Source organism: Anabrus simplex, chromosome 14 (assembly GCF_040414725.1).
Source record: "Anabrus simplex isolate iqAnaSimp1 chromosome 14, ASM4041472v1, whole genome shotgun sequence".
NCBI classification, from domain to species: domain Eukaryota; kingdom Metazoa; phylum Arthropoda; class Insecta; order Orthoptera; family Tettigoniidae; genus Anabrus; species Anabrus simplex.
The window spans coordinates 44,391,062-44,507,993 of record NC_090278.1 but is presented as its reverse complement, the minus strand read 5'-3'; the positions used below and the strand labels follow the sequence as shown (position 1 = coordinate 44,507,993).

The 116,932-nt window shown below is 38.5% G+C and overlaps 1 protein-coding gene across 5 annotated transcripts; it reads right to left on the bottom strand.

The window, feature by feature from the left end:
• Window positions 1-18,724: 18,724 nt before the first annotated feature.
• Window positions 18,725-107,419, bottom strand: LOC136885211 (gastrula zinc finger protein XlCGF7.1). 5 transcript variants are annotated; one of them, XM_067157636.2, is made up of 7 exons: window positions 107,166-107,299; window positions 89,633-89,721; window positions 69,415-69,475; window positions 61,243-61,353; window positions 35,721-35,827; window positions 20,090-20,628; window positions 18,725-19,481 (listed from the first exon to the last, which is right to left on the bottom strand). In XM_067157636.2, the coding sequence occupies exons 2-7, from the start codon at window positions 89,644-89,646 to the stop codon at window positions 19,432-19,434; spliced, it is 882 nt and encodes a 293-aa protein (XP_067013737.2). In that variant the 5' UTR covers window positions 89,647-89,721; window positions 107,166-107,299; the 3' UTR covers window positions 18,725-19,431. The 5 variants fall into 5 exon arrangements, with proteins under 5 accessions (XP_067013737.2, XP_067013735.2, XP_067013734.2 ...); XM_067157637.2 differs by lacking the exon at window positions 18,725-19,481 and adding an exon at window positions 24,253-24,376 and having other exon boundaries at window positions 20,478-20,628; XM_067157634.2 differs by having other exon boundaries at window positions 18,725-20,628; window positions 107,297-107,419.
• Between the last annotated feature and the right edge of the window lie 9,513 nt (window positions 107,420-116,932).

Genomic DNA, 116,932 nt, shown 5'->3' with positions numbered 1-116,932 from the left:
AGCACAAACCTACCATTGCTGAGATGCCTATACAAAATATATTTCATAAACCCACGAAGATCTTGGCCTAATTCATGTTTTGTTTCTTATTGACAGGCTGTCGTATCAGCACATCCTGTTAGATCATGTGGTCAGCTCTTTCAAGTTATGGCTCATGGCCATCATTTAACAGTAATATAATTAATAATAACATTCAATTAAATTGTTTGTGAAATAGATAAGTATAACAACGAGTGCATGTCTGTCTATTAGAACATCAGCGCAGAGACTTGTTGGATCCTCAAATAGCACCACTAAAGTTTATGTGGTTACAGGGAAACCGCAACAACCGATGGTGGCGCAAAATGAGTAGTGCCTTTACTTTTCTCACTGGGCCAGAAAGTGCTATTTCAGCATGACTAATCCTATGAGCAGCACCTTTCATAAGAATCCAACAATAACACTACCCGTATTGTCACAGTCATGGATGTTTGCTCTGGTCTGTGCATGCAGCCATCAAGGAATGGCAGCACATGGTAGATGAAAATTAATGAGAAGAAACGGGAAACTGTACAGTGTGATATGGTACCTTATCAGTCAGTATGCATACTATATCCAGACATAATATGCAATTAAATTAATAAGCCAGTTATTAGTGATGTTACTAAAATTCCGTGCACACAAATTACAAGTGAAATACTTGTATTATAATACACATATGTAATTATTTGTAATAATGATAATAATAATAGTGTTATATTATTATTGGAAAGATCGGCAACTTCAATTGTAAAATTACAAACATACTACCTTACACACGATAATAGCACAACCACACATCCTTCATACATCACCAATCACATGAAACAGTCATGGTGTCTCTCCAAGCAGTCTTAAGGTTTATGTCTATATATATCATACAGCTGGAAGTGTATTGTGATAAAGGACTTCCTGGATATACAACGGCGGTTGTGGTGAAGGAGATATATTATGAAATAACGGTGGGAAATTAAATTTTGAAGAGATAAATAGGGGAAGGAAGAGTTTTTTTCAATCCACTGACGTCGGTACATTAAACTTCTGCTGCCTTTAAGGTTTCAGCCAGGAAACCAGGAAGAATAAATTCAGACTAGTCAATACGGATCATACAACCATATTAACCTATCACAGTTAAGTTTACCAACAGTGACTTAGATGTGTCGATACTGCTACATGGCTGAAAGCAACGGGAGACTACAGCCGTAATTATACCCAGAGGACAAGCAGCTCTCTCTGTATGAATGAATGAATGATATAATGATGATGACTTCCTCCTTGGTAAAATAGTGCAGAGGTATAATTGTCCCCCCTATAGGTGGGGACTACACTCTGCAAGATGAATATTGACATTCTGCGAGTCGCAGCGTGGAATGTTAGAAGTTTGAATCGTTGTAGTAGGTTATATAATCTGAATAGAGCCACACATAGACTAAAATTACATGTAGCTGGTATAAGTGAAGTAAGGTGGCAGGAATTTTGGTCAGGCAATTAGAGAATTTTCAACACAAAATCAAACATGCAAAAGGCAGGGGTTGGTTTAATATTGGATAAGAAGATAGGGCAGCAGGTAAACTACTACAACCACCATAGTGAAGCGATTATTGTTGTAAAGATAAACACTAAGCCAATGCTCGCCATAATAGTGTAGGTCTATATGTCTACTAGTCCAGGAAATGAAGAAAGTGAAAAAATATATGAAGAGAATATTGACATACGGTACTACACCCTTGTAGAGCTTCAGTGATCTATTGAAGTTCATTTGCTTCGGCTTCTAAAAAATGTATATACTCACCGCAATTTGGAGACTCGTCTTATTGGTGATCAGTCCCTGTCGTCAAAGGATTATCTAACCAAGGATAACTGTCTACTGAAATAAAAGACCTTGACACAGACTGATTCTAAAAAAATATGTATATAATTTTTTAAATTTAAATCAGAGAAAAATGAAAATAAAAATCTTCCTATAAAAATAAATTAAATTTTAACAAAAATCAAAGGCTGAGGCTATAAAATAATACTGTATCAAAGACTATCAATCATCAAAATAAGACTTACTGTAATTACGTTATTAACTGATCATCCAAAATGTTACATTAAAAATCATTATTTATGACATTGTAATTGATTGAAGTTATAGATTAATTTCTAAATGTGTTTCCATTTTACCACTTATTAGACATTTGTGCTGAATAGATACACTTTACAGTGGTAACACTATAATAATAATAAATTGTGTTTTGAAATAATAATAATAATAATAATAAAGTAATAGAATACAGTAGTTACTGACGTCAACCCTTCATGTGAATAATAAATATAATTACTCAGAACATTCAAGAATAATAGAGTTAATTCTCCTTTGTCAAATATCTCTGATTAGCACTTATATTATTCAAACTCATTTTTGAAAACAACCATTAAGTTACAACACTGTGTAAATATAAAAGAAAACCATTCTATAAAAGACTAGAGATGACTGAACTGCCTGAACAAAATTTGAATAATAAACACATGGTTTTCACAATTTAAATAAAATGAATTTACAACTTGTAGTTCAGTAACTTATCATTGTTGTTGGTAGGGCTACATCAACTGATTGTAAGATACTTCTTTCTGTATTTTACGTGAGTACCTTCCTAAGTTTTACTAAGTCTAACTAGGGATGATAACTCTGCCACTTAATACACCTTATGAAGAAGATAAACTACAATTTACAAATGGAGTCACAGACAAATGAATATCCTATTTTAAAATCAAATAAAAATCACACTGCTGAAAAATGACATCCTACCACTAATCTATACACAACTATACAATAGTAAGTTCTCCACACAAAGAGATGTACGATGAAAATTCAATGTCAGTTTATATAAAGTGAATATTAATGGGGTAGGCTGAGTTCAGTATAAAATATAATATAGTCACCAAAATCACCGTTCATCACGACTATAGATGCCTTTGGTGGCAGGACCTAGTGTTTACAGTGCACTATGTCTTCTGGTATAGGCTAGAGCAATTTTGTTGCTTTCATAGATCTGTCTCTGTCTTAACCTTGGCTTTGACAATATTAAAGTGACTGAGGTATGAGCGATGCTAGTAATGCCAATCCTTATGCAGCCAGTCTGTGCTATGAATGGTGTGAAAATGTTGCTCATAGGGTCAGCTGGTGTATGCATTTCAGTGGGCTTGGCAGACTGATATGTAATAGCTACTCTGGCTCGGTGAGGAAAACAACGGGAAACTACCTCACTCCTCATTTCCCTAGTACGCCTCTTCAGTGATGCCTAGGCCATCTATGACAGCTGATGGCAGAGCTGTTGAGGATTCCACCAGCGGAATCGCTGACGTACTGAATATACATACATACACGGCTATAGGTATATCATTCTCGTGGCTGTCAAATGTAAGGTTTAATTATATACTGAATAAATGAAACAAATTATTGAAAACCTGTCAAACATGTAGGTAAACACTACTTGTGAAATTATTAACAGTAATAATAATAGTAATATCGTGTCATAACCAAAAATCATGTCCATAACAATTCCAAATAAATCAATTGGGTATTTCCTAGCTTTAATACAGATTATCGTGAAAATCCCAAATGATTTAATCATGTAACTTTTATCTAATAACGATGTTAGGTCACTCTTGATCTTTTGCTTCTTCATTAGGTTCTTAGCATTTATTGGCGAACACTAATTGCCATATGTTCAACTGCTGTTCACTGCTGGCATCATTTTCATCAGCTCTTAGGCTGGCACATAAAATTCCTCTTTCATTCAATAGGAAGACTTTCACATAATATTATATATTCCATAATCTGCACCTTGACTCCATAATATCACTCAACATCGTATTTTTACAACAGTTCCTACTACATAACTTTATAACATCCCAATTGTTTATTTTATATTGTTCCTTGGAAGTGTAAGCAATAAAATATTGCCTGAAATAATATTCCTTCCATCCTGACCTGATATCAGTGAAATTCCAAATTGATTCATATAAAAGAATTATACATCTCACAATCCAGGCTCCACTTGCCGGTTACTTTAAAGTAACAAAATTAATTAACAATGGAAATTAATTCAAAATTTCTCCACTCCATTAAAATATAAAATATGAGCTTACAGCACCATATGAAGCCAAAATAAAATCTTACAAGATCGTAGAAACCTGACTTTAAAAAATAATAATAATAATAATAATAATGAACAAATTACATCACTAAAATGTTACTTCAAACATAAATCAGAAACCTCTGCCCCACATAGTGCAATGGTTATAGCAGATAATGGTTTTACACCCCTCAATCTGAACACCCCGGCTTGACTTACAATGTCATTCTCCACAAATGAGGAAAAGATCGTTCTGTGGAAAAAGAAGCCTCTTCATGGATGGTATCCAAATGAAATCAGCCATATATCGACAAGCAAGTGTCGTATGAGTGGCTGACACATTCAGATATATACCCAGAAACAGAGGGCTTCATGTTCGCCATACAAGATCAAGTCACTGCCACAAGGAACTACAGAAAGCATACACTGCATGATCCATCTAACTATTCTGATCTGTGCCGATGATGTAATACATCTCCAGAAACCATCCAGCACATAAACTCAGGTTGTCAATTAATGGCAAACACAGACTACAAGTACAGACATGATCAAATTGCAAAAACCATTCACCGAAAATTAGCCCGACAAAGTAACCTAACCCATTGTACCACAGCATATTGGAAATACAAACCCCAATCAGTCTTGGAAAGTGAAAATTACAAAATTTACTGGGATAGAAGTATTATCACTGATAAAAATATTACCTGCAATAGACCAGATATACCTCTTGTAGATAAAAGCAAGAAAATCTGCTTCATAATTGACATAGCAGGCCCTAATACTCACACCATCCAATCAACACATACAGAGAAGATTTCCAAATACACAGATCTGGCCACAGAGATAAAAACCATGTGGAAACTCAACAATGTTGTCATACTTCCAGTAGTGATTGGATGTAATGGTATTATACCAAAGACACTACACAGGAGCACTGAAGCTCTTAATCTCCACCCTCTCACTTACAGAGAATTACAAAAACCAGCAATCCCGGGCCCTGTTTCATAAAACTAACTAATAATATTTCCTAATATTATTAGAACTCTTAAAAATATTTATTAGTTAACCAAATTCTGTTTCATACAGAGTTACACATGACTAATAACATATCTTCACTAATAATATTAGTTCATTAGTCAGCTGATATAAATAGAGGTTAGAAAGTTCTTTGTTTGGGTTTGTTCCTAGCAGTAGGCTAATGCTTGACTACAACCGACTATTAATTCACATGTTCGAGATGCTCACTTGATGCTTTTGTTGTTGTGACTTTGATACATATGAAAATGGATAAAAGGAGTGAAAATAATGTGAGAGAAGAAAGTATCTTTGCGGAAAGTGATTGAGTTAAAACATCAACTATTCGCAGCCTTTTGCACACTATAACCCCCTTGTTCCTTTTACTTTTTTATTTCATGTGCTCTTAAATATCTGTGTTGAGATGGACTAGCAAAATCTTTACTACCCCTGTTGGTGGGGGCAGTAGAATAACAGCCATGGTATCCACTGCCTGTCATAAGAGGTGACTAAAAGGGGTCCCAAGGCTCTCAACTTGGGAGCGTGGGTTGGCGAACATGAGGCACTGAGATGAGTCCTGCAATTGCTTCAATTTACTTGTGCCAAGCTCATTTTCATCTACCTTTCCGACCTCCCTTGTTCAACTCTTGTACTTTTCCGACCCTGACAGTATAAGGTTGCAAGGCTGAGTGAGTCTTTCATTTTCACGCCCTTCGTGGCCCTTCTCTTTCTTTGGCTGATACCTTCATTTTTCAAAATGTCAGAACCTTTCCATTTTTATCTGATTAGTATTATTATAGAAGTTGGTGCCTAGTTGTAGCCTACTTCCTATTAAAACAATAATCATCACCAGCATCATCTTGGTTTACTCGTGATATAAGCCAAGATTTTAAAGTATACCTGGAGTGTCCGAGCATAACTGCACTAGAGAAACACAATGATACTGTGTATCACTACCAACCACTGGAGTGCAATGTGAAGCTGCTATTTTGAGGTTATGCTTCATTCCTTGCAGTGGAAGTTTCTGTTACTAATCCTATCAACCAAATACTCAAGAGTTCTATAATCTAACCTAAATCTCATATTGTATTCATATGTTTGTTACATGCCAGTACAGGCTGTTTTTGACGTAACATTTATTGAAGGGTGAATTCCTACACTCGTTCCTTATCACTATTTCAATCAGAGTCGACCATTTCAGTGATCTTTGCGATTTGATGCCAAAATATTAAAATACCACTCACTTTGGTTTCACTAATACTGTAATATGAATTATGAGTCAAAATACACTCATGGAAATAATCTTAATAATATGAGTAACTTTTATTAGTCATGTTGTCTATGAAACAATTCACTAATATTATTAGGAATATCTACTAATAATTTTGACTCATAAACTAATTACTAATATTATTAGGTAATAACTCTATGAAACATAATACTAATATTATTAGTTAATATTATTGCTTTCTTACTAATAATATTAGTGAAAGATGTTTTATGAAACAGGGCCCTGGCCACTTGCCATATAGTACGGTAGTTTACTGGCATGAACTGTATACAGAGGACTAATGAAAATCGTCCACTAATAATTTTGACCATTTATATACGGTATAATAAATATGTCAAGTTTATTTGTCAACAATGTAAGTATATACCGATATGTATGAATCATATGTTCTTATGTACTAAATAGTACTTCTTCCATGCACATGGTACTGAAGAAGCTCATAAACCCAATTATAAAATTGTGAATTATATTGTAGTGCTTTAATTATGATTACTATCTGGAAATTACCGCTACACCTTGAATTTGTACATGAGGAATTTAAAAGCAGAAAGGAAACCATAATTTAACTTTGCGCCATGTAATATAACATGGCAATTCGATGTAAATAGTAATTGTTATGCATATGAAAGCCCTGATTGGACTAAATTATATATAACGGTGGCCAATCACTTCGTTATTGGATGTTAGTGGTACATTGTTGTTTATATATATAAATTCTGAGTGGAATTTCTTGTTTGAAGAAGTAGAAGATATTTGAGGTAAGAATTCCTTATTATTCTTGTTTTATTAACCTCCTGAGGCCGGAATATGAAATGCATATCACACCAATGTAAATGAAATTCCAATAAATATAACACCAACTTTTTGGCCTACTCAGTGTTATATTTAGTGTATTGTTTAAAATAATTTTTGCGGATATTTGATTCTATTTTAAACAGTGTCCTCTTAAAAGAACACTAGGCCACAGGAGGTCATGTAAGTTATTAAGTTGATGGTTGATAGCTGTTTCTGTTCCCAAAAATATCTTTTTTAAAAGTATTTTTGCGTGGTGGTTGTTATTAATAACAATAGCATGTGTATCATACTTATTTATGTCATGTTATGGCCTTTTGGCTGAAATAAAATCTTGATTTATTTATTAAATTCAGTTGATGTAGACTAATATATTATTTCTGATAAGCCACTGTCGTTTTGATGGTATTGAATTTAGCAGTAAAAGTATAAAACTGTTGACAGTGCTCTTAATTATTTCCTTCTATTTCTTTTTATTCCTTAGATCATGCATGGAAAGTGCCAAATTTGTGAGATATACACCAATAGCGAAGAGTTCCGGCACCAGGGAGTCTTATCTTATTTCACCATTTCCCTGTTCCTAGACGTGATATTTGCAAAAAGTGGCTGGACATTGTGGGAATCTAAAAGTTGCGGCAGCTTTCTTCAAAGCAGCTGAGGAACCACACTATGTGTTTGAGACATTTTCGCTGCTCCAGCTATCCAGGACCTCTATCGAAGATACTGTCTCAGACAGAAGTAAGTAATAATTTTCATTATTAATATTATTAATGGTCACAGTACTGTGACAAATCAAATTTTTCTGTTGTTATTATTATTATTATTATTATTAACCCTCCGTTAAACACACGCTCTGTTGTAATATCACTACACGCGCGCGGACTGACATTCCGCGATTATTTATAAGCTTCCATTCCTTTCATTTCAATTCTTTTTTCAAGAATTCCTTATTTCTCTCTATTGTCAATCTGTCTTACATTGTAATTACTTTATTTGATTTTATTTATATTGATAAATGTGTATACAATCTACATTTACAAGAACATTTCAGTCCTTTAAATAAATTAGAAGTTATCAACTGCAAATCACAGGACTTAGCAAAACTAATTGTAAATTAACATTAATTGGTTATTAATTTACTCCTTGGAATAAAATTGTAATCGTTACATTCTATTAATTGATGTATATCGCACAGAAGAAGTCACGACGTCGTGATGTTCTTGCCATGGAGTAAATGAATTTCATTTCATCCACCTTATCAACGCCCGACTTCTGGTCACTATAGAAGGTAATCATTGAGGGTTTTGATCCATCTGAATCGTTATCAATAGAATGGTCTTCATGGAAAGTATATAGAACCATTACAACTTTGTCTTTTCTTGACTTGTATGACACAAGGGTATATATAGCGATTTCTGCATGTTACGATTTCTTGTAGCATTTCGTCGGTATAGAACAACTGGCGTCTCAGTATTCATGGCAACTCCTACTACTCCAGGGAAATGTTCAGGTTGCCTGACCCTTCTATTGCAGGGCGATGTTTCCACTCGGCCCCGTCCTTTCCAACATATATTCCATGCTGCTCACTTTCAGTCACGTCCTCTTCGTACGTGGATTGTTTGCTCTCAGAATTATGATCACTATCGTTTACGACGTCCCGATTACTATAATCACTTGCACCAGCTTCATTGTCGTCCAATGACTGCTCGATTTGATCCATAACTCTCGGAATAAATCGCACCAACTCCTTGGAAATAGGACGCAAAATAATTATTCATGCCTCATTTTGTAATATCGTGTTTATCCCACTGTAAATAATCACAAGTATAAAATATATCAAAATGAGCCCACTACTACACTTGTAGGTAATAAAAGTATATAATTTTACAATAAATAGTAACGGAAGAATGGACGACTTACCAAAACAGTGAGTAAGATTAACAACTCACCAATACACGCCTGCGGACTCAGACTCCGCAAGTCTGCAGTTGACAATATAAACTTCCGTAATCAACAGCTCGGCGATTACTCAGACATTCTCACGCCATCACGGCCTTTGTATTGTTGCAAAAGGAAGCTACAAGAAGGCAGCCCGTTCTGCCCTGCATTTTCGGCCTATGATACCAAAGAATAATAAAGTGTGGACTCTCACTCCGCGGCGCGTGTAACGGAGGGTTAATATTATAAGGAGCATTAAGCATATCTGCTAAATGGGAAGCGAAAAAGTGTGGCGTTATTTTTCAGAACAATGAAAGTTTCAAACGTGTGGTTTACTGTCCTCATAGTCTGTTCCTTTATATGAGCTCATAATTTCTGTAGAATTGTGTGATAATGATCAAATATTCAAGTGGAAGTGTCATGTGATATTATCTGGATGGATTTTATAAAGAAGTCTTCCTCAACAGAAATATGTACTGGTACGTATTCAGTGTACAAGTAACTAAATTAGTATTTGTGAATTTTGTGATGTTGGTAACACATTTGATGTGATGGTAACAATTGTACAAACTTTCCTTACCGTAGTTCTCCCCCTGTGAGTGGGGGCAGTAGAATAATACCCACGGCATCCCCTGCCTGATGTAAGAGGCAACTATAAAGGGTCCCATGGCGGCTCCGAGCTTGGGTAGGCATCCGTGGAGCCCTTAGGTGAATCCTGGCATTGCTTCCACTTACTTGTGCCAGGCTCCTCACTTTCATCTACCAAAATCCCATCTACCTCGGTCACCACCTGTTCTTTTCTGACCCCGACTGTATTACGTATGGAAGCCTAGAGATTCTTATTTTCACGCCCTTCATGGCCCTGGTCTTTCTAATGCCAATACCTGCATTTTTTCGTAGTGTCGACCCCCTTCAATTTCTTCTCTCCGATTACTAATATATAGAGGATGGTAGCCTAGTTGTACTTCCTCTTGAAATAATAATCACCACCACCACTCCTATCGTAGTCGGTGCGATAAAACTGAATAAGACATAAATGATCGGAAATTGCATTCTTTATAACTTTTGTTATGTAGTTCTTTTCAATAGGACCAATCATCCAGGGTGAATAAAATTATTTATAGCCTACATTGTAGTGGCATATTCCCCGACATAAAATACCAATTTTCAATGAATTCTGTTCAGCCATTTTCTCGTGAGAGAAATTACGAAAATTTAACACCCAGATAGTACGAGTCCCTGTGATTAGTACACCTAGGTGAGGAACACCATAGGTTTGCGTTGCCTGTAAATGGCGCTACAATGTGAGAAACGCCATGAGTGTGTGTTACATGTGCGCATTACATTACCTGTGAGTAGTACCATCTGCGAGTCTACGCTCCTTTTGATTAGTATCGCAACATGACAAATACCGTGGTTCTACTTTCCCAGCGATAAATACCATTATGAGGGGCTGATGACCTGGTTTTTGGACTCCTTTAGACTACAAGCATCATCGATTCAGGATTGTGCTTTAGAAGCAGTCCCTTGGTCAGTAATACTACTGCTTAACGCTAGTTGCTGGGAATGTGGGGCATTACAGGTCGGATCCACTGATTGTTCTAAATTAATATCCATCCATTCATTCTTCATCATTGTGTTTTGAACCCCAGTCAGTGGATGATTTTGGACTTTTAAATTATTATTATATTTTTTAAATCTCATTTCATACCATTAGGGGCCGATGACCTAGATGTTAGGTCCCTTTAAACAACAAGCATCATCATCTTAGGCAAGGAGATTTGTGGTGAAGGCGAGATGTTTGGTGGCCTTGACATATACTAGGAACTGTCCCAACATTTGTCTTACTGCAGACGAAAGGAAAACCATTCTCAGGACAGCCAGTGGTAGGGAAACAGCCTCTTTCTGTGTCTCAAATGCAGAGGTGTAGAGCCATGGCCACCCCTCCTCTATTCGGTTGGCCGGTCGGAGTGCAATGCTGTCAGACCATGGATTAGCCTACTCTGCAACCACTGACACAGATTTCTGCCTTCGATATACAGTAGGTACAAATGGCACTGTATTTGAAGTGAGTTTCCATTGCCTTTGACTGGCGTTTCATCTAGGTCACAGCAAAGCCCCTTGCACACGCTAATGTCGCGGAAGGGAGCAGCATATTGTTCATAATACTGTACATAAATTAGCGACCAATTCCTTGGACGTAGATCTTAATGGGTTGAGCTATTTTGTGACGTAGCATGCGATTGTTTTGTGCTGGATCTGCTGCCATATTATTGTACGTAGATCCTGATGCTACATATTTCTTTCAATTTATTGGAACTCCTCCCCTGCGGATGGACTGAAAGGAAGCATTATTTGTACTTCCTGCATGTTGTAAGAGGGGAACAATCACAGAATCTGTAATCGCTTTCTTGTCTTTTAAGCCCATAAACATATTCATGATTCTATCCTTTTCCATGTAACAGAGAAATTTAGATATATCTTACTGTCACATGAAATAGAACATTTTTAAGTACTGTAAATACAAGGAATGCATACAATTTTGTAGCTTGACATGGTTTATTATCTAAATGCAGATGACTGATTGAATGATATGTTGTGTTTTGATCTTACTGGAAGAAGTCTTGTTATTTCAGTCAGAATTTTAATAATAATAATAATAATAATAATAATAATAATAATAATAATAAGGATAAATGTACCTCGCGTTCCGCTCGACCTCGTGTGTCCAGCCTTCTACACCATGCGACAAACTTACTTGGGATCATGAGTTGGTAAGTCGTTCTGAAATATTTTGTTATAGTTTTAATGTTTACTGATTCCTGATCGTGCAAACTGCTCTCACTGTGTTAAGTCCTATCTGTTAAGGCTTGAGAAAACGAACAAGGCTAAACACGTTGCACCATCCTGAGGGGGGGTGTTTCTGTCATGCACCATATTGGGCAACCATTTCTAATATGTGCGTCCCATTGGGTGACCTAATAATTGCTCCGGCTATTTTCCCCTCAATCACCCATCACTCTTACAGACCATTAAACGGATGAATGCATAATAAAATTGATGCTAAGTGTCGTTGGCTAAGTTCGGTTTAAATCCTCATCGTTTAAACAGTTATCGCATCATAGAATTTTAGCGATGTCGTAACCTTCAATTTTCCTATCAGAATATTTGATATGGTAATCCTTACATTGCCACGCGACACCTCTCAGGGATAATTAAATTGCATCTACAAACCATAATATTTTAAGTGAGATCAACTGAGACACCTCATTTCCTCTTCAATAAATTATTATCGATACCATTCATCATCCTGAATCAATATTAGGTTTTTCAAGTCCAATCATCCGAATATAAGTGAAGAAAATAAATATTTTTTTATGGAATAATTCAAAATTACTTAAATCCTAATAATATTAGCCTATCTCCTAAAATAATAACATCTAAATTGGGTAATCTATAATTTATTTCTTGATTCCGGAATCATAAAAGAAAGTCTACTAATAATTATCATTATCTTCTTCTTCTCTAACAAAGAAAATAAAATTTAAGTTAACTTCAATCTGATTCAACTATTCTTCTCCATTAGTTAAGCGCATCACAAAAATAAGGATAAGTTTTCTTGATTATAAAGTTGAAAGTACATTTTCTTTCTATTAAAAAAACGTATCATATTTTTAGGTTGAAAATAAATCTAAGTCCCTAATCCTAATTAAACTTGTATAGTTTGAGTCCATCAGTTCTTGTTTCTTTTTTTATATATATAAAAAATGCTTATTTTCATCATAATAACATCAACATTCTGTCACTTTAATTCACTTGTTTTGATGTTATAACATTAGCAATCACAAGTAAGTTCCAAATATATCGGCCCAAAAATGGCTATTTCAAATATGTATTGTTCTTTAAATGAGAAATATTGGTCACCTTGACCATGTCATATGGTTAAAATGTTCAAATAACACCTTAAAACTAAATGTAGGTATCGTACAAAGACTAATTATAATCGTAGTTCAAATAGAAATTGTACCTAACATGTTTTATGGTTTAGCAATATTTAATCAGGTATCTATAATTCCGTAGGAATGTATTTGGTATCCTATTTTATTTAATTGCGGTAGAGATTTTAAATTATGGGATTGTTCTATGAATTAAATTCATTCTTGCCAACATGCTTCCAATAATATTCAGTACAACGTTGATATATATTATCTATGAAGACAACAAGTTTCCCTTCTTTTATTTATTCCCTACTTGGATATTTCCTTTGAAGACAGTTTATGGTAACCCATGTATGAAATCCGCGATGTATTTCATTATACTCGTGTACCACTAACCCAATATATCTCGCATATCATATTTATATTTTGCCGCGTATGGCAAACATCATCATCGGCCCATAATACGCCGTATTTACCGCCACAATTATCCATAATATGTCATTATTCATTTTCATAAACATATCACAGCGAATAATTATTCATAATCCCACATTAACATGCCACTCAAATCATAATTTCTCTACGTAAACATTTATCATCATCATCATCATGACGGCAAATCAACTTAACACCACATTACTGTACTATAACGGTACTCTTTTGGGTTAGAATTCATATATTATGCGCATAAACACATTAGCCTAAAAATGAAATGCATATATAAATCAAATAAGCTAATATGTACTCACATTTCATTGCGTCGTATCAGCAAACACATATAGGTTATTCAGAAATCAACTATCTTCTTCAAGAATATAAAATTAGGGTTACGTCACTTTAAATACGATGTTTTTGTCCCATAATGGTTAAAAATTACATTCTGAATCTCTCCTTGCTCAGTTATAAGCATTCCTATCTTATGGCATTGATTGTAACTCCTGAAGAAATACCTATTCCCACATTAATAAGTCAACGAGGACAATTTCATTGCGAAGATGGTAACGACTGTGATTTTATCACGAAGAACTACGTAAAAAAACAACATACCAATGTTCACTATGATTACAACTACTATATTTACTGCATATTAATTTCAAGAAAATAAAGTAACTCTTTGGAAATAATCTTGCGATCACTGACGTTAGATGACTGGCTCTGGCTTCGACGTCGTCATCTTAGGATTGCGTAGAACGACTCCATCCTTCGTTATGTCACCATCAGGTTGTAGTTTTGGGACTCGGGATAGTAGAAACAGCTGGGCGGTTTCCGTCAGACAGCCGGCTCCATCTCCGATTTAGCCTCTCATCATGTTGTTGCAGTCAGTCATAAAAGAAAGAAACATTTCCAAATCGGGAGTTAATTTCACATCCATACTCTCAGGAATGTATATCAAGTTTGTATCTAAGATCAGGTTTTTAGGACAGTAATTCAAGGTTAATTCTTTGTAGCAATTTAACAGTTAGAATATATCAAGTTAGCTCTCTAAAAATTTCTTTTGTTCGGCTAATCAACCGATACTGCGTTATATTCAACTTGATTCCTCGTACGGTCTTGAGCCTATACTCCGACTACTGTTCGGGTATTTTCTAACTCGGTCTTCACGATATTCCTTCGTATATATTTGATTTCCAAATATTCCTTCGCTTCGAAGGTTCTCCAGCTGGAAATTACTGCAATATCTCCCTTCTTATTTACTCAAAGATTGGCTTTACTTCTCGAGGATAAATTTACGTCGTTCTTCGTAACGGACTTTTTTTATTGTTCAGCTACTTCTTCTTGTTTTAACAATCTTGAACGCCTTCTATTATTTTATCACGGCCGCATGGATCCTTTATAACTTTCCGTCTCAGTCCGTGATCTAGGCATCTTTAATTCATCAAATAAATATCTTTGCCGTCACGTGCATGGCCTTCTTGAATATATACGTTCGTAAAATGTATACACTTCGAAATCACGGCCTATTTTACTTAATATATGCATTCTTTTCTGACGTATGGCCCAATTACGTAATCTTCGCGATCATTACCGTGCATGGCAAACTTATAATTTCGTACGATGACCTTTATTCCGATATCAGGACGATGAAAACGGTACAACGTATAACTATGATGACGGCATCGCTGCAAGTTATAATAGCACGTGCTCACTCTAGCCTTAAGCATAAGATCGCGTCGATATAGTAATGCATGTTTAAACTTGTTCGATAGAGATATAAATCTATGCCTTAACAGAGGAGGAGGAGGAGGCCATAACAGCCCATGTATAGCCGCCATCTTGTGCTGTAGCCTCTTAGCTAGCTTTCTCCATATAAGCCCGTGTATAGCCGCCATCTGGTGCAATTGCCCATGGCCGGCATCTCTCTCCACAAGAGCCTAGGTATAGAGTCCAACTTGCGCAATCGCCCATAGCCGTCTCATAAGGGACTATGTATAGCCGCCATGTTGCGCAGTAGCCTCTAAGCTAGCTTTCTCCATGTAAGCCTGTGTATAGCCACCATCTTGTGCAATCGACCATGGCCAGCGTCTCTCCGAATAAGAAACTATGTATAGCGGCCATCTTGCGCAGTCGCCCATAGCCGTCATCTTGCGCAAGAGTCCCTAGGCCGTCTCATAAGAGCCCATGTCTATCAGCCATCTTGCGCAATCAGATAGCCGCCATCTTACGCAAGCGTCCCTAGGGAGTCTCATAAGAGCCTATGTATAGCAGACATCTTGTGCAATTAGATAGCCGCCATCTTACGCAAGCGTCCCTAGGGAGTCTCATAAGAGCATATGTATAGCAGACATCCTGCACAAGGGCGCTTAAGCCTTCTCATAAGAGCCTATGTATAGCAGCAATCTTGTGCAATTAGATAGCCGCCATCTTGCGCAAGCGCCCTTAAGCCGTCTCATAGGAGCCTATGTATAGCAGCCATCTTGTACAATTAGATAGCCGCCATCTTACGCAAGCGTCCCTAGGGAGTCTCATAAGAGCCTATGTATAGCAGACATCTTGCGCAAGGGCCCGTAGGCCGTCTCATAAGGAGTTGTTTATAGCCGCCATCTTGTGCAATTGGCGTCGGGAATGACATATTGCCGTAAAACTGAGGATACCCCTTTCAAGATGGCGGATGTGAGGTTCGGCTTGCTTTCTTAGGCGTCGGGAAGGGCAACTATCCGTTAAGGTAAGGTTATGTTTCTCAAGATGGCGACTGAGGTTAGGCTCGCTCTCTTGTGCAAAATCCACAAATTGGCCTAGCTCTTCTACGGTATCTAGGGGTCAATGACCTCAGGGTCAGAAGTCGCCTAGGTACACTACTAGGGGTCAAAGACCTCGGGTGCTAACGCAGCAAAAAATAATGACGCCATGGTCTTGGGAACCCCTTTGCTCCTCTACTGTCTCCTAACTCCCAAATCTCCTAGGGTTAATATTAATATCGTGCTGCATCTTGGTGATGTGATAAAGATGGTTTTCCAGGCATTAACAAAATGGAACTGTTTCGAGGCTACTGGATAAATATATTAGCCTTTGGGCACTCTCTCATATTTATATTTGTCAAGGTGAAATTTTAGGTAGATTCATTTATTTTCTTCCTTCTGAGGTATACTGAAGTTGCTAATTTTTTAAAATATTATTTGCCTTGTATGCATCGTTATATCGATCTTGTGACTGTTAGATTCACTTATCTTGATCTTATCTATGGTATTCCATCGCATCTTTCATTATTGAACTCCATCAATCTAAATATGCCCTACCAATTATGTTATACTTAAAACAAGTGAATAATTTCTATTGATGGATATACTTCTGCGCCACAAGAAGAGTGTGGTTAAAAATTATCTGCTCATTTAACTGGAGCTGTGACAAGTAAAAGTGTTATGAATTTCATGTTTTTGGTCCGTATTGAACAATATGTAAGTAATAATAATAATAATAACTTAAATGTTTCCACCTTTTCAATACAATATATTCACAAAATTACAAAATTATACAGTACTAGTTTCGACCCATAATATTGTCTTAGGATTTCGCCACAAATGATCTTTGCTCCAATACGGCTGATGATGACCCCTAGATGGGTCGAAACTAGTACCGTATAATTTTGTAATTTTGTGAATATATTGTATTGAAAAGGTGGAAACATTTAAGTTATTATTATTATTATTATTACTTAAGTAAAAGTGTGTCTAGTCTGTTGTGTCATTAGCCTCATAAAGGTGACTAGATATTTAAAATCAATGTAACGTTTGTTGATTTTAAACCCTAGTGAATACTGAAGTGTGGTTTAGATCGGAATGTATTCAATTTTCTTTTTCAAATTAATTTCTTTATTATTATTATTATTATTATTATGAAATTTTCCTTCCTTTAAATTACGATTAATAGTTACCGTTCTAAAACTGCCCTCAATTTCATTGCATTGTTGTGGTATGCTTCCGTCTTTTGTTTTTTCGATACCAGTTTGATTAGCTTGCATTGTCACAGCGTAGTCAGTGTTGTAACAATACTTGTGATGTGCTGACATTCATTGCTGTGTGGTGTACTTATGCCGTTGGTGTGATGAACTGGTTCATGAGATGAGTTTTCATTGCTTCAATATTTTTGTGTTACCTTATAATGGGTTTTTTCCTATCCTTTATGGTTTTCTCTTTTGACGTGGGCTCTCTCTTAATTTAATTTCGCCTACCTTAATTTTACTTCAGGACATTATAGTTCTCTTGGGGGACGCTGTTGGATGTTTTCGTTTGAAACGCTTCTGTGTTCACTGAGGTATCTCAAACCATATAATTTTTTTATTGTATGAATGCCTGTGGGCTTTTAATTGTTGAGATAAAAAATCATTACATATTCTTAAAAAAAAAGGGGTTCGACCTCGAACAGTAAATTGTTATGAACTTGATGGTCAAACTCAAGTTAATTTCTTCTGGATAATATAATTAGACCTTTTAAAATGGTTGAGATTTCAGGTATTCTAACGTGGTGACCACGCTTGGTGGTAATTCTTTGAAAATGAGCCTTGTCATTAGTTTTCCTTTTAAATTTAATTGATTTTAATTTGTTTAATATACTAAAATTGAATCACCCACCTGACTTATTGTCTTTCTTATATTGTATTAAATTTTCATCCTTTAAGTGTGACGGTAAGAGTTATTATAGTGAATTGCTCTACCCGTTACTCCTTCCACCCTCTGCTATGGTCAATGACCTATTGGTTTAGCCCAGATACCATCGCTTCAATATCCTGTGTTCGTGTTTTTTATCGAGGACCTTCGCTCCACAGTTGGCGTGAATCTGCACTGGGAGGCGCCTCTTATCTCTTAGGTGGTTGCGCTAACATTCGAAGACTTGGGGTGCGGTATTGTGACTTCAATTTCTTGATTGCCCTCTTCTTCGATTTTTGGCACGCCACACCACACAAATAAGTGGAAGCAATACTCAACTGTTCCGCCATCAACAGCTGAGTTTGGATAGGAAAGGAAGCCGACCCAAGTAAGTGGAAGCAATGCAAGCCTGTTCCGCCATCAACAGTTGAGTTTGGATAGGAAAGGAGGCCGACACAAGTAAACGAGACTCAGCTCACAATTTCTGAGCTCCTGGACATGCAGTGGACACCTTCATCACTGACGCTTTCAAATATATTATGTTTACTTACATTTATATTCAAAGACAAAGAGAATAAATGCGCCCATACATCAATAATGCAACCTAACACATTTTCCTATTATATTTGGCATGAAATCTCACAACTTATATTAATACATATAGTTATGATACTATTGTCTGTGACAAAGCTCCTGTAAATATTTAACAAAATACAATTGATATCCGAGCACACTAATAAACTAGATTAATCTATGAAGTGTATCTGACCAAAAGTTCAAATGTGATGTAAATTGGTGTCAGGGACACATTTCTAATAACATGGACCTACCACTTCATTGTTAGCAAAGAAGTGATGCAATTAAGCTAGTTATGTCTCCTCCGGTGTCAATGTATCATCTGAACTTCCATTGCATACTTTGGTTGCATACTGCTGGAAACAATATCACATCACTGTCTCAGAACATCAGCAGTGAATGCAGGAGTTGAATAAACTACTGACTTGAAATGTCTCCAGAGATAATAAAATATTAACAGGATCCATTAAAACCAACCCATCTTTGTAGAAAACTAATATTTAAATGATGACAAATGCTCAGCTGAAATGAGCTGGATGTCCACATTTGGCAGATGACATTCCAGAGATAAATCACCCATTGAACGGCATGATTCCTTTTGGATTAACCACTGATATCTGACTCCTGTCAGATGTCGATAAGAGAAGTTGCTATCCATCCTGTCAGAGCATGCAGTTGTTTTTGTAGCTCCAAATCTGGTGGTGTCTTGTAACTGCGAATAAGAAGGGATGAACTGACTATGGCTTATCATGTTCAGAACTATACAAACTGTATAATTTCAAGAAGTATTGCTAGATATACTGTTTGTTTTAGTGCCAAATATATATGGCTTCCACTATAAGCAAATATGTGATGCATAAAAATTATTTACAGGACTTCATTCATCAAGATTTCATGTCCACTGATAGTAATGCAGTGGTAAAAATACTGTAATAGAATGTCAAGCAAAGCACACCTGAACACCGTTTGAATGTCACATTTGTGTAGGGTCCTAGGAATACCAACATGACTGTTCTTTGGGGTTGCCAAGATTCTCTGGCAGAGAGTGGAATAGCTAAACCCCTGCAACATTATGTTTGCTCACGTGGACTTCCAGTTGATAACGCTTCCCAAACGTCTCATTGCATTGATCGCAGGAGTACACCTTCTTTGCAGTGTGAAGCCGCGTGTGCCGAGCAAACCTGGCTTTATTCTCAAACGTTTTCTTACAATGAAGACAAGTGTAAATAACAGAATCTTTATCATGTATCGCTACATGCCTGTCTAAATACAACTGAATAGCAAACCCTTTTCCACATTGCTCGCAGACAAAATTCTTACCACCTTTATGTAGAGATTTGTGACGAAGTAAATTCTGACGCTGGGTGAAGGCCTGTTCACATTCATCACACTGATAAGGCTTTTCTGAAGTGTGTGTCAACTTGTGTCTCTTTAATCCTTTGGCGTATCTGAAGGCCTGGCCACACTCATTACAGGTGAAGGCACGCTCGTTAGTGTGTACTTTCAAATGTTGATTTAGGTTAGATTTCTTGTAGAACATCTTCTTGCATACTGGACATTCATGCCTCTTCTCTCCTGTGTGACTTGCCATGTGGTCCTTAAGCTTATAAGGAGCATCAAATATTTTAAGACATACATGGCAGCAAGGCTGCTCAGCGTAATGTTTACGCATATGCTTATTCAAGAACACCCAGCGCTCGAAACCCCGTTTACACTCTGGACATCCATAAGGCTTCTTGCCAGGGTGAGAGGAAAGTATGTGGAGCTTCAATGAAGATGCCTCAGGTACTTCCTCACCACAGTACGGACACTTACAAAACTTCTCTCGCATCCAAGATTCTGCTAAATCACCACCATCTCTGTAAAGGAAGCATTACAATTAAAGTCAAGAAGCCAGGAAAATATTAAGAATATGGCAGAGAGGGACAATCATGCAGGGTAAAAGACATAATCAATATTTTATTTTTTACAACATTAACCTTTACATGTATGAAGGAATTTTCAGATATATCTAAAACTGACTAAGTTATGAATCAGAAGGTTTTCTCATGTTATGTGATCAGAGTTAGTGGACGTTCAACCCTACTCCAGTATGCCACATCTACATTCCCCAAAATAGGAGTTTTTCAGAACCATTAACATTGCAAAATCTATAGTTTTCAAGATAAGTATCTGTTACAATATATTTTCTCGTAATTTGACTCTTAATTTCAAAATTTCGAATTTTCTTTGTCCTCTGACAGAGCAGATATCATAACAATTGAAAGTCACATTGTTAATATAACTGCTGGTTTTGGAACAAAATTGTATAAATTCTAAATGTTAAAATCCTTGGAAGTAACTTTGAAAACAATGGTTTAATGCAAATTTATAATGAGAATGTTTAAAGTCTAGCATTCAAAAACTTTTGAAAAGAAGATAACACATTTTCCTGTATCTTACTATGTATAAAAATGGATGTATGTGTGTGGGTGTGTGTGTATATGACACATCTTCTCCTAAACCACTGGAGCTACTTCAACCAAACTTGTACACGTATTACTTACTATCGGGAGACGAGCACTGTGAGGGTAAGCCATCCCTAGCGCCCATACGGCAGGGGATCAGGGGAGGTTAGGTATAAAAATAATTGAAAATTGTGTCGAATTCCTAGTTTTCGGGGTCACTGAGTTGAAAAGTAATATTCCAGAATTTCTTGAAGTCCAAGTTCAGCCCCCTTTTAGGGGGGGAGCAAAAGGGGGGGTGAGATATAGAAATAATTTAAAACGTGTCGAATCCATAGATTTCAGAGTCTCTGAGATGAATAGTAATACTCCAGATTTTAAAAAAGTGCAAGTTCAGCCCGCTTTGGGGTGGGAGGCGAAGGGGGCGAGATATGAAAATAATCTAATAACTTTTAGGTGGGGAGCGAATGGGGGTTAAGGTATAGAAATAATTAAAAACAGTGTCGAATCCATAGATTTCAGGGTCTCTGAGCTGAATAGTGTTATTCCAGATTTTAAAAAGTGCAAGTTCAGCCCCCTTTTGGGTGGGGGGCGAAGGGGATGATATATAAAAATAATCGAGTCTTATCTTACTAATAAAAATGGATGTATGTGTGTGGGTATGTAAATAACACATATCCTCCTAAACTCCTGGAGCAATTTAAACCAAACTTGGTACACTTATGACTTAGTATTAGGAGACAAGACGCATGCGGGTAAGACACCCCGAACACCTATAGAGGTGGGGGGCGAGGTGAGTCAGATTAAAAAATTAACGAAAATAGTATCGAATCCATACTTTTCGGGGTCTCTAAGATGAATAGAGACACTCCGGATTTTTCAACTCCAAGTTCAGCCCCCTTTGGGGTGGGGGCGAGGGGGGTGATATATAAAATAATGGAAAATAGTGTCGACTCCATAGTTTTCGGGGTCGCTGAGATGAATAGTGACACTACAGATTTTTAATATCATGAGACAAAACATGTGGGGGTAATACATCTTAGGAAACCATAGGGGTGGGGGTGTGAGGGGCTGAGATATAAAAATCATCAAAAGTGGTGTCGAATCCATACTTTTGGGGGTCGCTGAGATGAATACTGACACTCCGGAATTTTAAAAAATCCAAGTTCAGCCACCTTCGGGGTGGGGGTGGGGGCGATGGGAGTGTGATATATAAAATAATTCGAAAATAGTGTCGAATAGATAGTTTTCAGGGCCGCCGAGGTAAATTGTACACTCCGGATTCTTAGTATCGGGAGACAAACCACGTGGGGGTAAGACAGCCCAGGAATCCTTTGGGGCGGGAAGGGGGGGCGAGGGTGGTTAGATATACAAATCATCGAAAGTAGTGTCGAATCCATAGTTTTCGGGGTCGCTGAGATATATTGTGACACTACAGACTTTTAGTATCAGGAGACAAACCACGTGGGGTAACACACCCCAGGAGCCCTTAGGGGTGGGGGTGCGAGGAATCTGAGGTACAAAAATCATCTAAAATAGTGTCAAATCCATGCTTATTTTTTCTATTTGCTTTACGTCACACCAACACAGGCAGGTCTTATGGCGATGATTGGACAGGAAAGGCCTACGAATGGGAAGGAAGAGGCTGTGGTCCTAATTGGTACACCTCCAGCATTTGCCTGGTGTGAACACTTCGAAACCACGGAAAACCATCGTCAATGCTGCCAGTAGTTGGGTTCGAACCCACTGTCTCCCGAATGCGAGCAAATCCATACTTTTGGAGTCGCTGAGATGAAAAGTGACACTCCAGAATATTTTAAAATCCAAGTTGAGCCACGGTCGGGGTGGGGGGGCGATGAGAGTGTGATATATACTGAGATGAATAGTGAGACTCGAGATATTTTATAAGCCCATGTTCATCCCCCTTTGGGATGGGGGCGTGGGGGATTGAGATATCAAAATAATCGAAAATAGAGGTGAATCCATAGTTCTCCGGGTCGCTGAGATGAATAGTAACATTCCGGAATTTTTAAAGTCCAACTTCAGCCCCCTTTGGCATAGGGGGTGAGAAAGGGTGAAAATATAAATTGTCCAAAATGACCGAGATAATGGACGCGTGTGTGTACCAGTATGACTTACTACCTGGAAAATATACCGTGGGAGTAAGACGTTCCTAGACCCACTACGGAAGCGGGTGAAATATAATCCATATTAATAAATGGAAGTCAGTTTAGAGTGGTCTATATATACTGTACTATATATATATATGAATTAAGATAAAAAATTAAAACAGATGTGAATTAATGAGACAACACCAAGCATCCTAGAAACCTAAAACTTGGTTCCAGACAAGCTGATGACTTCAGGATCCCTAGAAAAATCGAAAATTATCAAAATTCTCTGAGGGGAACACGCTGTATTAGAACACAGTTGGTTATATTATCCAGAACGATAACCTATAGGTTTCATGGGCTTAAACGTTTCCTGAAAGTCCTAATTTTTACCCCTCCCCACATTCTGCCATACGAGTTAGAAAATTGAAATTTGTCAAAATTATAGCTTTTACTCTGTAACCGACAGAAAATTTACTAGATATTTAAATTTTTTACTTTTTACCCCCGAAAAATATCGAAATATGGAGGCAATTTTAATGACAGTGTAGACCTCCCTCTTGAGGTATTTGGTGGCTAAACGGTAAGTCGTATCACAAAACGGATGGCACAATCTAGGTTCAATTTGGAGTGATCTACAACTTTGGTTCTAATACTTCTTGCCGTATCCCTATCGCTTATATTTTAAATTTGGCTCTACTTCTGGATTTACCTAAATTTTGCACTTTGTACACGTATAATTGACGGTTTGAATCACTTACAGGAATGATAGGATGATCAAATTCTACACGAATATTGGCCCACCCAGTAGCCACATGCAAGCCGAATTCTATGTTTGAAGCTGTCGCATAGGTATCTGAAAAGTAATTCACTGTGGGAAAACCTTACACAAATTTCACCCAATTCAACGGTTCTAAAATAATCTTACCTTTAAATAGATGAGGTACGAGGAAATATCATAGGGCCAGCCATTTAGATCGGTAAATGAGGCCAGAGGCGCCTTATCGTACAATCCGTTCTTCGATATGATGCACCGTTTAGCAGCAGTTATTCTGTAAATGAAGGTGAACATGCATATACTTCCGTATGTGGATCTATATTTATTCATTGAAGTCGATTTTTGGCGATCTACAAATCAATAGTGACTGTCAGCAGGAGGGCGTCTGCTATTGTAATCAGTACTCGCTACATCGACTTTAACTGGCAGTAGGAATGGGGTCCTCCTCCAACTCCTGTGTACCATTGTAATGAATAATTTCCTTCTTGATTTGACTAGCAGAAGGCAAGGGAACGTGCAATTTTTTCAAAACTCCTTCACCTGATTATCTTTGGCATTAGGCAAAGGTGCTCGCTTGCAAGGGTGCCCCAGATTATAAACAAATTTACCCATGAAAATGTGACTGATGTTACGCATAGTGAATTGCAGTAGACAAGTGGACCTCTCATTATCACAACTCCGCAACTCGCACTTTACAGTGGAAACAACGTCTGCGGACCTCCCTATGCTGTTTCTCGGATAACGCCAAGACACGTGCAATTTAAAAAATCCTATTCACTTCATGTACAGTAATTTACTTCTATATCCGTATACAGTGTAGAATACCTACCGTAGAGCGAAGCAGGGGTACATTTGCTAGTAATAAGTAATGTTATTGGTTTTACGCTCCACTTGTATGGTTTTCAGAGACGCCAAAATGCTGCAATTTTGCTTGCTTGTTGTTTAAAGGGGCCTAACATCTAAGGTCATCAGCTGTGACATGCCAGTAAATCTACAGAGAGGGGGCCGATAAAAACCAGACTGGCCGAACCTGCCAACTTGGGCCACTGAGACCGGTTTACGGGTTATTGATCATCATCAAAGTGCATGGTGCAGTAAGACAGAGACTGCCTCATCTGTGACATTCAGCCACTTAGTCATCCATGTCTCACAGCCAAAATCATATATACTGCAAAGGATATTTTTATATTAATAAGAACACTGAGGTGTTTTGATAAGACATTTGATTAGGATTTAATATTTTTAACATTGTTACGGCCTCTTATGGTTCATGTTTGTGGATTACTGTAGTCACGTCCTAGTTCGTGAACCATGGGCAACGGCTGAGTGGCCTAGTAAGTGGTCCTGAGAGTCGGGATACCAGTTGCTATGGAATGGGTGTGGGCATCTCGGACTTAATCTGAGTCGTGTCCCTCCTTGTGCTCAGGCGGCTAGGACTATACAATTCACTGGTTAGAATTGTTAGAAGAGAGATCCTCACTTGAACTATGTGCAGGTAGGGTAGCATCCTGCTTCATGAATTTACCGAGCTCAGAACACTTTAAGCAAGCCTCGGACCTATGGGAGTAATGGAGTCCCACTCCCATTTGACAGGCGAGGGACTCCTTGGAAACAACTTGGCGAACAAAATGGAATTCGATGGGGAGTTATCAATATTAATGGAGCTTATGGAAGAAAGAAAGTAGAACTGGCTGAGTCAGCAAAGAGGATGCATTTGGATGTGCTAGGAGTAAGTGATATTTGGGTAAGGGGAGATAACGAGGAAGAGATAGGAGATTATAGAGTGTACTTGATGGGTGTTAGAAAGGGAAGGGCAGAGTCTGGGGTAGGGCTCTTTATCAGGAATACCATTGCACGCAACATAGTTTCTGTTAGGCACGTAAATGAGCGAATGATGTGGGTAGATTTGTCAGTTGCAGGAATTAGGACTAGAACTGTGTCCGTGTATTCACCATGTGAGGGTGCAGATAAGGATGAAGTTGACAAGTTTTATGAAGCATTGAGTGACATCGTGGTCAGGGTCAACAGCAAGGATAGAATAGTGCTAATGGGCGATTTCAATGCGAGAGTTGGGAATAGAACTGAAGGATACGAAAGGGTGATTGGTAAATGTGGAGAAGATATGGAAGCTAATGGGAATGGGAAGCGTTTGCTGGACTTCTGTGCTAGTATGGGTTTAGCTGTTACGAATACATTCTTGAAGCATAAGGCTATTCACCGCTACACATGGGAGGCTAGGGGTACCAGATCCATAAATAGACTATATCTTAACAGACTTCAAATTCAGGAAATCTGTTAGGAATGTACGAGTTTTGCGCGGATTTTTCGATGATACAGACCACTATCTGATCTGTAGTGAACTAAGTATCTCTAGGCCTAGGGTAGAGAAAGTGAAATCTGTCTGCAAAAGAATAAGGGTAGAAAATCTCCAGGACAAGGAAATTAGACAGAAGTACATGGATATGATTAGTGAGAAGTTTCGATCAGTAGACAGTAAGCGGGTTCAGGATATAGAAAGTGAATGGGTGGCATACAGGGATGCTATAGTAGAAACAGCAAGGGAATGCCTAGGAACAACTGTGTGTAAGGATGGGAAAAGGCGAACATCTTGGTGGAATTATGAAATGAGAGCAGCTTGTAACCGTAAAAAGAAGGCTTATCAGAAATGGCTCCAAACAAGGGCCGAGGCAGACAGGGATTTGTACGGAGATGAAAGAAAAAGAGCGAAACAAATAGTTGTTGAATCCAAAAAGAAGTCATGGGAAGATTTTGGTAACAACCTGGAAAGGCTACGTCAAGCAGCAGGGAAACCTTTCTGGACAGTGAATCTTAGGAAGGGAGGGAAAAAGGAAATGAACAGTGTTTTGAGTAATTCATGTGAACTCATAATAGATCCCAGGGAATCACTGGAGAGGTGGAGGGAATATTTTGAACATCTTCTCAATGTAAAAGGAAATCATCCTTGTGGTGTTGCAAACAGCCAAGCTCATGAGGAGGAGGAAAATGATGATGGTAAAATTATGCTAGAGGAAGTGGACAGGATGGTCAATAAATTCCATTGTCATAAAGCAGCAGGAATAGATGAAATTAGACCTGAAATGGTGAAGTATAGTGGGAAGGCAGGGATGAAATGGCTTCATAGAGTAGTAAAATTAGCATGGATTGTTGGTAAGGTACCTTCAGATTGGACAAAAGCAGTAATTGCACCTATCTATAAGCAAGGGAACAGGAAGGATTGCAACAACTATCGAGGTATCTCATTGACTAGTATACCAGGGAAATTATTCACTGGCATCTTGGAAGGGAGGGTGCGATCAGTCGTTGAGAGGAAGTTGGATGAAACCCAGTGTGGTTTCAGACCACAGAGAGACTGTCAGGATCAGATTTTCAGTATGTGCCAGGTAATTGAAAAATGCTACGAGAGGAATAGGCAGTTGTGTTTATGTTTCGTAGATCTACAGAAAGCATACAACAGGGTACCGAGGGAGAAGATGTTCGCTATACTGGGGGACTATGGAATTAAAGGTAGATTATTAAAATCAATCAAAGGTATTTATGCTGACAATTGGGCTTCAGCGCGAATTGATGGTAGAATGAGTTCTTGGTTCAGGGTACTTACAGGGGTTAGACAGGGCTGTAATCTTTCACCTTTGCTGTTCGTAGTTTACATGGATGATCTGCTGAAAGGTATAAAATGGCAGGGAGGGATTCAGTTAGGTGGAAATGTAATAAGCAGTCTGGCCTATGCTGACGACTTGGTCTTAATGTCAGATTGTGCCGAAAGCCTGCTTGGAACTTGAAAATAGGTGCAATGAGTATGGTATGAAAATTAGCCTCTCGAAGACTAAAGTGATGTCAGTAGGTAAGAAATTCAACAGAATTGAATGTCAGATTGGTGATACAAAGCTAGAACAGGTCGATAATTTCAAGTATTTAGGTTGTGTATTCTCCCAGGATGGTAATATAGTAAGTGAGATTGAATCAAGGTGTCGTAAAGCTAATGCAGTGAGCTCGCAGTTGCGATCAGCAGTATTCTGTAAGAAGGAAGTCAGCTCCCAGACGAAACTATCTTTACATCGGTCTGTTTTCAGACCAACTTTGCTTTACGGGAGCGAAAGCTGGGTGGACTCAGGATATCTTATTCATAAGTTAGAAGTAACAGACATGAAAGTAGCAAGAATGATTGCTGGTACTAACAGGTGGGAACAATGGCAGGATGGTACTCAGAATGAGGAGATAAAGGCTAATTTACGAATGAACTTGATGGATGAAGCTGTACGCATAAACCAGCTTCGGTGGTGGGGTCATGTGCGGCGAATGGAGGAGGATAGGTTACCTAGGAGAATAATGGACTCTGCTGTGGAGGGTAAGAGAAGTAGGGATAGACCAAGACGACGATGGCTAGACTCGGTTTCTAACGATTTAAGGATAAGAGGTATAGAACTAAATGAGGCCACAACACTAGTTGAAAATGGAGGATTGTGGCGACGTTTAGTAAATTCAGAGGCTTGCAGACTGAACGCTGAAAGGTATAACAGTCTATAATGATAATGTATGTATGTATGTATGTATGTATGTATGTATGTATGTAATGTATGTATGTATGTATGTATGTATGTATGTTATGGCCTCATTGGACTACGTTTACTCAAGTTTCCAACCATTTTTACATATCCTCGCCCACATCTGTCCTCTGACCAGGGAAGTCATTTGACCTCATCTTCAGCTACCCTCCAATCTTGGATTTTTTGTTAAAAGATTATATGTCTAGGACACCTTGCTCTATTATCCCACTCAGCATCAGATCATCAGCCAAGCTTGTGTTAGGGTCTGTTACATCATACGGAACACATGGCCGAAGAATGTCACCCTCCTTTTCCTCAGTTACTTTGCCCACCTTGTTATGCACTTCCTCATTTTTTCTGAGCTTCCATGTTCCTTCCTTTTTCAATGCATCCTGAGATCTTTCTCCCTGTCCTTCGTTCTAGTTTCTCATTTTGATGTTTTATTTCTCAAGTTCAGTGTTTCTGATGCTTATAAAACTTCTTGTCTTACAACTGTCTGGTAGTGTTGGATCTTAACTCCGTACGAGTGGTCTCAAAAGCCTTCATTTTAATTAATTTCGCCTCCACGCCCTGGTTTTCATTGTTCTTCACATCTAGCCATTATCCTAAATATTTGAAAGCTTCAACCTTTTGAACACCACCCTGTGTTGATTTTATCTTAAATGGATCGTCCTTAATATTGGCTGAGTTGAGACTTTGAGACCTATTTTGCTTGCCTGTCGATCTGTTGCTCAGCTGCTTCAACGGACAGTACTAGGATTGCAAGTTCATCTGCAAAAGCCAGACAATCTATACGAAGTCTAATTTTAGATCCCCTAAAACTGAGTCAACTTTGAATTTCCTTTCCTTCAAGGACTTTTCTCCATTCCCTGGTGATATTTTCTAAAGCACAATTAAAAAGAATAGGTGATAAACCATCCCCATGCTGAGCTCCAGTTTGATATCAAAGGGTTTGGAAAGTTCACCTTGAAACTCAACCTTTGATTTGGTATCTTTGATGATGTTTCTAGTCTTATTGTACATTCCAAAATCTTGCAGGATGTTTATCAATGCCTTCCTGTCAGTAGTATAATTGGATGGTTCGGCCGCCGCCTCAGCCTCCCGGGAGGCCTTCCCAGGGGCTCGCTCCTCCGCCCGTCGACAACAATGCATCGCTAACTTCAGTGCTGCCAACTTAACCTAAGTAGCGCGAAATTTGAATTAGTAAACAAAGCCACGTTTTTTACAGCCACGTGCTTTTTGACAGACAACAACGCATCGCTAACCTCACTGCTGCCATCTTAACGGGCCTAAACCTCAATGCTGCCAACTTAAAAACACTAGCGTGAGATTTGAATTGGTAAACAAATCCACGTGCTTTTTTAATAGCCGCGTGCTATTTGACAGACTACAACGCATCGCTAACCTCAGTGCTCTCGTCTTGACTGGCCTAAACCTTAGTGGTGCCAACTTATCCTCACTAGCGCGAGATTTGAATCAGTAAACAAAGCCACGTGCTTTTTTGACAGCTGTCATCCGCCATCTTTAATCAACGGAGCACCGTGCTGCCCTCTTGCAGGCAATTTCGTCAGCTGTCATCTGCCATCTTGAATCAACAAAGCACCGTGCTGCACTCTTTAGGTACATTGTGGTGGCGGCAATTTGAAATTCTATCTAGATGCTATCTTTAATCTACTGAGCACCGTGCTGCTATCTTTAGCTACATACATTTAACATGTGGTGGCGGATAATTTGAAATTCCGTTAGCTATCATTATTAAACATTAGTGCATTCACGAACCTAACCTCTCATCTACTATCTTGAAGGAGACTATTCGACACCTCCTCTTCCTCCTCCACCTCCTCCTCCTCTGTCAAGGCATAGCTTTATCGAACCCGCATCGTGAAGACAAGAGTGTGCAGCGATAACATTATTGTGCATGTTTAGACTTGCGGATTACAAAAGAAACATAACAAGACTAAAATCGATGTTGATATCTTCAACAGTGATTAGAACAATGATTGATGTGTTCAGAGCAAATGTACAACTTAAATGATTGACCTAGTGTAAAAATCAAAACACACTGTGCACATATCGCGTAGCTATCTCGCTTAGTAAACGATACAACTTTAATGATTTGCCTAGTACGAAAATCAAAAATACACTGTACACATATCGCGTAGCTAACTCGGCAACACTTCAAATGATTTGCTTAGTGCGAAAATCAAAAAATCCATACCGCGTAGCTAACTCGTTCACCGCACTGCTAAGACGCTTAGTAATTGCAAATACACTGATATATGTCATGCTAAAATCAAGAAAGCACACTGCGTAGCCAACTCGCTTGGTCACTCGCTTAGTAATTGCAACACGACTAGAACACTGATACACGTTACTTTTTTTTTTGAAACACACACACAGATAAGAATGTTGCGAGATACTACATATTTACATGTTTAAAAAAATAGGGGGATGAAGAATCATAAATTATATGTACACATGTATTCTCCTCCAAGTTGTAAGACGAAATAGACGCAGTACTGCGAGTTTCTGCTCTAGCTGGCGAATGGAAGTAGGATGTCATCTCAGCAAAAAATACGCATGACTTTTCATACACGCAAACCGAGCTCGATAGCTGCAGTCGCTTAAGTGCGGGCAGTATCCAGTATTCGGGAGATAGTAGGTTCGAACCCCACTGTCGGCAGCCCTGAAAATGGTTTTCTGTGGTTTCCCAGTTTCACACCAGGCAAATGCTGGGGCTGTACCTTAATTAAGGCCACGGCCGCTTCCTTCCCACTCCTAGCCCTCTCCTGTCCCATCGTCGCCATAAGACCTATCTGTGTCGGTGCGACGTAAAGCAACTATCAAAAAAAAATCATACACGCAAGTCAGACACAATGATGGATACCGCGATATAATTCCTGACAACTTATGCCATCAGGAAAGTCATCCGGCCAGATCATGTAATTACAGTTGTAACGATCGTGCAGGCCCCCGCCTAGCATTTGCTTTTTTGAGGCTACCGACAGTAGGGGTTCAAACCCGCTATCTCCCGAAGCAACGAGAATGATTACGGGTACAAGATGTTGAGGGTAATTCATCTGTCGGATGGGGGGCGTTAAGCCTTGTGCACGCTCCTTCGAGAGGAGTAGGCTATGTGCCTGCACCGGGTTTTACCCTCTCCCTACTGCTGTATATTACATCTTCGGGCAGATGGTAGTATACAATTTCGAATAACCAGAAGGTGTGCAAAAAGCCAGCATTAAGTAAGGGCATATAACGCTGTTGATGGAGGCGTTAAGCCTTGAGCAGGCTCCTTCCACAGGAGTAGCCTATGTGCCGGCACCGTGCAGGCTCTATCGATAGGAGTAGGCTATGTGCTGGCACTGGGTTTTATCCTCTCTGTACAATCATATTATTTTATCTCTCGAACTTACACCAGCTAAATGCTAGAAGGAATTACCTACACGACCGAGAAAATGCTCTTTGAGCTACAAGTGTCTTATCATACATGCAGTGTCCTCGCTGATTGTTGAAGGTTACTACAGCCGGAAGACAAGTGTATAATTCCAGTCAACGCATGCATTCTTTACCTCGCTCTGACTGACTACACAGATACAACTGCAAAGACAGTGTTTTAAGCGGCTTATACAGAACAAAGATTGAACCTGCTATGTTAACAACAAAAGAAGTAACCCAGTACCAGCACACCCGAACTCTACTGTAAATGTTAGGAGCTCCTGTTTAACAGCTAGATGCAGTTCCTAACGTAACAGGACCGGGATTAAAAATCTGTTTTATAGCCGGGTGCCCTTCCTGACGCAAGATTTTAAATAGCACGAATCTAGTTTACAACCATATGCCCTTTTAGGATTTTAAATAGCAGTATCTAGCCTCTTACATGATACACTATTGCTTCACGGCCGGTTGCCCTTCTTGACGTCAAAGAACTGGGATTAAGAATATGTTTTACAACTAGATGCTCTTTTTAAAACGATAATCGGGTTTTTACAGCTGGATGCTCTTCTTGGATTTTATTTAAATACTCTGTGTATGATCCAGCAATGAGGGAATTATTTTTATACTAATATAACAATCTGAATCTGATAAACGAGACAAGACATCTTTGAGGGCAAGTCAGAAACAGAAAAGAACTAATAAGAGGTCACACTGCTTTCTTTCTGAAAACCCTAGCAAGAAGCAATGTTTGGCATCAGTCATCAGACTGACAGAAATGTAATACAGATGGAATAACAGCAGAGAAAATTTGGCTATATGGCCATTGATTTTAAAAATCAAATTCAACATAACTTTATTTGTGCCTAAGAAAGCACAATGCCCAAAATGTGTTACGTTTGGAAACAAAGGAGAGACTGTAACACAACACAATATTTGTGTTGCTGAGAAGGGAGGAGAAATCACTTAGCACAAAAAATAATGATAAAACCATGGAAGTTATATGTTCTGTTATGATGTCCAAAATTCAATACAGTAGTGTCCTTCTATTCAAGAAAGTTGACAGTTTATAAACTGACTGCTAAAGCAATAAAAACTGCTTAGTGTGAAGGACTAGCAGCTAGGGGAGCAATCACTGCTCTTTTGTGTTGTACTGAAGAAATACATTTCCGAATTTCCATGTACCAAAAAAAAAATAATTTTCTGGTTGGATTTGTGCACAACACAGAAATTCAGTAATGAGAGGTGTTTTACTATAGTTAATGATGAATATACCAAGAGTAAGTTTTCTGTCAGTAGCCAGAACACATTGCAGTTCAAGAAGGGACAGTATGTTCTGTTCTCTGCTATTGGTAGGAATAGGAACTGCATCATACCTACAGTTTTCAAAAACTGCCACAACAGGTTTACAACTTCAAAGCAATGCCACTGTTCATAAATTTGTTAATGGTTCCGTATTGTTCTGTAAAACTCATAGACTATTACGTAAATTCTGTAATGTGTAAAACCAGTCTTGTGAAAACATGGACTTCAAGAACAAATTCTGATCCTGCTATAAACTGGCTGAGTCTGAAACTAAATGTAGTAAAAAAAAAAGACTGTTTTCTGCTTGAACCCTCTTTCCACACTTTTCACCAGTTCACATTCATTTTTATACAACCATTTACAAAGGTTTTCCAGTATTTAGGTTTGTTAAAAGATATTCACAATTTAACAAAAAATATATTCTGCATAAAATGTACACCAATGTTATGCTTATTTTATACTACTGTAACCAGACATGATTCAAACACAAATGTGGGAAAGTGAGCCATATTTCTCTGTCTCCATTCCCCCACCCGATACAGGTATTTGGTAAATGTGAGAAAGAGAGGCATCTTAATATTCCCAATGCTATGATATAAAAAAAATATATCACAAATTTGTTCTTGTGCATTTAACAATAAGTGACACTTTTAAATTCATTTGCCTAACCAGTAAAAACATGGAGATAAAACATAATTATTCTATAATGTAGATGTATCGCAGATAAGTTTTCTTACCAATAATAACTCTATTAACATAATATGTTACAGTCTACAAGTGGGAGAATCTCTTGACATGAGAGAGAGAGATTGGAGTTGGGAAGAAATTCTCTAACGGTATATAATTAGATTATTACCAACAATCAGAGGCATTCAAAACTGATGATAGAGTGGGTTCTTGGTTCAATCTGGACATTTACCTTATTTATAGCATACATGGATCATTTATATGAAGGTATAATATGAAAGAGAAGGGCTAAGTTGCATGGACATGTGGTAAGCACTTTGGATGACTCGGTGTGCTAAAAACCTGGTACGAAAATGAGCTTGCCCAGACTAAAATGACAGCATTAGAGAAGAATGTCAGATCAGGAGCGTGATAGATCACATCCAGCTGCTTGCAGATCTCAGAGGAAACAACAGTCCTCCTTGTAGAGTGAATGTCAGATCAGGACGGAGCATGATAGATCACATCCAGCTGCTTGCAGATCTCAGAGGAAACAACAGTCCTTCTTGTAGAGGAGTGAATGTCAGATTGGGAGCGTGATAGATCACATCAAGGTGCTTACAGATCTCAGAGGAAACAACAGTCCTTCTTGTAGAGGAGTGAATGTCAGATCAGAAGGAAGCATGATAGATCACATGAAGGTGCTTAGAGATCTCAGAGGAAACAACAGTCCTCCTTGTAGAGTGAATGTCAGATTGGGAGCGAGCGTAATAGATAACATCAAGGTGCTTACAGATCTCAGAGGAAACAACAGTCCTTCTTGTAGAGGAGTGAATGTCAGATCAGAAGGAAGCATGATAGATCACATGAAGGTGCTTAGAGATCTCAGAGGAAACAACAGTCCTCCTTGTAGAGTGAATGTCAGATTGGGAGCGAGTGTAATAGATAACATCAAGGTGGTTACAAATCTCAGAGGAAACAACAGTCCTTCTTGTAGAGTGAATGTCAGATCAGGAGTGAGCGTAATAGATAACATCAAGGTGGTTACAGATCTCAGAGGAAACAACAGTCCTTCTTGTAGAGTGAATGTCAGATTGGGAGCGAGCGTAATAGATAACATCAAGGTGGTTACAGATCTCAGAGGAAACAACAGTCCTTCTTGTAGAGTGAATGTCAGATTGGGAGCGAGCGTAATAGATAACATCAAGGTGGTTACAGATCTCAGAGGAAACAACAGTCCTTCTTGTAGAGGAGTGAATGTCAGATTGGGAGCGAGCGTAATAGATCACATGGGGTGCTTGCAGATTTCTTGTAGAGTGAAAGCTGAGCATTGTGAGAATGACTGCTGGTACACAGGTGGGAGGGCACCTGGAATGAGAAGATGAGGGCCACATATGTAAGTCATATAATTTTAATGGAGGATGTTAGGTTACCTAGAAGAAGAATGAAGTCCGTCATGGAGGGTAAGATACATAGGGTGATTATGGTAAAAGAACTAAATGAGGCTTGTTATGGTTTTGCTCAGTTAATATACAGAGGCTTGAAAGATATGGCAGTCTATAGCGAAGATGTATTATGTGGCAACAAGGCACCTATTAGTTTTAATCTACTCTACAGCTAAATTTCATGCAGAAAGTCAACACTTACTCATCAATGGGACCTGATTCCACTGTGCTCTTATTTACACCATCATTGTTGTCGTCATTACCATCACCATCATCATCATCATCATCATCATCATCATCATCATCATCCTGGAACAAAATTATACAAGACTGTAGTTCACCACAATCATCTCATGCTCAATTCTCTCTCCTTCACTTGTGCTTCTGCAACAATTACTATTATTACTAGAGACAGTAACAGAAGTCTTTTTTGGGGGGATCATTGGAGAATGCAACCCCCAAATTTTTAGGGCCCCAAAGAAGGAGAACAAAATAATTAGTTACCTATTTTAATGGCAAGTATGAAAAAATACTCTCTTGCTTTTTTAATATGTTTTATTGTTACTGAAAGACAGGAAGGGCATTTCTATTATGGAATGTATTTCACTTGGTCAGTTAGTCCAAGAATTGTTTAAAGAAATTAAGCTATTATCTAGTCAATTTGGCTTCCTGATAGACAAATTAGGTTTGTGGTGTTATCATAAGGATAAAACAATTCTAATGTCCCTTCTTCCTACTATGAACACAGTGAAGAGAGTGCCACATTCTCAGTGAGTGTGAGTTTGGATTTTCTCAGATGAATCTCATTATTACACCTACAAGAGCTTCAGTGCATTTCTCAAATGTTACCAATCTTCTGTTTATAAGTTAGTAGGTCTTTCATTGCAGTTATTCAAACCATCGCTTTCCTGTCAACTTCTGGTTTCTGTGAAGAAACTGCTAAGAAGGCAGCACTGACAAGCTGAAAGTTGCCTTGCTCTGGCCAGTGTCATGACTGCCAAACTCAGCAAACAAGGCCAACACCAAGAACACGGAACTGAAGCTGGTGAATGTGCTCATTTTTTCGACTGCCACATTATGACATTCAGATATCAACAGTTAAGACAGCAGACAGGAAGGAGAGGGAAGTACTGGAAATGTGGGTCTGCACATTTATTGGTTGGAACACTGAACCAACTCTTCAGTTCTTGCGAAGACTGGAGTCAAAGAGATTCTTATGGAGCATTGTTGAGAACTTTGGCCATATTTCAAGGAGGAAGGAAGCCATGGAGAAGATGGTGGTAGAAGGGAAGGCACCAGCAGGGAGATTTCAGGGGCAGGTACTTGCGAAATGAGGTGGTCGAACAAGGACACTGTCTGGAAAGTTTTTATTCGAAGCTTTGCAGTTGGCAAAAGATCGATCAGCATGGCAAAAACTCTCTAACTGCTAGTAGCATGTCATAATGCCCTGAGGAGATTAAAAAAGGGGCAGGGAAATTGAAATTGAATTTACTGAGGCTGAAAAGCCCCTTTAAATATCATCTTCATATAATACAATACAGGTTTATGAACACACTAACTACATTTTTATAATATTAAAATATTTAATTAAACATTAAATTTAAAAAATTAAAATACAGATACCAAATCCAGTAAAATTAAAACATATATTACATAACAACTAAGAAAGTAAATAATTAAGCCTATTTATTATTCTAGATTACAACAGTCTAAAGAATCTAAAGAAAAAATTGAAAAAGAATTCTCTAAGAAATATACACATTTCTGAATGCCTGATCTCAGCCACTTGTGTACTCCTCCAGGAGGAAGGACTGCTTTACTTGAGTACAGTCAGTGTTATTTACAAAACGGTGAAGATTAAACGCATGAACGGCACGTGATGCGGTGAAAACAAAGGCTTTGATAAATTTAGTGGTACGATAGACAGGAATTAGAAGGGTAGGTTTTGTAAACCTATTATTTCTGTTATGTACCAACTCCATAGGTTTAAATGCATTATAAAGGTAGGATGGGGTCTTCAGTTTGAAAATTTTGTGCGTGGCAACAGCTACCGAGATTTCCCAATGTTCATGAATTTTCAACCTTTGCAGCTGTATTTAACATGGTGTTATGTGTTCTCACGCCTGGCATTTGTCATGTAACAGCAAGCATTTTGTACTCTCTGTAGTTTTATGTTCAAAGTTTCAGATAAGTCGTTGTATACTACTGAACCATAGTTAATTATTGAGAATATACAACTTTGAACAAGTAGTTTTCACATGAAATGTGGTCTACGAGACATGTTACATTTCAAAATACAGATGGCTGAGACAATTTTTTGGATCACATTTGTTGTATGATCAGACCAGGATAAGGTTCTGTTGAATAATAGACCTAGATTGTTAATGGTGTCACAATAATGGATATATGTATCTAGAATTTTTTCCTGGGAGGGATTAGAGATCAACAGTTTTCAGGAGTTTTGTGTAACCTATGCAAATAAGCTGGGTCTTGGCCACACATTTAATTGGAGGTTAATATTTGTGGTCCATTCTATCAATCGAGACATGTCATGGTTAAAAGGGAGGGAGAGAATGAAAGAGGTCAACTATTTACATTACTGTCACTAATACCAATTTCCCCAGTCTGAGGATCAAACTTCAAATTTGTGCTTATCATTGGCATCAAGTGTTTGAAAAGACCTCTAAACTTCCTTGAAAAAGAAACAAAGAGTTTTGGATAGTATTGTGGTTGTGCTTAGTCCATGAAGGCTTAACAATCACATTTCAAAGAGTCTGTTTTGGTTAGCAGTGTGTCATATGCTTAATCCATTTAGCCCAGAAGATGGCACATCAAAAGTTTCCACTTCAATGTTTGTGACTTAGCATCACACAATAATCTTCTGTAATGAGCAAACTGACAAGCCAGGCATTTGCTAGGGTAGATCATGGGAGACTACTGGCAAAAATGAGTGCAATTGGACTTGACGAAAGAGTGACTGAATGGGTGGCTCTGTTCCTAGAAAATAGAACTCAGAGAATTAGAGTAGGTGAAGCTTTATCTGTCCCTGTAAAAATTAAGAGGAGAATTCCTCAAGGCAGTATTCTTGGACCTTTATGTTTTCTGATATATATCAATGATATGTGTAAAGAAGTGGAATCAGAGATAAGGCTTTTCGCAGATGATGTTATTCTGTACAGAGAAATAAATAAGTTACAAGATTGTAAGCAACTGCAAAATGACCTCGATAATGTTGTGAGATGGACAGTAGGCAATGGTATGATGAAAAACAGGGATAAAAGTCAGGTTGTGAGTTTCACAAATAGGAAAAGTCCCCTCAGTTTTAATTACTGCTTTGGTGGGGTGAAAGTTCCCTTTGGAGACCATTGTAAATACCTAGGTATTAATATAAGGAAAGATCATTGGAGTAATCACATAAATATGATTGTAAATAAAGGGTACAGATCTCTGCACATGGAAATGAGAGTATTTAGGGGTTGTAGTAAGGATATAAAGGAGAGAGCTTATTTGTCTCTGGTGAGACCCCAACTAGAGTACGGTTCCAGCGTATGGAACCCTTACTAGGATTACTTGATTCAGGAACTGGAAAAATTGCAAAGAAAAGCAGCTCGATTTGTTCTGGGTGATATCAAACAAAAGAGTAGCGTTACAAAAATGTTGCAAAATTTGGGCTGGGAAGACTTGGGAGAAAGGAGACGAGCTGCTCGACTAAGTGGTATGTTACATGTAATAAATATCATTTTTGGTCCGTATTGATGATATTTGATTGAAATAATAACATTAAGTTATTTATTAGACCACCTAATCAATACAAAATCGTCTTGGATGATTTACATAAATTTGTTAGCTAATAGAGGTACATGTTTCGCCTTCCCTGAAGGCATCATCAGCCATAGTCTTAACCTTAAATTAAAAATAAGCGTCTAAATAACATGTAGTAATGAAATGAATGTTAAAATCTTGAAGAGATTTGAAGTAAAATAATATTAAAAATAACAATGATGGTTTGATAATACAATGTGATGAGATATAATAGTGGAAGTATTAACAAAATTAACATTAGAAGGCTGCTAAAATAAGTACAATGGATAAAACAACAGATTGTTATACAACAAGTAGTAAGATTGCATAAAAGTAAAGTTGATAGTCTGGCGGTTATAATTAGACGATGGCGAAAAATCGTATATAATCAAAGTAAAGAAGAGAGAATAAAAGTCAAAGTTAGTCGAGAGATCCGAAGTTAATCATGATCTTGAAGATAAAAGATGAAAGTCAGATGCATATGGTGAAGTTGTAGAACACGTTGAGGATATGAAGTTGGTGAATAGAAGTTGAAGAACAGTTTCAAATAGGATCACTATGGACCATCTCAAAATTTGAAGTGATGTTCAAATGTTGTAAATTGTGAGTTTGTAGATATTCTAGTTGAAAAAGTATATAAAAGTGGAATCATTTGACGGTGACAAAGATAGCTTGTAACATTATGAGTTAGAAGTATTTGCAACGTAGCAAGAAGTCTACTGTTGCAAATACTTCTAACTCATAATGTTACAAGCTATCTTTGTCACCGTCAAATGATTCCACTTTTATATACTTTTTCAACTAGAATATCTACAAACTCACAATTTACAACATTTGAACATCACTTCAAATTTTGAGATGGTCCATAGTGATCCTATTTGAAACTGTTCTTCAACTTCTATTCACCAACTTCATATCCTCAACGTGTTCTACAACTTCACCATATGCATCTGACTTTCATCTTTTATCTTCAAGATCATGATTAACTTCGGATCTCTCGACTAACTTTGACTTTTATTCTCTCTTCTTTACTTTGATTATATACGATTTTTCGCCATCGTCTAATTATAACCGCCAGACTATCAACTTTACTTTTATGCAATCTTACTACTTGTTGTATAACAATCTGTTGTTTTATCCATTGTACTTATTTTAGCAGCCTTCTAATGTTAACATTGTTAATACTTCCACTATTATATCTCATCACATTGTATTATCAAACCATCATTGTTATTTTTAATATTATTTTACTTCAAATCTCTTCAAGATTTTAACATTCATTTCATTATTACATGTTATTTAGATGCTTATTTTTAATTTATGGTTAAGACTATGGCTGATGATGCCTTCAGGGAAGGCGAAACATGTACCACTATTAGCTAACAAATTTATGTAAATCATCCAAGACGATTTTGTATTGATTAGGTGGTCTAATAAATAACTTAATGTTATTATTTCAATTAAGTGGTATGTTCCAAGCTGTCAGTGGAGAGATGGCGTGGGAGGACATCAGTAGACGAATAAGTTTGGATGGTGTTTTTAAAAGTAGGAAAGATCATAATATGAAGATAAAGTTGGAATTCAAGAGGACAAATATTCATTTATAGGAAGAGGAGTTAGGGATTGGAATAACTTACCAAGGGAGATGTTCAATAAATTTCCAATTTCCTTGCAATCATTAAAAATGTTTTTAAAAAATATTAATGGGGCTTAAGGAAGAAAGAAGGTAGAACTGGCTGAGTCAGCAAAGAGGATGCATCTGAATGTGCTAGGAGTAAGTGATATTCGGGTAGTAAGGGGAGATAATGAGGAAGAGATAGATTATAAAGTGTACGTGACGGGTGTTAGAAAGGGAAGGGCAGAGTCTGGGGTAGGGCTCTTTATCAGGAATACCATTGCACGCAACATAGTTTCTGTTAGGCACGTAAATGAGCGAATGATGTGGGTAGATTTGTCAATGGGAGGAATTAGGACTAGAATTGTGTCCGTGTATTCACCATGTGAGAGTGCAGATGAGGATGAAGTTGACAAGTTTTATGAAGCATTGAGTGACATCGTGGTCAGGGTCAACAGCAAGGATAGAATAGTGCTAATGGGCGATTTCAATGCGAGAGTTGGGAATAGAACTGAAGGATACGACAGGGTGATTGGTAAATGTGGGGAAGATATGGAAGCTAATGGGAATGGGAAGAGTTTGCTGGACTTCTGTGCTAGTATGGGTTTACCTGTTACGAATACATTCTTCAAGCATAAGGCAATTCACCGCTACACATGGGAGGCTAGGGGTACCAAATCCATAATAGACTATATCTTAACAGACTTCGAATTCAAGAGATCGGTTATGAATGTACGAGTTTTCCGTGGATTTTTCGATGATACAGACCACTATCTGATCTGTAGTGAACAAAGTATCTCTAGGCCTAGGGTAGAGAAAGTGAAATCTGTCTGCAAAAGAATAAGGGTAGAAAATCTCCAGGATGAGGAAATTAGACAGACGTACATGGATATGATTAGTGAGAAGTTTCGAACAGTAGACAGTAAGCAGGTTCAGGATATAGAAAGTGAATGGGTGGCATACAGGGATGCTGTAGTAGAAACAGCAAGGGAATGGCTAGGAACAACTGTGTGTAAAGACGGGAAAAGTCAAACATCTTGGTGGAATGATGAAGTGAGAGCAGCTTGTAAACATGAAAAGAAGGCTTATCAGAAATGGCTCCAAACAAGGGCCGAGGCAGACAGGGATTTGTACGTAGATGAAAGAAACAGAGCGAAACAAATAGTTGTTGAATACAAAAAGAAGTCATCAGAAGAATTTGGTAACAACCTGGAAAGGCTAGGTCAAGCAGCAGGGAAACCTTTCTGGACAGTAATAAAGAATCTTAGGAAGGGACGGAAAAAGGAAATGAACAGTGTTTTGAGTAATTCAGGTGAACTCGTAATAAATCCCAGGGAATCACTGGAGAGGTGGAGGGAATATTTTGAACATCTTCTCAATGTAAAAGGAAATCATCCTGGTGGTGTTGCGAACAGCCAAGCTCATGGGGAGGAGGAAAATGATGTTGGTGAAATTATGCTTGAGGAAGTGGAAAGGATGGTAAATAAACTCCATTGTCATAAGGCAGCAGGAATAGATGAAATTAGACCTGAAATGGTGAAGTATAGTGGAAAGGCTGGGAAGAAATGGCTTCATAGAGTAGTAAAATTAGCATGAATGTTGGTAAGGTACCTTCAGATTGGACAAAAGCAGTAATTGCACCTATCTATAAGCAAGGGAACAGGAAGGATTGCAACAACTATCGAGGTATCTCACTGATTAGTATACCAGGCAAAGTATTCACTGGCATCTTGGAAGGGAGGGTGCGATCAGTCGTTGAGAGGAAGTTGGATGAAAACCAATGTAGTTTCAGACCACAGAGAGGCTGTCAGGATCAGATTTTCAGTATGTGCCAGGTAATTGAAAAATGCTACGAGAGGAATAGGCAGTTGTGTTTATGTTTCGTAGATCTACAGAAAGCATATGATAGGGAACCGAGGGAAAAGATGTTCGCCATACTGGGGGACTATGGAATTAAAGGTAGATTATTAAAAGCAATCAAAGGCATTTATGTTGACAATTGGGCTTCAGTGAGAATTGATGGTAGAATGAGTTCTTGGTTCAGGGTACTTAAAGGAGTTAGACAAGGCTGTAATATTTCACCTTTGCTGTTTGTAGTTTTCATGGATCATCTGCTGAAAGGTATAAAATGGCAGGGAGGGATTCAGTTAGGTGGAAATGTAGTAAGCAGCCTGGCCTATGCTGATGACTTGGTCTTAATGGCAGATTGTGCCGAAAGCCTGCAGTCTAATATCTTGGAACTTGAAAATAGGTGCAATGAGTATGGTATGAAAATTAGCCTCTCGAAGACTAAATTGATGTCAGTAGGTAAGAAATTCAACAAAATTGAATGTCAGATTGGTGATACAAAGCTAGAACAGGTCGGTAATTTCAAGTATTTAGGTTGTGTGTTTTCCCAGGATGGTAATATAGTAAGTGAGATTGAATCAAGGTGTCGTAAAGCTAATGCAGTGAGCTCGCAGTTGCGATCAACAGTATTCTGTAAGAAGGAAGTCAGCTCCCAGACGAAACTATCTTTACATTGATCTGTTTTCAGACCAACTTTGCTTTACGGGAGCGAAAGCTGGGTGGACTTCGGATATCTTATTCATAAGTTAGAAGTAAGAGACATGAAAGTAGCGAGAATGATTGCCGGTACAAACATGTGGGTACAATGGCAGGAAGGTACTCGGAATGAGGAGATAAAGGCTAATTTAGGAATGAACTCGATGGATGAAGCTGTATGCATAAACCAGCTTCGGTGGTGGGGTGATGTGAGGCGAATGGAGCGGGATAGGTTACCTGGCAGAATAATGGACTCTGCTATGCAGGGTAAGAGAAGTAGAGGTAGACCAAGACGACCATGGTTAGACTCGGTTTCTAACGATTTAAAGATAAGAGTTATAGAACTAAATGAGGCCACAACACTAGTTACAAACCGAGGATTGTGGCGACGTTTAGTAAATTCACAGAGGCTTGCAGACTGAACGCTGAAAGGCATAACATTCTATAATGATAATGTATGTATGTTGCAATCATTTAAGAAAAGGCTAGGAAAACATGAGATAGGGAATCTGCCACCTGGGTGACTGCCCTAAATGCAGATCAGTAGTGACTGATATTGATTTTGATTACAAAGAGACTAATGTGGGAAACTGCTAAAAATGACAACAAAGTTCATGAAACAAAGGGACAATAGCCTAGTGATCTGAGTGAACCAAACATCCAGATTGTAAGCCTGGCTGATGAGGAATATCCCTTAGCATTGAGGAATAGCTGATGGGTTAGTCTATCAATGCCGGTGGAAGAGACTTCAGTTATTAGTGTTGAAATGTTAGGATATGGATATGCATTTTGTGCACTGCAAATAATTCCATGTGATAAATTAACAAACATTTATTAGTTACTCGGTCCAGTGATTTATCCACCTGCGATTAATATCTCTGACGTAAAAAAAAATAGAAATGCCATATTCACACCATGCAAAAACTGAAATATAATATTCAACAGGAATATGCCAGGATTCCTCAACGAGAAGTTATAACGAGCTGTCAAAACTGTGGCAGGCAGTTTCGTACCTTCCCGATTCTGATCTCTGTCTTCTTCACGTTTTTCTTGTTTCTGTAGCCTTCAGAGCAATAACCACTTGCTGTTGACAGAGTAAATGTGATAAATATATCAGACATACAAGACTGAAAAATGAATCCTTGTTATTTACACCATTACGTAGAACTAATATTTCCATAGACATATCGAAGTTTGTGAACAAAGTACAATAACTGCAAATATCTCCATTAGTACTACTACTATCGTAAAAAACATGAAGTTCACAAATTTTATTTTGTACAAAGTTTTTTATGCACAGTTTTTCTTCACAGTTGATACTAATGGAGTAATCTGAAGTTCCCTGCCTCGGTACGCTTCCATTATTTTGATATAATTACAAATTACATTTAACTGTTTATGGTTTATCATTCGGAACATCCCTGGTTTCTTCATGATTTGAAATACATCTCATTTAGAAAAGTATATTCGTTCCAACTATGCTGAAAATTGTAAGTTCATCCATCAGATTTTTCCAGTTTAATGTTGATTGTTGCTAACACTTCCAGGTATGTGACAGTAGTTCTTGTAGGTATATACTCACAGGTTTAAGTGACAGTAGTTCTTGTAGGTATATACTCACAGGTTTAAGCAACAGTAGTTCTTGTAGGTATATACTCACAGGTTTAAGCAACAGTAGTTCTTGTAGGTATATACTCACCGGTTTAAGCGACAGTAGTTCTTGTAGGTATATACTCACAGGTTTAAGCGACAGTAGTTCTTGTAGGTATATTCTCACAGGTTTAAGCGACAGTAGTTCTTGTAGGTATATACTCACAGGTTTAAGCGACAGTAGTTCTTGTAGGTATATACTCACAGGTTTAAGCGACAGTAGTTCTTGTAGGTATATACTCACAGGTTTAAGCGACAGTAGTTCTTGTAGGTATATACTCACAGGTTTAAGCGACAGTAGTTCTTGTAGGTATATACTCACAGGTTTAAGCGACAGTAGTTCTTGTAGGTACACACTCACAGGTTTAAGCGACAGTAGTTCTTGTAGGTATATACTCACAGGTTTAAGCGACAGTAGTTCTTGTAGGTATATACTCACAGGTTTAAGCGACAGTAGTTCTTGTAGGTATATACTCACCGGTTTAAGCGACAGTAGTTCTTGTAGGTATATACTCACAGGTTTAAGCGACAGTAGTTCTTGTAGGTATATACTCACAGGTTTAAGCGACAGTAGTTCTTGTAGGTATATACTCACAGGTTTAAGCGACAGTAGTTCTTGTAGGTATATACTCACAGGTTTAAGCGACAGTAGTTCTTGTAGGTATATACTCACCGGTTTAAGCGACAGTAGTTCTTGTAGGTATATACTCACAGGTTTAAGCAACAGTAGTTCTTGTAGGTATATACTCACAGGTTTAAGCAACAGTAGTTCTTGTAGGTATATACTCACAGGTTTAAGCAACAGTAGTTCTTGTAGGTATATACTCACAGGTTTAAGTGACAGTAGTTCTTGTAGGTATATACTCACAGGTTTAAGCGACAGTAGTTCTTGTAGGTATATACTCACAGGTTTAAGCGACAGTAGTTCTTGTAGGTATATACTCACCGGTTTAAGCGACAGTAGTTCTTGTAGGTATATACTCACCGGTTTAAGCGACAGTAGTTCTTGTAGGTATATACTCACCGGTTTAAGCGACAGTAGTTCTTGTAGGTATATACTCACAGGTTTAAGCGACAGTAGTTCTTGTAGGTATATACTCACAGGTTTAAGCGACAGTAGTTCTTGTAGGTATATACTCACAGGTTTAAGCGACAGTAGTTCTTGTAGGTATATACTCACAGGTTTAAGCGACAGTAGTTCTTGTAGGTATATACTCACCGGTTTAAGCGACAGTAGTTCTTGTAGGTATATACTCACCTGTTTAAGCGACAGTAGTTCTTGTAGGTATATACTCACAGGTTTAAGCGACAGTAGTTCTTGTAGGTATATACTCACAGGTTTAAGCGACAGTAGTTCTTGTAGGTATATACTCACAGGTTTAAGCGACAGTAGTTCTTGTAGGTATATACTCACAGGTTTAAGCAACAGTAGTTCTTGTAGGTATATACTCACAGGTTTAAGCAACAGTAGTTCTTGTAGGTATATACTCACAGGTTTAAGTGACAGTAGTTCTTGTAGGTATATACTCACAGGTTTAAGTGACAGTAGTTCTTGTAGGTATATACTCACCGGTTTAAGTGACAGTAGTTCTTGTAGGTATATACTCGCAGGTTTAAGCGACAGTAGTTCTTGTAGGTATATACTCACAGGTTTAAGCAACAGTAGTTCTTGTAGGTATATACTCACAGGTTTAAGCAACAGTAGTTCTTGTAGGTATATACTCACAGGTTTAAGCAACAGTAGTTCTTGTAGGTATATACTCACAGGTTTAAGCGACAGTAGTTCTTGTAGGTATATACTCACAGGTTTAAGCGACAGTAGTTCTTGTAGGTATATTCTCACAGGTTTAAGCGACAGTAGTTCTTGCAGGTACACACTCACAGGTTTAAGCGACAGTAGTTCTTGTAGGTATATACTCACCGGTTTAAGCGACAGTAGTTCTTGTAGGTATATACTCGCAGGTTTAAGCGACAGTAGTTCTTGTAGGTATATACTCACAGGTTTAAGCAACAGTAGTTCTTGTAGGTATATACTCACAGGTTTAAGTGACAGTAGTTCTTGTAGGTATATTCTCACAGGTTTAAGTGACAGTAGTTCTTGTAGGTATATACTCACAGGTTTAAGTGACAGTAGTTCTTGTAGGTATATACTCACAGGTTTAAGTGACAGTAGTTCTTGTAGGTATATACTCACCGGTTTAAGTGACAGTAGTTCTTGTAGGTATATACTCACTGGTTTAAGTGACAGTAGTTCTTGTAGGTATATACTCACAGGTTTAAGTGACAGTAGTTCTTGTAGGTATATACTCACAGGTTTAAGTGACAGTAGTTCTTGTAGGTATATACTCACAGGTTTAAGTGACAGTAGTTCTTGTAGGTATTTACTCACCGGTTTAAGTGACAGTAGTTCTTGTAGGTATATACTCACAGGTTTAAGTGACAGTAGTTCTTGTAGGTATATACTCACAGGTTTAAGTGACAGTAGTTCTTGTAGGTATATACTCACAGGTTTAAGTGACAGTAGTTCTTGTAGGTATATACTCACAGGTTTAAGTGACAGTAGTTCTTGCAGGTACACACTCACAGGGTAACCTCAACCTTACTTCTCTGACATTTGGAAGTGCATAATTTATCCAAGGTTGTGCACCTTGTACTTAACAAATGCTTTGATTAAAATATCTCCAGTATTTCTGGGTTCGTCACCAACTGTCAGAATGGTATAACTTATATCCACATAATCGAAATGGTTCATTTTTCTGCAAAAGATTAATATGAAGTACCGTACTGCACTTTAATTTAGAGATCACATTGACATAAGTTTAAGTTTGACTTAATTTTATAAATGAATTTACATAAATATTTTTTTTAAATTAACCCAATGACTGCCAAGATCTGTAAGACTGCCGTGATCCGATGAGATCCGATGCCGCAAAGGCCGGTTTTCAAATACCGTTCGTTCAGGTCAACGCAACAGATGACTCGCACATGCATGTTGGCGGATCCATGGAATCTCTAACTACAAATAAAGACCATTTTCTCTCTGACAAAGAGATGATAACATTCTCATTTTCTATTCCACTGAGAGTTTGACATGCGCTGGCCATGTCATGTGCACCACGAATGTTGCGCGGCAAGTTTATTTGATTACCCCCCAATAGACAAAAAAAAAGAAATGTAAGTTTCCCATAAGAAGTTATCAAGACTAATACGAGCACACTTTTACCTTATTTACACCTAAGCTTATGAGAATATAGCTAATGATGTACTATGAATGATTTTATAACATTGCGAAAGGGCTAAATATTTCTTTGATTGTTAGATTGTCATATCGATACGCACATGACGTGGATAGTTTGTAATACGAATGCTAACCAGGCAGGAAATATCGTGAACACTTATCCAAACTAAAGGTGAAATCGGCAAAAGTAAGTGAAGATATAGTGTTTCTCAAAGAATAGCTAAATAATGACCTGGTACTAACATTTCCATAAGGGACTCAAACGAAGAATGCGCGTTCAGAATTTCAATCCGCAACATACAAAATTTGGACAAAAAAGGAAATTAAATTCATGCCCTGAATGAAACACTTTGTTATTCGTGAACTGTATTTAACACACGTCTCAGCTTCAACAGCCTTATTACCGTTAGAATGGGACTCCTTTCTAAAACACAGCAGGGATTAGGTTAATAATTTAATGGAGAAGAAACAAGTAACTGTTAATAAGAAAATATAGAACTTTAAAGGTAATGATCCAAGAAAGAAAGAAAGAAAGCCACAGTTTAAATGAACCCTTAACCAAGAAAGACACCCACCCCCAGTTAAGAACTTGTCAGAAACTGTCTTCACAGAACAGGAATTGCGAGTATTAGGTAAAGGCCCCAATTTTAATTGGCATAGCAAAGATTTAATCCTAACTTTAGCAGAAACTGAAGCGGCTATAAAGGCTCTCCCAGCTGAAGTCCAAAACGATTTTAGGTTCGAGGCAAGGAAAAAATGCCTTCGCTAATTAATGGATTAAAGACGACCCGTGATCATACTAAGGTAAATAAAGAACTCCGACGTATTATAAGACAAAGTAATGTAATCGTAACAAAAGCAGGCAAAGGAGGAACAGTGGTCATATTAAATAAAACTGAATACATTGAAAAGACCGAAACATATTTCAATAATAATAAGTTCAAAGTCTAGAAAAAGATCCTACCACACGAATACAAAGAAGATTGATGGGAACGTCTTTCCTTTTCAGTTATCCGGAACGACAGAAACTTGTAAATATGAACCCGGGACTCCCAATGGCGAGGGCCACGCCCAAGCCACACAAAAAGGACGTACTCATTAGACCTGAAATCAAGAGCCCAACATATAAAACTTCTCAGTTTATTCACAAGTTCTTAACACAAAATTATGTTTTACACACTAAAACTTCAATTAAAAGTTTACTTGACTTCTGCAAGGCAATTAAGGATTTTAAACCAGTCTCTTCCCATCTTACATGTTCTTTCGACATCAGACTCATGTATGCCAATATCCCCATAGAAGAAACAGTCACGATCATTAAAACGAACTTATAACAACATAAAAGCGTTAGTGTACCAAAAACAGAGGATTTTATTATTATCCTAAAATTCATGCTTAATCATAACTATTTTTCTTTTAACAACAAAATATACCAACAGAACGGCCTCTCCATGGGAGCCCCGGCCTCAGTCATTCTAGCCTATTTATACCTGGACCACTTGGAACATTCTCAGATCTTAGGTCACATTAAAGGGCTTGGTTACATTATGTTGACGATACATATGCTATAAAAATGAGAAATTCAACAACAGGCATAATGTTCTTAAATATCTTGAACACTTTGTACCCAAATATAAAGTTTAGAGTGGAAGAAGAAGATGATTCCTTCAACTTTCTAGATATCAAAACAACTCAGAAAGAAGATCATTTCTATTTTGGAATACCTAGGAAACCCACCTTCACACCAAACACGATTAAAAACAATTCTTTGCATCACCATACACAGAAGAAATCTGCGTAATACAGTTTTATTAACAAAGCCTTCGATGTTCCATTAACCGAAAATGAGAGAATAAAGGAGCTCGTATACATCCGCAAACAGGCCTTGTTTAACGGTTCTTGTCTCAATGTCATTAATAAAATAATCACTAGGTGCAGATATAAACAACAGATGAATCTGGTAGAACAATCGTAGAAAGCAAAAAAGTATATAAAGTTTACATACAATAATCCTAATATTTACGTACTCACAAATTTCTTTAAGAAACACAGTATTAAAGTAGCTTTTTCAATGAGCTATAACACTAAACATAGGTTTTTCAACCACAACATATCCAAAGAAGAGGAACATCAGTTTGTTTGCTTGCTCCCAATGCAGGGTTCCAGATGTCGGACATACCGAGCGTAATTTGTCAATAAAATACCAGGAACATGTGAACACAGAAATATAGAAGGTTCTCCGCAATGGGGGGCTCACATGGAGGTAACAGGACATAATTCACCAACATTAAACAGGATCTTGAAATTATTAACAGGATAAACAGGGGAAGTTAGAGAACATTCACATCCTTCTTGATAAGTTATCAAATAATGATCGGAATTTAAAGGATAACATGAACAAGAAAACCCTGAAAGGAAACCAACGAGCTTAGCAAATAACACGAACTACACCCCTCGTCTCGAGAAACAACACCCTTGTCTCCCCTCCCGCCGCTATAACACATCGCTACTGTACAAGATCAAGGACACACACCCAAGTAAGGACGTGAATCCAGACAGGGGTAAGTTAGAATATTTCAAAACACCACCCCTTTTTTCCTGAGAGATAAGTCTAAGTACCAACGCTTTCTGAAAAAAGTTTTTAATTATTTTTGCTCTTTTTCTGTTAGTTGTGGATCATGTTACAAAGTGCCCAATTATATGGTCTATGGACAAAATAACTTCTAAACACATCCCAACATTGACTTAAGAATCTAATTAATCAGCTTTTTCCACAAGCCTTCAAGCACAAACATGAATGGGACTTGGAAAAGAAGATTTTAACTCAGCAACTGGAAGCTGACGTGTTTTTACTAATATTTTAGTTAAAAATAAGTTTTAATTATGTTTTAATAACATCTCAATTAATTAGTTTGTGAAAAGTTAATCAGTTTTCAAATACACTTCCGAACAGAAGCTAAAGAAACACTTAAAAGACGTTTTGATCTTCTTATGGGAAGATCATTTTTAAACAATATTTTAGTTAAGGACAAGTTATTAATCACTTTCTAAGCATTCTTCCCCACCCCTCAACCCCCCTCAGTAGCACCATCTTCCCCCAATAGACAAACATTTTGAAGTTTCCCATGATAAAGTTTCAAGGCTAATAAATATATTGTTCATACTTTTACCTTATTTACACCTAAGCTTATGTGAATAAAGCTGATGATGACTGCAAAGCAGTTGAAACATGTACTACTGCATTAATGATTTTATAAAACTGCCAAAGGCAAATTAAGATATCGATCAGGTGGCTAAATATGTCTTTGATTGTTAGATTGTCATATCGATACGGACATGATGTGGATAGTTTGTAATGCAAATGCTGACCATGCAGGAAATGATGCGAACACGTATCTATAACTAAAGGTGAAATTGGCAAAAGTAAGCAAAAATACAGTGTTTCTCAAAGAATGCCTGGTACTAAGATTTCCATAAGGGACTCAAAGGAATAATGCAAGTTCAGAACATTAATTTGCAACAGGAAAAATGGCTGATCAAATTTGGACAAAAACGGAAATTAAATGCATATACAGAAAGAAACACTTCCTTATTCGTGAATACAATTTCTTTGATAAGTTTGTTTGACGCGCGGTATTGCTTTTATCGTGTTTTGCATATTATACTGAAAATTTGTGTAGGGTAAGACGATAAGATATTATTCGGAATACTTGCGTTAAAAATATATTCAAGCCATGCTGTTAGAAAGTGACAGTGATATATCTTCTATCGATGAAAACAGTGAGACACACAATAGCAGTTCATGTGACAGATATTAAGACTAATGGTGTTATCCCTCCTCAAATTACTACTACTGCCACCACCACTAATTCTAATACAATTGATATGACAATGATCTCAATGTTAACCAGCGTAATGCAAATCACCATGACGAAGAACCTAACCTCTATTTTCAATTTCAAAAACTAAAATCATTTGGATATTTTGAAGCATAGAGATTTAAAATTTTTTACGATTAAAAACAACAAAGTTTATTGTTTCTAATAGTGACATTAGCATGTGAGGTTATGTTAGGGAGTTATCCAAGTGCATTGTTTGAATACTGTAAATGCACCTTGGGTGCATTTTTGAAATAGTTATTTTCCATTGAATTAGGAAGGTTTAAACTGTGAATCATTGTTAATTGCAAGCAGTAACGGATCTCAGAATATTATATGATGCGGCAAAGGTTGGCATTTCTGAAGTACGAGTTGGCGGTTAATTCAAAATCGTGTAATTCGAAGTCCCGATTTTTGCGTCCCAACAACTTCAAACGAACGAGGTTTTACCACATCGCAAAACTAACATCCGAGTTCGCCGGGGTGTCTGTTTTAACTGTTTACGTTGAACGATAAAGAGTTATCCACCACCGGTCGTGATTAATATCCGCGTAACGAAAAGACCGTGTATGTTTTAGACGTAGAGAGGAGAGGACTCTGGCGATCCTACTGCAAGTTCAGGCTTATTTGATCAGTTTCATGGCAAATATATTTCCGAAATATGTTCAGACAAACCAGCAATATCCGTACATTTACACGTTTATATTTGCGTCAAGACCACGTGGACCTCACGGAGTGACGTGAAATGTTTGTTTATGCCCGTGTTACTCCTTCAATGGAAGGAATGTTAGTTCATTTAATTTTTTTCAAAATGAGCCTTCTTAAAATTACGGTGTGGGGATTATTCAGCGGTGGGGATTATACGCGTAAAAACAGTACTAATTCAAATATGCAAAATGATTTACAGAAAGAGAAAATTAAAAATTCATTAACTTTGAACATAAAGACGTAAGCACCAACAAAGTAAATCACAATATGTGTACATGAATATATCATGAATCATCAAAACATCATCTACATAGTTTCAAAACTAAAGCGAGTACAACATTTTCAGTAAGACCTTACATTTTTCCTTTATTTAGCTTGGCAGTTTTAGCAGTACTATAGCATTTTAGTTTGGTAGGGAAATGGTTAATAAATATGGAGGAACTAATGGAGGACATATGGACATTGTGGAATTTTCTGGATAATTTAGAGAAATTTTGTTTATCATACATTTAAGCCGGGTGGTACAGCTGCCCCTATTTTTCCCCGAACATATGCAACTAGCTAGGAATTAAATGCCTTTTAGTCCTATCATACGCAACATCTTACAGCTATTTTACGTAGATATAACGGGATACAGACTTCCTCGCACAGAGGCGGTGAGACCCATTTTGAAAACACTGTACCATTTTATGTAGAATGGAGTAGAATACTCCAGTCATTTTTACGAAATGTTTCTCTACTGTACGAACCATAGCCACTCCTTTAGCGATCGGTAGAGAATTGGTCCAAGAGGCCATTTTCTTTTGATAGAAAAGGGTGGTCATTGTATTATAGAAAACGCGATAGATCAGGACCAAGTACGGACATGTTAATTCACCGCCATTTTGTATAGTCTTGAAAATGAAAACCTATAACCTGTTTTCCAGTCTTTTGACCAGGTCAGGGATGTAATGAATGAGCCATATATTTAGTACAATGGGGTCGCCACTCCCAAAGTGATTTATTGATGACTGATGGATGCTATGAAATGATAATGGAGAGTGTTCCTGGAATGAAAGATGACAAGGAAGACCGGACTACCCGGAGAAAAACGTGTCCCACCTCCGCTTTGTCCAGCTCAAATCTCACATGGAGTGACCGGGATTTGAACCACGGTGTCCAGCTGTGAGAGGCCAACGCGCTGCCGTCTGAGCCGTGGAGGATTACTTGTAAAACGTGTTTTTCGCAGTATAACACGCAAATGCTGCACAGCACGTGAGATGGCCTAGAGCGTTCAATAACTGTTGCTCTCCCGGTGAGTGTCCATCCTGCGTACAACCGGGTATGGTTACGCTACTTGGAGCAGAGAGCGCTCGAACCATTGGCATCCTCTACGAAGACTTGAATTTTCTGAACTCACATTCTTCTAAGCAAATAATTATAAACAAAAATAATGTCACCACGCAAGCACCGACGATGGGCAAATGCAATGTGAATATCACGTGAAATATTAAGCAGGACTCATTCAACCAAGTAATGGGTACATTAGGGAGCGGACTTGAGAGAGACATTCGAGTTCAGAACTTGTAAAGTACAACAGTTTTGAAATGATTACAAAGTTGTGAGTTGAGTGGCTGTATGGTACCAATCACAGCCAGCATATGATTATTTGCAGGGATTTGGAGTTCGAATCTAGTTACGAGCTTTTCAATTTTAGGTTATATTCGCAAAGGCACTCATAATTAATGTTTAACTTCCTTAAGTCTCAAAAGACATTTTTCACCTTCACAAATAAAGCATAGATAAGAAACATGTGACTTTATAATAGCAAATTGCTACAATGAACTCCCGGTTTAGAAAGCAGAGAATAATGGACGGGATAATTCGTCATGCTGACCACACGACACCTCACCATCTGCATGCCTTCGGGCTGAGCAGCGGTTGCTTGGTATGCCAAGGCCCTTCGGGACTGTTGGGCCAAGGGTTTTGTTCTACAACGAATGAAGTGCACTGCACTTATTGTCAACATTATGACACATCCATTCAACCAAACAACTGTGCACACTCTCTTCATAGGGCACACCTACTGCAAGTTTAGTGCAAATATTACGTATTCAATGTGAATATTGTACTACTTTATGGGGAAGGCGGAATTCACGGGAAGCCGGACGCTTGTATCAAGAACGAAGGCTACCAGCTACAGATATATTTCGACATGATGAAAGACGGTTGCATGCAATGTAGTCATTTTGAGATGCTCCAGTGACTTCTGAAAATAATGAAGAGGCTGTTCAGTACAACCTGCATACAAGCTCAAGGACCATGGAAATGAACTGAGCATCAGTCATGTATATTGCACCGCCATCACACCAGGAGATGGACAGAAGTTTCACAATGGATCCTGTAAAGAGTTGAAGCTTGGCGAGAAATTCAGGTTTCACAACAAGGGAACTCCATTCCTGGAGCGTTGACAATCCTCACTGGCTAAGGAGCTCTCTATTTCAGGTACAAGCAACGTGTGGTTCCTTGGTGAATACCTCCCGCTCTTCCACACTTGTTGTTGGCACATCGTGGACGATGGACTGGCCAGATCACCTCAACTTACTTCACTAGATATTTTCCTCTGGGGTTATTTAAAAGAGAGAGCCCGGATCATTCAGGGAGGCTCAACACTGATGCAGCAAGCAACCGTGCTCAGACGTGTTCCGTCATCAATTGAATGGCCATACACAAGCCCATTGCATCTCTGTTGATAAAAGATTTTAAAAGGTACTTAGAAATAAACATACAGAGTACAATGATCATCATTGAGATTGCGTCCCACACGAATATAAACAACAAATAAAAATGTTCGTCCAACACTGGACTCGAACCTCGGACTAACCAGCACCTATTTACTGCTGCTATGTCTACACTACTTCTGTACACGACTTTCCTGCGATCACGATCCTTTCCCGTCACTAGGTATTAATGCTGATTTGGTTGACATGATTAAACGAAGCGTAGTAAGACCAGACATTGTTGTGAGTAGCCAACTCTGCGGGTTGCATAAAACTGAGTGAATATTGAGCACCTTGTCGATACATTTCATTTTGTTCTCATCAACAGCCGTAGAAGCTGAAGAAGAGAGCAACTCACAATATGTATGGTTCTGCTCACGCGTTTACCTGAGATGTCGACACAAACACAACTGAACTTACTTTATATCTAATCTGAAATAGAAACGAAGTATGAAGCTAAAATACCTGTATAGGTGGAGGAGAAGACCCTTGCTTGATCGAGAATACAAGGAAGGTTGAAGACATTTCTCAAGACAGTTTGATGTATAGATGTTTATTCGCTATTTGTTTTTGGCGCACCAAAACAGGGCTAGGACTAGGGATGTGGTGACGGTCTCTCCACAACTCAAAATGGAAAACTACACAAAACCATCTTCAGGAGTGCTGACATGGGGGATCGATCCCACAGCAAGTAGCCAACTAGCTTGGTAATATACAATTACATGTCGTTTTTTGCCAACTTCCAGAAACTCTACAACTCAACTCCTGAAACGCGTAGATGCCTGATACCCACTTGAGATACTGGCAAGTGCAACAGTACAGCATGCAGACCTCAGTGTCGAGAATACCGACACCACCAACCAAGCAGCCAATCGAGTCCCTAGGATCACATACAGCAAATCATATGTGGGATTAGAGGAACAAGGACAAGAAACTTAAGATGCTAGGTCTAACACAAACATAAAAGAATGTACTTCTGTTCTGGAAGCAAGTTTCGTATTAACTCAGTTGTTCGAATTCTTAACAAAGTTTCATCATCGGAAATACCTCTAGATAATCCCTCTAGGAGCTGTGGTCGAGGTGAACTGAAATGGTTTATATCTCTACTGATTATAAGCATTACTTGATCTTCTGTAATTGTTACCATTGTAAATATGATTACAGTAAGATATGTGAGGACGTTCAGTTTGATTTCCTGTCAAAATTATCTATGTTAAAGCTTAACATTAAGATTACAAAAAAGTTAAGAAATATGACAAAATACCAATCACAAAATAAGAAGTCGGAAGCCAGATTTCGTACATCAAAATAATATGAAGGGGAAAATACATGGTAACGTAACATATGTGAAAACTCCAATAAGCCCGCCTAAACAGAGAGCCAAAGAAAAGGCAAGAAATGCGAACAACTCGTAATACATTACGATTACGAGGAAGCAAAGCAGTTCGACAATACAAGTTACAGTTCTTATCAGAGACTCCTTGTATCGTGGGCTCCTAATACCAAGCAGCTATACTCCTGATGCTGAAATCAATTTCCTTCAACGCTGTACGATACTCACAGTAATGGTCTGTCTTACTTTACGACATTTATATCATAAATAAGTATTACTCTTAGGGAGTGCAGAGTTGTACTTGTGCCACAAATAGCGATCCAAGGTGTAGATCACATTAACGAGGCTGTAAGTGAAGCTTGTTGGAAGGACAAGTCTCTTGTAAGGCCCCAATCGGAGCATGGCTGCCTGATAGAAAAAGACCAAGGAAAAGCAGCACAATGTGTCTGAGGGATTTTCGACAAAAGAATAGTGTAACGAAAAGGTTGCCAACCTTGAGTTGGGGAATAAGGAGGCAAGCTGTCAGTGGAAAGTTTATGTGGGATAACATGGGTAAGCTTTTACATATAATATTAAGATAAAAAAGACAAGTTGGGGCAAATATTCACTTATAGGGAAATGTTCTACATTCTTAAAAATCATTTAAGAAAAGAGGCAGACAACTGATCAGGGATCTGCTGCCTGGATGCCAGCCATCAATGGAGATCAATGATGACTGATTAATTATTGATACATCTCTTGGCTGGTTTCTGTAGATTAGTAGAGTTAATCATGGCTTCTGCTGTCCAATGTAAACACCTAACATAGTATAATTTAAGGAATTGCTGAATACATCTCTTACTTAGTCTCGGCAGTTTAGGACAGCTTCTCCTGTCTCAAAGCCACGACAGAGATCAAATAGTTTGTCGTTTGTATTATTTCCTGTATTACAGTTGGGAACTCGGCTCAGTACACTTAATAGTTCTACCACTTTCATACAACTATAGTCCTGAAACAAAACTTGCTACATGTGATCAGTGCTGTTACATGGAGTGTCCTTATGAAGTGGTGGGTTCTTGGCCCTCTGAACAACATGCAACGTTTACAGCATTTATTTAAAATATCATGATAATCAATTGCAGTGAATCCGATAAGACGAGCAAATCGGATAAGGAGTTACAATAGAACAATACATTAAGATTGATATTGAAGCAAAAAGCATACAATAAATAAGAGGCGGACAATAACAATAAGTTAATAACTAAAGAATTTTTTACAACTTATTTTACGTCACACCAACACAGATAAGATGTTATGGCAACGATGGAATAGGAAAGGCTTAAGAGTGGGAAGGAAGCAGCCGTGGCCTGGGTGAAAATGGGAAATCACGGAAAACCGTCTTCAGGGCTGCCAACAGTGGAGTTCGAACCCATTATCTCCCGGATCCAAGCTCACAGCTAACTTGGCTGGTGAAGAATGTATCTCCTAAGTGGCTTATTCTAATATGAGGCAAAATGAATATTACAATCTGAGTCACTATGTGACGAACAGTGTTGAATGAGAAGAGTGGGATGTTTAAAATTCATTCACACAAGTCAAGTGTATGGACTCTTTACAGGTCCTGGACCGGCATCGTGTGGCCAGGCTCTGGTGCAGTCATCTGGAACGAGTATTCATTTTGTGGAATGAAGAAAGAAGCAGAGGTGGGGCTGTTTGTAAAAAGCAAAGGGGAGACGAGGGCTTTTTACGCTCGTTTAAACGTACAGTAACCATTCTACTTAGAAACTGAAATCACCGACTACCAGTCGAATAAAAGAATATGAAACGTGACATCACAAGAGAATGTTTTCTATTGCACGAACAGCTCAGAGCCCACGCTAGTGAGTGCCTATCTGAGTCCGCAGTAATGTCTGCTCAGGGTCAGAGATTGCGCAACATGACATAATTGCTGTACACATACCAGATTCACAGTTCCAGCACTTTCATTACGGCTACTTTCTGGTAGTATACTTAGCAGTACTCGAGGTGGCCAGAGCTCTTGTTGGGGGAATGAACCCATAATTTCTCTCTCATTCAGTTCCGCAGTGAATGGTTGCAAGATTTCATGACAGTAAACTTCTAAATGTACCGTGCAGTTAAAAACTATCAGCACAATAATTCGTGAACATACGCCAGAGCTTTTGAGATTGAAGTTGTGTTTCATGAACTGCCCAGAGTATGTGAACAGTTAGATGAAAACACTTCCTTTCCATGACATTTAATGAACCGCTGAAACCACTCACAATGAAAATCCTTATCTCTGCATCCGCCAACTTCTACTTCTGAATGACAGAAAATATAAACAGACAAAGACTTAGCTTCTTTCTTGGTTGTTGCGACGCCAGATACAGCATTCTGCTGTACCAAACTTTCAAGGAGCTTCTTGGAAGTCCACTAACAAACTTACGACTCTGTCTACAACTGTTCGCACAGAAGTGAGTCGGGAAACTGTTCGTCACCTTCCTCCGTCGCAAGCTACTGTGCATCTCGCTCTCATCGCGATTCTCCCAGGGTAAACAGAAAGTTGACGAGGTGTTGAAAGAAGACAACGCCTTGGATAAATTCTCCGATACAGCACATTCAAGAGGAATTATTGATACTGTGAGAGCAGAAAACTTCCTCATTGAACAAGTCCTTGGGAGTCAAATCTCCACAGTACTAAAATGGAAAGATCATCATATCTTCATGACTGGGAAACTTTGTCTCAGTGAAAATATCTTTAGCATGAGCCTTGAGCTGGAAGTAGATGGTCTGGAATATGACATGGTGTCGAGAGTTTAAGATGGTGGTGATGACGAACCACAAATCAAACTAAATGACACCTAACTGGACAGTATCCGAATTGGGTAGAATAGTATCAAAAGACAACCTTTCCAAATATGAGGTGGACAGCTGAATTAGCAAGGCAACTCAGTTTCACCATCAAGTAAGACAACTGCTATGGAAGCTAAAATACACCCATCCTCACGTAATGCTCGGAAACTACCACATTAACGAGACAAGACAACTTAAACTCCAAACTGCAGAAATCAAGTTCCTATGCACCTTGATACAGAAGACCGGGAAGGACAAGTTCAGGAATGAAAAAGTCCAAAAGGAGGCGGGAATAGGAGACTCCCCACAACAGAGGATCCAGAAAGCAAGACTGAAATGGTCTGGCCATGTAAGAACGTTCACCGCAAGCAGGACTGCAAGAAGGCAATATCAAAGAGAAGTCAAAGGGAAAAGGCCAATGCGCAGACCCAGAGTAAAAATGGACCTATCTGGTAAAGAAAGGTGTTCAGGAGAGAGGCCCATATTGGGGAAAAGTTACGAGAGAACAGTGCCTCATGGACAAAAATGCAGGGCAACTGGAGTTGGTCGAAGATGATGATTAATATTTGTAATTATATACGGAGTATACTGTTGCAGTTGTTAAGTGTAAGAGAGGGCCTTGAGCCGAAGTTTCAATGCAAATAAAGGCATTTTTATGTAACTATTCCTTATACCTGTATTTACTTTCGTAGTTAAATATCAATCACACGGCATAGTTCTATATCAACTACCACTGCCTTCCTCCAAAATTCATGGAATATGGTGTCACTCCCAGGATTGAACACCAACATGCTGCACACACCGCTGAGCAAAGTAAATAAACAGTTGTTCACTTCTTTGCTGGATTTGTTCAGCTGGCCACTAGTCACAGCCACAGATTGAGAAGCTGGCGTGCATTTCAACATGTACTCCAAGAAAAACTAGGCTATTGGGTCGTAGACCACAAAGCCTTCAGAAAACAGAATGAAGAGACAAGTGTGGTGTGGTGTACACAAGAAATAGTTAGAGTGTGTTGAACAGTAATGAGAAGATTGGACCGCACTGCATTGCCATCGGCTCTCTAGAATTGCATAACCTTTGGTAGTGCTATTTTGAGGATTCAGGTCTAGGCTTCAAATTTAACAGAATCATTGCCTACTAATGTTAAGTATTCTTTTAAAATAAATGTAGCAATAAAGCGAATATGACACACTAAACATGTCAATCATTTGATTCGGGACAAAATTCTGCACGTGACAAAGTAAGTTACAACACGAGCGTGACTAGACTGGAGTTAACATTGTCAGGACAGTTTGTTGCTCAACAAGTCATCTTTGAAATTCAATTTCAATAGTACCAAGATCATCCGTAAACCCAAACTGAGTACCTGAGGTACATCTTCATCATCTGGTTCAAGCTTAACATCCGGCACAAGAATGGTTTCTGGACAGCTTTTGAGATCTGCATGTTCACCAGCAGCAGAAGCATCATCAGAGCCCTGGAACATGCAAGGAATGAAGAGTGTGAAAACAGAATATCCATGTCCAAGTAAGGTCATTAGGTCATGGTGAAGAGAAGTACAGAACATAAATGACCAACCAGACACAGGTAGAAATCAGTCCCACAATTGACTACAGCATCTTGGATCCCAGAACAAGTATGACTTAACTGGTAGAGCATACAACGCAGTGGGTGACTGTTCTGTACCAAACATATAGCCTACTATATCTACTCGTGATGACATAACAGCTGCTCCTTGTTTACGTAACTCCCCCAGGAATCACCTGTACACCTTTGAAGTTACCAATCTAAGGCCATGTACTTATGGCACTCGTGCAGCAGTGTGCTATAATGTCGCTAGTCTCTGAACAATCAACACAATCTGCCCGGCATTCAGTTGTTCACCTAGTCTTTTTTAAGGGCAGAAGTACGTTAATTGAACGGAAATTTTGAACAAATATTTTGCTTTTAATTTGAAAAGCGCTCCTTCCTGAACAATAATACGTATGATTTATATGCATTTTTATTTGATTTCACAAAGAAATTAAGAATAATGTGAAGCCTTGTTCTGAGACAGGTGTGAGTGAAGCACAAACTTTGACTGCAGTTTCCCGAAAACTCTTTATTTTCACATTTCGGTACACATATGAAATTTCGCACACTCATGTATGACTGTACTGCGATACTAAAACTCTAGAATTTTTAATGTTGCTTCTAAATTGTGTTTTTTATAAACCTTTTTGTTGCTAAATATTACAATATTTTAAAATTAAATTTTAATTTATAACTGAAGACATAAATACACTGACTGACAGAGCAAGTGCAACACCAAGAAGGAGTGGTCAGAACTTTATGCCAATTGCAGGGTAGACTGACGTCACTGAGGTATGCTCATGATGTGAAATGCGCCGCTGTGCTGCGCACGTAGCGAACGATAAATGGGACATGGCGTTGGCGAATGGCCCACTTTGTACCGTGATTTCTCAGCCGACAGTTATTGTAGTACGTGTTGTCGTGTGCCACAGGACACGTGTATAGCTAAGAATGCCAGGCCGCCATCAACGGAGGCATTTCCAGCAGACAGACGACTTTACGAGGGGTATGGTGATCGGGCTGAGAAGGGCAGGTTGGTCGCTTCGTCAAATCGCAGCCGATACCCGTAGGGATGTGTCCACGGTGCAGCGCCTGTGGCGAAGATGGTTGGCGCAGGGACATGTGGCACGTGCGAGGGGTCCAGGTGCAGCCTGAGTGACGTCAGCACGTGAGGATCGGCGCATCCGCCGCCAAGCGGTGGCAGCCCCGCACGCCACGTCAACCGCCATTCTTCAGCATGTGCAAGACACCCTGGCTGTTCCAATATCGACCAGAACAATTTCCCGTCGATTGGTTGAAGGAGGCCTGCACTCCCGGCGTCCGCTCAGAAGACTACCATTGACTCCACAGCATAGACGTGCACGCCTGGCATGGTGCCGGGCTAGAGCGACTTGGATGAGGGAATAGCGGAACGTCGTGTTCTCCGATGAGTCACGCTTCTGTTCTGTCAGTGATAGTCACCGCAGACGAGTGTGGCGTCAGCGTGGAGAAAGGTCAAATCCGGCAGTAACTGTGGAGCGCCCTACCGCTCGACAACGCGGCATCATGGTTTGGGGTGCTATTGTGTATGATTCCACGTCACCTCTAGTGCGTATTCAAGGCACGTTAAATGCCCACCGCTACGTGCAGCATGTGCTGCGGCCGGTGGCACTCCTGTACCTTCAGGGGCTGCCCAATGCTCTGTTTCAGCAGGATAATGCCCGCCCACACACTGTTCGCATCTCCCAACAGGCTCTACAAGGTGTACAGATGCTTCCGTGGCCAGCGTACTCTCCGGATCTCTCACCAATCGAACACGTGTGGGATCTCATTGGACGCCGTTTGCAAACTCTGCCCCAGCCTCGTACGGACGACCAACTGTGGCAAATGGTTGACAGAGAATGGAGAACCATCCCTCAGGACACCATCCGCACTCTTATTGACTCTGTACCTCGACGTGTTTCTGCGTGCATCGCCGCTCGCGGTGGTCCTACATCCTACTGAGTCGATGCCATGCGCATTGTGTAACCTGCATATCGGTTTGAAATAAACATCAATTATTCGTCCGTGCCGTCTCTGTTTTTTCCCCAACTTTCATCCCTTTCGAACCACTCCTTCTTGGTGTTGCATTTGCTCTGTCAGTCAGTGTATTTATCAAATGTTAAAATTCTAAAGTTTCAAGACTTTTCATGCATCTATGAATGTGTGGTGATAATTTGGAAGCAGTGGTACCAATACTTGAGTAGTAATGTGTACTAACATGACGACATGTTTCAACAAGACATTGAAAAATTGATCATACTCAAGAAATTCCTTACAAGAAACTAGAAGTCTAAATACTATAAATTGCAATCCATTAGAATCAGAAGGGCTTTGACTTGACATGGTAAGATTGGTGCAGATATTGTGAGAAATGTTATGGTAAGTTTCAGTGGGCACTCACGTACTTCTGCCCTTAAATGATTTATTGCACATATCCCTCAGTAAATTAATACAATCCCTACTTTTTCTTGTTCTTTGTCTTTCTAGCAACAAATAATAGCCCCTATTTCCCTCAAGAATTACTTTTAGAAACTCCATTCAAACTTATTTGTCATTCCACACCAACTCATCTCCTTACTCCCAAGTCTTCCCAGGCCAAACTTTGCAACACTACTCTTTCGTCGGAGATCACTGAGAAGAAAATATGCTGCTTAAAATTCACAGTTGATTCTGGAGATGGTCTAATACACTGTAAGTAACCCTCGCCTTCGCATCCCTACTACAACCCGTAAATAACCTCATAACCTTATCTGCAACCATCATTTACAAGCCTGTTCTGCTTACATGGTCTGCTGTCAATCTCACAACATTATTGAGAGTTGCTCAAAACTCGGTATTTAGTTTATTATGCAACAAAAATTAATATTAATTAACCACAAAAGGCCTTATCCGTGATTGCTTTTACTGCCTTTATCATGCATCATCATCCACTCTGAGATCTGTTTAGCCTCCCTGGATTGGTCAATAGCAATGTAGTGAATCTAAGATATCAGCTATATCTTGCTGAAAACTGCCTTCTATCAAATATGTCAAATATTCTCAGAATAAAATGCATTCCCAAACCTTACATTCAACACATGACAAGCTGACTGGCCTGTAATTATCTGCTTTATCTTCATCACCCCTTCCTTTGTACACTGGGGCTACTATATCATTCTTTCATGCAAACAATAATCAACAAGTACTACAGATATGGCATTATATCCCCAGAAATCTTATTAATTCCACCTGCTTTGCAAGCTTTCAACTTTTGCACCTTTTGAAAAATATATTTGTTATCACAGGTAATTTTCTGTACCTTGCTAGTAATAACCACTTTCTCTACCTCTAAATAATCCTTATAATGAAGTATCCTTATGTACTGCTGGTTAAATTCTTCTGCCTTCTGTAAATGCTTTGTCTTTCGTACCATCAGCACTGTTGAAGTTAAGAAAGTCTTGTATTCTATTAAATCCAAAGCAAGCGGGGTGGTTAACATTCCTATAACTTTCAAACATAATATTATTGGCACTATTCTACACATTATCACCCATATTCTTAATTACTGTCTCAAAAACGGCACATTGCCGGCAATTTGGAAGTACGCCAATGAAATTCCACTTCCTAAAAACCCAAGGTCGAGACTCCTAACCGATTACCGTCCCATTTCGATCCTCCCTGCTCTCTCCAAAGCGTTAGAGTGGTTGGAATACCTGCATGCTCACTCTTTTCATGCCCCGCTTCAAGAAGGGCCATAGCAAAAGCAACTGCCTTACTCAAAGTGACTCAGACAAGTGACAATAAGTTGTTTGTTGATTTCTAATCTTTCCCCTTGTGAAATAATTTCAAAACACTTCAACCATGTACACTGACAGTCTGGTCCCATTTCATGAGTACTTAACCCAAGTTTCTTACTCACATCTTCACTGCGTCCATACTTAATTCTTTTCCTGCCTGAAATAAGTGGCTTTTGTTCATCTTGCAATTCACCACCATCACCCACACATTCATCTTACATTCTTTATTAATTAAATTAGAATGCAAACAGCATTTAATGTAATGAAATCATCCAACAACAGTACTCAACTCAACTCAATCACTACTGATCTGCATTTAGGGCAATCGCCCAGCTGGCAGATTCTCTATCCGTTGTTTTCCTAGCCTTTTCTTAAATGATCGCAAAGAAATTGGAAAATTATTGAACATTTCCCTTGGTAAGTTATTCCAATCCCTAACGCCCCTTCCTATAAACAAAGAATATTTGCCTCAATTTGTCCTCTTGAATTCCAATTTTATACGCACACTCCTTAACTTCAGCAGTGCTTTTGATACATCCAGACATTGTTGAGGAAACTCAAATCGTTTTTTGGCAATGTTGCTTTACAATTTTTCACTGCATATCTTACAGGACGTATGCAACGTGTTATAGTACAAGATACTGCCTCATAGTGATTATATCCTTCCAAATAGGGTTGGCGTCAGGAAGGGCATCCGACCGTAAAACAGAGCCAAATACACATGTGCTACACAGTTCACACCTGCGACCCCACAGGTGTGGGAAGATCAGTAGAAGAGGAAGAAGGTGCTGCTTCACAGTGGTGACTCGGGAAGGTAGGGACCACCCAGGTTTCTGTTCTTGGTCCCCTTTTGTTTGCCCTTTTTATTAATGACAACTCTTCTAAAATAAAGTATAATAGATATCACCTCTTTGCCGACGACCTCCAAATTTACTGCCACGTTAATATAAATGATATATGGAATGCAATAAGAGATATTAACTCCGACCTTCGACAACTCAGCGTGTACGCCAGTGAAAACTCTCTCCTCCACAACCCCCCAAAACTCTAACAATCATAATCAGTTTTCAAAATTATTTGACATCATGTATAAAAATTATGCTATTCCTCCGGTGACATTAAATACCACTATAATCACGTTCAGTAAGGAAATGAAGAACCTAGGTATGGCGCGACTGATGCTACACCCTCTGAAATGAGGTAAGGACATTTTGCCGCAACTTCTCCAAACTTTGATACATACTACCAATACTTGCTACTGCAACATTGTTTTCATTGAACAAACTACGAAACTTCAACGAGCATTGAACTCTGGTCTTCGATTTGTTTTGAACTTGAGTTATGATGCACACATTTCTTGACGGAAATTCCACATACTTACGTTCATATACCGAACTCAGAAGGAAAATCTACCCTCATCATTTATTATCTTCATTCCATAATTGTAACACAAGATCTGGCACTTTCCTCCCTATTCCCGTCAACCACTTCCTTCGGTGTGGCTGGGTCACAGTCCCAGCTGCTGTCAGGAACTCAAACTCAATAACAAAATTTAAGACTGCATGTAGAGATTACTTGTTGAATACTGCTTATTGCTTCATGTGTATGATGATGTATGATAGGTTCTGTGATTGTGGTTATTTTTAATATTATCATTATAGTGTAAATGTGCATATTATTATTATTATTATTATTATACTTATAGTGTAAATGTTTATATTATATAGCTTCTTACTCATGTACACAGATCTCTTTTTATGGCCATACTTATATTTCCATTGACTTTATTACGTACTGTGTTCCCTTTATGCACTGCTTATATTCTTCAGTTTGTACCTGATTTATTCATAACGACTTTGCCTCTTTCTTTTTATCTTTACGCTCTGGATTTATTTTATTTTATTATATTTTATTTGTTGAACTCTGCTTTCTTTCTTCATTATATGTTGTCCAAATCTCTAATTTTTAGCTTAGCTTTGATTTTATAATAGAATAGTACATTTCTTTTATATATCTATTATCTGTAAATTAATTATGTGGTTAAGTGTAAGGGAGGGCCACGAGACCTAACTTCGCCACCGCTAAAATAAATAAATAAGTAAATAAATAAATAAATAAATAAATAAATAAATAAATAAATAAATAAATAAATAAATAAATAAATAAATAAATCCTCACATATAAACTATCTTTGTTCATTAATGATTTCTGGATACTCTTTATGCATTAAAGTAATAAATTCATATGACTGCCAATTATACTAGCCAACAAGTTATTCTTAGATGACTTCTTCATTAAGTTTAATTTCCTGGCAGGTTTCTTCAAACTCTCTCTACTTCCACAATCATTCCTAACTCCATATCTTTCCAACCTGCACCTTCTTACACACATACACACATCTCCATTATGACATACCCCCAGAGTTACTGACCACCTTAGGAAAATCCACCATGGCAAAGTTATTCCATTTAGTGTGTAATATGTATGATCCAGGAGAAGTGCCATCCAATTTTAGACTGAATGTTGTTATACCAATTCTCAAGAAATCAGATGCTGACAAGATAGTGCCAATAAACCACATCATTCGTTTAGTATCTCATGCTTGCAAAATATTAACACATATTATTTACGGAAGAATGGAAAGACAAGTTGAAGCTGAGTTGGGAGATGAGTTTGGCTACAGAAGAAATGCACGAACACGTAAAGCAATCCTGATCTTAGTGGAACGAATTAAGCCTATGTATATGGCATTCGTAGATCTAGAAAAGACATTCGATAATGTTGATTGGTCCAAGATATTTGAGATTCTGAAGATGTTCGGGATCAGAAATTGTGAAAGAAGAATTATCTACAATCTGTTCAAAAACCAGCCTGCAATGATGAGAATCGAAAGCTATAACTGGTACACTTCGTGCTACACCAATGCAATGGTTACCGGTAGTCAGCAATATAGTACCTCCACATATCAGGAGACAGAAGGCCCTTTTTCAGCTACGGACCAGAACGCTGAAGAATGAACATCTACCTGTTCATGAGGATATCAGACAGAAATGCGCATGCCTTAAGTCTCGCCAGCCTGCTTGGAAGACTGCCATGAAGAAAACATCCAGTGACTTTAAATCCACCTCTAAATGGTCAACAGAGTGGTCTTTATCCCCACCTCGGGCGATAGTGGATATTAATAATCCATCCAAAAAACTGGCAGGCTTTGATCTGCCACGCTGCACCTGGAGTAGAGATGTGGAGTAGGTAGAACAGCATCTACTTTACACACCTGGGGCTGGTCACTTTCTCCATACTGTGACTGTGGGGAGGTTCGACAAACAATGAAACATGTAGTGCAGGAATGTACACTCCGTGCTTTCACCGCCATCATGGAAGACCTCAACTCAGCAACACCCAAAGCAGTGAAGTGGGTGGCAGGTTTGGACATTCACATTTAGTGAGATGTACATCACTCGCACTCAGTGTGTATATATGAACTGTCAGAGTTGATAGGTGGACAGCGATGTAAATATATTGTTTTCTTCTTGTTCTTTCAAACTTTGTAAATTGCTTTGACTGTATAGATATGATAATTTGTATTTTCTTTGTACCTATCCTTCACTGATTGTGTAAATAGTTTATAGGTTGTCATTATTCAACATATGCCAAATAATAATAATATGGCAAAGAAGCAGGAATTCAGTCCCAGCTGCTGTCAGAAACTCCAACTGAATATCAGAATTTAAGAACTTAAGACGGTGTGTAGAGATTACCTGTTGAATACCATTGATTGTTTCATGTGTATGATGATGTATGATTGGTTGTGTAATTGTGGTTATCATTATTATTATCATTGTTATTATTGTGTAAATGTACATAATATTAATCTATTACTCTTGTACATTCGGTACATCACTTTTTATGGCCTTACTTATATTTCCATTTACTTTATTACGTATCGTTCTCTTTACGCACTGCATATATTTTTCACTTTGCCTATTTCTTTTTATCATTATGCTCCGGATTTCTTTTATTTTATTGTATTTTATTTGTTGAACTTTGCTTCCTTTCTTCATTATATGTTGTCCAAATCTGTAATTTTTAGCTTAACTTTGATTACATAATAGAACAGCACATTATATATGTATTATGTGGTTATCCGAGTAGAAAGTGGAAGCACTCACCTCCCGGACCGCTTCAACCTTGACGATACACTCGGGCTCCATCGCCACAAGAGGTGGGGAGCTGCAGAAGAAACAGTAATGCAAATCACATTTAAAAATTATAATTTTGGATACAATTTAAGTGCAAGTTTATACCAAAAAGATTTACAAATATATAAAGAAAGTATTTAATCATATTGAAATGGACAACATTTTCTCTCCTCAAACACTTTAAATCACGGTGGTAAGCAACTCACCTCTTAGGCCCAACGTCAAAGTGGCTCTCGACTATCATGGAGATGGACCTTTTTTTTTTACTATTTGTTTTAAGACTCACCGACACAGATAGGTCTTATCGTGACGATGGGATAGGAAAGAAATCGGACTGGGAACGAAGCGGCCGTGGCCTTAATTAAGGTACACTCTCAGCATTTGCCTGGTGTGAAAACAGGAAACAACGGAAAACCATTTTCAGGGATGGCGACAGTGGGATTCGAACCCACTAACCGCACGGCCAACTCGCCCGGTGGAGAATGACACACTGGCTGCGAAGGTGCGATTCAACTTTTCTTGAGCCGGCACAAGTTTGTTGCCATTCTGGTGTTCTCGTGCTTGATGTGCTGTGATAACTGGCTCCAGAATCATAGTCTGTGGCAAGCTGCAATTCGCCTGATACAAAATCATACTAACTTAATGGCAATCTTTCCCATCCAACAGCAATGGGTTAAGTTCAGTGGGTACCGTACAAGTTTTGAGTGAAACTGAGAGCTGCACATAGTGTGACCGATCCTGCATCAGTGACTGAGCAGAGCTATTCACAATAACTGCTTCCCACCTAGAATGGGGAAGGTCCTAAACCTCTTGAACCTGGCTGGGAATCCACACCCACAAGGTCACTTCAGGCATAAACCAAGAAAGAAATATATAAACATGACTATTGGAATTTGGAACATCAGGACTCTACTGGACCAGAGAGAACAATTCTTATTACACATGAACTAGCTAGACTGCTCTCAGTTCATACTATACCAGCTCCATCTTTTGGGGTGTATGGGGTCGGATTTGCACACCGACTCAGCCTAACTGCATGACTCTTGCTGGAGGTAGTTTCGTCACTCTTGTCTCAGCCTGAAACAATGATGAAGGCTCCAAGAATCAGTTCCACCACAAACCGAGACCATTCTGTAGCAGATAGACCTGAATTATTCAATGAATATTTTACATCTAATTTTGTTAAACCTATGCAGTATGCTAATTTTCCTAAAATCAAACCTGTTACTTCCCATAGCCTTAGTATTATTTCTACCACTGAATCTGAAGTGTACTCCCTACTTTCGTCTTTGTCAAAAAATAAACCCAATGGTCCTGATGGTCTCAGTCCTATCTTCATTAGGAATACAGCAGTAACTCTTTCATACCCCATTAGCCTGACATTCAATCGGTGCTTCTCAGTCGGCTACTTTCCGAGCTCCTGAAAACTTGCTTATATCACACCCGTGGACAGAGGTCGGATATCGCAAATTATCGCCTGGTCTCTATATTACCTGCTTTATCAATCAGTTGTGAAAGGATAATCCATCAGCATTTGCTTGCTTTTACAATTCCACATATATCCCTTCAGCAGCATGGTTTCCTTCCTGGAAGCTCCTGCGTAACTAACTTGGCTATCCTCCTCCATCATGCCACTTCTGCCATCCACGCGGGCTCTCGACTTGATGTATGCTATATCGACATCACGAAGGCCTTCGATACCGTGGATCACACGCTTCTTGCACACAAACTTTCTGAACGGCTTAACGTGCATGGGAGACTCCTAGCTCTAATTAATAACTTTCTGAGCGAAAGACTACAGCGCGTGGTCCATGATGGAGGCAGTTCTTCTCCCATCACCACCCTCTCTGGTGTCCCGCAGGGCAGTGTCCTAGGTTCACTTCCTTTTGCCCTGTTTATTGATGACCTTATCGATACTGTTTCCCACCATTCATGTGAAATCCTTCTCTTTACTGATGATTGTAAAATCTTCAGGCAGATTGATTCTCCTACAGACACAATCCAATTGCAAAATGCACTTGATTCACTGTCAGGTTGGTGTACTACATGGTGTCTTAAACCTCATCCCTCCAAGGGTTCCACCATTTCGTTCACACTTCGTAAATCCCCAGTTCTACAAGAATATCACCTACTGAACCAACCGATTGCTCTTGTTGACAATCAAAAAGACTTAGGAGTGCATTTTGACAGTAAATTGTTGTTTGTCTCGCACATAAACAGGGTTACCTCACGTGCTACGTCACCCCTCGGTTTACTCTACAGGTTTTCTGACATCACAGATGTAAATGCCCTCCGAGCATTCTACGTTTCCTGTATCTTACCTATTGTTGAATACGCCTCTCCAGTCTGGTCCATTTCTGCTTCTTAAAACCTCTGCCACTTTGACCATGTACAATGTTTTTTCTGTGCTATCGTCAGAGCCAGGGTCCCTGCATGTCGGAACCTAAGCACTATCCAAGTACTTGGGAAACTAAACCTCAAGACTCCTTCTGCTCGGAGGAAAGTAGCCGACCTAAAGCTGCTATACAAAGCAGCTAAAGGTCTGTTTAGGTCTCTAGATTTAGTTTCCTTATTCCCCCTTCCACATCCTATCCCGTAGTACCAGAACGAAGACCCTGGCTTCTCTCACGTATTCCAGCATCGTCTATCAACAAGAACCTAGACATCTTCCTTCCTTCTGTCATGATATTTCTCACATAACTTAATTTTCCTTCTTGTTCTTTCCAGTTCTGCTCCTGTATTTACTGTAAATATATATTTTTTGTTAATGTCGTTGTAAATATGTATTATATATGATTGTACAGCTTTTATTGTGTATATTTGCGTCCTTTGTAAACATTTATGTCTTTCATTCTACTGTACATAGCTCGGATCTTTGAAATTCGGCGTTATGCTGTTGCTGATCCTGAATGAATAAATAAATAAAATCAAAAGAAATCAACTACCACCTGGATTCAAGAAGTCAAGAAAGACCTGGAAAGGAACACCATACGAGAAGAAGAATTGTTGGAAAGGAAGATTTTTAGGAAGAAAGTCTTACAAATGGAAGAATTCCAAGGGAGGAAGTAAAAGAAACAGGCACAAAGTGGACTGAAGACAGAAAAAAGAAGCACAGTGAAACAATGAAAGAATACTGGAAGAAAAGGAAAGAACTAAGGAGGAAGAACTGAAATTGTAACGTGGTCCTTAGAAGGCCGGGACGCAAGAAGAAGAAGAAGAAGAAGAAGAAGAAGAAGAAGAAGAAGAAGAAGAAGAAGAAGTTGGAAATTGCAACGCTAATGCACTACTTCATGATCTCTGTGCTGAAAACGAGTTTTTCAACACAATTTCACCTACCTAACTGTTTTAAAGCCACGTGGATGTATGCCTCACCAGACTGACAGAAAAGATGTTTCTGGGTGTTGAACCCTTAAACAGCTGTCAGTACTGTTGAGATCAGCTAAATAAAAATAGCCATCAGAGAGGCAGCGGACTGGTTTGATGAACAGATTGAGACCTTCGTAAGTGCCATGACGCCCCTCCTTCAAGATCATTCTGCCACGCTTTCAAGAGTTCCAACATGCCAGACTGATATAAGGAAAGTCTGTCACATGCCAGACGGTGGGATTGTCCTGTTCACTCCTCGTTGGCTACTCTGAAATCTGCTCACAATACTAACACCCTTACTAACAGTCAGAACATCTTGAGCTGCTGGAAAGAACACTACAACTTATTCTTAAACTGCTGACGACTTGCTCCAATGTGTGCTACTACATTCTCCACAACCTTGCATGGCAGACCCTCCAACTTTCCAGGAATTTATTAAGGGACCCGGATTAGATAACACTCCCCTTGAGCTCATTCAGAGTGGAGGCTTACCAGGCTCTTCTCCCTGATCCTTCCTGAAAGTTCCCTACTGACCTGAAGAACTCCACCACTGTCGCTGGGGATATCACTAGTAAATAAAGCACTGAATCACTTCACTCCATCACGGCTGCCATCTTTATTATTACTTACCACAATCCAGTACAAAACAAAAGCATAACTACAAGTAACATGGCAGTTCCCAGTAGCTCCGCTAGATAGCAGAAGCCCATACTTGACTACTAATGCAGGTACAAAGAGATTAAATATTCTAATACACATATTCGCCGTTAGAGTGTGTATGAGTCCTTTTCTATGAATCTCCACAATCCTCCCCACTTGGTATATCTCGATTGGGGTGACCAGCTGGACAGGCCATGCACATGGTTTCGGTCCGAGGTGCGAAGAATAACTGTTGTAGTTCTCCCGTCACGTCCTTCGCGTATTCTTCGACCCGTGCTTTATTCCACACGTGTCTTGGGCACGTATCCTCTTCTAGTAAAACTACGTCACCGACCCTGCTTCTTGAGCCGAGTTCTCGGGGCTGGCGAACTTCGTGAAAATTCCGAAATAGTAGCAAATACTCTTTACTCCAACGCCTCCAGAAGTCGTCAGTCATTCGCTGGAGTAGTCTGCAGGTTCTCACAAGGTCTCGCCAGGTGGTTCTGGTCCAGTAGGTATCACCGTGAGTCGATCGCCAATGCACCACCATTGTCACCATGTTGAGTCAAAGGTCTTGTGTTTAACACGGCTTCAATGCTGATCAAAGGAGTCCGTCCTCCCCACCAAGCGGCACGTGAGGCAATGAACTTCCATGTAATACCTTGCTGGGCCATATAGTGGTGTGTCCGTGCCGCTGTCAGTTCTCTCCACAAGTCTGTTAACTCTGCGTTTGCTGAATGAGCGTTGTCGCTGTAGATCGTGTGTGGTATACCGCGCCAGCCTATAAACCTCCGCAAGTCTTGTAGGAATCTGTCTGTTGACATGTCACTGCACAGTTCCTAATGTAAGGCACGCGTTGTTGCACCGGTGAATAATGCAATGTAGGCTTTCTGCCAGAAGTAACATACAGTGGTCCTGCGAAATCTAGTCCCGTTACTTCGAATGGTCTGCAAGGACGTAGACGATCCAAGGGAAGTGGTGCTTCCAACTCCGTCGGTCTCCTCCGGTGAACAACTTTACACGGAAGGCAAGTGCGTAAGACCTTCTTGATAGTTTGGCGTGATCGCAAGATCCAGAATTCTATGCATAGTTCAGTTAGGATAGCGGGAACACCTAGATGGTGATGTCTTATGTGAGTTTGTTTTATCAGAAGTTTACATAAAGCGTGCGAGCCATCCAGAAGTATTGGGTGCTTTTCCTTGCTCGAGATGTCTGCGTGTTGAAGCCGTCCACCCAGTCGGAGGATACCATGTTGTAGAAATGGATTGTAGCGAAAGATCTTCGACGCTCGTGCTAGTGGAAGATTCTTCTTCAGGGATTGCATGTCAGAAGCAAAGCATTCCTGTTGAACTTGCCGTATCCAGTACGTTGTTGCTTCTTCCATTTCTGAGGCTGTGAAGTTGTGACAATACTTGCTTTCTCCTTCAAGCATTTCACAAATCGTAGGCTGCAAGCAGTAACTCGTAAAAGTTTCCAGTATGTACTAAATCGCGAGGCAGCAAACAATGGCTCTGGAGTGGTGGTTGCAAGAACTTGAGTGGTCTTCCTTTCCTCAGGTAGACTCATATTAGTGGGGGTGACATCTCTGGGCCATGAGTAAGAAGGTCCATTCAACCACGAAGGTCCATGCCACCATGAGTCCAAGGACTCTAGTTGGTGTGCTTGAAGTCCTCTAGAAAAGTGGTCAGCTGGGTTATTGATTCCTGGACAGTCACCACTGACTGGACGTGATATTAGTCAAAATTTCAGTCACCCCGTTGTAGACAAATGTCTTCCAACAGTTGGGATTACTTCTTATCCACCCTACTGCGACTGTAGAATCGCCCCATAACGTAGCAGGGATGGACGTTACTCCAGTGGCTTCGTAGAAATAATGTAGAAGTCGGGATCCGGCCAAGGCTGGGAAGGGTTACTTTCTTCAGAGGAGAGAGTGTGGCCTTGCTGCAGACTAAAGGGACAGTGTAAGCGTCGTCGACAAGTGACCGGACGTACAATACGGCGACGTATGCTCTTTTGGAGCGTCGCACAACACGCACAGTGATAAGCCTTTGCCGGAATTCGAAATGGCAGTCCATCGTGGTATCCGGATTGGAGAGAGGTACTGTAAGTGTGAGAGCCAATCGTTCCATTGATGGGCGAGATTAGGCAGTAAAATTTATTCCCATGCCAGTCCTTGGCACCAAGTGTCTTGGAAAAGGATTTTAGCAGTGATCAACACGGGTGAAAGTAGTCCAAGTGCGTCGTAGCATGCGGCGACTTTCAGTAACTGTCGTTTGGTTGCTAGCTGTGTTTGGAGTTTTGCAGTGAAGTCACCTGGTGTTGTAAAGAGTTGGTCTGATTCCGCATTCCAGTCGATACCTAATACTCGTGTCTGCAGCACGACTTCTGGAGTTTCTGCTCTCCAAATGTTCATTAACGGCAAGGAATTCGCGACCCATTTGGAGAGTGGCACTTGAATGTGGTGCAGGAGGGCTGTAAAAGTAACAGCCGTATTGTCATCTTCTACGCTGGCAGTGAAGTCGTCCATAAATGTGCAAGCATCTAGGAGAGGCGCTGCTGTGGGATACGTGTTGTGGTGTAGGGTAGCTAGTTCACGGAGAGTAACTGAGTGCAGGAACGGGCTGCAGGTGAGGCCAATGGGTAGATGGGTGAATCGTACGTTACGACGTCCTCTCTTGTCGTGTAGGTTCCGTCTGCAGTAGTGTCGAGGCTTACCAGGCTCTTTTCCCTGATCCTTCCTCAAAGTTCCCTACTGACCTGAAGAAGTCCCCCACTGTCGCTGGGGATATCACTAGTAAATAAAACAATGAATCACTTCACTCCATCACGGCTGCCATCTTTATTATTACTTACCACAACCCAGTACAAAACAAAAGCATAACTACAAGCAACATGGCAGTTCCCAGTGGCCCCGCTAGATAGCAGGAGCTCATACTTGAATACTAAACTACGTACAGAGAGATTACAGATTCTAATACACATATTCGCCGTTAGAGTGTGAATGAGTCCTTTTGTATGAATCTGCAACAACTGTCACCATCTTCAAAAAGTGCCAAATAAAGCAGACGTGGCAATTACCACGGCATATCCCCCTATTGAATTGCTTGTACTTCCTCTGTGCGGGACAACTAGTGTTACAGTGGTGTTGATGGATTGTTCCAAGCACTACACCATGTACCAGAAGAATGGGCTTAAAGAAGTATGTGTACTTGCACCAAGCTGTATAAAACATCATCTCCGAACTATACAGGTGAGGAACTTAAGTACTGATGCACAAATATTTAATGAAACCAGGCTCCGATCACGAAGGCTTGTAAGTCTCACCCGCGTAACTGAACTGCAATAAGGAGAGGCCAGCGCTTCTCCCTCACATACAGTGATGTGCTGCAACTATCAGTTAATTGGTTCAGAAGGGTATATTCACCACCAAAAATGAAGGTATTCTTACAGCCAGTTCCTGGAACTGAATTCCAACAAATAGATCACTTGCTGTGTCTAGGAAGAAACTTTCAACAAACTGGTCATCAGAGAAGGATGCGGAGAACAGAGTTCATGCCGCCTATATAGCTTTCAGATGTCTCACACCATTATACACCACACTGATGGTGTATTGAGCAGATGTCATCTCCAACTTGCTCTATGAACTCTATATCTCCGTGATATCAAGAAGCTAGAACGCTTCCAAAAACAGAAGCTCAGATCTATTATGAACATCAAGTGGAATGAACACAACAGTTCTTGAGAGGGCGAAGGTGAACAGTACTGAGGCTACCGTCATTGTGTTGGGCATGTCCAGCGTGTGAGGGATTACAGACTTCCTTGACTGAACTTAGTACAGGTAGGATACCTTGTGTTGCCCCACTGAAGCAACACCGATGTGTGTAGTTGGTGTGCCATTGCAGATCATCTTCACGGGCACACAACAACTTCACAAATTGAATGTGAATGTCGAAGAAGAGAAACATCAGGGTAATAAACAATGCCAAGCCTCTGTTTTCCCTTAAGCGCACTCAATGTGTTTCATTGCCACGAGTGATCTGTAGCCTTTGGTGTACTAGACTGAGTTTGATCGAACTGGCTCCTACACTTCATGTATGTAAAGATTAGAAACTGTCACTTTTGGAAATGACAGTCTACCACATTAAGACGTATTTTGAAAATCTTCTCGAACATTAGGATGCAGTGTTGCTGATGTAGATTCTTCTTCTCAATGCCACTTGGTCGTAGACTAGCAGGTCACCTTCCTCGTATCAGAGCTGTACCGTGTTCTTCTCTCGTCAGATGAAGCTATTTGCAAAACTTCTCTCCCTTCACATAACAATGGTCTTGCCTTATTATATGGCCATACCAGCAAAAATGCTCTTCAGTTAGAGGAGTAATGTTTAACTTATTGCTTCATTTCTTATTTCATGTAGTCTTATCAGTGGCAGTCTCTCCTTGTCAGTCTTTATTAGTTCCAAACAGGAGGAATCCTCCATCAGTCTGAACCAATGAACCAAGATATTTGAATTATTATGCCGAAAATGTACTTGGTCAAAAAGTGCTCCTCGTTATAGGTTCTACTTGGCTTCATACCTCTGCTCTCCAAAGAAGCTTCTAGTGAAGCTTCCATTTCAGCTTGTGATTCAGCCCACAGAATAATAGTCCAAGTACACCACTGATCTTTTGTTTCGTCCAAAGCATTCTGCTTCCCCTGCACCAAACACCTGTCACTGTCATCTCTTCAGGTCAATAAATGCTCCTTTTGCCTTTCTCAGCTGCAAGAAAGCTCACTCAACTAAAAATGTGATTTTCTGATAACTTTTCATGTCTGGATGCTGTTAAATGAGAGAATCTCATTTTAACAAAAATGAGAAATAAGGAATGTGAAAGCTGGAATCAACTGGAACCTCTCTCTATATGAAACAGCACCTGGAGCTCTCAGTACAGAGATTATTTGCTTGCACTAGAAACAAAGAAGGAACATTCTCTGGCACATCATCAGATAACTGTGAAAGTAATAAAATTCAAAGAAGCAAATTATTTTTCTTCAAATGTTAGTATTTGTATCACGATTTGGTATGCTGCACAATTTTCTAATATTCGATACAAATATAATTTTTCAATTGTTAAATTTTTCTAAGTTTTTTTTTTTTCGATAAAATGCTGTCTGTTTTCTTGCTTTAATTTATTTTAGATTGACCCAATAAATGGCCATGCTTACTATTTCTTTGACACAGGAGGAAGCCCCGGCTGTTTACCAGCTCACCCCACAGAGCAAATGCGTACAGACAGGTTTTAACACAATCACTGTTTCTTGCATCGACTCCAGAGACAGTCAAGCAGCAGCAACAATGACCAAAAGTGCTCCTGCCTGATTCCACTTCTGAGACCAACCGACTCCACCATGGAGTCAAACAGTGACCAACTGTCCACAGCTAGCCTCCTTTTCTTAGCTCAGGTGATTTTCGATGTGGCTAGAGACTTGTTGCATCTCCCAGGAACTCACGCGAAAATTAGCCGAAGAGAAGAAGAATGCACGGAAAGGCCGGCTGTGTGACTCACAATGCTCTGTCTTGAGAGCACAATTTATATGCAACTAGAGGTCAGGAACATCACATGGTCTCAGCAGGCATTTTGATATGGCACTATCTAGGCTGCCTGCACATCAATTTTACTCTATTCTCTTGGAAAATTTATGGCAGGATTTTAATTGATTTTGCCAGGTAAAAAGCAAATCTCAATCTTCTATAAGCAGTCATCATACGACATACAGTACCGAATGGATTACTTCCTGTACTTCAAAATTCTGACTACCCCTGCCAGGTTTGACCCCTGATCTTTGGATCCAGAGTCTGACACTTCACCACTGATCTGTAAGGGAAGCTTTTCAGATCAGAGTTAAGCTGATTCATTAGGAGGTTGATGGTGACAAGACAAGATGAGAAGCTAACTGTTCTGTATTTCATAATAAAGAAAATGTGATTGCATTTAGATTCAATTACCACATAACTTATACAAAATACTGAGGATAACAAAACATCCCAAACAAATAATTTCAATAGTCCAGTACTTTTGCTCCCCCTACTACCTTCTCTCATCTTTACAGCATAGGCAACAAATTTGCTGTTGCACTACCTCAGAGCAACATAGATAGTGAAAATCTTCAGTGTACATGAAACTTCCTTCAAAGGAAAATCTGCCAAATACCCTGATCAGATCTTATCTTGTGGTTCAACTTGCCAATTATTAGAATGAGGAGCTTCTACCTCTGCAATAGACACCTCCTTTCTTCAAATATTTTCTCACTTTTTAATTCAACCTGCTAGTCCATTCCTCGACATCCACTGTTAACGGTAAAAATCAATAAATTTCCATGGCCATATGACTTTAACATTGGAGATGAAATTCCACTTCCAGAACTAAAATTTCAGAAACACTGAAATACTTAAAGCAAATGGACTGACAGACAAAGCTAAGCTGGTCTCAAATTTTCATAGAATGAAGCATCACAAAGGTAGGTGATAACAAACTTTGAATATAACTTGCTTTAGAAAAGAAAATTGAGTTCCCTAGCTGTTGCATTATGATCCTAAGATTCTTGACATGAACAGTGCCGAAGATTGATGGAAACAATTTTTGTGAGGGGTTTAAAGATTTTCTTCTCTTCAAAATTAAAATTTCTGTGTAAACTTTGTACTGGTGTAAAAATTTCAACTATAAGCTGGAAACTGATTTTTCTTTATCTATTTAACAAGAAACTTCCCCAGTTTTGAATTTTTAAAGCAGGTACGAACAGTAATTGAAAATTTTCTCTAGCATTTTATGAAGATTCCTATTCTTTATTTACTCTTTTTACTTTTTCCAAACTATGTTAATGATAATGGTAGGGACTTGTGAAGAGAGGGATGCTAGTGTTGGGTAAAACTGCAAAATTCTGAGAACTTGTAGTGCCACCTGTGTATGAAGTTTCCCCCCAGTTTTATATTACTGATCAGAGTTAACTGTATCGTCACTGCACCAAGTGCTACAGATCTGTATTTCTCCCCTCTAGTCCCTACACTGCTGTAAGTTTGCTTCGTTATAGTGAGCGTCCACCTCTCTGACCACGGGGGAAAACTCACTTTTATTAACAACCACTACAAAATTTATTTTCATCTTGAATCTTTCTCTCCCTTCAAGAATTGACAGAAAGCAACAAGAATCGAACCCTTGAGCTCGAGCTCAGAAAGCCCTCAGGTGATGTATAGGCTTAATTGCAAACGTAACCCCTAGTCTTACTAGTAACTGCTACTCTGCGACAAAATCTCTTTCGCATGTGTGTGTGGGTAGGATGTTGAGAGTGCAAACAGACTACTCCTGAAGAATAGCACCAAACAGCTCAAAGCAGCATGTTAAAGTAGATACAACTCACTAACAAAAAACAATACTAGCATTCCAAGTTCACAATAGAGTTCAAAAGATAAAATGATCTGAAATAACAGAGACTGGCTTACATTCTCCGTTATTAGTTCATACAGTTCGCATTGTGTAACTGTTAGCTAGAAATCGGGAGATGGTCAGTTCAAACCCTACTATCTCCACCATGGAGATCATTTTTCTCTTGTTCACTATTCGCACACGACGCTGTACCTTCATTAAAGCAGCAACTGTGACACCTCATGAAAACATGTCAGACAAGTTTAAAATGTTACCCAAGCTTTCAGCACTCAAGTCCAACCCCAAGATGTATTGGGTTCATTTCTCGATCGCATTGGAGATTTTAACTTTCATTTGTTAATTTTTATGCCACGGGAGGTTGAGTGCTTACACCGTATTCAGCATTGGATATCATCTTCAGAACAGTCCCATCTAGGGTTTGACCCTTGGTTGCGACGGAGATTTTAACTTTCATTCCTTAATTTGTATGCTCCGAAGATATTCGTCTTAGGTACCATTCCATCCCCACAGACATGCCGGTCGCCTATAAAGCCACTCCAGAAGCCACTTAAAGCATTTTACGAGATTATTGTTAGACATATAAAGCTAATTCCGTCTACCAAACCAATACTCTGAATACGCAGCCTTCAGAGCGCCACATGCTTGAAGACAGCACTAGCTTGTTGATGTATCGCCATTACCCTCTGTGCTAATATGTCATAAGCTACAATTTATTAGCCTCTGAAGAAGCTCTTCAGGAGTAATGTACCACCATTAGCCTCTCAACCAGTCTCCAAAAGGATCGAACAAGAGTTCCCTCAAAGTAACAGCATTAGCTGCAACATACAATATTAAATTCTAGCCTAGTATGACAGTTATGTTAAATCTGGGATCGAATCCAAACCCATAAGATTAATGAAGCTCTCAAATTGTGAGTCTGTAGTTTTAAGGTTGAGCCCCCTTCCAGTAACAGAATTAGCTAACGCGCATAAGAATTCAACTTTTGAACTGAAGCTTAGTATCAAAGTAAAGCCCCTCCAAGCTCAGGCATAAAAGAATTGAAACCTTGAAATCAATCTCAGAAAAAGCATACTACTTCAGTGATTGTTGATCAAAGCTTAGGGTTAACCAGGGAGTCGAACTGGACTCTGCAAGATTCGCCATGGAGTATAAATCGAAATTACAAGTAGTGACCCCTGGGGTAACTCTCCACAGTTAGCATTGTAAGAGTATGTAGGAGCCATATTGCCTAAAAGCTCTTCCATTAGCTCCCCACGGTTAGCCCAAAAAGTGCAATAGGTCCTAAGTTACAACTTTTAGGCCCATGAGGTAGCTCACAAGAGTTAGCCCTGTAAGAGTAACGTATAGCAGCCATTTTGTCTAGAAGCCCTTCCATCAGCCCCCACAGCTAGCCCTAAAAGAGCAATAGGTCCTAAGTTACAAGCTCAGCACCCCTGAGAGAACTCTCCATAAGAGCAATAGGTCCTAAGTTACAAGTTCTAAGCCCATGAAGTAGCTCACAAGAGTTAGCCCCGTAAGAGTAATGTATAGCAGCCATCTTTTCTAGTAGCCCTTACATCAGCTCTTGAAAGTTAGTCTGATAAGACCGTTTAAAGTTGTGAATCCCCGAAGTAATTCTGGAATTCACCCATAAGGGCAATGTATAGCAGCTGTCTTACCTAGCATGGCAGTAGGGTATTTTGAGATCTCCAGTCGCCTCCGACCTCCGATGGCCTCTGCGAGAGGCTCCCTCCAATGTGTGACATCACAGCATGGATGATTTTAAATACAGGCTGCTGGTAAAGAGTGCGCCCTTAACCTCACATGACGAGTGCAAGCTTAACTTCACAGGCTCCAGGTTCGAGCCCTGGCTTAACCTTACAAGCGCCTTAACTTAATAGATCTAAGTTCGATGCCCAAGGGTGCAAGCTTAACCTAAGAGCCAACGTTATTATAGATAACAGGGCAGGCTCAACCTAACAGGAACGGATTCGACTCTAGGCTTAACACCACAGGTCTTTGATTTGACCCCAAGCTTGACCTTACAAGGTCATTAAACTTACAGGCACCGAGCTCGATAGCTGCAGTCGCTTAAATGCGGCCAGTATCCAGTATTCGGGAGATAGTAGGTTCAAACCCCACTGTCGGCAGCCCTGAAAATGGTTTTCCCTGGTTTCCCATTTTCACACCATGCAAATGCTGGGGCTGTACCTTAATTAAGGCCACGGCCGCTTCCTTCCCTTTCCTAGCCCTTTCCCATCCCATCGTCGCCATGAGACCTATCTGTGTCGGCGCGACGTAAAGCAAGTAGCAAAAAAAAAACTTACAGGCCCAAATTTGATACCCAAGAGTGCTAGCTTTATCTACCAGCCAATGTTATTATGGAAAAGAGTGCAAGATTAACCTAACAGGCATGGATTTGACTCAAAGCTTAACCTTATAAGGGCTTAACCGCACAGGCCCCAGGTTCGAGCCCAGGCTTAACCTTACAAGCACGTTAACTTAAAAAACCAAAAGTGCAAACCTTACCTAAGAGTCTCAAGTCTGAGATTCGATCTCAGGCTTAACCTAAATACACAAGATCGCAATAATACGTTGTCCTAATGTGACATTGTCCAGAGAGCACCTTCAGGTCCTTGGAGATGAGTTTGGAATTATGAACAAGATGGAGGCTACACATTGTACTAATATGACTAGGGAGATGGTGTAAGACTAAACACATATGCTTTATTCATAAGGGTACGCAACTGAAGGCAACCTCAGGGGCATGGAGCTGAACTTGCAACAAGATGGTGGCTACACATTGTACTAATAGGACTAAGGATATGGTGTAAGACGTAATACATACGCTTTATTCATAAGCGTGTGCAACATTGGAAGACAACCTTAGCGCTTGGAGCTGAACTTGGAACAAGATGACGGCTGCACATTGTACAAATAGGACTCGGGAGATGGTGTAACGCTTATTATATATACTTTATTCGTAAGGGCGCGCAACTTTGGAAGGAAACCTTGGGGCTTAGGCCTGAACTTAGAACAAGTTGATGGCTACACACTGTACTAATGGGACTTGGGAGATGGTGTAAGACTTAATATGTATCCTTTTTGCATAAAGACGCGCAACATTGGAAGGTAACCTTAAGGGCTTGGACCTGAACTTGGAACAAGACGGAAGCTACGCATTGTTTAATGGGACTAGGAAGATGGTGTAAGGCTTAATACATATGCTTTATTCATAAGGGTGCACAACATTGGAAGGTAAACTTAGGGGCTTGAAGCTGAACTTGAAACAAGATGGCAGCTACACATTGTACTAATGGGACTAGGGAGATGGTGTAGGGTTTAATACGTATCTTTTTTCATAAGGACGTGCAACATTGGTAGGGAACCTTAGAGGCTTGGAGCTGAACTTGGAAAAAGTTTGCAGTTACACATTGTTTTAAAGGGACTAAGCTTAATACGTATGCTTTTTCATAAGGGCTTGTACATTGGAAGGCAACATTAGGGGCTTGGAGCTGAACTTGGAACAAGATGGCAGCTACACATTGTTTTAATGGGACTAGGGAGATGGTTTAAGTATGATTTATTCATAGATTGAAGCTGAACGACCGCTGCGTCAAATACACTAGCATCTGAGCTGATGTGTAACACGCTGCTGGCTTTTTTAGTGTGTGGAACACTGATTTTTTATTTTAACTTTAGAGCTTATAGATTTGAAATCTATAGACTTACAGTAACTTGTTCATATTACTCAGAGCCTGTTAACCCCTAGAGAGTACGTGCCCGGGTGGCAGATAGGGGTACCCTATATTTCAGTAGTGCTGGTTGAAATACTCAATACAACCCGCAGACCAACAGGCAGCCCAGTTCCTGGGGGCTTTAAAATACTGGGTCACAAATGCGGAGGCCCCAAGCCCAGGATATGGGTGAAGAACCCGAGGGCATCAGTGGGGGAAGGTAGACTTCGGTACGGCATCGGTGGCAGAAGAGGGAAATTTGTGGCGTCTGTACTCCAGAGGAGCGGCCTAGAATAACACCTGGAAGTAGGTGTAAAATGCCTTTGGGAGTGGTGACCCCATTGTAGTAATAGCCTACATTTGTGACCCCCAGAGAAAGGGTGTCCCAGTACAAGGAAATCAACCTGGAAAAGGCCAGGGCGTCCCCTGCTTAAAGCGAAGTGCAGTTTTTCAGGGTACTGGGGGAACTGTGAGAAATGGGCGACAAGTAATCAACATTAAGATAGCAATAGTAAATCTTATAACCGTGGCAATAAAGGCTGATGAAGTAGTATATTTTATGGAGAAGGTAAAAATGATGGGGTAATGGGAGGGAAAAATTGAGGAAAGGATACGCATTATACTGGAGTGGTGGCCAAGAGGCAATAAACGGACTGGGACTAATCATTTCGAAGCAATTGGAGAAGTATGTTGAAGTGGTAGAATGTGTGAGGGACAGAATAATGAAGATTGGACTAAAGATGAAGAATGAAGTGATGGACTTCAAACAAGTATATGCAGCACAGACGGGAAACAGGGAACAAGACATTGAAGGATTCTTGGAACTTTCAGGTGTGGAAGTGGTCTTTTTGGGAGATCTGACTGCACAGGTCCGAAACGAGAAACAAGGATAGGAAGAAATCATTGGACCATGTGCACAGGGGGGGAAAATGTGAAGGAGAGGCACTAGTGGACTGTTGTAAGAAGAATGGACTTATAGTGGGGAATATATGGTTTCGAAAGAAAAACAGCAGGAACATTACGGGATATGGGTGGGGTGAGAGAAGAATAAAATCAGTAATTGACTACTTTTTGGAGGAAAGGGCAAATCGCAGGAAGTTGATCAATGTGACAGCTTTACCAGGAGAAGCATTTGATGGGGACCACAGAGTTGTGGTGGCAAAATTACGGTTGGGAAAAATGGAAGTACTAAAAGAACTAAAAGAGATAAGAGAAGGCAAAATAAAAGGTATGGAAATTGAAAGACAAAAATGTACAGGAAGATTTTCAGGAGAGATAGAAGCAACAAATCCCAGTTAATGAAGCAGAAAATGTAGAAGGGGAGTGGGCCAATTTTAAAAAGGCATTTGTTAGTGCAGCAGTGTGTGCTTGTGGCAAGACATCTACAAGAGTGAAAGAAATGGAGACACTGTGGTGGCATGAGGAAGTGAGGAAAGTGGTGAGAGAAAAGAAGGCAGCCTGGCGAGAATGGAATCGACATCAAATAGAAGAAAGCAAAAGGAAGTATCCCGACAGCAAACGGAGATGTAAGGATGTGCTAGGAGAAGAAAAGTTGGGAAGAACTTACATAAAAAATGGAAGCGGATGTAAGTGGCAGTAAAAGGATGCTGTATGGACTTATAAGAAGTAAGAGGACAGAACGAGTTACCACAAGGCCAGTGAAAAAGGAAGACGGGGAACACACCCAGAAGAAATAAAGAAAACATGGAAGGAGTATTTTGATAAGCTACCTAATGTGAACAACTGTACAGGGGAGACAGAACCAATACAGTGTGAGGAGTTAACAACAGAGAATGATATAACAATGCAGCAGGTGGAATTAGTGGTACAAAAGACGAAGATGGGAAAAGCAAGAGGGATGGATGAAATCAGTGTGGAAATGATAAAGGCTGCTGGACCTGTTGGTATGCAGTGGTTGTACCAACTAGAGGCTAGGAGTAACACTAGACAATTATGCAGCAGAAAGAAAAGTAAGTGACAATTCTTTCAATAAGAAGTTTATACAGAATTATAACCAAAACCATAAACATATAATTTTTTATATTTCATTGCAGATATACCAACAAGCCCAATTTGGAACATACGAGAACAATTTAAATTATACCTCACATTAGAAAGTGTTTATTCACCAACAAGTGTGTTCATGAACAATATTCTCGTATTGACAGCATAAAATTAATTTTGTACAAATGTTACTCCAGCAACATCAAGAACAAGTTAAATGTTCAAACCTAGGCAATTATCAACTGTTGAAAATTGTTAATATACTGTAGTTAACAAAGTTTCAACGACAATCATACAAGTCAAGCAACATTGAATCATTACAAAGTAGCCAGATCTCAAAAGGTTTTTTAAAATAGTTTTAAAGGATGTTCACCAGATGAGTTTCGTCAATAAAATGTTAAACTTAGATAGATTTTAGACAAATATGTTTTAACTTCAAGACATAATTTTATTGTTATATGACTTGTAAAATATTATAAGATTTGTCAATCAGGTTTACAAGTATAATCTTAATCCAATAGAATAAATTCATGATCTTATATAACCTTAAGTAGATGATAATTGGCTGATGATGCTCACGAAAAAGGAGCGAAACATGTACCATATCAACAACTTAATAAATATGTAAGTTTTTATTGTACTGAATAAGTGGTATTAACAAAATTGTAAGAATTTGTATCACAAGTAGATCTTCAATATGGACAAGAAATGAAATTTATAACCTGCAATTATAACCCGCAATACTAAAGTGTATGCGGGAACACAAACGTGTCCCAGAAGACTGGAAAAAAGGAAAATAGTACCAGTGTTTAAGAAAGGGGACAAGAATGTTTGTGGTAACAATACGTAGAGGAATCACACATATATCGCAGGTAGTTAAAATACTGGAGAGGATATAAGAAAGAAGAATGAGAAGAAATATTGAAAGAGAGTTACAAGAGGAACAATATGGCTTCAGGAGTGGAACATCTGTAGAGTGGACCCAATCTTTAGCATGAGCCAGCTGATGGAAAAGACCTGGGAATATGGAAAGGATCTGGTCTTGTCTTTCATAAATATAGAAAAGGCATATGATAGTGTCCCCAAAGAGAAGGTTTGGGAAACCATGGTTAAAAAGGAACTCGGAAGAGAAATGTTACAAATGGTGCAAGCAGTGTAGAACAACTGTGTTAGCAGAGTACTGACCCCAGCTGGAAGTAGAGAATTGTTCAGGAATAAGACTAGACTAAGACAGGGGAGTGTGATGTCACTTCTTTGGTTTATTGCAGTTATGAAAAGGAAACAAAGGAAGCCTACAGTAAAGAAGAAGTTGGCGAGATAATGTTGCGCCCATCATTGAAGGCAACAAAGAGATGGCAAGAGAAATAAAAATAAAATTGCTTCCCAACATTAAGGCAAGAGAAAGATGGCAGGAAGTTATTGATACTGAAACGTGAAGCAAAAGAAAGGTAGTGAGAGAATTGTGACATGCCAACATCAAGCAAGAGGAAGTTAGCAAGAGATATAGAGATGTATCATAACGGGAAAGCATGTACAGAACGTCAAGAGAAAGGAATTAAAGGAAGAGAGAATACATTGTATACATGTAGGTTGTCTGATACAACTTGAATACGCATGATGGCAATAAGATAGGATAATATGATTATTGGTACGATTCATAATGAAATAGGTATATATGTTAATTCTATATGGAGTGAACATAATTGAAATGGGTTCCCAGTTGGTTTAAAATGGTTCTTATGACTTTAAAATGAGTTGATGTGGCTAAGTTATGGTAATCCTGGGTAATCATTCCCAGTCAGCACAAAAAACATTAAGGCAAGAAATTTAAGTATAGGGTTAAGGCCAGTATAAAAGTTGGTAGTGAATTTAGAGACTTGATTTTTGGAGACTGTAAGAAATGTAGTGAACTATAGAGTATTTATTGCAATTAACAGAATAGAAATCAACATAAAAATGTCCAACTTAAATCAATTAATAACACAATTTGAGGAATATCAGAAAGAGATTGAGGAGGAATCGCAGAAGAGAGATGAAGCAATATGAATTAACCAGGAAGAAATACAGAAAACGAAGGAAGAGCAAAGAGAAGTCTTAGAGGTGTTGAAGGAAATAATGAAACAGGAGGAGATGGCTGAAGAAACAAGAAAGCAGAATGAGGAAGCGAAAAGAGAGTGGCAAGAAGAAACGAGAAGGCAGAATGAGGAAGCAAAAAGAGAAAAGCGAGAAGAACAGGAAAGGCAATGAGTGATGGTTGAATTCCAACAAATGCAGATGGAAGGACAACAAAGACAAAGAGAAGACATGAGAAGGATGGAGGAAAGACAAAGATAAGCTATGAAGATGGAAACTGAGAAGATCGTAATTTAAATAGTACAAATCAAGACTGACTTCGTAAGCTTACGCACCGATATGACGCGAATTATGGAAAATAAGAGTAGAGAAGTTTGCGAAGAGATAAATAAGGTCAGGGAGGAACTGTCAGACAACAGAAACGTCACCCGGAATTTGAAGGAAGAAAAAAGAAATTAACAGAAAACTTAGAGGGGTTGAGAGTAAATTCCATGGAGAATGGAGACAATGCCAAGAAAGGATGAGTCAATTAAACTAAGGAATCGAACTTACAAATAGATCGATGGAAGTAAATTGTATTGTGGCCAGAGAACAAATAGCAGATAAACTGGGTACAATAAAAGAATAAGTAGAGCATAACAAGAAAGAAACTAATGGGAGAATTAAGAAATCGCAAGGAGAACTACGAATAATTCATAAGGGAATACAAGAACTAAGAGCAGAGAATCAGGCAACGAACTCTAATATGTTGAAAACAATGGAAATTCAAGTCAATGAAAGAGAAGCAACACCCACAGTAATCAGACCAATGACATCATAGTAGGAAATGGCAGGAACAATAATGGAAATCCTGCAGTAATAAATATTATTAAAATCTCTCCCCGTTCCCCACCAAGAACACCCAAATTTAAATACAAGGGTCAGATTCTTACCCAATTGGCAATGAATATGTAATTAGCCATGGTACTTACGAGTCCACATCCATTTTCTTCCAGGCACCACACAGCAGTCCAACAAGAACGCCTCTACGCTGTGGAGACGCTAGCTAACATAGAAGATCCTGCAATGCAGAAAAAAGGAAACAAAGTTTCTCAGGATGATCTCAGAACCTGGTGACGTGTTAAGTTTAACAAGGAAGTATATGCAACAGTCAATCGCTTCACCATAATGAGGAAAAAGAGAATAACCATTTATGGTTACCTGAAGAGGATTAACTCGGAGTGATGGGTTCACTCAGGCTTCAGGAGAAAAGGAAAACCCATCCCAGCTGGCTGACAGACTGCACAGAGATCTATGTGAAGGTGGTATAAAATCACCAAATATTCAAAAAAGATTTATTAATAAAAGAATGTCGCATAATTGAGTGATAATCCTAAGAAACAATCTGCTAAACCATAGAACATTTTGGCAGAGGAGAAGTCTGAGGTGAGCACGTAAGAAAGGATGTGTATTGGCAGTCTTCACTGATATCCTACTACCTGAAGCATGTTCATTATTTTAAATGACCTGGGGAAGCACTTAAATAACTTTTCCGTGGATAAGCAATGCCAACAGCTTGAAGAAACCCTAAGTCCATCCCTCATTTAGTTCAGTTACTATGAACATCGCTAGATGGCATCACACGCCTCGGAATAGAGAAGCATTTATGTCCGTGGAAACTTGTCTGTGTTAGGCGGGAGAGGTTCTCATCGCTTTGTATTATGATAATGTGTGGAGTTTTTTATTTGTTAACAGCGACAAATTTGGGTTTTTATTATAATAGTGGAATGTTTCGTTTGATAAACACCTAACTTAAAGTGCAACCACATCATCCCCTTGACATCCTTCACGATCAGCCTCGTCCATTTCACACGGTAAATGCTCGATGAGCTTTGAAGGTTTGTTTACTTGTTTTTCTTATTTCAGTTGCTGCAAAACAGCAGTGTTTTCCATCTTTCCAGCCAAATTCCAAAAGGTGTGGCAACAAGTAGACCTGCTTCAAGGAGCAAAGAAACTGCATGACGATTTCTGGAAAGAGCATTCTACCTTTCCCATGCGACTGATGAGTTTAACCCCTACTCAGAGAAGCAGAAATAGGATTTCAACAACTGAGCAAGAGGGTGACTCACCAACTACTCGCAAGTGACAGGTAACTGTGGCTTATAGACCACCAACCTCTGCAGGCCACGTTAAAGTTTGCAGGAAAGTATTCTGTAGTGTGTTAGGGATATCAATCACCTGGGTCATCTAATAAGTAAGGAAAAGAAAGAAGGGCAATTAGTCTCGAATGCCATCAAACCCCCTGCATAGTCTTTTCCAGCGGAAGGGAGCCTTTATCCTTGGTTTAAATCGTCTTGGCTTTACTTGAGCCCAGACCTTGAATGTCCACAGAATCTATTGGGCTTACCAAATAAAGCATCCTGAATATCAAATTTTTCAGCAGGGTTTTCAAGAAAAAATTTCCGAAATTAAAACGCCATCGTCCTCGCACAGATTTGTGTGCAACTTGCGATCTTTCGAAGCACGAAATAAAATACTCTAAAGGACCTGAAAACTGCTCCAGATCATCTGCAAGTGGTGGTCTCTTGCTCACTCAAGTATGTGCTACTGACGATAGCTTTCCAAACATAACTTGTGGAGATACAAACAACAGTTACGTGCTCATATGGCATCATGCACCTTGAAAGGACTGAAATCAGAGTTCACCCATAAGAGATCCATAGTTATCTGGTGCGACAATTCCGCAGGCCATGGTCCTAATGGCTCTAATTTATTTGTTTGCAAAAAGACTATTCTGAAACTATTCTAGTTTCGAGTCATTGTTATATGCCTCGTGACCAGGAGTCTGCAGAGCGAGGCATGGTCAATGTTGTAAGTTATAAATTTCATATTGCATACCTGCCAACTTTTCAAAAAGGGCTATCAGTAAAACTCACGCGCAGCAAAAAAACTCTAACAATTTTCACCATGCCCCGGCTTGACGAAAATAATAATACTTCTGGGCTACAAAATACAATAATTCACGCTTTAAACAGGATACTTCAATGAAATCATATCTACTTACATCATAGGTCGAGGATTTGTAGATGAACATAACAATCAAGAAGAGATCCATGTTAAAAAGCAGCAGGAGTGGCGAATATTGGTTTGGAGCATACATGAGAGGACTTCCTTGGTAAATTAAGTAGATATGTGATGACTGAAAAAGGATTTAGACAAAAAACTTGTTTAACGTACCAACACAGGCATAAAATACAACCTGTCTCAAAAGTTCAGTGAATGCTCGCCTAGTTTGTACACCGTGCTAGTTCGGACGATGCGCTCGCGCATACGCATTGCGAGTCATGACACCAAATGCCCCCTACCGATCGACTCAACACAGTTAAACGGAGTTGAACGCTGCAACACATCGCACGGAATCAGTGTGAGGACTCATGTCATTGCACAATGAAGTGCAAAACGGCGCAACGCGTTACCATGAAGTTTTGCTTCCATCTAGGCAAAACCCCAGTGGAAACACATTCAATGTTAGTGCAAGTATATCACGCTCAAGCAGTGAGTAAAAAGTGCGTGTTTTGACTGGTTTAAACACTTTCAAGATGGAAAGAAAGATGTTAAGGACGAGGCGCGTTCGGGTCGATCAATCACAAGCACATCTCCAGACAACATCGAACGAGTGCGACAGATGCTTGCGAATGATCGGCGACTGTCCTTACAAATGATAGCAGATGAAGTGGGTGTAGACAAGGACAGTGTAAGGAACATTGTTCACGAACATTTGAAAAAACGAAAGATTTTGTCCGCGGTTTGTACCACACAACCTGACAGACGAGCAGAAGCAAACTCGGATGGAAACGTCGGGAGATTTCCGTGACGTTTGTAACCAAACTCCGGAGGTGTTGAAAACCATCATTACAGGAGACGGGTCGTGATGCCACCACTATGATCCGGAGACCAAGAGACAGTCAATGGCGTGATCTTCAGCGTCTTCTCTGCCTCTCAAGAAAAATCGGCGCACAAAATCCAAGATTAAGACAATGCTGATCGCCTTTTTCGACAGCAATGGTGTCATTCATCATGAATTTGTACCCCAGGGTACACCTGTCAACGCGGAATTCTACAAGGGAGTTTTGAAACGGCTACTGCAACGCATCAGCCGGGTTCAGCCTGAACTGTACCGGAGTGGACAGTGGAAGCTCCTCCACGACAATGCCCGTCTGCACACCGCGATCCGCGTGACACAATTTCTCGCTGAACGCCAGGTGACTGTTCTTCCACACCCCCCGTATTCTCCGGATTTGGCGCTGCTAGATTTGTTTTGTTCCCTGTATTATATTAGCCCTGAAAGGCCACCGGTTCAACAGTGTAGCAGATATCCAACAACGCGTGAAAATGGTTCCCTGGGAGATTCCAAAAGAAGCGTTTGCTGCCAGCTTCCAGCAGCTTTACAGTCAATGTCAAAAGTGTGTTGTAGCCAACGGAGATTACTTTGAAGACCAGTAAAGGGGTTTTGTATGTAACTTACGTTGTCTTTATGTCATGAGACCATTCACCGAACGTTTCAGATACAGATTGTAATATAATACACACTGCAAATTACACGCTACTTCGACTTTAAAATCATAGTTGTGACCTTATTAACTTCCAGCAAAAAGTCTTGAAAAATGTGTTTTGTCATAACAGGAATCCGAACTCCTGGTCTTCAAATAGGCTCCAGCACTGCTTTCGGAATGTACAGGCCGTACCGTGGAAAGCGCGCCAAGCCTATCAGCTGATCAACTGTGGCGAGCTAAGTGAATGTTACGAGTTGTAGTTGTGAGTGTAATGCGTAAGGATTGGGAGCATTACTGTGACTGTTGAAGGACAGAACTTTATATTTAAGTATACTGCATGTCTGTTCTCTAAATTTATCACATCAGGAATTACGTAAACAGCTGTTTTAAAGATGATGAGACCTCATAGTTTAGGTTATGTATGTCATCTTCACGTGATGAGTAATGTAAATTCAAGAGACACGATACATCTCGTGGAATTTATTCACTGAATTGTTGTCGTATAGCATGCTTTTGTGGAATTATAATGTGTTGCAAGTTTAAATACAGTATGTGAAATTTCGCAGTTGCCACAATGCTAAGAACTTGTGTGTGCCACGGCTAAGATACAACTATACAAGCAAATACGTGCTAATAATTTCATTTTCTTCGTATGAGAGCAGGATACCTTTTAAACGAAAACCCCAAACAAAAAATGGACATGTTACGAAGAATACAGGAGTATGTTTTACTCAATTTCCCGAGCTGAGGGTGAGTTTGCTTTTGACTTTCTTGTTGCATAGATTTATAGCAGGTCGTTTTATTGTTGATACAGAAAAAAGCATGAAAGTAATATAAATGGTCAGTAACCAAGTGAGTACATACTGCCTTTCCTCCTCAAAATGAATGCGAGTAAAAGCAAAACCCAGTCTAAAACTAAATGCAGTTTATAAACCCTAACCTTCTGTTAAACGAGCTTAGCTTTTTTATGCATACATTTTAAAATATAAAAAATAAGCTTCTGCTGGTAGGTAGCATTTAGTTGTTACAAGCAGTGCAACTTAATATTTAAGAAATAAATACTTAATAATTAAGGAATTATTCCTCAGCAATTTCCGTGATTGAGGGTGACCCGCACAAACACCCATCCCCACAGTGTCCGCACAGGTAGCAACAAGACAAGAAATATAGGTTTAAAAAAAAACAAACAAGTGGAAGCAAAATTATCCAAAAGTAAACCATCACAAAAGGTACTTACCACGAATAAGACAAGCGACCAGAGGCCATGGAAAGAATGAAAATAACTATCACTGTATGGTTTCAAATACTACAATAATAACACGTCCAGGTTCTTTTGAAGTAAATAAATATATTTAGTCAGAGAAAGAAGTAATATTAAGATAACTCTGGACTCAGAACATCAACAGGAATAAGAAAAATATTCAAAGAGAAATAATACCAAAACACAACTAACCTACGGTTCGAACCGGCCTAACTTATTGGGACCCAATATAAAATTTCAGTACTAGCCTAACCTACCTTCTTATTTATAAATTACCAATAAATCATGATACGTTTTAAAGTCTTTTGGTTTAGATTAATTATTTTCGCACCATTAACTTAGTTAATTTGCATGAAATAAATTTGTTAAGTTAACTTTTCTTCTCTTAGAAAATACACTAAGCGAATACAGAAATTCTTTGAGGTACTAAGCGAGGAGGTGGTACAAAGTTCATTGTACCCACACCCAAATAGAGGAAAACAAGGAAAAACCCGAAATTAAATTGAGAATAAATCAGGAAAATCATATCACGCGGGTAAACGGGGATACCAAGAGATAAACCAATAACCAAAGATAAGCGAGCCAAAAATTAAGGACAAATATTAGCTTTCAACTTTACAGCATCCCACAGGAGCATAAAACCTTTTGTCAACAACCCTCAAATCCGGCTCCATAGCAACAACAACAATTAACATTCACTTCAAAGAGAGTGAACCAATCCCAATGAGAAACGCAACAATGGCAAAACAGACCGCTTTAAAAGAAAACCGCAATTTCACAAAGGGAAAAGAAAAGTCTAAAAAGAAGGGCAGAAATAAGCAGAAAATTCGCACAGAAATACCTTATACAACTTCCTCGCTTAGCATCTTTCGTTACCCAAGAGTAGGCCCTCTAACAAGGGTTTAAGACATCACCTTTTTGAAAATGAAATAACGGAAAGGTGACCAGAATAAATTTTACAATATTAGTAACACATTTTTAAGGTTTCCAATTTTGAACAGTTCCTAGTTTGGAAAACGATACAAAGCATGGGAACTGATTTCTCATCACAGCACACCGCCGAAAAAGTTATTATTATTATTATTAAATTCAAGTTCAGGTAAATTTCGATTTGTAATTCCAGTAGAGGCATTCCATGTATCACAACCCAACTAGCACAATCACTTCGACGAAATCGTAGATAAAGTTAGAGGAAAAGTTATAACTTACAGTCTTGGCGGTGACGTAGAGGAAGGACCCCGTACTTACATTAGGCCAAAGTTCAAACAAATAAAACTAGTAGAAAATACAACATCTGCGATGCTCCAAAAGTTCGTCCAGAGTACAGGAACTCATAAATCGGGGAATGTGACCCCGAAAATGCACTGGATCAACCAGGCACCATCTTGAAGTTGAACATCATAGCGGAGCTATACATGCACGTCTGTTCGGCTTCCATGTTCTCGGCAGACCCCCTCTCTCTTGCACTCACAACGGTAAGCGGAAGTGGGTTTTCGTTACTCCAGGATCGGGTTGCGCCAGAGGTTGCGCAGTAGGTTACAGTCCACGGAAATTAAACGAGTCCCGGTAGGGCATATTAACCAACAGAGTTTACAGACCCGATGTAACTTCGAGTAGTTGCGTATAATCAAGTTTCAAATAAATAGTAACTCACCCACAGTCGTAGGAGAAGGAAGCAGTTCATTAATTTAAGTTACTATGAGGATTAAGTCCATATCTCGCAGGGAGATAAAGTGAAATAATTTCCACGGAGATAGACTCCAACTCGAAAATGTCAAACAAGGAGACAGTGTATTAATACTGTCTCAGCCTCCCGCCCAGAAACCACACGTACACTCGTACTTTATGTTACACATACTGCGGTGGTCCAGAAGTATACTAAATTTTGGTGAAGGAGTCCATATGAGTAAACGACACACCGAGATAAGTTCACTTCCATGCACTCCCTTAACATGATTGCATTATGCCCCAGGAATGCCAACATACCAATGTATATGCCTTCCAATTGTAGTTAGTACTTTTAAACCCGATGCTTGCTTAGTTCAGAAATCACAAGAATAATAAGTCTGTTGTACTACACCAGCCACATAACCAACATGTTGATTCATAGTTCACATACAGTAGATATGTATTACGATGAATACCCGGAATTATCTTCTTCAAAAGAAAATCAATTTGCAAGATCTTGGTAATTTTCTTTTACCATAATTATATCACCTCTGTACCAGAACATGTTTCAGTTAACGAATGGAAAATTCCCAAACATCAATTTTAAACCTTGAGATAGTAATAGAGATATTCTCAATCTTAATATCAGTTTTATTTATAGAGTTCCCTTTTACCTACTAAGAAATGCAATCTTCTTGTTTCAATACCAAGATTAAACGAAAATTACCACCCGAAAAGAAAGGAACCCAAGGGAGCAAGGAACAGGGAACAAGAAAGGATCATAAATTGGTGTATGCAGAACTACATGATACCCAAGATCCAAGTATTAGCTTTAATTTAAATTTTTAACTTGCGCTCGATTGAACTAGGGCCCGAGTATATCACAAAAATACCCCAAATAATGCATAACACAAGCAGAACCAAGAAAACCAGAACTAACTCCAACAAGTAGAACAGAACAGAGGCTGACCTTCAACACAGCGAGCTCGGAAAATTCCAAATTTCACAAATACACCAGAAAAGATGCAAATGAATATCCAACAAATGAGGTTCAACTTTCCATATACACCATGCATAACCAAGATGAACAAGAACAAGGAGAGGCAACCAATACACAATCAATTAGCAAGGTTTCAGGTAAGCGAAAATAGAACATAAAATATGGAAAAATCCAAGGCTAAAAAGGTAAACAAATTCATAGCAAGGGAAGAGTAGGCAGGATCGGTTGGAGACCTCTTAAAGATCATTTAGATGGAGGGTACGCGTTTCAGTTTGTCATCAACAACGGACCAACCAACAAACACCAAGCTACCAAAACTTACAGATGAAAATTAAGTACAACACAGGACCATAATTAGCTCCATGGAAGCAACGGAACAGAAATGGGGACAGGAGAAACTCAGGAGGGAACAAAATCTGGAATCAGGTAACTAACCTACTGCATGGAAACACAATCACAATTCATTCCACAAAGGGACACCCAATCAAATTAAAAGGAAATTAAAAACCTCAGATCAGAAGACCCCAAAAGGAAAATAACGAGCACTGACCAACACAGCGTACACTACCGGTTACCCAATAGGGTCTCAGCATTACCTGGTCTACAAATACGTGACCTTCCGATCACACTGTCGCTCTACAGCCAACAGGTGCCTCCCCCTATCTCCCAGGGGAGCAGGCAAATAAAACATAAGTGGCAGAATACGAGGCAAGTCCATGGAAAATGCTCACAGAAGCATGAAGAAGGCAGTTCACAACCAATAGACCCCATAATCTATTAGCAGGAAGATTCCAGTACCGACTAAGAGAATCCTAATCCGTCCCATACCAGAGTAGCAAACTCAAAGCACGGTAAGATGGTCAACACCAATGTTAACAGACACCAAAGAACCAGTGAGAGAAGAACACCATAGAGTGGCAGATAAAATTTAAAATGAGCATTACAGAAGAACCAAAAACAGATACGATGACATCAGATCAACCAGAAATGCATGGAGACAGGAAATGAAGGAACCAGAAAACACGAAACCAGGAAGTTACAACAAGGTAAGATAGTTCCAAACGAGAAATAAATTCATGCGAGGGGTTATTCCCAAATCTACAGAGGCACAAGGTAAAACATCAAGGCAACACATCGCCCATACCTGACATGCCATAATTACAATTACACACACCACAATAATAATAGTAAAACCATAATGACTACCCCAAGCCACGTGTTAGCCCTTAAAGGGATTAAAGGAATACACCATCCTCAACAACATGCTCAGTAATCAATATGCAAATCCCAAAATCAAACTTACGGTACCGTACACTTTCCTCCAAACACAGGATCACGACCAAACCATTACAGGCTAAAAGGAACTCAGTCCTCAGGTGTTATGACCCTACTGCATCACTCAACTCCAAAACAATAAGTAGATAAGGTAAAGGGTTTCACAGAACTCACAACTCGAAATGGAACTAGGCAAATAAGGATAGGTTAAATGAATTTTTTTTTTTTTTTTTTTTTTTTTTGCTAGGGGCTTTACGTCGCACCGACACAGATAGGTCTTATGGCGACGATGGGATAGGAAAGGCCTAGGAGTTGGAAGGAAATGGCCGTGGCCTTAATTAAGGTACAGCCCCAGCATTTGCCTGGTGTGAAAATGGGAAACCACGGAAAACCATCTTCAGGGCTGCCGATAGTGGGATTCGAACCTACTATCTCCCGGATGCAAGCTCACAGCCGCGCGCCTCTACGCTAAATGAATTTTGCAGAAGAAGTATACCTAGACACATGATGACTTCAACAGGGTACCAAGTCAGATATGCCGAGAACTACCAAATACAAGAACCTCCATATATGATCAAAATTTTTTTCATCAGGATGACGACAAGGTCACAAATTTCAGACAGAACGGGCTAGTTTAATAATTCCACCATAGACAATTCACCAGCAGGAACACTTGAGGCAGGCCGCACGGTACAAATACTTCCAACCAGGTAACAAATACAACCGATAATAGGGTACAAAACACAATGAAACAGAGAACCACATGCAATCAATAGTTGGGAAAAGGGTAAACAAGCAAAGACACTAAAATGTCCAGGCACGTGGCCAACAAGTCACCAACCCAATCACCGATTAACAGAGTTCAACTATAGCCCATAACTACCCAATAACAGATGACATAAAGTAACATGCCTCCGTCCACCACCTAACGACACACCAAACGGACACCAACAGCAAGACAAGGTAAAAATGGAAACCACTCATGCAAAAAGCACAGCCAAGTCTCGCAGCTAGCTCTGATCAGCAATCGCACAGCAAACATGGAAACACATCACCACCGACTGGTTGTATAAAACATAAATGATGACTTCCAAGTAGATATAAGGCTCTACGCTTTAAAGTCAAGTTCCGCTCGGGACTAACGGTAACAAAACAAGGTTAGGAAACATTTACCAGACGAGGTAAAGGTAAAGAATTTTCGAGTTAACAACCGGCCCAATGTAAAGAAACATCACAGGCAGGATTAATTTCAAAGTTCAACAATCATCAAGAATTAAGTACTCGAAAGAAACAGGTACAGGCATGCACACAATCCCATTTAGGCCAAAGTAGGTAGCAAGGCATAATTTCAATCGCACAGAGCAAATAACAGTAACACATACATGCCAATCACATAAACCAGTAAAGGTTTAAAACGGGTTCATAGGCACTAACGATGGAAGGATACAATGAAATGCCAAACAGTTCAGCAGTAAATCACACCCATACTGACCAGGCACAAGGTAGACATGCCAATAGATTAAGTACATGCAAGGTTCACACACTGTTAGCAACGCAGTAGGTAAAATCAACAACGATAGTTTCTCGCAGGATGATTTTAGCACAGTCGAAGCATCATGTCAGGTAAAATAACTAAAATAATAACAAACCTGGGAAGCAATATAAAACGTCAGGACAGATAAAGTAATAAGTTCCCAGAGTACAGGCCAACGATCATAATCCAGTAAAACAAATAACGTCACACGCAACATATCCGAGCAAAACCTATAACTCGATTAAACACAATTAATTCCAAAACCACAGATTAAATCATTTTCGCAGGTAGAAGCTGAAAATACTGAACAAATAACCACCAAGAAAATCACAGAGTACACGGCAAACTGTGGTACACTCGTAGCCCAAAGCCAATCGATTCGTGCTCAAGTGTCAGTCATTTCACAATTTTTTTAAGATAAATGATGATAAATTCAGAATTTAGAGTAATTGATAAACTTCAAACTCACCAATTTACGAAGAAACAAAGAAAGGAATGATACAAGGCACCTGAAAGCAGTAAGGCAGGCAGGCGGGAAACACACGAACAGCAGCTGGTAGGGCAATACCAACATCATGTACACAATCCAAGAAGGTAGCACACAGCTCGACAGGAAACCGGACAAAACACCCCGAAGATATTAACATGAAACACATTTTTGTACAGTTAAACAAGATGAATGCATTTCCTTTACATTTTTTTATAGATATCTTAACATGCCTTTCATTACCCAGACACACCTTTTAAAACCATACAGTGACAACGTTAAGGGGATGCCAAGAGGGTCAGCTACAAGCCGACGAAACACAATAACACAAGGGTCAACAAACAGGCGAGCATTTCTGAAGGAACAGCTCGCATACCGCCCAGAGCGAAGTGAAAACAAATGACAACCACGCTCTGAAGCTACCACTGACTGACCCGCACAAACACCCATCCCCACAGTGTCCGCACAGGTAGCAACAAGACAAGAAATATAGGTTTAAAAAAAAACAAACAAGTGGAAGCAAAATTATCCAAAAGTAAACCATCACAAAAGGTACTTACCACGAATAAGACAAGCGACCAGAGGCCATGGAAAGAATGAAAATAACTATCACTGTATGGTTTCAAATACTACAATAATAACACGTCCAGGTTCTTTTGAAGTAAATAAATATATTTAGTCAGAGAAAGAAGTAATATTAAGATAACTCTGGACTCAGAACATCAACAGGAATAAGAAAAATATTCAAAGAGAAATAATACCAAAACACAACTAACCTACGGTTCGAACCGGCCTAACTTATTGGGACCCAATATAAAATTTCAGTACTAGCCTAACCTACCTTCTTATTTATAAATTACCAATAAATCATGATACGTTTTAAAGTCTTTTGGTTTAGATTAATTATTTTCGCACCATTAACTTAGTTAATTTGCATGAAATAAATTTGTTAAGTTAACTTTTCTTCTCTTAGAAAATACACTAAGCGAATACAGAAATTCTTTGAGGTACTAAGCGAATACAGAAATTCTTTGAGGTACTAAGCGAGGAGGTGGTACAAAGTTCATTGTACCCACACCCAAATAGAGGAAAACAAGGAAAAACCCGAAATTAAATTGAGAATAAATCAGGAAAATCATATCACGCGGGTAAACGGGGATACCAAGAGATAAACCAATAACCAAAGATAAGCGAGCCAAAAATTAAGGACAAATATTAGCTTTCAACTTTACAGCATCCCACAGGAGCATAAAACCTTTTGTCAACAACCCTCAAATCCGGCTCCATAGCAACAACAACAATTAACATTCACTTCAAAGAGAGTGAACCAATCCCAATGAGAAACGCAACAATGGCAAAACAGACCGCTTTAAAAGAAAACCGCAATTTCACAAAGGGAAAAGAAAAGTCTAAAAAGAAGGGCAGAAATAAGCAGAAAATTCGCACAGAAATACCTTATACAACTTCCTCGCTTAGCATCTTTCGTTACCCAAGAGTAGGCCCTCTAACAAGGGTTTAAGACATCACCTTTTTGAAAATGAAATAACGGAAAGGTGACCAGAATAAATTTTACAATATTAGTAACACATTTTTAAGGTTTCCAATTTTGAACAGTTCCTAGTTTGGAAAACGATACAAAGCATGGGAACTGATTTCTCATCACAGCACACCGCCGAAAAAGTTATTATTGTTATTATTAAATTCAAGTTCAGGTAAATTTCGATTTGTAATTCCAGTAGAGGCATTCCATGTATCACAACCCAACTAGCACAATCACTTCGACGAAATCGTAGATAAAGTTAGAGGAAAAGTTATAACTTACAGTCTTGGCGGTGACGTAGAGGAAGGACCCCGTACTTACATTAGGCCGAAGTTCAAACAAATAAAACTAGTAGAAAATACAACATCTGCGATGCTCCAAAAGTTCGTCCAGAGTACAGGAACTCATAAATCGGGGAATGTGACCCCGAAAATGCACTGGATCAACCAGGCACCATCTTGAAGTTGAACATCATAGCGGAGCTATACATGCACGTCTGTTCGGCTTCCATGTTCTCGGCAGACCCCCTCTCTCTTGCACTCACAACGGTAAGCGGAAGTGGGTTTTCGTTACTCCAGGATCGGGTTGCGCCAGAGGTTGCGCAGTAGGTTACAGTCCACGGAAATTAAACGAGTCCCGGTAGGGCATATTAACCAACAGAGTTTACAGACCCGATGTAACTTCGAGTAGTTGCGTATAATCAAGTTTCAAATAAATAGTAACTCACCCACAGTCGTAGGAGAAGGAAGCAGTTCATTAATTTAAGTTACTATGAGGATTAAGTCCATATCTCGCAGGGAGATAAAGTGAAATAATTTCCACGGAGATAGACTCCAACTCGAAAATGTCAAACAAGGAGACAGTGTATTAATACTGTCTCAAGGGAAATAACTAACAGATCTTCCTGACCAGTGAATTAATATTTGGGAAAACATGGGCTATTCCTAAACAAAAAAAATGATACAAATATTTGTGTGGAAGAAAAGGTGTCAAGAAAATCTTCGAAGGATATTGCCAGAAGTGTCAAGAGAAACCAAGAAAGCTACTGTATTTATGGCTATCTAGAGATACACATTTTTTTTCAATAATACACTAGCATGTACCCGCGGCTTTGCCCGCGTTTATTAATTCAACTGTTTTATATAATACTAATGGTTGACCCCGCTGTTATTTTCCAGATAGTACGTCATATGTGTATCAAGTTTTTACACACACTGTTCCGTAATCTCGGTCGTTTAGTATAATGTATTTTGCACCCCTTCTCACCTCCAGTGCTAGAATAACACCCAGGGTATGCCCTGCTTGTCGTAAGGGTCTCAGTGTGGGTTGGCTTGTGTCAGGCTCATCATCCGACCTCACTTGGTCGACTCTTGTGTTTGTTATTTTCTTTCTTTGGCCGTTATCTTCACAGATCTCTTCAGTTTTCCCTCTGCTTAGTTAATAGGGGATGATTGCTTAGTTGTAACTCTTAGTAAAACAATAATTATCACCATCACCACCACCACTATCGTCTCTCACTCCCATGCCGTTGGAGCTGAAATTGGACTTAAAACACCATCTGAAGTGCATTTATTCATCTCAGCAACCACGAAAACTATGGATTATACATTAATATTTCACCCAATTTTCAACTCCACCCCTAGGGGTGTTATTCGGGATGAACTTAAACAGCATTTTGAGTGTCATCGTTCATAGAAGATAAAAGCAGAAATAAGTTTCAAGTAACACATCATAATCTTCACATACTGGTGGGTAGGCAACCCACTGATTGGACTTGTCTTGCGGTTTGCTTATCTTCCCCTATTTTTTCTCACCTCTTAGTGCCGAACTACGAATCGATTTCGTTCAAACCACTTCGTAATCCCTCTCAGAGGGAGACGCCGATGTGCAGGAATTTAGTCCTGCAAGAGTTCTTTTACGTGCCAGTAAATCTACTGACACGAGGTTGACGTATTTGAGCGCCTTCAACTACCACCGGACTGAACCAGGATCGAACCTGCCAAGTTGGGGTCAGAAGGCCAGCACCTCAACTGTCTGAACCACTCAGCCCAACTTGTGAAAACTAGATGAAGTCATATTTATCTTTATTAACTTTTTCCCTCCACAAAGATATTTAATGTTTCTCTTTCATGGGCCCCGGAAGTGGGTAGGCCAGTTGTCCCAACCATAAGTAGGCCTATATATTTTTTTAGAAATGTTAGATTATACCCCTATAGTACTATGATCTTTCTTTCTTAATCAGTTTACCTTTCAGGGTTGGTTCTCTCGAACTCAGCGAGGGATTTCACCTCTACCGCTTCAAGGGCAGTATCCTGGAATGTGAGACTTTGGGTATGGTGATGAAACTGGTGAGGAGGGCCTTTACCTCGCCCAGGCGGCCTCACCTGCTCAACAGGGGCCTTGTTGGAGGATGGGAAGATTGGAAGGGATAGACAAGGCAGAGGGAAGGAAACGGCCGTGGCCTTAGGTGCCTGGAGGAGAAGTGGGAAAATCCGAAAAACCACTTCGAGGATGGCTGAAGTGGGATTCGAAACCCCTCTACTAAGTTAACCTCCCGAGGCTGAGTAGACTCCGTTCCAGCCCTCGTACTATTTGTTTTCAACTTTCATGGCAGAGCCGGGAATCGATACCGGGCCTCTGGGAGTGGCAGCTAATCACATCAACTACTACACCACAGAGGCAGACTAGTACTATAATGCTACCTATATGTTTATGTTAGTGCTGAAATCCGATTTTTTACTTTAGTAATGCTGAAAGCCCGAAAATGTAATGTTATTCTTTAATATGGGAATCAGTCTAGAAGGAAATGTTGAAATTGATGTGATTTCTATCGAGGTTCGTTGTTATCCTAATACTATGGGTTACAGTACATTGCACGTATATAAAAGACTCCACTTATAAACTTGCTTTTTATCCGCGAATTTCTGCGGCCACAAAAGTCACTATTTTTCAAGAATGATGACATCTGCATATGGCAGATTGTCTGACTGTGCTGTTTTGAACCTTTCTTCTGTCATTTCCAAGTTATTCGCGATCATGAATAATAAGCAATCTGCTTTTAGCAACGGCTGATGCACAACGGCTGGTAGAGCTGCATGCGATACTGGATCGTGACGCCACAGCACGCCCCTTACGTCACAGGCCGTTTCACTCGCCTTGCGGAAAAGCACTTTTGAACACTTTTTTAATGGTAGAAAACAAGGCAACTTACCACAATGTAATACGTTTACGTACTATTTCATTGGTGTACTTTCCAAAAAAAAATATTTTTGAAAATTATGCATGTTCCTTATTCTCATCCTAATTCCCCCAACTGACAAATCTATTCACATCATATGCTCATTTACGTGCCTAACAGAAACTATGTTGCGTGCAATGGTATTTTTTATATACACCCCTACCCCATACTCTGCCCTTCCGTTTCTAACACCTATAAAGTACACTTTATAATCTCTTCCTCGTTATCTCCTTTTACCCGAATATCACTTACTCTTAGCATATCCAGATACATTCTCTTTGATAACTCAGCCAGTTCTACTTTATTTCTTCCATAAGCCCCATTGATACTGATAGCTCCCCATCGAATTCCATTTTGTTTACCAAGTTGTTTCCAAGGAGTCAATCGCCTGTCAAATGGGAGTGGGACTCCATTACTCCCATAGGTCAGAGGCTTGCTTAAAATGTTCTGAGCTCGGTAAATTAATGAAGCAGGATGCTACCCTACTTGCACATAGTCCAAGTGAGGATCTGTCCTGTAACGTGTTATGGACCACCAGTGGATTGTATAGTCCTAGTCTCCTGAGCACAAGGAGAGCCATGACTCAGAATATGTCTGAGATGCCCACTCCCATTCCATAACAACTGGTATCCCGACTCTCAGGACCACTTACTAGGCTGCTCAGCCGTTGCCCATGGTGACGTGACTACAGTAACCCACACCATAAACCATCATAATTTTTACTGTAAAAGTTATTATTTATGGTAGGTTAATGGGTCCTTGGAAGTGGCACTGGACACTTTTGTCCAGCTTCTACATGAAGAACGAGACAGGCTGACATTTAAATGATTCCAAGTCTTAAATTGTGTACTTTATTTCCAGGCCTGCTATTGAATTCATACCTTCCTTATTTCTTTTGGTTCTTTCATTTTTAAAGAACTCGTTAACTTAATATTAAGTTTGCTCCTCGTTATCTCTTATAGTTGTTTCATATTGTTAATATTTTGTATTATTACATCACACAATCAGTGTAAAGTGGTTTACTTTGACCCGTATCTGGTTAATTGCTAAATATAAAAATGAGTAAATAGATAAATTGTCCTTCCAGAAGACAGTTTTCAAGACTAAAATATAAATGCTACCATCCTTAACACCCAATTCAGATGCATTAAACAACTTTCCCCCTCGGTGAAGATAATACTGCAGAAAAATATGCAACTAAGGCACATGTGATGAGGCAGCATATAGGACCATGACTGAAATTACTGAATATGAGGAATATCGGCAGAAATGCCTTGATTTGTCACTTTAGGCCTACTATCAGGCCAATAGAGACACACTAGTAGGCCTACTTCTCAATACCCTACAGCTTACAGAACGCTAATTCCAAGAATTCTGGTTGGAAGTATGGTGGCGAGTGGAGGATCTGGGCCAATATGGAAATACAGTACATAAAAAACGGAGCCTGAAGTTTTATGGATGGATTTAACCAGATTGTGCAAAAGATATTGATGCACGATGAGAAACTCTGTTCGAACCCGAGTAAATACAAATTCAGCAGATAAGCCAGTCCTGAAAACTTAAGTGGCAAAAATGAAGAGGAGGATAATTCCATCCTAAATAAATAAATAAATAAATAAATAAATAAATATCTCCAAGTTATTCATTCTGAAAATCTGGAATCCGTAGTCGATCGCTCTTCCAATTCGCTGAACGCCCACTTCAACAAGGAACCTGACAGGCAATGGCAGTTTGGCTTATCAGTTTTATAATGAATGTGTATAGTGCTTGAATTCTAACATTGGTACTGTTTATTACACAAGGGAACTCTTAATTGCTTACATAAAGAAACCGCGACACTGATAATCTATACACGGAGGTATGTATTGCTAGATACGGACTTAAACAAGAGTTGCTCATTGCCTTAGCATATCCTCAGACAATGATAACTGAAGAGACTTACATGATAATTACCTGTAAAAGAACTCACCATGAATGGAAAATCCCTTATTCTCTTCCCATAACCTCGTGTTTACCGCCGACACGAAGGATCGATACCACTCAAACGTCGACAGTAATAATATTATCGATATAAAACAGATGTAATCAATATTTCGTTACCTTCTTAGGCTGCTCGTCCACTGAATGCGACTACGTACGATTCCGTCATGAGGCGACTAGGTGCGTACTAGCGCGACTGCTCCCAATGCGCGAAGGTTGTAACGAAACCGCGTCCAGTGCAAGCGACCTCGAGCAGCCGACTTCACGCGATTATAGGCGACAACAGGCGACAAGCGACAGATCCCAGCCTGTACTCCACGGTTCCTGCAAGCATCCGGTTGTCTGTCGTCGTCATATGGAACATTATTTTTATCGTTACTACTTTTGTGATGGATGTAGTTAGTGAAAAGTTGATAAGTGCGGTTTGTGAAAGAACACCACTATGGAATATGAAAGATAAAGGTTCTCGATATATATATACAACGCGAACTATGCTCGAAGGTTGCAGGGGAAGTGGATGTTGATAATGGTAAGTAGGCTTACTCTTATTTATTTATTTATTTATTTATTTATTTATTTATTTATTTATTATTTATTTATTTATTTATTTATTTATTTATTTATTTATTTATTTATTTATTTATTTATTTATTTATTTATATGCCGGACCGTTTGGCTCAGTCGGTAGAACGCTCGCCTTCTGAGCCCAACTTGACAGGCTCGATCCTGGCTCAGTCTTGTGGTATTTCGAGGTGCTCAAATACGTCAGCCGCGTGTTGGTAAATTTTGGGACTTGTGTCTAGGGAACGACGGAGGTGCAGCCATAATCGGCTGTACTGGGAACTGCTCGGTTAATCTCTGCATTTAGTCCGTCCCACCAAGCATTTCCGCGAATTGCAGCCAGCAGCAGCAGCCAGTAGCATGACTGCGAACAGCTGTTACTTTTTAGAATTGGTACCAGTAATCAGTTTAATAGCCTCAGAATCTCTTATGATAGTGTAATTTATATAAGTATATTTCAGTTATTCCTATGTTGGTCTCGTCATTATCTAGACACAAGCGAGAGAGTACATTCTATTTCACTTGACAGTTTACCTCGTGGGTCACTTGAAAATTTGAAAAGCGCTGTTGTTATTAACTTAAATATCAAATTATACTATAGCAAAGCAAAGTCACCTCCGTACAGGCCATGAAGGCCCTTGGAGGAGTGGAAGGTAAAGGCTCCCACCATTGTTAACCTCGGCACCTGATGAGGTAGAGTGGTTAGCTTTACGCCCGGCCGCCTTTGCCCCCAGAAATTAACCTGGTACTCACTTTTGTGTAGGCTGAGTGAACCTCAGGGCCATATGCACCTTAAATTTCTTAAATTTTACGACTTCCTGACGGGGATTCGAAGCCACGTCCTTCCGGGCGAACCGAGCACGCCTTTACCGCCTCGGCCAGGTAGCCCCTATCAAATTATACTATATAAGTACATAATATACAGTAGATCAATTAGAGTGAATGTGATAGTATGAAACTTACCTAAATACAATTCTGGGCCCCTTCAGCTGAACAGGGGTGCTTTTTCGAGAAGGCTTTTTCAAGAAATAAATAGGCCTATATTAAAAACTGATTTGACACTAGAGACTTTGGTATTTATTTCGAGGCCAGTCATAAACAGTCTGCTAGGCCTATTGTAAACTTCTCAATGCCGGGCTCAACACTAACGTGCATCTAGAGCGCATGCATGGACTGATAAACCACATATACGGGGGGGGGGGGGGAGCCTAAGAGACTGGACATCGCAATCCATATCCTCATCCCCCTCATGTGTGCTTCTACAATTGTAGGGGGTTAACCTTGGTTACCCTCTTCAATTGAAGATCCTCTGCGTGGTGATGGGGACTAGTAGCTCCTTTTTGAGATGCCGAATGGAGCCCTATTGGGTAACCATTCGGTATACAATGAGGAGGAAGCTAGAGCACCACCCAACCCTAAGGTGTAACGCGACCCGTGCCGATGGGGTTCATGGCACATGGGAGATGTGTCTTGAACGGAGCCTTCGAGATACTTAGCGCCCTCTCGAAGTAAGTAGCCTTACCCGGGTATGTGGGGCTCTGCCTGGGCGGAAATTATATTCCCCAGCTACTCGTGGGACCTACATGAGTACCGTAGCCACCCAAAAACCGGAGAGCTCCTCTGGGGCCTCCGAGAGAAACACCAGTTCAACAACAACCGATGGGGACTCTTCGGAGATAACCTCGGATAGTACGATCTCGACAGTAAGAGAGCTCACTCTAGAGGTGAGCAATCTTATAGTCCAGAAGAAGAAGAAGAAACAGCGCTCCGGTGCTGAGAAGAGGAGGTATAAGAAGGCTTTAAAGGCCCGGGAGCAGGCCAAATATTGCCTAACTCCTGGATCTGAGAGGCCTTCTACTGCCACGACAGAGACGACTGTGCGGGGGATCCAATAGGCACAGGAGGCGAGACCCTGAAAAGGGCTCTGCTTCTAGGGCACAGAGGACTCGACCCACCAAGACGCCAGTGGGGAAACGACTTCTGTCGGGGGCAATCCCAGAAGAAGATCGGCAGGCCCTCAAAAGACCCAAGGTGGAGTATGCCAGGATAGCTAAAGCTGGATGACTATAGTGCCTGTAGGATATCCTGACCAGCAGCTAACTAAGAAATAGGTAGAGTCTGTGGAGGATGCTATCACCAATCTGATAGATGAGCTTCCGGAGCAGGGGCCCATTAAGCCTCAGTTCCTGGATTGCTATCTGTCGAGAGGTGCGGCCATCATTATCGCAGAGAATGAGACTGTAACATGGTTTTATAGTCTTGTTACAGGTATGCAACCGTGGGAAGGAGCTAGGCTCACAATTGTGGGCATGGATAAACTCCTTTCGTATACGAGAGTCATGGTCTGGATACTAGGACAACCGAAGAACTACAATATCCTTTTGGGAAGAATGGTACGCCAGAACCATAGCTTAAATCCCAACAGCTGGAGAATCTACGACCGCAAGGAGGAGAAGAGAGGTGTCCGACCTGTGGTCACCATGGACTCGAGACAAGTGGAAAAATTGGTGGGGAAGATGATCTTCTGCGGGATGCATGTTGCTACCTTCACCCTGGTGGAGGGCAAACGCGACAAGCAGAGGACCAACCCCATCACAGACAACACTGAGACCAGCTGGGGCAAAGAGCGGGAGCCTGGACAGGAGCCGGGGCCAGCCAAGCCTCAGGATTCATCGCGGGAGATGGAGCTGCACGTACCGGAGACCGCATAAGGTAAAGTATTGCATGAAAGTAAGTATTTATTTATTTATTTATTTATTTATTCCTTCATTCATTTATTTATTTAATTATTTACTTATTTTTATTTATTCATTTATTCATTCAATCATTTATTTATTTTCTTATTTATTTATTTATATCTTTATTTATTTATTCATATATTTATTTTATTTATTTATTTATTCATTCATTATTTAATTTATTTATTTTATGTATATATTTATTTATTTACTTATTTATTTATGTATTCTTTCGTTCATCATTCATTCATTCATTCGCTCATTCATTTATTTATTTATTTATTTATTTATTTATATATTTATTATTTATTTTTTATTTGTTCTTTATTTATTTATTTATTCATTTATTTATTTACTTATTTATTTAACTTATTAATTTATTTATTCATGCATTCATTCAATCATTCATTCACTCATCCATTCTTCATGCCTTCATTCATTTAATTATTTATTTATTTATTTATTTATTTATTTATTTATTTATTCATTCATTTATTCCTTCATTTATTAATTAATTAATTTATTTACTTAATTATTTATTTATTTATATATTTATTTATTTATATTTATTTATTTATTTATTTATTTATTCATTCATAAATAAGTAAATAAATATATAAATAATTAAATAAATGAATAAATCAATATATGAATAAAAAATAAAAAATTAATTAATAAATAAATAAAGAATAAGTAAATAATTAAATAATAAATAAATAAATTAACTAATAAATTAATAAATGAATGAATGAATGAATACATAAATACAAAATATATAATAAAATAAACAAACCAATAAATCAATAATTAATAGGTAAATAAATAACTAAATGAATAAATAAATGAATAAATGCATGAATGAATGACTGAATGAGTGAATAAATAATTAAATAAATAAATAATTAAATAATTGAATAAATTAATAAATAAATATATAAATAAATATAAAAGAAATAAATAAATAAGGAAATGAATGAACAATAAATATATAAATGAATAAATAAATAAATAAATAAAAGAAATATATAAATAAATCAAAAAATAAATAAATGAATGAATGAATAATTGCATGTATGAATACATAAATAAATAAATACATAATGAATACATAACTAAATAAATATATAAATAAATGAATAAATAAATGAATGAATGTATAAAGAAATAAATAAATAGGTAAGTAAATAAGTAAATAAACAACTAAATAAATAAATAAACAAGCAAATAAATAAATCAAAATATAAATAAACAAATAAATAAATAAATAAATAAATAGGTAAATAAATAAGTGAATTAATTAATGAATAAAGAAAAAATAATTAAATACATAAATAAATAAATAAAAAAGAAATAAATAAATAATTAAATCAATAAATAAATAAATGAATGAATAAATAATTAAATAAATGAATGAATGAATGAATAAATAAATAAATATATAAATAAATAAACAAGTAGGTAAATAAGTAAATAAATAAATAAAAATGAATGAATAAATAAATAGATGAATGAATGAATCAATGAATGGATGAATAAATAAATAAGCAAACAAAATACATAAATAATAAATAAATGACTGAATAAATGAATGAATAATTAAATAAATGAATACATAAATGAATGAGTAAATAAATAAAAAAATTAATGAATTAATCAATGAATGAATAAATAAATAAGTAAGTAAATAAATGAATCAAGAAATAAATAAAGGAATAAATGAATAAATCAATAAATTAATAAATAAATGAATGAGTAAATAATTAAATCAATAAATACATAAATGAATGAATGAATAATTAAATAAATAAATACATACATAAATATGTGAATGAATCAATACATAAATAAATAAGTACATTAGTACATAAATAAAAAAGTACATAAGTAAATAAATAAATACATAAATAAATAAGTATATAAGTAAAAACATAAATAAATAAGCACACAAATTAATAAGTAAATACATACATACATAAATAAATGAATGAATGAATGAATAAAAAAAGATAAATAAATGAAATATATGAATGAATGAATAAATAAATAAATAAATAAAGTAATAAATAAATGAATAAATAAATCAATCAATAAATAATAAATGAATAAATGAATGAGGAAATAAATAAATGAATGAATGAATGAATAAATAAATAAATAAATGAATACATAAATAAATCAATAAGTAAATAAATGAATAAATAAGTAAATAAATACATAAATTCATGGATGAATAAATAAATAAATACATAAATTAATAAATAAATGAATGAATAAATAAATAAATACATAAATCAATAAGCATTAATAAATAAATAAGTACATAAGGAAATAAATAAATATATAAATAAATAATTAAATAAGTAAATACATAAACAAATAAGCACATAAATTAATAAGTAAATAAATAAATACATAAATAAATAATTGAATGAATGAATGAATACATAAATGAATGAATAAATAAATAAATGAATAAAAATAAATAAATAACTAAATGAATGAATGAAAAATCAATCAATCAATAAATAAATGAATCATTTGAATCAATAATTGAATGAATGAATAAATAAATAAGTATATAAATGAATCAATAAATAAATAAAGGAATAAATGAATAAATAAATCAATAAATAAATGAATGAGTAAATAAATCAATAAATAAATAAATCAATAAATAAATAAATAAATGTATAAATAAATAAATACATAAATAAATAATTCAATAAAAAAATAGAAAATACATAAATAAATGAATGAATGAATACATAAATAAATAAGTACATTAGTAAATAAATAAATAAGTACATTAGTAAATAAATAAATAAGTACATTAGTAAATAAATAAGTACATAAGTAAATAAATAATACATAAATAAGTAAATAAATAAATACATACATAAATGAATGAATTAATGAATAAATAAAAAATAAATAAATGATAAATAAATCAATAAATAAAAGAATGAATCAATAAATAAAGAAATAAATAAATGAATCAATAAATAAATGAATGAATGAATACATAAATAAATCAATAAATGAATAAATCAATAAATACATACATAAATAAATACATAAATAAATGGATAAATGAATAAATAAAGAAATAAATAAATACATATATTCATGGATGAATGAATATAAATACATAAATGAATAAATGAATGAATGAATGAATGAATGAATAAAGAAAGAAAGAAATAAATACATAAATAAATAAGTACATTAGTAAATAAATAAGTACATAAATAAATAAGTAAGTAAGTAAATACATAAATAAATAAGTACATAAATACATAAGTAAATAAATAAATACATACATAAATAAAGGAACGAATGAATAAATAAATGTGTTGTGATTATTGGGATTTGATTATTTGGACTCGGAAGACGGCGATGAATTGTGTATGTAAAGTATTTATTCAATTGTTTTGGTTTCTCCTCAGTATGTGAAGTTTGGAATTGTTTGATTTGTTTGAAGTTAATATGATTTTAAGATTATTTGATTGTAATGGTAATTCTGGTGCATACTGTACCACACGCGCCATATCGGCGTGGGTGATTTCCGGTTTCGTAAAGTTGCACCAATTTAGAAATTTCTCAAGGCTTCCTAAATGTTCTCTGTCAGCGCTATTTTTTCTGCGCTCCTATTGGAGAAAATAAAAGGAAATGTGATTGGCAGGTGAAGGAAAACATCGTACGCTCATTGGCCGTGGTAAGATTTCATTATTTCCGGGGAGAAGCGTTGTCGCTGTAGCCTTGCTCTGCGAGGGCGGTCTTTTCTGTTTGACGACTGAAGGGAACGGTCACCTTCCAAGGTACGGGTCTTCTTGGCCCCGCCATCCGGTAAGCACTGATTTTTTTTTAACTTTTCAGGTATTCAGATTCAGGTGTAGTGTTTCACTTAATTTATCTTGCCGGAGCATACCCGTGTTTCCTTCTGCTTCCAAATGTTATAATTATGACTTAGCCGTTTCGGTAAGTCACCTCACTTTGTCAAGAGATAGTTCCCGTTTGTTGTTTTGTAAATTAAATGTTATACGCCTTTCGAAATAATCTTTATAAGTAATATTTTCCTCGGGACTGTCTCATTCATTCCGCTTCATCATGGAATATTCATCTTTAGGTTGGGTACTCTTTCTCAGAAGTGTTTTTGAGGGGGCTACCCACTGAAGATGCTTTGCTCCATGATTATACGTAAATATTTTCCTCCTTAGATTTATCTCTTCACTTTAGTATAACGTTACCTTCCTTTTATTTATTTCAAACTGTTTTGGGTTTTAAAGGTAACGCCACGACATTGGAACGTCATGTGTGATGTTCCGGTGTAAAAGAAATTTAATAACTAAATGCTACCCTCATGTAAACTGTAAATTGTAATGGTTGTTGAAATAATGCCGTCAAAATTTTAATGGTATATTGGCTATTGCTTTATATATGAAATTGAATCTAAATTGTTAAGTAAAGTTTAGGATTACATTGACTTCGCTTCTTCAGTATTACCAATACCTTCCACCGCCTGGATATGGTTCCCAGCCGCTTCCCGGTTATCCTTTCTTAACAGTCATGTTGGTTAAACTGTTTGTTTATTTTCTGTGATTAATGTGCTTGCAAATTTAGTTTCGTACATGTTGACACGCCTAGTGTAGAGTACTTTTGGTGAATGCATTACGGTATCAAACATTTTCTCTTCATTAAACCGATTAATTGTAACCTTACCCTTTGGAGAGGTTACAGTATGCAAATGTAACCGTGGGATTTCGAGCGCTTACATAAATAATAATAATAATGAAGTAATAAAATAATACCAGTAGTAAATAAGATAATACTTAATAATATGAATAAGGAGGTAGAAATATGACGCAGGGGCGGAGAATTCATATAAACCAAATACAGGGAACACTTACAGGCCTATAAATGACAAGTAAGACAGGATAGTGGAACGTGCGGGAACCCCTTATCGAGATACATGGAACGTATGACGTTATGGGGGAGAAAAGACTTACAAGAAACACCCTCTAGCTCAACTATATTAAAAATGACAAGAAAGTTTTACAAAATACAGTTCCACGACACGGAAACAAGACATACTTAAGTAACTTAACATAAAATGTGATTTAACAAAGAAGGTGATGCTACATTAAAGGTATAGTTTAAAGCGGAAGTATTTAATGGATGAAAGAATTGAAACTACGGCAATAGGAACCTAGGGTAAACTCGGACACATTAACTTAAACTTTTAAAATGACATTAAGCAAAGAAATAATGAAACACAAAAGGAATTAAACTAAATGAAACGAAACCAGAAAACATTGAGAATAACATTGCAAAAACTCTGAAATAACACCGCGGAAAGATGGAGCTCCCGAGGGTAGTGGCCCTCGAGCGCGAACGCTCGCTTGGACGGTCGGATGGAAATTGACGCCGAGATCACGCATCATTTTTCCCAAGCCGACTAGAAGACCGGAAATGGCCCGATTACAATCAACCAATAAGATCAAACTTACCCTAGATTCCTGGACCTTTTTGCCAATAGGAACTCTCGTGTCCATAAATGGTCATTTTAACATCGTTAACAATTGCACAAGTTCTGGAACATTACGATTACAACACCAAAATTTCATCATAGGAAACCACACCTGTGATACAGGGTGACTTAATTTAAATAACCTTTTACATTTTTAAATCACATTACAAACATCAAATCAACCTTTGGACAAGTTACACCCTTGCTGACATTAATTTAAATTATAAATTACAAAATTTACATACAAAAAAATCACTTCGAAAACAATTCTCGTATCTCGCAATGTTCATTTACAGTTCCATATTGTCGTGATGTTTCCATATTTAAAAATTTTTTACAAACATATTTCAGTTACACAAAAAAAAATTCCAGCGGAGTCCAGAGTTCAATTTCTTCATTTCTCAAAATATTACAAACAAAAATGAAATCCTTCATATAAGCCACACAAAAACTTTAAAATTTACATTTCTAAACACACTGTAGTTCCAATTGTCCGTCCCACCGACCGGTGACAAAATGAATGAATGAATAAATAAACGAATGAATAAAAATAAATAAATAACTAAATGAATGAATGAACAAATCAATAAATAAATAAATGAATCAATGAATCAATAATTGAATAAATAAATAAATAAACATATAAATAAATAAATAAATAAATAAATAAATAAATAAATAAATAAACAAATAAATGAATAAATAAATCTATAAATAATAAATGAATGAGTAAATAAATAAATAAATGTATAAATCAATAAATAAGTAAATACATAAATAAATAAATCAATAAATAAAATACATAAATGAATGAATGAATAAATACATAAATAAATAAATGAATGAATGAATACATAAATAAATAAGTACATTAGTAAATGAATAAATACATAAGTAAATACATACATAAATAAGCACATAAATTAATAA

Excerpts from the sequence above, each read along its gene's own strand:
- LOC136885211 (XM_067157634.2), bottom strand. Across the intron at positions 61,354-69,414 it reads AGGTTGAAGCGGTCCGGGAG|GGCTCTGATGATGCTTCTGC; the intron begins GTGAGTGCTTCC and ends TGCATGTTCCAG. Across the intron at positions 20,629-35,720 it reads GAATCAGGTCCCATTGATGA|AGATGGTGGTGATTTAGCAG; the intron begins GTAAGTGTTGAC and ends CTTCCTTTACAG.